General features: G+C 39.7%; 2 protein-coding genes across 2 annotated transcripts; one reads left to right on the top strand and one right to left on the bottom strand.

Annotated features, from left to right (window-relative positions):
• Positions 1-70,220: 70,220 nt before the first annotated feature.
• Positions 70,221-143,826, bottom strand: ctnna1 (catenin (cadherin-associated protein), alpha 1). The gene is made up of 18 exons (XM_003445854.5): positions 143,470-143,826; positions 141,869-141,986; positions 141,444-141,639; positions 135,571-135,737; positions 135,089-135,208; positions 132,443-132,712; positions 126,059-126,262; positions 108,825-108,905; positions 108,370-108,522; positions 102,116-102,208; positions 101,472-101,628; positions 100,201-100,401; positions 97,779-97,930; positions 94,341-94,451; positions 91,760-91,941; positions 83,379-83,484; positions 73,114-73,248; positions 70,221-72,025 (listed from the first exon to the last, which is right to left on the bottom strand). Exons 2-18 carry the CDS (start codon positions 141,971-141,973, stop codon positions 71,735-71,737), a joined length of 2,724 nt encoding a protein of 907 aa, XP_003445902.1. The 5' UTR covers positions 141,974-141,986; positions 143,470-143,826; the 3' UTR covers positions 70,221-71,734.
• Positions 111,966-123,836, top strand: lrrtm2 (leucine rich repeat transmembrane neuronal 2). The gene is made up of 2 exons (XM_005467953.4): positions 111,966-113,145; positions 113,825-123,836. Exons 1-2 carry the CDS (start codon positions 113,142-113,144, stop codon positions 115,459-115,461), a joined length of 1,641 nt encoding a protein of 546 aa, XP_005468010.1. The 5' UTR covers positions 111,966-113,141; the 3' UTR covers positions 115,462-123,836.
• Positions 143,827-144,179: the final 353 nt, after the last annotated feature.

Raw genomic sequence — 144,179 nt, 5'->3', positions numbered from 1 at the left:
AGACAGCAACGTGCACGTCCTCTGACATTGAACAAGGTCAGTGTGGATTTGTGATCATCAGCATGTCTTCGAGACACAAGAGAGTAAAAAAGAGAAAGCCTCTTCACTGCAGTGATGCTGCATGTTACTCTAATACCTGTTTATATCACAAAGCACAACATTCATCATACCTTTCATTGTGTTGGCAGCACATGAGTACAGGAAAGCTGACACGGACAACAAAAATACAAAACAGATGCTGACAGTAGATTTGTTTGGATAGAAAATTATGACTGTGTAACCAGCTTGCATGGTCTGTTTGCCCAACAGCAATGTGGAGCTCACCCGTTGAGAGCATTTGATTTACATCTGAACACACAACAACGCGCACAACGAGCGAGATTCATTCCGATACATTTTTTATGAAGACAATAAATTGATACAAGTCAGTCGGCATCTTTACTCACCGAATGCAGTGCAATACAGTGCAATTCAATAACGTGATGTAACAGTGGAACTACCACTGCAATCCCATGAATATAGATTTGTGACTGATACAGTGCACCATACAAGCACACTTATACCTTCACACATTTTTATCATGTTCCTCTTGTCTTTATTATAATGCAGACTCACTGTTTTGTAGTTAGTAAACAGCACTTCTTCCAACTTGTTTCTTCTTTCCAGCTGCAACAGCAATTATTAGGGAAAAAAATGAACACACATTATCTATGTGGAGGTTTATCGCACTGAAACCTGCCTCTATTTGTTATGCATTTTGCTCCCAGGTTCTTTTAATCAGCAAAGCCATGTGTCCATCATGGCAGTGTGACAATGAAACAGGAATATTAAAAGGGTTTTTTTTTTTTCTTTTCTGCAATGCACATAGTGCATAGTTTAAATAATTCCTTTTTCCAGAGTCAGGAAGATAAATACATTATTTTTGTGAGGTTTATTCTCATCCTTGGTGGAGAAAACTGGAGCTTTCAATCATGCGTGATTTTCATCTGCATATACAGTATTGTGGATGTTCAAATTTACATTTTTTGTCCCAGCTTCAGTCTTCACAAGATATTTTAATATTCTAAACTGGACCATTTGCTGATAGGAAGCTTCATGACAGCAGTTAAAAAGACCTTGTGGCGATTAATTGGTTTATCAACATTACAGAGTAAATGTGTGAATGCAGCGTCATTACCAATGTTGATCTAGGTCTAGATGTTAATATATATATTTTTTTTTAACATTTCAGCACTTGCTTCACAGCTTTATATTTCTAGGAAGCACCACAAAGAGTCTTTTGAAGTTCTGAAACTTTTTACCATCCTGGAAAGGTTATCAAAATTCATAAAAATTTAATGCGACACAGTATCTGACAGAAGCTCTTTTTAAAACCCACTCCGCTGCAATCAAATTACAGCGTGTTAAACAAATACTGAGGAAGAAGGAGCCCTTTTTAGGGGGAAAAATATTAAAGCAAAATTGTCATGCATATTTATATTCTATTTAAAAGTCAGTATAGTGAAAGGTAACTTTAAAAACTTTAACAAGTAACAGCAGTAGCTCATAGCACTGGTGGATGCACTGTGGTAACCTGAGGCGAAATGTGACCTTGTGCACTTGCCCTTGGCAGGTGAATTGAGGTGTGTGTGAGTTATGCCTGTTGCTGAGGCTTTATCACATGGCCTGGAAAATAATGACTGGTCAAAAACTTCTGATCATGCCAGAGGCTGCTACTTTAGTGGCCACTCCCAGGGGGAGTTGTTAGAGTTGGAGTATTTTTCAGTTCAGATTTTTCATTTTTTAAAGAAATTATTATTGTACCGGTTAACCCCTTGGGATAACTGGGGCAAAAATATGCATTTTAAACGTATTCACACACCAAAGCATCACCGATTAATGATCTGATCAATGCCATTGTTTACTTTGTTCTGTGTAATGTTAAGCTAACAGTAACAGATTGGAGGAGCATGATTGAGATAGAGAGGGAGATAGAGAAAATTAAGCAGAACATAGCAGCAGACTGTAAAGGCTTTGGTTTCATGGAGACCTCATTTGTATTTTATGTTTAACTTTGAAAGCCCTCTGGCTTCTTAAATATGCGCATCAAGCGAGGAACATCTGAATAGCTCATAATGATGTCAAAATTTATGGGCTCCATTGTTTAGACTGGAAAGGTATTCTTTGGGCAGCGCGGTGCACATCTCAGCTCACAGCTCACAATAACACATATCAAGAAGTTGGAGAAATCCTGACTATCCACAGTAGTTATTGTGTAAAAGCTCAGCATAGGCTGAGAACCAATATGAAAGTCATTGTCTGCCACCCTTTATCACAACACTTACACATCCAAACCTATATGCAGACTCTCTGGCATAAGTATTCATCCCACAGTGCCTAAAACAGTCAAGTGTTTGATGGAAATGTATTTCAGCAGCACAGCCGGCACTGAAAAAAGATTGAAAAAAGTTTGTGAATTACTTGCAGAGACGCAATGAACTCACTTTTCAAGATGTAAAATTTCATGCTAGAAACGAGTGTGTGAGGTTTGGACGTCCAGGCGTGACAGGAGCCATTGAAAAGGTGAAAATGATCACAGCTGCTGCTTAGCTCCTCAGCCCCGGAGTACTCCATACTTTACCGTGTTTACCCAGCTGAAGTTGTTGATCCATCATGGAAAGGGCAATTTTCTTTATGCTCTTTAAATATTAAGCACTTTCTCAGTCTCCTGTAAATCCACGACTTCCTACCATCCAGTATATTTCTTCTGACATTAAATTTAACATTTCTCACAAAGCATTAACTGTGGGGGTTAGAAACATCCTTCTCTCACTCTTCAAACCTGCATTAATGCCACATTATTTAAGCCCAATAGGAATGTTATGTATAAGAAAAGAAAGAAAGAAAAAAAAAGAATAAAACTTCATATTGAGCGGTGTTGACAGAATGACATTTTTTTTCCAGTGAAAAATCAAAGATATTTCGGAACTCCATTACCTAATTCAGACAGACTGTCAGAATTTAAACAAAGCTTAATGAACCTCAAGCCATCATTTTTATGCATTGCTGCAGAACAACACTCAGAAATCTATAACGCTTATTAAACCTTTGACCCAAGTTGTCTTTTAATAAATCTAGACACGTGACATGTGACTGAGCAGAACACAGGTTGCTAGTTGCTTCGGGTTAGGTAACAGGGTGGATTTATATGAAAAATTAATGGCATACATATCAGAGCAGACAGTGTGATTTGGAGTGAGGGCTAAATATAACTTTAGGATCAAAACTTTTTGATTAAATGTATATATAAGTGCTCATTTATTGGTTTGAGCTCAACAGGAGAGAGTGCATTCTCTGCAAGCAGGAGAATCCACAATAAGAGAACTCTGAACATTTGGTGCATTGTTCCGTTAGATCAGAAGCATCAGTGCAAGCTGTTTACAGTCAGCCCACATTTTTGGGCAAAGAATCTAAATAAACCATTGGTGAAGTTATGCAATGCTAATAGATGCATCATATTGGACAGCTACATGTTGGAGAAAAATGCTGCTCAAAGCTAGCCCCTTCTGCTCACAGTATCTCTGACAGTGACTCTAAGGTAGGCACAGTAGTCCTTTCTCTCTTTTTCCTCATCATGATTAGATACAATTACCAGTAATCCAATTAAAATGTCATTAATAACAGAATCTAGCTCAGAGAAATGGCTTAACTCTGTAGGAAAACTGACTGCAGTGAGTGGAAATAAAAATCAGCCTCCTGTAAATAAACGTTCACACTCAGATAGACGATATTTACAGCTCAGAAATAAATACTGTGTTTACTGTTAGCAGTGTTCTTGAGGGCCAGCCCACAAGTTCCTGAGTCAAGGCAGATTGTGCTAATTTGTTTCTGGTCTCCGCGTACCGTCGTGACCCACTGCGGTCGGCGAGGTGACGACCTGCATTGATGTTCTCCAGGCCAGACACAGCTGTGTAAATACCGAGCCAGGCCAAGCTGAGGCATGGCCGTCGGCCATCACTGTTGCTGCATGCTTTAGCATCAGGTTGTTTGACCAGCGGCTCTATTTTCTAACCTTATGCCTCCATAATTCTCTGTCTCTTGCTCTGCAACCACGATGGCAGATAACATCCTGGGTGTGGCAAGCCTGTTGATGCATTCACAGGAACACAATCACTCAAGACCTTCATACTTAAGCCACAGGATACCAGTTGGAGCACCTTTTTGCATACATTTGCATGTTCATTACAAACAATGGATTGTTTTTTTAATCTTTATGTAACTATTGTGCTTTACAATACAGAGATCATATCAATACCACTTGGGTTATGTAAAACCATGGATGTTGACACAGAAAATTTTCCAATTAATGCATTAATTAGCTTAATGAATGTCCTCGTTATCATAACTGGTTATGTTTAATATGTGGCTGTGATTACGGCAGAATCAGCAGCTCAAGTGTCTCTCTTTCTTTCTTTATTTCAGGCTGTGATCAGAGAATTCCAAGACCACACTTTCATGAATAATTGCAGGTTTTTAACAACAGACAACTTGTGTTGATCTCCCATAATTAGGCCAACTGAGTGTGTTGGGCACAACAACTCCTACAGCACAGCAAATGTTTCTGAGCACAACAGGGGGGGATGCATTTATCCCCTTCACCTCATTTTCCGAAAGGGTTTAATTCCCAGCCTGTGACTTGACCAGTTGGCTTAGTGCATCATGTTACACCCAGCTAGGGAGCATCCATTAATGGTCTCTGGATGTCTGCAGACGCATGATAAAATGCCATTATCAACTCTGCAAAGCAATTTGGATTGTGCAAGGAGAAGCACTGACTTTAATAGATGTTTGTTACATAAAGTGGAGAGTGACAGGAAAACAACACATACAGGCCTATTTTACTCCCCAGTCTGTCAAAGATGTGTCATGCTCTATCCTCTGCACTGTTGTCATGGCAAATGAAGACTCAAACATCTGAAGTGATGGTGTGCCTAGAATGGCAGGCTATGTGCAGTGAGTCAGAGTGTTGTGTAAAAATCTCTTGATATGCCTATTATTTGGGAGGTCTCTGACCAATTTACAATATGATAGTTCACAACAGCACTGAGCAGGCAGGATTTCAGATGGACTCTTTGGCACATGTGTGCAAAAAAGTCCTTCTTGAGAGGACAAAAAAAGCACGATGGCAGCAAAATTAGGTGGGAAAGAGCTCTTGATATAAGCTGATCATAACCCAGAAAACCCTAAGGTAATTTATTCTTTTCAGAAGCACTTTTGCACGATAACTGATAACATTTTGTTAAAAGAAAAATGACCATATTGATTCTGAGCATTTCTTTCCATCTTCCATATTCCACATGCAACTTAACAGCAAGCCCACCGCAGAGCCGAGAAAATACTTTTTTGGACTCAAACAGAGGTCTGGCTCACTTATCTCTGTAAGCAATAGCGCTCTCTGTAAGAAATCACAACACTTTTTCATCCCAGGGCATCAAATAGTGCACTTTTGTCAGAAGCTGCTGCCGTCACAGAGACATGCACGGAGCGTCCTTTGACGTCAGTGCCTTGACGCATGAGCCACATTGATCTGAGCACAGAGAAGACGATGACTTTTGAGTTTTGTTTAGCTTCTTTTGTTTTGTCGTAACTTGTTTTGTACTTTCGCTCACTTCTTGGTTAAATTTAGGCATCAAAATTGCCTGGTTAGGTTTACTAAAAGGTGCGGGTTAAATATGCCACTTCTTCCCATTAACTCTTAAAAACATGAAGCGTAACGGTATTCTGTGACGCCGAGGGATCCTGAACAAGTGATCGCTTGGAAGAGATATGCTGTCTAGCCATTAGGTTCATCATGGCACAAACACCAAAGGAGTCTGTTGTTTATCTGTGACATGCTAGCTGCTTTGAAGAAACATCAGAATTTGACAACCCAGGATGAGAAAGGGTTGGAAAACCATATATTTATATATATATAAATATATATGCAGCCTACGTACGTGTAAGAAAGCATCTTTGTGTTGTCACATTTCTAAATATATTGCAATCATGTCCTGACAGTTGCTGTAAGTAACTGATGGAAAAAAAGAAAAGAAAAAGAAATTCGGATAAAATAAAACTCCCTGTTACTGTAATGCATGAAAGACTGGGCTCACACTCTAAGAAGCACACGCAGGATCTCATCGAGAAAGACTGGCACCTGATAGAATATTTATCATGCGAGATTCATCTGTATGGCTTTGATAAAGCACGGGCGTATTGCTCTAGATACCTAATCACCTCGGCAGAAACCTGAAGCTATGATGCGTGCTCACAGGATAATTCACAGGCGCCAAAGGTCAGATCTCTTTTTGACAGCTTCTGCAGTGTAGAGAAGTGCCCTGCTATGATTCTGCATGGAGGCCTGGGATGAAGGATGTCAAACAGTAAAATACATCTATATCTTTATCTGACAATAATAAGGTACATTCTATCTGAAAAACTATTACCAGATAATTGAAGGAAATGATGACTCTATTATAACCTAATTCACTGAGCAATTATGACTGATACTTGTTAGTCAACACCCAATCAACCAAGAGATGCCATAGCAGCCTCACCTGGTTTCTGGGTCATTATCAATAAACAGTCAAAAACGCCATCTGCACTTGCCATTAGTGGCGCCGTTGTGGTTGCAATCCAAGTTGCGTCGGTTCTTGAGCGCCATAAAGAAAAATCATTGCAAGTTCTGCAAAACGCCATCTGCTCGATGCTTCTGTTTTGAACCAACACCATAGCTTGCCCGTTGCTACCGCTCGCTGAGCTGCAACGGAAGGTGGTGGCTCACTCAAGAGTTAGGCCTGTAAAATATACGACACCATCACCAAATTGTGATCGTATAACCCGAGTTAAAGGTGAAGGTAAATCATCTAAAAATTGACCATTGTGTCCCTTTTCACAACCGGCTGTTGCTAGGAAGCTCTACAGTATGAGATCACCTTGCTTTATTGGGGTGAATCTGGTATCCCATTAACATATGCTAATTTTCTATACAGGCTAGGTGGAGGCAATTAAAGCCTCTAGATAAATGAAAGCTCAATCTATATCACATTACATCTGGGAAATAACAATCCTATTACAAAGTAACAACTCCAATAAAATGTTATGGAGGCGTCTGCAATTTTCAAAGGCTGCAGTTAAGTTTTTTTTGTTTTTTTTATTTTCTTTACACGGGTTCAGGGCCAACAGACACGTTTCCCGGGGTAAACATGTAAACATAAAAATCATTAAATCTCCTGTTTGTCTGTGGGTAGACATGATGTGATAGCAATAGAGCAATTCATGCCACAGATGTTTGCTGCATAAAACTCTGCCTACACCTGGGAGTGCTGATTAATTTATATGTGTTTGGATAAGGCCATGTATCCCAGCCCTATTAATATTGCTCTTTTGCAGAATAAGATCATATCTTGGTAAATTGAATATTCATCACCTTAATGAGTCAAGAGTCTAGCCTGTATCCCAGAGAAGTTGGGCACTCATTCAGATATGAGCTACAGGTTGTAAATCGCTCTCTCTCCAGATTCCAGATTTTTGGAAACGCTTAGTCAGACTCTGAGGTGGAAAAGGGCTTTATTTAAATAATCCTCTCATAAATGGCTACATAAGCATTATAATACATTGCAGTCTGAACACACGGGGCGCGGGAGGGGCACCGTTCACAGGGCGGCCGATCAGGTGCTTGTAGGCCTACCTCTGTGCAGCTGTTTGATTATTTAACTGCTGCATATTTGAGCACAATCATCCACATTATTGGCTACGAAGTCTACAGTTGTTCACCTTCAGCCAGCACAATGTTAAACTCGCTGTAATGTTATCACATGTGGGCCCTGGCCTTTTCACCAGCTCTAAACCCTCTTTGTCTAAATCCCTCTGTCCATATCCCTTTGTTATAACAGGCGCTAATGCGACAAACTGATTAAGCGCTATTAACTTGCAAATTAGTTCTTTTGTTCTAACTTTATCCCCATCAGCTTTGTCCATTTTAAACAACCTTTGTCCAACACCAAAGGAAAAAAGAGAGAGAGAGAGAGAAACTATTGTGTCGTAAGTGATGTTCCTAAATTAGCCACTTCACACTCAAGTATGTCTGTATGAATTGTACACAAAATCCTTGAGAATAAAGTGCCATTTTTGGCATCTTTCCATTATGATGCAATTGAAAATACAAATTGGACTGAAGCGTCTGCAATGATTTGGTAGACAACAATAGCAGGAGGACACATGATGTTCATGCATCTCTTGCGAGTGGATGAAAAATAACAGAATGCCGGCAGAAAAACATGTTTTCCATGTAAGATGTTTAAAATAAACATGTTTAAAACATGCAACAAATCGGTTTTTCTTAAAGAAGCTTGAGGGAGTGGGAACTTCACCCAAAGGAGTCTTATTTTGAAGCCTAACTCCCTAAAACTGATTGCATAGGCAAGCTAGAAAATGCACACTGAACATTCCCAGGAATCTGCTGCTTGGGAATCTTTCATCAAAAAGAAAAATTTCATTTCCAACTTTGATGTCGCGCCCACTAACTTGAAACCTGTTTGAAGAGCTCACCATACTGGTGTGGAAGTGTAATAACGCAGAAACCTTTTAGGTTTAATTTATATGCTTTTAGCCAAATTGACCTGCACTTTGTAACAGCAATGTCTGATGCACCGTATCTTTACATTCTGTAATTATATATTCAGCTTTGAACACAGATGTAAAATAATGCAAAGGTCACCAGACCAATTCAGTTTCAGAAGCACATCTCAGAAAACTAGAAAAAGCAGCATCTTCACTATGTATTTAATGCTGTTCCAGTGAAAACGTTTAAGGCTGTAAAAATAAAGTTTTTTTTAATAAGCATGCTTTGAAAAATAATGCCATGAATAGATTTTATTCATCATTAATTTCATATACTGTGAATGCTATATCCACTAATTACAGTGAATATTTGCTGTTACCAGCCTCTCGCTTTAAGACCGCAGTTTTCTTATCAAATTATATGCTTAAATTATTTCTCGGTTCTTCCTAGAACCTTAGAAAATTTGTTGTAGTTGTTTTTATGAATTTAGGCCTCAGGGGGTTCTGTCCACAGTGACCGTGTGATGTTGAGATCATATAATCTTCTGCAGGACTCCTTCTTACTGAAGACATACTATGATCATTTGCCTTTCATTTAAAGAACACCATTTAATGAGCTTCAAAGACTGAATTATCTAAAACTAGTTGTTAGGAATATTTTTCTTAACAGAAATTAAAAAACAAACTTCAGAAAAAACACTAAAGCTACCCAAAACATGTTGCATGTCTTTGGTTTTGGTGTTTGGTCAAATAATTTTTTTAAAGAACTAATATGGGGCAGCTTTGGCTTTCATTTTTATCAAGATTGGAATTTTATTATACTGCCTGAGTCTACTGCCTCCGCAAAGTATTTGTATTGCAAAACCTGTTCTCTGCTTCTGAAATCTTGCCCTTGAAAACTATAAAAACTTCATTGAAACATGAAAATCTACAAACTAATTAAAGTAAAGTAAACTCAATTTAAAAAAAAATGTTAGGAAAAAAACATAAAAACTAATAAAAAGTAGCTTTTGTAATTTAGCAAACTGTATGGTAGTATTGGAAAGCAGAATATGTAATTTAATCACTGTGGGGCTCAGGACATGTTTCAAAAGTATATTTAACATTTAGTTCAGGCAGTTGTGCTGTAGAGAACCAGTACGGCTCCAGATTGTTCTGAACTTCAGAATTAACCACTCAAGTGTTATGCAGGCGTCTTTGCCTTGATGAGAGTTACTTGTAACAAATCACATGTTGTTTAAAAGCCTGGGAGAGAGGTGCAATACTCTGTCCAACAAAGACCTGAATAATTAAAACAGAAGAGAGCCGCAGCGTCCTGCTAAGTAAAGGCCGGAACATGGTAGCTGTCACTTATAATCATCTAAATGGAAGCAAATGTCACAACTGGGCTTGTAGATGTGAGTGAAACGGCCTTGTTTGTCTTACTCTAAGCCAATCCAGCTGAGGAAATGCCTTGGACATCCCCTCTTACCTGAAACGCCCTTCATTTCGGGATGACTCCTGTCCGCTTAGCCTGAGTGGCTGCTCGCTAAGTGCAATCTGTGCAGCTGTCTGTGCTTTGTTTGTTTGTCAGGGTAAGACGTGGCATGAACACAACCGCATCAGACAATAAAGACCTATTTTCGCATGCTTCCTCAGATAACAGCACGGCTTCTCCGAGCTGACTGCACCACATCACTGGGAAGCCTTGACATAATTCAGATAAGAAAACTCTGCCCGAGAGGCTAATGTTTGTAAATAACAGCTCTACTTTTTTTGGGGGTGACGTATTTCTTATGAACCGATACACCACAGGCTGACAGGTTAATGCAACCTCACAATGAGATGCCGCTGCAAATATATCTGACGTGCCAAAAGACATTTAAAATCAGATTGCATCGATGCTGCTTTTGTGCTGCATGCTGTATCTGTGATGACGAGTGGATGTTATGACAAGCGAAATATATTTCAACACCAGCTTTGAACATGCTATGACATTTATCGTTTGCTTAGCGGATCGTAATAGCTATCGGTTGGTAATTACATTCTCTCGAATCAATGGCCTGTCAAATACGGATGTAACTGTTCAACGGAGGGAAGGGGGTAGAGGAGGGTCAAAGGTCAGGTTTTTAATTAAATCCCAGACACCGTGTTTGGCTGTGTGGTGTAAAGGAGGTGCAGACAGTAACAGAATCAAAGCTCAGCGCAACCTGAGGCAACTGGAATACTTTAGCAACATTGATCTTAATGTCTATGGTATGGCTCTTGTCAGTATTGATAGATGAATTTTACGGGAATGGTCACAGATTGCCTGAAGCCAACTGGGCTAGCGCTGTTTCAGTGAGACCTGGTTGTTAGACCTGGTTGCATGCAAGCAGACATGACTCATTTGTGGCTTCAGGCAGTGGATCTGGCATATGAGTTTGAGCAGCGGCATGACGAGTCAGGGACAGAGAGAAGCTACACCCAGTCGGTGCCTTAACAAACGGCAGACTCGGGCTAAGGATTCTCCCGAGAATGAAAGACTCTTTCAGAACATTTCTAACAAGAATTTAAGCATCTATTTCCTGTTATTATGTGTCTGTTCAGTATGCATCACCGCAGTACAGTTAGCAGCACGTCCTGTAGGGGCTTAACGGACACTCGTATTAACTCTCGAGAACCTATTCCATGCCAGAAAACATTAATTTACCATGGGGAACAGATGAATAGAGGCAAACAGTGGTTTTTTTTTCCCTTTTCTGAGAATCGTTTCAGACGCTGCCGCACCTTAAGATTTCTGCAGCCCAGTCTAACTGAATGAATAAATATGTGAAGTGGCTCATTTTGATTCTGCTGTGACTCCCTCAGGAAGTCAGTTTACCTGGCAGGCAATTAGTATCAGTCGTCAACCACACGTTACAAAAGCCTAGATAGTCTGAAGTGGTTCCTTGTTTCAAAAAGAAGTGCCACGAAATTAATCACTGTGCATTCGAATGCAATCAAGTGAAACCCCTATATTTAGAGTTGAATGGAAATTGAAATTAAATGATATTAAAATTCAGAGACTGAGCGACTAGAAAACAAGAGTCAAAACAAAAAGCAAAACTGTAAATGAATAAATATATAATTAAAAAAAAATAAGGATTTTATCACAAAAAAAAATCACATTTTGATATCATGATAACCAACAAAAGGTCAGCACGATCATTCACCATCTTAGAACAGCATCTGTTGCAGGTTAACCAATTAAATAGTTAAAACGAGGTTTATTTAGAACAGAATTACTGCCTTGCAATTTTATATTAGCAAACTAAAAGAAAAAAACATTACCAGATTTGTAATTTATGTAATAAAATTTGCTCTTTAAAAATTTTCAAGGAATTTAACACATGTGTTGTAAAGATCAATGCTAACAATCACAATGGTCACAGTCTAGCCCTCTGCTAGATGAATGATGGCCAAAAACAGCGTTTTTCCCATGTAAATTTTTTTTTTTTTTGGAATTATCCCTTCATGATATCTATCCGGTAGGTCAAAGTAAATTTGATCTTCAAATTCTAATCAGTTCAGCACAGAGTCCAACTAAATATTTGTGCCGGATGTAATGCTATTCACTCCAGGTGAGACATCTCATTGGCAACAAGAGGATGGAAACAAGGTCACGGTGACTTTTGATGCCAAAATGTAACCAATTCTTTGCAGTTTTGAAGAAATTCGGTTAAGGTATTCAAAAAACCCACTTTTATGTAAACTCAGGAAATGTAGACAGAGTAACCTTGAGAACTGAGAATTTGACCACAAAAATATTATTTGTGAATCTTTGTGTTTAACCTCCTAAGATCTGAACTCTTTCATGGCATGCATTTTTAATTTCTCTTTGCTATTTGGGCTGATTGGGACCTGATGAATGTAAAAACAAAGAAATATCTTTTTACCCGATTCTGCTCTACAAGGGCCTGATATCCACATATGAGGACATTCGTTTTAAATTTCGATGGAACAGTGCCAGTATAATGTCCTCGTGAGTGTATATCAGGCCCTTGTAGAGTAAAATTTAGTATTGTGGTTTAGACAACCCAAAATTTAACCTCCTAGGACCTGGCGTCCACATATGTGGATATGTGGACGCCAGGTCCTAGAAGGTTAAATTTAAAAAAAATCTTCAGGGGTTTAAGAGTTAACAAAAATGAGACAGACAACATCCTCTTCATGGTGGCACAAGCTGAAAACTTGGGGACCACCATAAATCAGTGTTGATCATAAATGGACAGAATATAGTGGTAAATTTTGTCACTTACTACTCGATTAACACCAACTGGGTCAAGTTACTGGTACAAAAAACCGTAACTGCCAATGAAACACATTTGTTTATTTGTTTATCTAGTTTATTAAACTGTAAGTATTTATATTAAAAAGTAAATTCTGTATCAGGTACAAATCCAAATTCACTGATCCTTGGAGTATAGTCCAAGGATCAGTGGTGTGTAGACTTTCTACTCTCAATTAAATCTGTTCCTTTGCCATTTTCCATTGATCAGACATTGATCATCACTACTCCTATAAAATTTCCCAGAAACCATAATTATGACCTGGTCAAATGTCCAGGACTAGTTTGGCCAAGGTTTCTACATTTGTATATCTGTGACACCATGAATAATGTAAGGCAAGTTTTATCCTGCACAGTTAGGTGTTAGGCGTGTGACATACCGTATCTTGACGGGACCCTTTCACCACCTCTTGAGTTTCGATAACCTGCCCGTACAGCCATAAAATATAATCTTTCAACAAGAATAGCAATATAAACTTCAAAGTTTTCTGTCCTGTGAATAAGTACACTTTAAGAAAAGAGACAAAGGGCACGGTGTTTTATTATGTCAAGGACAGTGCTTGCTGAACTCAGCAAATAGCATCCTTTGCTAAAACATTATCACTGGAATATATCGTCAGTATAGTCAATAAAATGATCAAATGAGAAAGAGCACAGCTGGCCAAATGACTCCCCACTCCAACGCCTTTAAAATCAAAGATAGTATTTTAGTCTGAGGCAGAAATAGGCTTTCATTGCAAAAGCTCATACAATGCTTGTTCAATTAGATTAGGGAGAAAAACTGTGGGGTTTTCTTAAGCTTTCAAAGATATTAGTACAACATGCAGCAGACAGAGAGGGCTGCTAAAGACACAGACTGCTGTGCTGGTAAAAACTTTATGGCATTTTTGATGGTCCACTGGCCCATCAACACAACAACCCACTGGGATTTGTGCTTATGCCTGACAGCCAGTACAACGCTGGCTGCATTTAGTTAATAAATTGATTTAAGCAGGACTTTAAATAGGACTTAGTTCATGAATTTAATAATTTCCTTTGAGAAGGATGAATATGAATTTGTTATGAAATCAAACTATTCTGTACCAACATAGTAAACAAAGGTAATAAAAAAACATGCATGTGTTACCTTTTTAGCCAGGTCCAACTAAGGAGTATTACTTCTCTGGTTACAGGACTAGTGCCACTGATCTGCATTTGGCAATTTCAGCAGTAAGTAGGTAAATGTATAAAGTCAGACAGCTCACAGCTTTGCTTATTGCCTTCCAATCGCCATGAATTTAAGGCCAGGGCAGTAAACATAAGCTGCTAATGTTAGCAGTACTGCTGCTGGTAAGGTTACAGTGCACACATAGTTAGTATGCATAAATTGAAAGCAACGTGTGCACTCCCACACACATTTTTATGATACCTCTGTGCATTTCGCAGACCGCAGTGCTGATGCAAGCCGTGCAGGCGATACAAGAGCGAGTTTGGTGCTCTGCCCCTTAGCTAAAGCGAGCCGCTATTAGCATAATAGTATACTTCTCCTGGTTGAAATTAAACAAATTTCTTACTGTTGACATTGCACAGAAGTAATGGGGAATTAAAAATGCACAGTGCTACCGTTGATTAAATGAACAAATAGATATCATGATCCAGTTAACATCATTTGTATTCTTCTGTCTAATCCTAATGTAAAACAACTGTTCAACACACCCAAAATGTTTTGGCTGTGGACAGGGTTGCTATTTAATTGCAGCTTTAATTTAATTAAATCAACACTCTTTCAGCGGCTTTCTTTTCAGAGTTAGAGGGTGGTCATACATCACTGAAGCTACAGAGGCCCATAAATGTTCCTAAGAAGTATCCTGCTGTATAAATGTCCTGACATGCACATTTTAAACATTCCCAATGCTGGAAGCCGGCCCGTAGCTTTGATGAGAGAGGAAAATAGCGCTGTTTACAGTTTAATAAATGGCACCCTATTTATTTTTCTGTTATAACCTGTGACTAGGTGCAGTGACTTACCTGTATGAAGTGTATGTGAAGGTAAATCTTTATAATGACTGCATATTAAAGCCTGGTCATAAACATGGCATGAAGCGAAGGGAAAAATGTGACTGATGGATGTTATTCAAGGACATATCCATGATCATCTAACCATAATGCCCTCAGTACTCCAAATAATCTCTTCTATTAGTGTGGTCATAGCTGGAGCGTGTACAGTCACGGCTCTTTAACTTTGCTATAGTGGTGTAGCTTTCTTCAATCTCCTATAGTGTATGTGACCATTGCCTCGAGCGTGATCTCTGTCTTTGCCGTCCCTTGGTATCAGCAGTCAAAGCTAACAGCAAACAGAGGTTAAGTAGGTCAGACATGCAACCAGTGAGGCTACAAAGCCCAAGGTCTTTTGTTTTATGCAACGCTGTCTTTCCTGAAACCAAACAGATGTTTTATGCTGAGGGAAAAGGGGAATTAATTGATCCAAGCCAGGAGAAGTTTCCCAAATGCTGGCCTGATAATAGGGGACCCGTCATCATTAGGATTGATGGCACCAATTTATTATTAATGATTCGTAAAATGAGATCCAGTAGACCCCATTTTAAATACATTTTCCATTACGGAGGAGCTGACAGGCAACACTGCTGATTTCACTACGAAAGACTTTCACTGTTTCTCTTTTCTCCCTCTGAGATACAGCATCCCTTCTTCGCACGGCGCAATGTCTCACTTTGGTGATGCTTGGATTGTCCCAAATTGAAAGCATTTGTTTTAAAGCCAAGAGGTGAATTTCAAGCCTTGTCATGGCGCCTTGATATTAAGGTGTTTTATTTTGTTTTAAACCACTGGATGCAATGTCATACAGTACATCCTAACAGATAGTCTCTTTCCCCCGAAATGTCCCCCACTGGCCTCAAACTCTGCAGCCATCTGCTCTGATATCATATTCTGTCAGTCAAACCGCCTTCATTATAGCAAGTGACACAGTATGAATCTAAATGCTAAAATATTCTGTCTGCTTGTTAAGTCATTTATGTAACCCATGAATCAGAATATCCCAATGTTCCTTTGGTAAAAAAAAAAAGAAAGAATATGATAAAAGTACTGATGAAATCAATGTGTAATACAGTAGATGGTGCAGATTAGTTCCTGCACTGCAGCGATACAGTAGCATCTGGCTTAAATGGTTGTCTGATAGCATCGATGGGCTTTGCTTGGTAGCAAGAAAGTAATTGCAATCTAAATGGATGCAAAATTAGGGTCAGGAAAAAAAACCCTTAAACTTGCTGAGACATTGGAGTTGATTTAAATACAGACAGCATTTAAACTGCCTCTGGGGCCACAATAAATTATTACACAGGCTCCCAAACTAGACATCTACCTTCTTACAGTAGATAAAGCTTCCACTCCAAAAATACCATTAGCAACGCCTAGAGTGTGCTTAATAATTGATGACTCCAGCATCCATGATAATTAAGAGTTAAGTGCGCGTGCGTAGGTGTGCGTGTGCACTTTGAGGTCCTGTGAATGTGTGCAGTGATAATCTCCGTTTCTATTTGCGTGTAGGTTGCAATCCTGTTGAATAGGTGGTGATTCCTGTTGAGCTGTGAAAACATCCTGGTGGCTTGCCACTCATCCTCCTTTACACTCATGCTGATGTAAGGGGAGTTCTAGGAAGCCATTACTCCAAATGACTCTCATTTTCTTGGCAACATCTGAGTGCAGTAGAGAGGCTGTCTTTGTGGGCTTAAAGCCGCAATGTATAACTTTTTCAATGTTGCCATTCTCTGCAGCGGCAAGGAGCTTACAGGAGATTCTTTTCATATGCAAAATAGACCAAGAAGGTCACGTTAGAAGCCGGCTCAATACGTCACACAAACACACGTGTTGTTGTGTGTTTATTAGCTTTAGTACAACACTGTAGCTTTAGTGGCTTTACGGCTAAGCTTAACCCCTTAGAACAACATGCGTCCCAGTGAAGGATTCTTAAACTTAATTTAAAGAGCAAAAAGTATCTTTGCTGTAACATGACTCTTGCAGTTTGTGTTTCATTGCTCCAGTCACTGTTTACAGGCTGATATATGTTACTAGCTACTACTCTTCTTTTACTGAATGTTATGTTCTCTAAAGCTGGGCATACACTGTGCAATTTTTTCAGTCGCGTTATTCAGCACCTGCTCAAACTGCACGATTGACTCGCAGGGGTTAGAAGTTCCTAGGTCACGATGCAGGGTCTCACACTATACGGCCCGATGCTCTGATACGACCTGAGTGCTCACACTGTGCGTCCATAACATGAAGGTTATAAAACAAAATCTGTCTCTCGCTCTCCCTCTCTGTCTTTCACTCACACACACACCACCACCATCAACTTTGCTAAATTGCTAATGAAAAACATTAATCAGGCAGCTGTGATTGAGCAGCAATGTCCATCCAACTATTTTCATGGTTGTTGCTGTCGTGATAATTTTGTGAGGCCACATCGAAAAGGCTCCGATGAGCTTGCCAAAGTTCTACAAGTTGTGCTTTCATCGCTTGTGTCCGGATCACACGCTGCACTGCCGTGCTGCTCCGTTTTTTCACTTTCATTTCTGTGTTTGCGCGTGTGCAGTGTGCGAGGCTGCGGTGACACCCTCACAGGTTTGATTTTCTTACGACCAAACGACTGATGATCGGGAGCTGGTCGTGAGGTGTTAATCGCTTCTCGTTACCCCATGTATACTGCACGATGCACGACACACGATGAAGGCGAAACTCGGGCCGATCACCAAAACGGTCGCACGACTGAAAAATTGGCTCAAAATGGGCCAAAAATCGCACAGTGTATGCCCAGCATAATACATGACACGCCATACAAAAGACAGCCAAGGCCTTGAGAAGCTTAAAAAGGGTTCAGTGTCCACTCCAGGTCAGGAACAAGTTACTACCAGGTGGAGAAGTATCTCAGGGTCTTGTTCACAGGTGAAGGGAGTGTGGAGCGTGAGATTGACAGACGGATTGAGGCGGCGTCCACGATGATGCGAATGCTGTACTGATCTGCTGAGCTTAAAAGCGAAGCTGTCGATTTACTGGTCAATCTATGTTCCTACCCTCACCTATGGTCACGAGCTCTGGGTAGTGACTGAAAGAATGAGGTCGTGGATACAAGCGGAGAAAAATGAGTACCCTTTGAACTGTGGCTGGCCTCTCCCTTAGTGATAAGGTGAGGAGCTTGAGAGGCACTCGAAACAGAGCCGCTGCTCCTCCACCTCGAAAGGTGGTTAGAGCATCTGACTAGGATGCCTCCTGGATGCCTTCTGGCTGAGGTATTCCAGGCATGTCCTACCGGGAGGAGGCCCTGGGGCAGACCTAAGATTTGCTGGAGACATTATATCTCTCGGCTAGCTTAGGAACAAGTCTGTGTCACCCCCCAACCCGAACCCAGGTAAGTGACAGAAAATGAATGAATGGATGGATGGATGGATGAATGAATGAATGAATGGATGGATGGATGAATGGATGAATGGGTGGATGGATGGATGGAAAGGCAACATAGCAATAAGGTAGACACTGGTGGTGAAGACCCCTCTGATGTCACATTCATGCAGGTGAACCTCCTTATCCAATCAGAATTGAAGGAGATGCAAAAGCTAGGTTAATGATGAATGACGTTAATAATGATTGAAGGAAATAGAGTGATCGGAGAGAGAATGTACCTGCACAAAGGTGCGTGTAACACAGAAAGCAAATCACCACTCTCTCAAGTAAAGCCACCTAATTAATGAACTTGTCAATCATCCTGTGCAGGCCATTGTTAATGACTTCCTATGAGTTAATGGCAACACCGCCAACACAGTCTACATAAATCTGAATTGTAAATAACTCCTTCTTTACCTGAACATTTGTACAGTCAGAGCTGCAAGTTGAAATATTTTACCGTTAACATAATTTCCAATTAATATGGTTTCAAAAATAGGCTGTTTTTACAGTTATTACTATGACATGTGACACTATAACACAGTCAAAACTTCTACTCTAATAAAGACCTATTAAAGCATCATTCTGTCCAAATTTTATAGTCATCCTAATGCCACTTAGCCGTGGTGTCACCTCAGCTAACTGTGTAGGAAGCTGTGTGCACTGCCTGACTTTTTTTACTTGTAAATCCAGAGTAGGCATGTTTTTTTGTTTGTTTTTTTTAAGCCTAATCGCCGCGTCCTCATGTGAGCATTGAGCGGCAATAACCCAACTCCCACTACAGCTAGGCACAGATAAAAACAAATGCTCTGTGCAGTTCTGTGACATCCAGTTGTATTTAAAACATGATGCCCGAGTAAAAGACTGATGAATAATACACCGCAGAGTGGGTAGGTATCAGTTCATGTGGACCGTTAAAGATTTCCTGCTTTGTTAGCGGTGCTCAAAGCCAAAGAAAGAAGAAGGGGAAAAAATGCAGGGTCATCTGGAATGACTTAATTATACTGTTTACATGGTGAGTGTTTAAAGAGAGGAAATCAAATACCTGATAAAATTGATTTTTGCTCTGAGAACTTTCCAGAGTTGTAAAATCCTCCCAGCTGCTGATACAGAGCACTGTGCACTGTGGTTATAGCATCTGATCAGCCTCCAGACTATCTCATATCTGGTACTCAAACCAGCTTTCCTGGGCTATATTTCATCATCGAAATGATGCTACACACCCCCTCCAATGCGAGTCCCCCCCTGTGCTTCTAACCAAAGGCTGTTTTCAGCCCAAACACACAGTATGTAAGAACTAAGAGCATCATCCCCATTAAACTTAAATCACATAGATGTACATTGTTATTTGCAATGTGTCAGTAAAGATTTTATTCACTGCACCTTTAACTATAGCTATTTCAGCTTCACAGACCCGCTGCCTCTCACACGCATACGCACACAAACAAACTATACCTGAAATGTAACACTTAGGGTTTATGTGAACCTGTTTTGCATACCAAATGAGTGAGGATTATCATATCAAGGCTACTGAGACCGTAGTCGAGTAAGAGCTAGATTGTTGAAAATCAAGTGCCTATCTCAGTGATGAACAATGTCCATCAGTGCTTGGAATTAATTTGCAGATGCTTCTTTGTGCGGGTATCACACACAAACATCGGATTCCCTTGTGTGTAGCTACAAACCAGGAGGCAGAAACAGAGGCATATACACGCACATACACAGTAGTTCAAATGTTTACTTGCACACACAAATGCACATTTTCGCCCCGTCTCCCTGTGAAATGCAAAGAGCACTGAGGGAGAGGTTTGCGTCTGTACAATAGCCACCTTCCACTTTTCATTTCGTGTGATTCATTCTGCATTAGTCTGCCTGAAAAATGAAATGCATGAATTCAAAACACACTCAGTGCTGTACCGTGTAATTAGAGTGTATTATGCACTTAACTGCAATTTGAATAATACAATGCAAATCATTTTCCGCTGAGACTTTTAAAGGGAGGATATTTTACTTTTAACTTACACCCACCAAGACAGAGGCAGAAAATGTGAAAGAGGAGGGAAAAAGTGTTCCCTCTAAAACCCCATTAGGAGGGTCTGGCCCTCCACTTTTGACTCAGCTGTTAGCCTGGTAGCACTTTGTGCACACCACATGATGTGTCAAGCTAATCGCCGCACAGCAGCTGCAACTGTTCGGCAATTGCAAAGCTGACGAAAATATATACCCCGTGTTTCTGACCTCAATTGGCTTTAAGTCTTTAAAGCGAGCCATCACCTCCTCGAAACGCTCGCCCCTAATCGTAATCTTAAGCGCCGCTTATTTAGAAAAGGGACTTCTATTAACTCTCTTGATAAAACTCTTCTTTCAGTTCCGGTTCTGTTACAGTCATGGCAGAAGCCAGACAGTAATCGTCTTTCATAATTCAAGCCTCACAAGTCCTAAATTGAATCTCTAAGATGCATTTCTCTTAATGTAATCCAGATTTATTGAATTAAATATCTGCTTTCGATTTATTATTTGCACTAAGCAAATAAATCTATCAAGAGTTTTGTTTTTTTTTTTCATTTTAAAGTGCAGAGGACTTTCAGTGGGCTCAGTCATTAAATTACAATGGCAAACTAACATGGTCTACATAAAATACTGTACTATTAAGCACTCAACAAGTAACAAGTGAAAGTAAATCATGTGCCAGGGTTCGTGTAGAACTGCGTCCTAATAAGAAGGCTGCTCTAACTTCAGAGGGATGGAGTATTGGCTGCATTAACTACGACTGTGCAGCAGCCGTTTAACTGAGCCATGGAAAAATTGATAGCAATATAAACACATTTTAATGAGTCTGATGATCAGTGGAATTCAGAGCTAATTTGACTGAGTATCACAACAAAACATAGCTCGGGGGAAATGCGAAGCAGACGAGCCAGTGGTAAGAATTAACACATGTATCAGTCTGTTGTTTTGAGAGGTGGATTTCTGAGCTGCTGGTAAATGTATCTTCCCGCATCTGCACACAAGCACGCTTAATTAGTAGATATTGTAAATAATGTACCTGGATCCAGCTGCGAAAATTATATGTAACAAAAGTCCCAGTTTTCATATTTACTTAACAATCACAACAATCCGCTTTTATTTCCACGATCAGGGTCCAGGCCACTGCATGAACCATTTGTCTCTCTGCTATTTCCACACTACATCTATCAAATTGCAGATTTTAGGGAATGGGTTGTGTCTGTGTAGAATTTATGATGACTATTAGAGACACTGGCATGAGCGCAAAACCAAGACAGTGGGAGAGAGAAATATTTTGGTAGGGACTTTGCTTCCATAAAAAGATTAAATCCAGAACGAGCCAAAAATATTTCATTCTTACGAACCACAGAGTGCTGTATTTATGCCAGCTTATAATCAAAGAACTAAACAGTCCCAAAGAAGTATTGGATGCTATAGTAATGGGGACATATTAGAAAGCGTGGCAGTTTCTGTCTTACAAAAGAAACTGAACTAATACAGCATGATGGATCCTGTGCTGCATGTATCAGTAACACATTCTCTAACGTGATGTACACGTTTTTAATAAACCAATGCTGGCACACAATGCATACAATAAGATGTTAACCAATTTGCATTCATGCAGTTCGATATCTTAAAGCTGCGCTAATCAATATTTTTACATCAGCAGTGGATCTTGTGTAAGAGCTGGCAAACCATCAGACTTATGGCTCTGCACTTTCACTCAGCTTTTAAGAGTATTATTTAAAGCATCTTTAAAATTACTGTTATAGTTTGTTTTACAATGTTTCCAACTCATATGGAGTATGCAGTACTAGTCTCAAGCTATACTTCATCTCATTATATTTTTTTCCATGTAGCCAGACGTTTATGTAACGTTTTACAATCTTTCTGATCAATTGTTCTCCAGACTTTCTAAAGGTCTTTCAAAGTTTGTCTGCTTTTTCACTCATTTTCAGTCCAAACCTTGTGCCTGGCCATTTTCAGGGGAATGTTTTTTTGTGTGTTACTTATCTATGAATCTGATCCATGACTCATTCAAGCATAAAAAGGCACATCACTCACAACTTGGCAAGGAACTAATTTTAAATGGTAGGCAATTTGCTACTAGGAGCCTGTCACAAAAACACATAATTTATTCATATTTCTTTAACAGAAAAGTGCTAACAATAACACAATTTGACAGGAAAAATAACAAGGTGATTCTCAGAGAGCTGTTAGCTGAACAATTGGCATATGTCAGCATGGTGTTGAGTGTGTCAAAAAATGTGGGAAAACTGGACAAGTGGAGGACAAAAGAAGAAGTGTCACACGTGTGAAATTAATGTGCTTAAGAAATGGGGAAATAAATCCACCGAAGACTTGACACAGAACCTGAGAGACGCCTCTGGTCCTAAAGTTCATCTACTGTTTACTGAAGCTTCATCAGAAATGATCGCAGTGGAAGGGAGGCTGTCAAGAAGCCATTAATAAGGCAGAGAAACAGGAAGAAAAGGCTGCACTAAGTTACACAAGAACTAAAATGAAAATCAGTGGCAAGAGGTTTAAAGGAGTAATGAAATTTAACATTTTTGGTTCAAATTGTTGCCAATATGTATCAAGGAGACCAGGAGAGACTTACAGCAGTGCCTATAGTGTCTACAGCCAATCACAGTGGAGGCTCTGACATGGTTTAGGGCTGCATTTCAGCCTGCGGTGTAGGATTTTGTCATAAATGATGGAATTATGAACATAGCAAAGTACAATCAGACGTGGATACCTGGATAGAAAAGCACACAATGAAACACTATCAGTGATGGACTGGCTTCCCCAGAGTCAGAGCCTCAACATTATTGAAGCAATGTAGGATCATCTTGACAGAGAACTGAACAAAAGGCAGCCAACATCCAAAGAAGAGCTTTGAATGTCCTTCAAGAAGCCTGAAGAACTATTCCTGAAAACTACTAAAAGAAATGACAAAAAAGCTGCCTAAGAGGAAAGCTTTCAGTTTGAAACTGAAGAATAAAGATGATGTACCAAATGCTGACTACTCAGCCTTGTTAGAATTGTACAAACTCTGTTTTTGCCTTTTGTCCTGTATTTCTGTTTATGTTTGTGCACGTTTCAATAACTCAATTCCCCGTTTTCTAGCAAAATATGAAGAAATGAAAGGTGACACAAGACTTTTGTGAGCTTGAGAGTAAGTACAAAAAATGACAATCAAATATTTACCACAAAAATCTTTGGCGACCAACAAAGTCAGCTGACTTTAACTGACACAGCAAAAAGACAAATTGAACTGAGTGCTAATATGTTATTTTTGCTTTGTGTCTGCTGGAGTGCAAATTAACTATACCAAATATTTTATCCAAAGATAGCGTGTCTGTGTTATGTTAACAGCTTGTTCAGCAGCCCCCCAAAAAAGTCAAATCTGTACATCACAGAGGCTCTGTCATGTATCTATATCAGTGATGGGGCATCACAGGGAGTTTGACAAAGTGTGTGGTGGAAAAGGTCACATGCAAAGGGAGATTCACCTGCTTTCCTCTCCACTGAAGCTCCAGTGAAGTCAGTCGCTCAGAGACATTTGGCCAGCTTGATTGGTGGTTTTGATTCTTCCTTCCCTGACACGGAGACAGGAGACACCTGCTCAGCTGAGTAGGGTGAGGAACCAATTACTCTTGTCTGAGGAAAACAGAAGACAGTCTCCTGTCATTCACCAGGATAGACTCTTAGATGTGTCAGCTGACTGTGGCCAACAGATGAGGTTTGGCACATCCATATCACACAGTCTAAGGTGCATGTAATGAAGGAGCACTTGGGGTTGCTATTATCCTTTGGATCCACATATTTGTTTTTTTCTGCAATGACTCAGATTTCCTAGTAAAAAAAAAAGGTCAGTGCTAAAATTGTGTCTTTGCATTACTGCATTTGAAATGTGGCTTTTTAGTATCTCTTATTATTTTTAGCTATGAAGACGACTAAAAGACAGTTTTGTTTTTCAGACAGTTTACTGTCTCGAATGTTAAAAGCGTGTTTTTAGACTGTATGGAGTTTATAATTAGAATTTTCTGACATGTCATCCAGATGAAAGGAATATGCCGATATTTTAATTTAAATTTCCCCCAAAAATTGGGATTAGAGGGATGGTCTATAAGAGTCCCAGTAAGAATAAATATTACCACAGCTCTTCTGAAAGCTCTGGGAACGAGGCCTGAGAACTCAGAGAACACTTTATTATAATGGTTGCTTCCTGTAAGAGGTACTGGAGTCAAACAGCTTGGCTGGAACAGGGTCAACAACACGAGTGGATGACTTCATCCTGATAATTGCAACACTGATTGCATATTCTGTCATCAAATTTTCAGGTGACATTCTCGGTGGAGGTTCGTGGAGAGAGAGATCTCAGGGAGTTGCTTCATTCTCATTAGCGTCTCTAGGTTCCATTATTACCCCTTTTGTCATTTAAAATTGAGCTGTTTCTTTACATTTAGAGAAGAATTTTTCATTGTTTCACTTTAAAGCGAGAAATTTAGGAGAGAGTTGTTGAAGAAAGGGTTTAGCATCTTGCTTCTCTTCGCTCTCTTCTCTTTCCCCTCAATCCAGTCAGTCGCAGCAGATGGCCACCATCCCTCTGTCAGAGGTTTGTGCCTATTAAAAGGGTTTTTTTCCTCCCCATTTGCTTGTAGAGGATATTTGAATCATTGGCTTTCCATCTTGAGTGTTGGGCTCTTTACCTTACAATGTAAAGTGCCTTTAGATGACTATTGTGTTTTGGCACTGAGTGAATAAAATTGAGTGGTTACTGAAAATGTCTGTGAGGATGGCAGAAGCAATATTGTCTTCAGTGATTGATGCAGAGCCAGCTGTATGCGCCAGTTCAGTGTTGAAACCTGCAAGGTCGAGTAAGAGTTAGGCGGAGGAGTATTCACTACATGTGAATGTGCAGCTGTAGCGTCATCATCAGGGGCTTTTCACAGAAAGAGAAGTGCTAGTACATCACACGCACACACACAAAAAGTATTAAATTAAAAAAGTATAAAAGCCATATTTTGTGTGACTAAGGCAGCTAAGAAAGCCCATACTGAGGTAGAAATGAAAAATATCCACATAAATCATTAATGAAAACTCTCAAATGACTGATCTATTACTGTATTTCCATCTACACCTGGGAACTTTAGTACTTCAGGTGTTGGGCTTGGCTGCAAATCAAGTAAAGATCGGACACTGTGTTAAAATAATTTGACTTTTTTTTTGTGGCAGAGTCTTGAAACTTGGGATATGTGCTCCTTTTGAGAAATTGTTCTCCTGAGTCAAGACTTTAGAATAAATTCTTGCTTCATTGTACAGCAGCAACTGATAATGTGGGCTAATTTTGTTTCTGTTTGTGTTGTTGTTAGCCCCGCCCCCGGAAAAGACAAAAGTCATAATAGAAAAAGAGGTTTTTTTTGTAGAGAAGCTAGCCAAGTGTTAACAACAACTCAGGATGCCACTGCAGCTATCTTTTCTACTCATCCTTGTATTTTTTTTAGCTGTTTTCTGTGCATCAAAGATAACCTCTTCATGATGAAATCCGCTGTCAATCCCTTTCCTGTGTAAGCCAACTTTTCTACTAGTCAGCATAGTACGTAAATGTAGGGTCATTGCTTAGTGTGATGTGCTGTATGCAAGCATGTCTATAGCCTCCAGGTTGGTTGAATTCCCATAATCCTTTCTATGTAGCCAAAGAGTTATGCAAATGGACACAAATGCATGACTATAAATTCAGCTTTACATAACCTTGGAAGAAAATTATGCAACAGCCTTCCACTTTACATGATTCTATGTACATTTACTTAAAACTATTCAGGCACATTGCTTTCTATTGAGTGCTGATCAACACTTTTACTCCATTACTCTTCAATTTGATCCAATTCTATTTATATAGCACCAAAGCACAGCTACAGTTGCCTCAAGGTTCCTCAAGGTTCCATCTTGTAAGGTAAAAACCCTACAATATTAGAGTGAAAACTCCAACAATCAGATGGCATCCTATAAGAAAGCACTCTATGACAGTGGAAAGGAAAAACTCTCTTTTAACTGGAAGAAACCTCTGGCAGAACCAGGCTCAGGGAGGGGCGTCCATCTGCCACGACTAGTGGTGTGTGATACTGCATATTTTGGTATCGATCCGATAGCAAGTAAATACGGGTCAGTATCACCAATACCGATACTTTTCAATAAATAAGGTGGATGCATTATTGAATTGCTAAATCTCAATTAATTTTTATGACCTCAAGTGTTTTTTGTGATGTTTCCTTTTTTATTATTAAATAGTTAAAACCCAGGACATAATTAGGACAAAGTTTATAATAAAATTTTATTAATTAAAATGCTTATAGAAAATGAATATTATCATTTTTTAGAAAAATCCTAAATAAAAAGTGCTTGCAAACCAGTAAACAAATTAAAACAAACAAGTACTGTTGGGAAACTAAAATACAAAAATTACAAGGAAGGAAAGTTTTAAGCCTAATCTTAAAAGTAGAGAGTGTTTGTCTTCCAAATCCAAACTGGGAGCTGGTTCTACAGAAGAGGAGCCTAAATGCTGAAGTCTCTGCCTCCCATTCTACTTTTAAATTTATGCTCTATGCTCTCTTTTTCTAGTCCCAGTCAGCACTCTTGCTGCAGTATTTTGGATCAACTGAAGGCTTTTCAGGGAGATTTTATGACATCGTGATAATAACGAATTGCATGAACTAGTTTGTCAGCATCACTTTGAGAGAGGATGTTTCTAATTTAGCAACATTGTGCAAATTAAGTCCTACATATTTGTTTAACGTCGATGTAGAAGGACATATCCTGATAAAAAATAACTTTAAGATTCTTCAAAGTGTTACTGAAGGCCACTGAAAGACAGAAACCATGTTTCTAAGATTTTTAGATAACTTAGGTTTTATATAGGGTGACCAACTGTCCTCTTTTCCCCGGACATGTCCACCTTTCACGTTCTGTCCGGGGGGATTTTCGAGATTGATGAAAGTGTCGGGTTTTGCTATGTGCCTACAGAGGACCCATGTGTGACGTCATCCCCGAGCTGCTGCTTTGTGAGTGGTTGTTCTGCGCTCAGAGATGGGACAGACAGCGCACACCATAGCGCCTGATGATGTTTAAAAGTGAAGCTTTTCAGACGAACTGCAAAAGAAATTTCCCTCGTCCCAGTACTGGTAATTTTTCCTATACAGATGAAGCCTTTTTTATTTACCATTATTTAATTCCAGAGGTTTTTGAAGTTATTTTTTTGCACTTGTTAACTTGTAAAAGCATATATGACATTTTGTATTTCACCACTCATTAACTGTACAGAGAAGGCATCGTTTAAATATGTTAAAATTTTCTTTAAGCAAACAGTATTAATAAAGTCTTCATGACTGGGCCAAGTGTCCACTTTTTTGGAAATCCAAATATGGTCACCCTAGTTATATCTAAATTTGGAAGCAGGGAATCAGAGGTCATGCATGCCTCAGCTGGCCTCATCAGCTACTTTTGATTACATTTATTACAAGTGCAACAGTTATTTTGCAGCAAAGTTCCTGATATTTAAGAACGTGAATATACATTAAACTCAACACATTCCATCATTAAACATCTAAATAAATACAATTAAAAAACAGCCTATCATTAGACCAAGCTCAAATAACCAAACCATTAAAATTCTGCGTGCACATTAATGCACGACTAAAAATAATTATCCTCTAATGTATTATTACACTCTTAAAAAGGGGCACCTTTATAAAAGCATAACCTTGTCACCTCCATGGATACGTCTGTGCTTAACAAATGTAGCACTCTTTGCTGCCAATACTCTAGCAGCTCTAATTAAATTCCAATTGAAATTATAAATATAGGACCTGTTACAAGGTGCTACTTTGCCGCTTCTATGGAAGTAAAATATCTTAACTGTCCTCACAAAGTACAGACTATGGTGGGAGGAAAAAAAATAAATTCCATCAGAAAACACGGATCAGTTCCCGAACCACAGTCTTTAAGAGGCTGCACGCAGAGCAGTCCTAGAAAATTGCACTTCTGTTTTGTTTTCATTTTATGACCCAGCTGTTGCTTGATGGCAGCGGAACATATGTCATGTGGAATTGATGGAAGTGCAAATTTCTGTGCAACCGGAGCTTTGAATTACGAGCAAAATGTTTTGCATCAATATTGGCAGCTGTGTAATCTTTTACAAAGTGAACCCTTGAAGGCTTTTTTTTCAGCAGAGACATTCTGTCAAAGTAAGAAAAGTGCAGTTTACTAATAGTTTACTAATAACACTGTGCTATGTGTGCCATAGTAAGACTTGACAGCATGACAGTGAGCCAGCATCGGCAATCGTGGTAAACTGAAACCGGAGGAGCTAAATGGAGTTCAATCATTCGAAAATAAATTAAATTGTTTACATTTGTGCCGCCGTGAAAAAGGAAAAACGTTGCGTGGGTCAGGTGTCCAACCAAGCATATAAAAAGCTATGAATTATAATGATTAAAAAATAATTTTGTCTAGTCTTCTAGCCGATATGGATCTGGTTTCAGATCATACCTTTACACTGTGTTATGTTTTATTCTTTAAGCGTGAACTGACCAAAACACATAAATAAAACACACACGTAATAATCCTAATCTATCATCCAAATGCAGCGAGGGCCACTGAAATGCCTCGGTGGGCCTCTCGTTAGCTGTTTACTCCGTCGCACAATAGCTTTAATTTCACTCCGTTTAAGAATACCTGCTGCTCAAGTTACGTCTTCCTGTCTCGCGTAACCCCTCTGTGACTTGTGACCCATCTAAATCACTTTTCAGTGTAAAGAGTGTGTCATTAGATGTTTAATTTAAAACCACATTATACTTTACAGCACCCCAGTGAGCTTTAACACTGACTAACAAATATCCTATTGAGTATAAAGTAATAAATACATGATTAAACAGATGTCCCATCTCAGTTATTATTTCAAAGCAATAGCTGGATCCCTGGACTTGCAGGATTTGAATTAAAGCGCATAGTAAGAGCTGCATAGTCTGCATAGAGTCTGTAAATTGGAACAATGGGGTACTCAGTGTGAAATTAACAGTTAACTTTTCGGGTTTTTTTGTTCTTAAGTGTATAAGAAGTATATTAGCTATTGTGGCTCACTATCTTTTTATATTCATGGGAAGGGACTGAGTAGATAACATGCAAACTGTGCAATTAAAACTGGCCCGTGGGTAAAAAGAAATATAGGTCATACAATGAGAGGAATGACGACAAGAAAGCTGTTGATTTTCTGCCTCTGGTGAAGGGATTGATAGGCAATAAAACTTCCTATCTTCCAAAAGAGCTCATTCATGATGCTCGAAGCCAATACCAACACTGCCACATGACCAAGTGCTTTAAACAGAAGAGCCACTATTTGCATCGTTATTAATTCATTCAACCTTGATTTAATTTCGAAAACACATAAAGGTAGAGGCCTACAGCGCTACAGCCCCACACCCGTTGAGAAGATTGTTTGGCGTGAAACAAAGAGACTTTGATGACATAATGATCCCCAACTCCACACCCCCACAGTGCAGGGGCCCTATCCAACCCCAGAGACATAAATTCATGAGAAAAACTGGCAGCAAATAAGCTGGGAATTCACTGGCCAGTCCCAGAAGTGGCTGGCGCGGGTAGAAATGAGACTTTGAGGGATAAAATTTTCTCTCACTTCGATACTGTGGCCAAGAAGCTTACACCTGCAGTGCTGACATACATCAAGGAGGTGAAGCACTTCTGGGACAAATCCTGTAGGCACCAGGTATCCATCAAAGGGCTGGAGACAGCCATCTGCACCAATTTCATTCAAAAATAATGCTATTTAAATTATGGAATACTGGTGTGAAGTCAGTTTCTGTCTCACTTTTTCTTTTTTTAATGTGTAAAACGAACTTACTGTGCATGTAAAAGTGCTCCTGTTATTTCTGGCTTTAAGAATTAATCAGTATGAGGGAGTATTTGAAAAAAAAATCAGCTTTTTTTTATATGGCCTTTGAAAGCAGAGGAAAATCAGTGAACCCATATATAAAAGCAGCACACTGTCTCTCTTTCTTCTTATTGTGTTAGTTTATCGTGGTCCTGAAGATCTGAAAGAATCCCTGCTAATGCTCTGCAATAATGGACACCAATTATATAGGCGACAAATGCTAAAAATGTACCGAGCGCGTCCTGCACACCTCTCTCCTCTCACTAAATGGCACGTCTGATGATATTCAGTAAACATTGTTTCGGTAGTAGTTTGAAGCAAGCTCTTTATTGCATGCAGGGAAACATGTCTGCAAAATTTGAATTTCAAAATAGCATCCTTTGAAGATGGGAGAAAAAAAATCCTCTTATGTTTGAAAGAAAAACTAGATATGTCCCAGTGGGGACTGTGTGGTGCAGCAGAGCTATTTCCTGGTCAGACAGCAACACTGGGTCAAACAGGTACACTTATAATAAGCTGTAAAAGTGGATAATAATTGCAGTGTTGTGAAAGGGCATGTTATGATGCGCGCCAATTGAAGTGATGAATGCTGGAGATTGAAGATCCCAGCGTTATCATGTGACTGGGAGGCTGAAGACTTCTTGATCTGATTGCACTCTTGTCTAATGGAGCTAGTTTCAGATGCAGTATGCTCCAAATGAAAACAAGATTAAAGCGCTGATAGAGTTTTACGGCTGGGCATAGACCCTTTTTTCTTTCTCCTCAGCCATGAGTGCAGATGCTTCAGAAGGTAAAGAGCTCTCTGGAGGAAAAGGGGTCATTTTATGTGTACTTCTCTCCGTGTGTTTGCTTTGCTTGTGAGATGAGAAACTCAAGAAGAAAGCGAACAAGGGTTTTTTGTTTTTTTGTGGTTGTATCACTGATGGCAGCGCTCCTGAATTTCCCCTTACGAGTTTTGCACGGCTGTAGAGTCGAGCTCTGTCAGCTTCAAAGATAACGAAAACCTAATTTCCGGTATAAAAATGCCATATCTAAATTAAAAGGTAACACTTTTCAACTCGCATAGAAAAAGAAAGTCTAAAGTGAAAATGAAAGATTCAAGTTTCCAAATTACATGTCTGCTGATACAATGGCCAGTTAATGACATGTTCAGGATTACTAAACTACATTGTGATTTATAATAGACTCACTTTTTTTCGCCCTCCTTGCTGTGAGAAAAGGCTCACTCCTGACCTGAGATGTTCTAAGAAAGATTTAGAGCCAGCAGAGAAACAGTGCATGAGAGAACATAATAATTAGTAGCTCAAATGTCACCGTCACCAAGGAGCAACCAATTTAGCATGCCGACATCATGTCTCAGCCTTGGGACAGAGGCAGAACGAGAGGGAGAGATGATATTCGAGTATCATCCTCGGCAATGTAGACAGAAACAATCGCAGACAAAAACAATTTCTGGAGGGGGATGTGACCCCCTGTACATCCCCTCCCCTGAGAGGCTCCCCAGCCTCTCTGCATCCCAGAGGGCTGCCTTGTGTAGGCATGGCTGAACTTAGCCTCTCCTCTGGGGATACAAGGGCCCCTCCTGCTGCTGTGCAAATACACATCCGCTGGAGAATCTCTGCTCTGCAGCAATCAGCCCGTGGCCCATTTACAGTCAAAGCGCACACGAGCAGTGATTCTTTTACAAAACCAAAAAAACACTAAAAGTTTGACAATCCGATGCTATCTGTGCATTCCCGTAGCAGCTTGTTGTGTTTCTCCGCTAGACGTGGGTCACCTGTTTTGAAGCGAGGACTTAATGTCGACGTGTGCGCCGTGTGGCCTGCGAGCAGAGGAGGGTTGTGGAGTTGTGGAGGGTTATCTAACGGCACAGCTCAGCAGAATAAACTGCACTCAGCGTTCCACGCCGAGCTCTCGTGATTAGATTCTCTAAGGGCTTCGACAAAGATAACACTTGTGACGCTAATCCAGTGCATCGTGGGATATGTTCTGTGTGTTTGTTTGGGATAGGAGGAGGAGGGGGTGGCAGCAGCGGCGGCAGTGGCGGCGGGGGTGGAGGGGTGCACCTTGCCTGGTGAGCATGTAATGTTGTTGTCAAGGCCACAGACACCTCCTCAGAGCACAGAGAAGATGAAGGCTGACGCTTCTCTCCCGCCATTTCTAAGCAGATTACTTCTCCTCTCTATTGAACGCTTCCTGCTCGCTTGCTGAGCCCCCACCTATACACGAGCGCAAATAGAAAGTCATGTTAAATTCATCCAAAAGGTTAAAATGCCACAGTCTGTATTAAATGGAAACCTGTTCTGCGACTGCGGCTGAATCCTGTGGAGGCACTTTGGGACATTAAGCCTGATCTTGGCGAGACCCTGGCGTTATCACACTGCCTCGCGTTTGGGCTATCGCAGTAACCTTCTTTATCGCGTTAATCGGCTATGCCCATGAAGAGCAGCACCCTCTATTCACTTCACATATTAAGCAGGAACAACATAAGACCTGCAGGGACGGCTCCTATCTTTTTTGTTACAAAAAAAAGAAAGGCGTAGCTTTTTGCACACGGGAATACAATCTTTCAGTCAAAAGCCTCTTGCTTGTTTGCTGGGCAAACAGATAAGCGCATAGATTTTCCCTGTGAGAGGCCACGAAGCAAGATATTTGTATACCATAATGCTGCAATGAATGCAAATTCTTTTACAGAGATGCTTTTAAAGCTGCCTAACCACTGTCAGCTACCTATTTTTATATATTTGTGTTGTTCTCTTTCTACTTACAATCATCATCTCCGTTTCTTTTGTGAATAACGCCGTGAGACAGTAGCGCTTGTCAGCACACATTCAAAGAGAAATGCAAATTCAGTCCAAGTGCTGACACCAGTTGTACAAAGAGTCTGCTACAGCATGCTTCGTGATCAGAGTGATCATTAGTCTGTACTGGCTGCATGCGACTGGTTGGTTAGCCTGGTTTCTACACCTGCACCTCACCTGCCTGAACAGGTGAACAATCGGCAACACTGCGTTAAAATGGCCACACACAGAAAGTAAAAGCCAAGCACAGCGTGGAAGATGGTTCACACACTCCTCTCAGTAGTCTCGCACACTGCCAACTGTGCAATTGTCCCTCAGCGCGAGACTGTGTGACCACAATTAGAAACTTTTTTTGGCCATAGTGGTGCTCATCTTCAAACGCAGTGAAGACCTTCCTTAGTTGCAGAACTTTTGGTAACATCACTTTGAGAAGCTATCTTCATTTATTAATTAAATGCCTGCTCAATTGTTTGGATTGCTTGTTTACCCATGCGTGACTTTTTGACTGACTGTATATTGCCAAAGAGATGTGAAGTGAACTCGTGCGTGCTCCAGCGATTGAGGCGACCATGGCTGGTACATCCACACTCCACGTCTTCGTGCCCGGGGCCCTAAGGCAGCAGTGTTAGCACCAAATTGACAAAGCAACTAGATGTGACAGGGGGAGTCATAAAATTTCATTTTGTGAGATCCGTGTTTTTCCCTCCTCTCCCATCCCTCAGCACTTCAAAAATTAGATCATTGCTCGGTTTAAAGCGATATGATTTATTACTAGGTTTACGTTAGCCGCTCGTTGAGTTAAGATGGAAGAGGACAAACCGGGGAGCCTCTGGGGACAGAGGCATGCAGATTTGATGTGGTCGTAGCTGCTGCACAAGCACTGTAATTTCTGTCTTGTCTTTGACAAATACGCGTCTTTATGAGTCTGCGGCTGTGAGATGCATGTTGATGTTTTTATCAGAGTAATCCCAGGTAAATTGTGGCTTTCGGGTCCGACACTTTGCTTTTTTTTCCCAAGATGAGGTGATGACTGCAGCAGAGCCGTAATGAAAGCACTGTGCATAATTGTTTAGAGATATTGAAATACTCACCAATGGCATCAGATGTGTTCACAATCTGGATGATGGTCATGTGATATGCCACACCACAGTTGTGCATGCATTCATTACAATGAAATAATTGTTGCTTTCCAGGGAATAGCTTGTAAAAACCCACAATGGCTTTGCAGGGATTCACAGCTTTTTATCCCCCCCCCCCTCTGTTACTTCTCTCTGGACACTGTGTCTCCTAGGGCCCAGCTTTTGATTGCATGAGAGAGACAGCCCTCTAGCAAAGATGAAATGTATCAATGGTACTCTATCTCCCTCCCATCCCTAATTTCTTGGGTGCTACAGTGGAGTATAGATTGCGGGAGCGGCTCTGTGAAGCATGAAGCCCCGGCTGAATACTAGGTCAGCTAACAATCTGAGACCACGGGGATACAGTGGCCTGAGTTTCATATTGGTCCACGCCTACTGTCCGGCAAACTGAGATGAGATACGCTGTAATTGAAAACACTGAACTGAAGCCTTTTGTGACTCAGAACTGCTCCTAAAAACGGACTCCCACACTGTTTTCTCATTGGCGTTCACATTTCATTTTGCAAACATGATTTTGAACAGGAAGCTGCACTTCAACTAAAAATAAATAAAGGATCGGTGGTGCATGTCTTTGCATTGCTTAAACATCTCATGATATGAAAGGGCAAGACCTCCTGCCTTCAGTGATGAACTGTGGCATAGTCTGATCATGTAAATAGTATGCTCTTTATGCAAATCCTCATCCAGTTAATAGCTTCTGATTGCCGTGCTATTACTGATTGTTGGTGTTTAACATGATGGCAGTAAAACACTAAAGCATTCTATTTATTTTCCACCACAAGCACCTCTGAACACATGCAAGGCAAGTGCATTTTGTAACATTAATATCACAGGCCTTAATAAAAAAGAATAATGGGATGAATATGGCGTCCACATGCACGCTTGGCTGTGAGACAGAGAACAAAGCCATTTCCCTTTGCGGTAGGATTCTCCATGGCTGCGAGCATGCATGAGAGGGATGAAGTAACATTTGGCTGCTCAATTAATTTTAAAGGTTTTTACACTATTAAGCACAATTTATCCCGCGGCTATTACATCCTCTCTCTTTCTTGTTTCTCTTTGATATTTTTTTGTGTGCTAGCAGAATTCCTGTATTTTAATCTTGTATATTAAAAATGCTGGTTGTGAGAGTCATACCATTTGTCTGTCGGGTCCATTTGTATCAGAGCAAAAATTACATTTTCCTGTAACTTCTATGTTGTGGCTGGAAGCACTCCCACCCCACCTGCAAACACAGCAGCTCCCCGTCATCGTGAAAATGATCATAAGTGTAATAAAGCAAAATCTAAGTGGAAACATTTGGAAACTTTAAAGCAATCAAACTGCACTGTTTCTCCAGCTTTTCATAAATATTAGATGTTTGAGACCAATAAAGATTTTTAATATCTGATAACAGCTAGCGTAGCTGTCACAGCTATGTTAGCATCCGCGAAGGTGGCTAACACAGTCAGGGGAAGTTAATTAGTAAACTATGTGACAGCATTACAGGGCCATCGTCTGTTAAGCGACGCATCAAGGGTAAGAGCCTACAAAACTACTACGTGTGATATCAACACATGATATACACTCACCGTTCGCTTTGTTAGGTACACACTACTGCCTTAATTCTTCATGCCACAGATTCAACAAGGTGGTGCAAACTTTCCTCAGAGATTTTGGTCCATATTGACATGACAGCATCACGCACTTGCTCCAGATTTGTCTGCTGCACATCCATGTTGTGAATTTCCTGTTCCCCCACATCCCAGAGGTGTTCTATTGGATTGAGTTTTGGTGACTGTGGATGACATTTGAGTTGTCATTGCCATGTTCAAGAAACCACTTTGATTCGACATGGTGAGCTATCCTGCTGGAAGCAGCCAATAGAAGATGGGTACACTGTGGTCTTAAAGGGATGAAAATATTCAACACCAATACTCAGGTAGGCTGCGGGGTTTAAATGATGCTCAAGTCGTAGTAAAGGGCTCAAAGTGTGCCAAGAAAAGATCCAAAATATCCCCCATTACTCCACCACCAGCAGCATGTACAGCTGATATAAAGCAAGATGGCTCCACGCTTTCAGAGATGCTCTTCTTCACACTTTGGTTGTAACAAGTGGTTATTTGAGTCACTGTTGCCTTCCTATCAGCTAGAAGCAGTCGACCTATTCTCCTCTGACATCGACAGGGCATTTTCAAACAGAGAAATGCCACACATTGGATGTTTTTCATTTTTTAGGCCACTCTCTGTAGAGAGTTTTTTGAGGGAAAATGCCAGCAGAAATACTTGCATACCAGATCTGGCACCAACAACCATGCCACATTCTTAAATCATCTTTCTTCCCCATTCTGATGCTCAGTTTGAACTTCAGCAGGTTTACTTGACCATGTTTACATGACTAAAAGCACTGAAATGATTAGCTAATCAGATATTTCTGTTAATAATCAGTCGCACAGGTATATAATATATAATCTAATATAGATTCCAGTCATCTTCAGACGTCTGGTAAAGAGAAACTCAAAATGTGACCATTTGCATGACCTCAAACTCAATATGGTACTTGCTGTGGACCCTAGCAGGGGTGTGTTTGTGTGGTATCCATGTAGATAACACAAACACCCCCCCCCCCCTCCACACACACACACATACACACACACACACACAGATGCCTTAATCTAGATGAATGTCATTTGTGATGATATTGCTCCTTTTAAGTAGTCAACAAAAGAGAAATAACAGATTTTAAAGAAAGGACAGACAACTTGGTGAACAAAGGGGAAAAAAATGGAAGCTATTTTCTAAAGAAGCTGTATCCAAAAGTATTAAATATTCAGAAAACACTTGGAGATTTGCACAAGTAGGGTATGTTTTTCAATACTTTTGGCAACACAAATTTTCAAATTCATTGTAATGAGGTTAGCCTTACAATTAAAATGTCGTAATGAAAGCTCAGGCAGAAGTAGAAAAGTTCATTTCTCAAAACTCACAGCTAATTAAACATTTTTAAGAGAAATTAACATTAAAAAAATGTCCTAAGACTGAGGAAGGGTAGCTAAAGTTTCATTTCCAGTCCAATTAGTTTTTAGGCTTTCATTCATGTTGGCCTGTGTTAGACAACACAGGGAAAAGAGGAAATAAAGGTTTTAGTCAAGTATCACCGATGTTACACTATATTCAGTGACCTGCCAGATCAACAAGCTTTAGTGTAATTTTACAGTAGATGTGAAGATAGAAGCTTTTTTTCCCCCCATTCACAGGCTGTGAAGGAAAATGTTATTTTTATTTTAGCTTCTGCAGCTGCAGCGTAGCTCCCCAGTGAGGAGCAAACTCCATTTCCCTCAAAGCAAGAGGAAAAATGAGTCATGACCGTGTTAATGAATGTCACAGAGCAGTGATAAAACATGTGGTAAAAGCCCTACAATCCTTCAGCAGAATAGAATGACCATAGTTTAGGTTAATTACCATAGTTTCTATTAGTGCCAGTGTCATGCTTGTCTGGTAAATGTTCCCTAAATTGCAATTAAAATTACCAAATGTGCTTTTAAGTTACAAGAAGTCAGACAGTAACCGGCCAGAATCTGGTTTTGTGACTGGGAGAATTAAAGTGCAACTTTTAGAAGCTGTTCTTCCCTCCCTCTGAATTTTTACACCCCCCCCCCCCGCCAAAAATGACAAATTATATATTTAAAAATGTTTAAAAAAATACAAGAATCAACATGTCATTTAAAACTGGATTAAAAATTTTTAAAAAAAAACATCTTCAGTTCTGTCGTGAGCTATAGCAAAAGGTTTTCTACTGTTTCATTTATATGTGTTATTTAGTACGATGCACAATGCCCCAATTACACTTTAATTCATGTTTGCACTGTAAAACTGATAAACTGTTCTTTAAAAAAATAAAAATGATGATGATAAAGAAAAGGATGTGAAAATGAATAGTGTTAAGTCAGATTTAAATCAGAATATCTCCTTCCACACCTCGAGGCTGTGCTCAAAAGGGGATTTACAGTAAGAACCTAATATGACTTCTTTAGGATAATACAGTGTATGAATAGAGGAAGTAAGTTTAGTTTTACTGCTGTCTCCTTGGTAAATGTCAAATACTTTTTTTGGCATAATGTGCCTTTGAGTATTTTGAACTGATAAACCCTCGTCTGTGTTTTTACTATGAATCACTTCACAGTAAAAACACTGAGAGTAGAACAAATTAAAGATATCCAAGGGATAAATCTAGTTTGGCTTATTTAAAACTAACACAACAACAAAAAAACACTTGCTTTGTATGGATTGTCTACTAACCCTGGCTTACTTATTTTTGTTGGTCAGCCAGCAGAGTGTTGTGGGAAAGCAACAGGATTTTTCCATGGACTTCTGGAATTTTCAAAAGAGATACAAAGTTACGATACTTGCACATATTATTTACTGCACAAGTTAGCACAACTTTTAGGATTTTTCCAAGCGCAAATGTAAACACCAAAAGCACAAATCTGAACATCCCATCAGGTTCTTTGCGTCCATTGTTAGACAACAAGCAGTCCGCTTTTTGGGACACACGAAAAGCTTCAAAACTCTCTGGTAATATAACTCTATAACTAAATATTTGGCCATATGCTATCTCTAAATATTCCATGCTTGCGTTAACAGACCTGAAGTTTACGGATTCACGGCTCATTTCTGCTGCACTCACAAGTAAAAACATTTTTTTTGGTCAGAGTTGTGTATTTGCATGGCCGTGATAATTCTTCCTCAGGCCGAGCAATGCACCGTAAGACATGGACACGCACTGCACAAAGGTCAAATGTGTGGTGCAGGAACACATTGCCTTGGCATGGCTTGAGAGGGATCAAGATGGGGAAAAATAAAGGGGTCGTAAGGGGTTCAAATACAAAAATCTTAAGAATCTATGATCATTTCTTTATATTTATGATCCAGAATTTTTTTTAGCTTTCTAAAGTACACATAAAAGATACCAGCAAGCTCCCACATGATTGAACTACTAGCTTTACATGTTGTAGACGACTTCAAATTTTAGTAATATCATATTTCAATTTGTTTCCTTTGTGCAATGAATAAAAAGCTTTTTTTGTTGTTGTTTACCAGTGTGCTTGCTTCAGATTGCTGCTCGAGGGACATAAAGAAGAATTCAAATCAAAATGGACTTCAAACGTTAAAGCCTCAGCCTGTAAAAGCGAAACTATCTGCAAGGACACATGGCACCTGAGGGTGAACTGACCCTTTGATTAAACCATTTTAGAAACAAAATACTGCAAATGAGCTCATTTGAAATGGTAAGCGCTGTGTTTCAGCAGCCAAAAGTGGTGTCTTAAGTTCAATGCTGCAGCCATCAAAGTAGAGACAAATGTGTAACAGCCGCATCAAAATAAAAAATAAAAAGCGTTATCTGTTGCCAGCGTACATGGGCATGTCAAACCAGGATATATATTATTCATCACATCTCGTGTTTTTCATGAAAAAGAACAACATGAAGCCTCTTCTAAGCCTAGCATGTTTGGAGGCAGCCGTGGCATTTTGCGGTTGCATGTTCTTAACTGTTTTCTTTCTCGGGTCTGCGGGGATGCACACGCCACGCTGGCTCGTACTGTACCTGTCTTCAAGGACTGTGACGGCAATGGCATGATTGCAGCGGTGATTTGGTTCCACAGCGTCTTGTTTATTGGCAGCCATTAAGCCGAGCGTGTCTTCAAAATCTCAACAGAATAATTTATCAGCTTATGCAGCCCTATTCTCACAGAGATATGCTGCAAAACTGTAGTACTGGCATGGAGAAATGTCATGAGATTAGAGATATCTAGTCTGGTCATACTCGACGAGGCAGTGGGAATTCATCCTCATCCAGTTTTTTTCTTCTTTTTTTTTGGCCAGAAATATTCATTTGAGTTCAAAAGAATCTAGATCTATCTATATTTTCTGCTACAAATGACCCCAAGCTATTTCTTTCCATGATTTCATTCATTAATGCTTTTTTAAGATATTACATTTCATTAGAAAAGGCCCTGCCCCTAATCCAAACAACAAAGCTACATAATGGGAAATGGCCCATGTCAAGTCATACTGCAAATGAACAGAAAGGATAAGCTCTGTTTTTTTGGTGTAATATTCGCACAGTCATTTGGATCGTATATAGTCCAAACTCCAGATTAAACTGGAAAAAGAAGCAGCTGCCCTGTCATGAAATAATAATACAATATATGGTAACAGAAAATCAAACCAAGTGTTTTGCCAGGTGCTTCAGAAAGATGCAACATGAGCCTCTGTGTCAGCGGTGCCTGTTAAAAAAGAAAAGCAAACTCCACGTCACATTATGTAACACCTCAGTTCTCGAGAAAAACTTGACAGCACGCCGCATGTGAACACGGATCGGGACGGACAGCGTTTCTACCTCCACGAGTGTTTACAAACGCAAAATACGCAGAGTGGGTTTTTAAAAAGCTGAAAACAATAACTGAATAAATATGAATTTCCGTCTTTGACTTAATCCATTCGCGCTGCCTGGGGCTTGGTGCTTAACCCCAGGGGAGCCCCGGCAATACCACCCCCACCCCCACCCCCTCCACCCCCTCCCCGACTGCCTCTGGAGACCGGCGCGGAGATATGTGCAACAGAATGGAAATCGCAACACTCTCCACCCTCCCAGATTGCCATTGAAAGCATTTACAGTACACTGGGTAAGACAGGCAACCAAGCATTGATAATGAGGAGACGGTGAGAGAAAGGGAGAGTGTTACTTGGGCAGTGTTTGTCGGCAAATACAAGGGAAGAGAGTCAACGCTTAGTTTTTATTTAGCCCTCCAGTAGAGTTAACTATCAGCAGTGGTCTTTGTTGCTTCGTCACTTTGATGCAGTGTTCGTGATCTCACAGATGACCATTGGTAGGTGTGAGGTGAATTCGGGCTGGAAGAAAGAGATCCTCTGTCCATCGCAGAGAGAGTTAAAGGGAGAAAGAGAGACTGTCATCCATTAAACAATTATCACAGACAGGAATGGCATGCCTTGTAGGGCCGGTCTGGGTAACAGGGAGCTTACAGAGGGAGTACACTCTGCAGATGAGTACATTATTTATAGATGAAAGAGGATCCAAAACAGAGCGATCAATGCACAGATGAGACCAGCTACCAAATGACTCCAACCTGGGTATTTGAGAGCGCGGTAGAATGAGATGTGAGCGCTGCGGAACAGGCAGGTGCACGGGCTGATTTTCATGGCCCCGTGCCCTCTTCGCTCTAAAACAAACCAGCTATTAAGCAGCTACTTCTATCAATCTGATTGCGGAGGGGTAAAAAACTCCGGCCTAGTCCTCATTTGGGAGAACCGGCAAATGAGCCGGCATGACCACTGAGGAGTTACCACCGTTCGGACAGATCCATCAGAGCAGTTTTGCTGGCCATGCCTCCGCATCTAAACGCATTCCTGCACACAAGCACCCTCACAAATCTTTTGTTATCACCAGAGTGGCCACGGTGAAAGCATTACACCAGGTGTGATATGGACTGCTTATGCTAGCCAGGGAGGTGCAAGGGGATAGGAAGTGGGACCTTGGAGAGTACATTAACCTGCACCGATCTGCCAAATACAGCAGCAATTTCACACCTGAGTGGATAAAAACATGACCATTCATTTTTTTTTGCTGGTGACAGGGGAAAACCTCAAGGCTCCAATTCAGCCATCAGGTATGAGACATATGTTCCCCATCATTCAAGTGTGTTCGCAGCAGCAGGGGAAGGCATTCCATTTATTCCATTGCAGTCATCTATTCAGTTATTCAATTAGCTTTTCGGATTATTTGTCTTCCTGAAAAACTCTCTGGTGTTTGGATGTCTAAGTTTAAGGCGATCGCGTGCTTTTAATAAGCATTAAAGCATCTATCACAGTATGACTAGCACTAATTAGCCACGGCTGAAGTGTGGGTAGGTTAAGGACAAAACAACCGCCTTCACAAGTAAAATTCATTCACGAGCTAAAATGCACCTGCAAACAAGATGTATTAAGCGCACTCTTGTATAATGCACTTGTATTTGCTGCTTTTTTTCATATTGATAACAATGGGGGGAAAACTGTTAAGCAGTTTTAGGAAAATGGTTTTAAATTATCTCTAATGGTGGTTTTTCAGGAGCCACGGCAATGCTGGGTAACTTAAGCGCGCACTGCTGAACCAACAACGTTTGCCTTAAGTGTTGCAGGCAAATCTCGTTTCTGCAAGATTAAAGGGCATGTGTCAAGTCGCATCGGAATAATAAGTGACGCCGCTGTTTTGTTACACAGTGTGTTTACAGAGAACCACTTTAACATGCTCCTTTTTTAATGTGGCATTTCTCCTCCTATAAAAAGCGTCTTCAATAATGGTATAATGGCATGCAACGATGTTTTCATGTTACCATTTCCCTGCAGTAATTGCAGTCTGTGCTGCTGATTTAATACTCTGTACAGTAAACTGTAAATATAATGCTGAATGCACCCCCGCCCAACCCCCACTCCCCCCCTCCAAATTTTTGATGTGCAGCTCTTATCAGGACCTCAGCAGTATGAACTTCAAGTTGACACCGCAGGAGAGGAGTTTTTCAGATCCTTTGATGTGTGATTTCTAGTGAACAAGGGCGAATGCGATGTACATGCGAGAAAAGACACCAATTAAAGAAGGCACCACACTCCCAGAGAAGTCGCACCATTATTTCTTTGAGACCCACTCAAACTCTGACAAAGGGCATGAATCAAACCAAACCCTTAGGCATGGGCAGGAAAGGAAAATTGCCTGTGTGTGTGTGTGTGTGTGTGTGTGTGTGTAGACTATCCGGCACAGCAGAGCTCTGAGACCGGGCAGTAACAAACAAGATAAGACAGTCAGCGAAGGAAGAGAGTGGAAAATTTCAGGGATCTTCAACAAGAGGAAGCTCTCGAGACAGTCAAGGTGATACTCTAAGCCATAAGGCATAAGAGTGTGTTCACACTGAGCATCCTTGTGGCTTTGTGCTTGAACTCTAGAGAGTTTATTCTTGTCAGCTGGTTGTTTTAAAAGGTGTCAACCATGCTGTTGTTTTGTGTGCGCCAAATAACTGCACAGGGTTCGCCTGTGGTGCACCTGATAAGTAGGCAGAATGTGGGCTGAACCAACCTGCTGCTCTAAAACTATCAAAAATAATGCTTACAGCCAGGTAATAAGTAGCAGTTGCTGGATTGCAAATACAAAATTCAACAAGTGAATAAGCAAGAGAAACGAGATAGGCAGTGATGGTCAGGCAGAACAACGGCAACAAGAGAAAGAAACAAGCCAGAGTGAGAACAAAGCAGTGAGTCAGAAAAGCAGAACTTTGTTTTCTGATTATTTCACAGCGGTAGTGTTCAAAAGCACATATAAACACAAGCACACTTTCACACAACCCTGCAGAAAGCCAGATGTGACTATTCAGACACTACACTGCCAAAAGTATTCACTCACCCATCCAAATCGTTTAATTTATTTGTTCCAATCACTTCCACAGCCACAGGTGTATAAAGGCATGCAGACTGCTTCTACAAACATTTGTGAAAGACTGGGTTGGTGCATTCCAGCGTGGCACCGTGATAGGATGCCACCTGTCCAACAACTCCAGTCATGAAATTTCCTACTAAATATTCTACTAAATATACTAAAAAGTCCAATAAAATGAAAAAAAATGAATAACAAAATGGAAGCAATTGGGAATGCTGCAACTCAACTGGTAAAGATGTTCGGGAACAACCCAGGAAGCACCATGGCTTAAGCTTGCCATAAACTGGAAACTGTTTGAGCACCAGCATTACTGTCCCCACTGAAGTGAGTTTTGCATCGTCATGGAGTAAGAGGGTGCCATCTAAGAAAGAGTCCACTGCTTTAAAATCAGCACCTTTAAACTCAACTGAAATTTGCAACTGCCCTCATGGGCAAGCCAAACGTCTTCTGAAAAAAGCTTTATTGTAAGGCCACAAGAAGTATGTTTGGAGGAGTAAAGGGGAGCCTTTCAAACCTAAGAACACTCTACCGCTGTCAAGCATGGTGGTGGTAGCAATACACTCTGGGCTTGTTTTGCTGCCAGTGGTATTGGTACGTTGTACAAAATATATGGAATAATCAAGAAGGAGGACTACCTCCAAATTCTGCAATTTTGCCCTCATATCAGCATCTGGATGGTTGAAACTTGAACACAACTGTGTCTTCCAACAGGACAATGTAGGCTAACATTAAGCTTTTGGAATGGCCTTCCCAAACCCCAACCTCAGTCGTATCGGAAATGAGTGGATTATGATTAAAAGCTGGGTCAGTGTGAGGAAAGAAACCAATTTAAATTTACTCTATCAATTCTTTCAAACAGAGTGGCCAAATGTCCAGCCAGAATTATAATTTTACCATATATCTTTGATCCTGTGTGGATTAAAGAAAATCTGAAATAATTTCAAACAGCTGCACCAAATTCTTACGTTTTAGATTCATTAAAGATACATGTCACGGTTCTTTTGACCCAGCATTTTGAGTTCTTGTGTTTTCGTATTATTTTATATTATGGTTTTTGTTCTGAGTCCTTGGTTGTGCTCTTTTGTTTATTGTGATTTCTAGTTTTTGGGTTTGGTTCTGCCCTTGTGCTTATTCTCTTGTTCCCCAGTCAGTCATGTCTCCCTTGTCCCATGTCTCTGTGTTTCCCCTGAGTCTGCGTCTGTAAGTTCTGTGTGTGCGTTTCCTGTTTTACTTTGAAGGTCAGTGTCTCAGGTTAATGTATTCTGTTTTGCTTCCCTCAGTCCCGTCAGGTTTCATTGCTCCCAGCCGTGCTCCCCTTGTGTGTCTCATTTCCTTGTTACCGCCTATTGTATTTAAGCCCTGTGTTTTCCCTGGCAAGTTGTTGCATCCTCCACATTAGTTGTGTGTGTATCCATTGTCTTGTATCATCAGGTCATTTCATGCCATTTTTTCCCCAGTCTAGTTAAACCCTCCTAGTTTAAGTTTTGTTCTTTGTATTGCCAAGTTTGTTGCCAGAAAATAAAGCTGCTGCCTTAAGTTAATGTTTCATCTCCGAGTCCTGCACTTGGGTCCAGCCACTGCCAGCCACACAGCTCACTGTGACAATACATGCAACAAAATTGCTCCATTGTGGTGATGATATTACACAGACAGGTCTAAAACCAGAGCACGTAGTCTGTTTTACGATCCAAGTATTTCCACCTCTTCAGTTTGTCAGTTGATTGGTTCTTTCCTTTTTTCATTTGATCTTTCTCCTCTATCCTGTCCATCGCTTTCAACCACTGATCCACTCATCGCTTAGCCCACCAAGTAAAACAACAAATTTCACATTTTTGAAACAATTTGCCTGCTGCATTAACTCTAATCTTGTGTGGCTGCCGGTGTGTGTTTAAAGATTATTTCACAACAGCTTTGAACGTAGCGCAGCCAATCATAATCAAGGACCAGAACTACCCGTTTTAGAAGAATAATTACAGAACAGGATCGCGTATCAATCACAGCACTAGAATTTACCTATTAGCATAATTCGAGAATAAATGGTCACACTGAAAGTGTGTAATTCATTGTCTTAATTCCCAGTTTGTGTGTCAAAGCGTTATGAGACACATCAGCTGAGAAAGAGTGTCACTAGTTGTCAGAGAGCCCAGAATTCATAGTGGCTCTCCTCCAGACGGTGCTGCATGGTTGTGCAGGGAGGACAGCGGATATAAGTCACTTACTGCATTTTAATAGCCCGAGCTTTAATGAAACAATGTACTTTATGCATTTTAAATGAACATACAAGTAAGTCAAGTCACTCTTAATGACTTAACTTCTTCTCTGAAGACCATAAATCTGCATATCACAGAGATTTAGTGGGTTCAAGATAAGATGGTCACATAAAAATTCACAACAATGAAGCAACTGCTCATTTGGCTTCATACTTTCCTGAGTTAAAAGGATAAACAGAGAGAAATAATGACATTTTTCTAAACCTCTCAAACGGAAGAGGTTTAGCAATTGCTAAGTTACGGTTGCTATGGTACAGAATAATTAGAGAGTGTGTGCATGAGGGTGTGACTCAGCACTACCAGTGTACGAATGGGAGCCAGTGAATAAACATTAAGAGGATGTGAAATAAAGCATTGTTTATGCAGCTGCTGCCTCCGACGAGTAAGTAACCTATGCCAGCATCTCAATTCTATTCCTGTTCTTCAAGACTGTCCAAGGAAGAGGGAAGCAGAAAGAGCAGAAACCAGCTTTTATGGTTGCTTATATAAATGCAGATGAGGAGTCCAGAGTCCTTAAATGTGAGAAAAAGTGAGTATACCCGCCAGATAAGATGCAAGGCGAGGGTTGGAGCTTTGAGCTGTGAGAATGCACTGATCTGTTCACAGTGCGGTATATTTAGCAGAGATTAAAACCCATGTGATGCAACCGCAACACAAATGGCTGAAAGACGCACTTTCTGTTTTGTGATTTTGTAACGTTCTGTGTGAAATTCAATGAAAAAAAAAAAGGGACAAGTCGAGCCTGCACGGCAGCAGGTAACATTAAAAGATGACTCATTCATCACTTCTATGGGAAGGCTCCCTCGCACCTTCCCCACTTCAGAATGAGCGTGACAGTCTCAATACATGTCGTGTATATGAAGCCTGACTCTTAATTTCCCAAGCTACATCCTTTTTTTAATTTACGCTTTTCATTTTTAGGATGAATATCCTCTATAACATTACATTCCACTTAATAGTATGTGAGAATTTATGCCCCTGGGGGTTTTTTCCAGACTGGAGCTGTGTAATAACCACACAGTAAAGAAAGAAAAAAAAAAATTCAGCTATGATCCAGTTTAAACACTACTGGGCTTTGGCAGCAGAACTGCAATAAAAGCAACTTGACATTGTACACTGTCACATGATTCCCTGGCTACAAAACACTGTGTGTGTGAGCTCAGCAGAAGAGGGATAAATCTGCATAAGCACATAAACAATGTTTCAGGAGAGATTTACATTTTTTGCTGCATTTTTTTTTTATGCCTGACATGTGAACGACACCTGCTCTAAAGGTCAAGGCAGTTTACTCCGTGTCTGTAAATCCTTGGAGTCATGCTCACGAAAAGTGGCACGCACTTTTAGCAGAAGCAAATGAAGATCTAGTGGTGCGTGACCCAATCAATAAGTGAGACATGGACTCACTTGGGGATGTTGGGGTGCTGCAGATCTCTTTGTATTTATCTACTTAATTCTGCCAGTCTTGCTACCAAAAGGCTAAAGAAGAGTGAGACTGAGCCAGTTCCGGGTCACATGGGGCTATGCACCGGACTTCAAAACTCTCCGAGCAGGACGTGAGCGCCAGAGGCGGTATGTGCTGCAAAGCCTTGGATCACGCCCTAGTGGAGAAGCTAATTGGCCAGCAGTGTTGTCTTAAGTCTACTCTGCCCATGATTTAACTCCTTCATTAACTGGTGCTCGTTGCATGTGTTCTCTCTTTAACAGCAAGCAACTCAAATGAAAGCATCCATGGAGATTATCTACTTACTCATCATGGACCTCATTTCATTTCAGTGTGTTATATGCTGCTGCAGGACTCTAACCAAAGCGCTCTCCCCTAAATAAAGCACTTCATGCTGGGTGTTGGTACATAAGACAACAAAAAAATTCAAACACAAAACAAATCACAAGTCTAGTGGGAAATTTGAATTAGCAGGTTCTTCAAACGCACAGGTGATACATGCTCGCAGTGACGGAACAACCAACCCTCAGTATAGTGAGACATTTTAACAAGGAGCTCAGGTCCAATTATTGACTGAACAGATGTTGCGTTCTTATTTCAGGGCACGGTTGTCATGTCAACCAGCAGAAATCAAAGGAACTCATCCATTTCATTTTTTCAGACCAACACTTACTGAGGGACAAACTAATAAGCTTTGGGGATGTACTGCATTACAGTTCCCCGGGAGAAGCCCGTTTTAAGGTATTTTCGCCTGAAAAAAGAACACATTTGATGAAAAAAAGAAAAGTTAATAAAAGGATACAACATCAGTTTCATGGGGTATATTTGTTCAACCACACAGAGTGGCAAAGATGGGCTGCTGGCCGGAGTTACTGCAGGTCAATTAAACAGTGTTTTTTGCAGTCATGAGCAGTGAGTTCAGCACAGCATCAGTTATGATGTGCAGTGACGGCTGCCAGTGCAGCTGTCACATTAAGCACCAGTGCAGTTCAGGTGGCCACTGGCAGGCTATGGCTGAGTGCTACAAAACATAACACTTTGCAAAAACACTACCGCCCCTCGCTAAAAGGTAATTTAAAACATAAAACCAGATGGCGTAAAAAAAGTGAATGTATTCAGAGAGGAAGCCAACCGTTTCCGGGTTACACACTTGCCGTCATTAAGGCAGAACTGTCCGCATGTCCAAAAAAAATGAAGCACGCATTTATGCAGATGGCAGCTTTGCATAGCATTTAAATCAAACTGGTACCTGTATCCTTATCACATATTCATAGAGTCACTCAGCACGCTATGAACTATTTACATTAAGGCCCTTTGTAAAGCGTTCTACATTCTCGAGCACTCCAAGTTAGCTGCACAGCCCGGGGCAAGAGCAGAAGCAAGAGGCCCCTGCAGATGCTACACACTCACTGATTACTGGAAGTCCAAAAAAAGCAAGAAAAAAAAAAAATCACTGCTGCTGAAAACAGTTTGTCCTCTTCGTTTTGCTGTATACCTATTACTTTGCACTCTGTCTGTCTGGGCAGAATCTATAGGGCAACAAAAATTATCCGCACGCAGATGTTTGAGTGTTTCACGGAAGCGTTTAAGGCTTGATGTATGCTATTATAAAAGCGGTGTGACGGCGGCTGCATTGTCAGCATTTTGGTGTTCAAGGAGCTGATGGGAGGCTGGGGGCCGATTGAGAACAAGCTCACCGAGGATATGACAAGATAAGGGATATTGTGTTACTCACTCCAAACAATAATTACATTTAAAATCGAGCATCTGTGTATTAAGGAAATTGGTTAATTTTTAATGGCTATCTGGAGTCTCTCCTATTTAATATTGTAATTACACCATATCTAAATATAGTGTATATATACTGTTTTGGGTTTTTTTATAAGCCGTATTTGTAATGAGACTAAGTGGCTTAAATAGAATCCCTGTTTACTGATCCCTTTGCATTACAGGCAGATGTTTGGTATTATCATATACCATATGCTTAACTGTAATTATCCCCTCGCGGTTGTATGACTCCACCACCCAGTCAAGTTGTACTTTGCACCCATGATTAAATTTTTCCTGTTTGTGTTCGTCATCTGAGTCAGGAGTCTGAGGATACAGTAAGTTGTCAGCTATACTACTGAAGCCCAATGAAGTCTGTTTTTGATTTGTGGTGCTGTAGCATTAATAAAAATTTGATTTGACTGGACTGTGTTAAAATTAGTTTTTCTTGTTCTACAATATTAATGCGTAAATTTGCCAAGAGCACCAGAAGACAAGTCATATTTCTTCTGTGTGTTCACACACTTGGCAGACAAAGCTAATTCTGATAGAACACAACACTGCAGGCAAGTCGGTAAACCGTGCTTCAGATGCAAAGAGTCAGCACACTTGGTCTTGGCCACCCAAGATCAGTGCCATCAAACTAGTGTCAAGTCAAGTTAAGGCAGCCATATTTTATTAGTACTAAAGTTACAACAGATGAACCAAAGTGCCGAAGAACCTGGACAGTCATTCAGACCTTTAAAATACAGGTAGGTCTATAAATTTTTGGGATGTGACACAATTTTTGCAGCTTTGCTTCTTTACAGTACATCACCCCAATGGAATTTAAATCAAACAGTCAAGATGTGACTGAAGCGCAGCCTTACACTTTTAATTCAAGGGGTTTAATACAAGTATTGAATTCACTTTTTAGGAGCTACAGCCATTTTTATACATAGTCCTCCAGAGGCTCAAAAATAATTGGACAACCAACTGACAAAAAGCCAAGTGAGGCCTGTTCCCTTGTCATTCTGTGACAAATTAGGCAGATAAAAGTGTTGAACTTACATTTGGTAGTGTTCCCCTGGAATTCTCAATGTGAGGTCCAATGAAATGTTAATCCAAGTGACAAAGTTCATCATTAGAATGGATATTATGGATATTTATTTAAAACAGGCCACGCTTGAAAATGGGACATTGTGTCTCAATGAGATTTACCTGTATAACTAATGGTGAAATAAACTAAAATAAATAAACATTGTGGTGAAAAACACAAATAAACATATCAGAAGGAAAGAAAAATCTGTCTTGTACACAGCAAACAACAAAAGCCTTGAAAGACTACTTCCTTGGTCAAATATCTAGCCAAGCAAAGAACAGTCTCTATCATTGTCAGAGTCTACAATCAAGATTCACATTCATGAATGGAAATACGCAGTTTACAACCAGGTGCAAACCTCTGGTTACACTCAAGAACAGAAGAGCCAGATTAGACTTTGCCAGAAAACCGGCCTAGTTCTGGAAATGGTCAGATGAAAACTAGATGAACTTGTAGCAGAACGATGGAAGAGAAAAGTATGAAGAAGAATAAAAACAGCTCATGATCTGAATAATACCACATCATTTGTAAAACATGGCGGAGGCAGCAGTGAAGCTGAGTCACTGGTGTTTACTGACGATGTGACTGCTGACAGAAGCAGGATGAACTGTTAGGTGTACAGAGTTATACTCTCTGCTCAGAATCAGCCAAATGGTGCAAAGCTAAATGAACAGCACTTTACAGTACAAATGAATAATGACTCAAAAGTCAGTGACGAATTTCTCAAGTCAAAGAAATGAAATATTCTTTGATATCCAAGTCAGTCACCTTATCTCAGCCCAATAAAGATTCATTTCAGAGACTGAAGGTAAAACTAATTACAGTGGCCCACAAACAAGGAGCAAGTGAAAGTAGCTGCAGTAAAGGCCTAACAGAGCATCTCGGTGGAGGACATTCTGTGACATCCACAGGTTCTGGCGATCAGGTAGTCATTGACTGCAAACAATTTTTCACCCAAACATTCCTTATACTTAAAATGATGCTAGTTTTTCCATTTAATTTTCAGGCTCTGAAAATGGGGGACTATGGATAAAAATGCTACAGTTCCTAAGCACTTAATAAGAAACTACTTTCAGCTGCTCCGTTATTCACATGGAGTCACCACAGTGGGATTTGGCAGATTTTTACACCGGATGCCCTTCATGACGCAACCTCCAAGGGATCAAAGCAGGGATCTTTTGTTTGTTAGATAAACGTGTAAACCAATACACCATACTATTGTTAAACCCTTTAATTTAAAGCTAAATCTGCACTTCAACCACATAATGACTGTTTGATTCAAACAGCTCGGAAATAATTCAGAAAAACAGGAGAAATGCAGAGATGCGAAATGAAGAGGAAATACAGTCACAACCTAACCTTCTCTCCCTGAGATAGGTACGTGTTTTTGCAGAACATTATGATGTTGCAGTAAAGCTGAATATTGACCTTTTGGATCGAAAATGTCATCAATTCATCATCTATTTCTATTACAGCTGCACATAATTTGTGAAATTATAAATTCCAGAGTTAGTGCCAAAAGCATGTTTTGTGAGGTCCCAGTGACCTTTGACCACCAGAATCTACTCAGTTCATCCTTGAGTCCAAGTTGATATCTTTCCCAGATATAACGAAATTCCCCCAAGGTATTCCTGAGATATTCCCTTCACAAGGATAGGACAAGGGGGATATATGTATAGATAGGAAGCCTGAAAACAATATGCCCCTGGCTATGGCCTTCAGTGGCATATCAACTGACTGCTTTTAAATCCAGGGTCTGCAGCATCGACCATAAACAAGCGTGAAGGCATTCTAATGAGACTGGATCATGTCGTAAAGTATGACTTCATCCTGAGCTTATTTCAGGAGGATGGAGTCAATCTCCAAGAAAAACAGGATTGGACTGTCTGTCTGATTCCCTGACAAGTTCACTCAACCCCAAGACAAATTTAACAGCTCTCCCTCTCTCTGGTTTCATATCATTCAGAACGGAAGAAAGACAGCGCAATCAAGGCAAGAACGCAGACACTCCTGAGGCACTTTTCCAAAGCAGAGTCTAATTTCTGCATTGTTCTGCGCCCCACTTCCCCGGATATACATACAGACAATCGCCCTGATTCGCTCACCCTGCAAAGGGTCACTGCTACCGAAGGGGTAGAATTTTCAAATCCAAGTGTAATGTCGGGGGCGGTTTTCTTGGGCAAGACAAATACTGCCTTTCTGATAAATACAGCTTCTCGAGTGTGCATGATGACTGAAATCAGGCGTGGAGAAGAGCACCAGGTTGCGCTCTGAGGCTGAACTGAGTTCATGGCGCCGTCACCACAGAGAAATTATTTAACATCACTTTTAATTAAGTCAGCTAACACAGCAGCTCATTACAATGGAAGGTTGACTAACTCAGTGTATTTGGAGCTCAGTTCAGTTCAGTGGCGCTGATGCCTGTGCCTCCATCCGTTCAAGCTCACCCACACACGCAGCGGTGTCACTGCGGGCCTACCAACAGTACAACAGACATGACAGCAGTAATATGGGAACTGACAGCAGAATAAGAATAGCACTGGTCTTTGCAATGCATTAGTCTAAATGACCCCTTAAGAGATAGCAAGTTAAAGGCTGTATAGGCAGCTTGCTCATGCAGTACTTTTCTGAAGGTTAAACTTTCCCTTCATTGAATTAATTCATTCTTCATGCACCAGCTTGGTGAGCAGTTTAGCTAAATGTTTTTGAGGGCATATCATAGAGGTGGGACTCCTCATCCTGGCAACCCAGTAAAATAGAAAAAGGAGGCGTGTAAGAATGTGGAATGTAGGGTCTATTGTAAGATAAATGTTTTTTCCCCTAAATCTAACCCAAGAATGACTGAAAACAAAAGTAAAAAAGCTACTAAAACTAACGGTGCATCTAAAATAATCTGAAAAAACACTAATGATCCCACACAGCATATGAATAGAAAACCAAGCAATGAGCGAGCAAGTGTGTGAGTAACAATGGTGTCACACAGGATCAAACTCCTACAGCTGTTCTCTTTTTACCTTCTTTTTTTATTTGTTTTTTGTAAATTACTCATAATTTGTAGAGAAGAGATAAGACCAATCTAGCCATTAAAGACTTTGACTAGAAAGCCATGGGGGGGGCATCATTAGGAGTTGCTATTCTCCCTTGTTGGGCGACCAGCAGGAACAAACAGTCGGAGCGGACGGTAGATGTCACGGACGGCAGCAGTGGTCTCAACATGGGTTCATATCTAACGTACAACACAAGGACATTGGCAGTGCTAGCTTACGGCAAGAGGATTCCTGTGACCGAGGTTGGAGGCCAGAGATCGAACAGGCCTGTTTGGGAATTTGTAACCCCCAACTGACCTAACGCTCTCCAGGAGTTCGGAAGCAACGCACAGAGACAAGCTGGTGCCGCTCGCCCACAACAAACAGAGAAAATGACTAAGTGTGTTTCTGCCGCTCAGCTATACAGAGTGTTTTATGCATTTTAAGAGGCTATAATGGCTTTGCTTTTTTGTTTGTTTGCTTTATCTTTCATGTGACTGCCATTTTTTAGCTATTTAGCCACCCAGTTTTTATAATCACTGGCAATTTCATTAGTTACAACTTGCTGGTACTAGGTTGCCTTGAGAACCACTTTAATTCTTCGTCAGAGATTTTGGTCCATATTGACATGATGGCATCCCATTTGTGGCTGATTCGATGGCTGCACATCATTGATGTGAATTTGCCGTTCCAACACTTCCCAAAGGTGCTCTATTGGATTGAAATCTGGTAACTGACAAATCTAACTAAGTCCGGTGAACTCATTGTCATGTTCAGGAAAATAATTTGAGAAGATTTTCCCTTTGTGTCACAGCACACTATCTTCTTCTGATGGCATGAAGGCTCTGGTGTTTAAATGATTCTCAGTTGACAATAAAGGTCCTGGAGTGTGTCAAGGGAATTCCCCCGACACCACCACCAGCCTGAACCCTTGATATATGACAGGATGGATCGATCCTTTCATGTTGTTTACACCAAACTCTACGTAACCTACCATCCAAATGTTGCAGACTCATCAGACCAGATGACATTTGCCCAATTTTTGTGAGTCCAAGCAAATTGTAGCCTTGATTTCCTGTTCTTAGATAATAGGAGTGGCACCCAGTGTGGTCTTCTGCTGTTGTAGCAGTCTGGTGAGTCTCCTCTGACCTCTGGCATCACCAAGACATCTTTTGCCCAGAGAACTGCCTCTCACAGGATTTTTTTCTGTTTGTTAGACCTTTCTCGTTTCTAGGAAAATAATCAGAATACTTTCAAAGTCATTTACATCACCTTTCTTCCCCATTGTGATGCTTGGTTTAAAATTCAGCAAGTCATCTTGACCATGTTTTTTTACATGCCTAAATGCCTTGAGCTGCGATTGGCTGATCAGATATTTGCATTAACAAACAGCTGAACACATCTTACTAATCAAGTATGTATATTTGCACAGTTATAAACCTTGTGCAATTATTACATTTGACTTCACTGGAGTTTTTAATCCGTTTTAATGTGTATCCATATATTCTATCCTAATCCAATTCAGGGTCCCAGGGGGCTGCAGTATATCTAAGTTATTATGGGGTAAGAGGCTAAGCAGAGGACACCAGTCTGTCACAGGGCTAACAGTTTTAATGTTTTACTTTTAATCAGTGCTGCCTGATACAAATACATTTTTTAAATTCCTTTTTCAATTTTTACATGATTTTACATTTATTTATGTATTTATTTATTTATTTTTTTGCACACATGGGCACCTGAACAGGTGAATCTTAGATAAACCTCAAGTGGCCATTTGAGAAACAGCAGCTTTTGGCTCTTCCTCTGTGGCGCCTTTTTCAGCATCAACAGTTGCCACTTGGCTTCAAACTGGACAAAAAGAGTGGCTAGCCAACTTAATTTATAAAGCACTTAAAAAGCAGCAACCACTATCCAAAGTGCTGAACACAGGAATAAAATTACACTAGAATAAAACAAAATAAACAAAATGAACAAAATCAACGCATCAGTGCAATACAAGACAATTTAATATGAGTAAAAAAAAAAAAAAAGTGAGTGAAACAAGGATAGTCAGAGAGACTAATCTGTGTTTGTAGGGATTTATCTTTATCTTTCACAACCTGTATCATGCTCAAGGCTGATATTTTCCTTCATTACAGTCAGGCTGTTGCAAATTTGTAACCAAAGACAAAAAGTCTGAACATCTTTAGGTCTTAATTTTGCTGTTTTGTTAATGTTGCGCTCTGTGAATCTGCAAGTTTCGTTAATGTAACAGTTTTAGTCTTGTCATTTTTACAGATTTGACTGATTATTGAATATCATCAACCTTAAAATAAAATGATGAACAATGTTAAAAATAGATTTAGTTGTATGCAAGCCTAACGGCACAGCGCTCATCCAATTTCTGCCGTTGCTGCAGTACCGGCCTCATCATCACATAATGCCTGTCCAGAGTTTGTGCCCGTTTCGCAGAGTTTTATGACACCCCTTTTTGGAAGCATTGGCATTTAGTTCATTAAATATTGAAATAAACATAATGTATTACCTCTCCACCTGAGGGCTGCATTAGCCACTTGCATTTGGATGCAGATGATTTTGGCCAACACAGCAAAATAGCTGCTTATATAGCTGGCAGAGAAAGCCCTGTTAGTGGTAAAGTACAGAATAAACAATTCCTCCAGTGTAAAGCGACATGTTTTTCACGCCAGACAAAGCTGGGAATTGATGGGGATTAATAAGGGAAAATAAGCTGCGTGCTTTGTTGCTAGTTGTTGTCGTTGCAGGTCTCACTTATGACAATTAACATGCGACACCAGCAACACGGAGCATCGCAGGGGAAGGAAACAGACCAATTAGTGATTTGTAATCTTGATACATACCGCTCTATCACTCCTGATTCTAGCTCCATTGAACTAATACCAGACTACTAAATTGGACTTCATGTATATCCCAGACTGAATGTCACAACTTTCACAGGTAACCATGGTGACAGAGGCAACTGCCTGATTGGTAACCCATCTCTTTTTTTTTCCATTTTTTTTTTTTTTTTTTAGAGAAAAGACATCACAATGCCACTCTCTCCATTATGTATAGTAATAACGACACTGCACGCTGGTCTTTTCATCTACACTGGTATCATATTAGGAAGCCCTCGCCCCGGTCTACAAAGAAGACGTGGTTGTGCTGTGTAACCGTGGCCTTTGTTTCACCACCAGCCAACTCGCTGGACCCGAGCAAACATACATTTATGTGGTTGAACTAACTCTTGACCTAATTAGCCACAAATCACTGAGTGCATTTGAAAATCATCACCAACCTCACCTATAAAGAACACCAATAAAAATGAGCAGGTCTTCGATTAAAGCATTTAAAGCCCATATGTAGAGTGGAGAAGTGGAGTACATTAAGTGATTGTAGTGGATTTCTATTGACATAATGCTATGAGGAGAGAGAGAGAGAGAGAGGAAGGCCCGAACACCCACACGATGCTACAACATTGAACTATGTCCATGCTTTATTGTGTCGTGCTATACTCTTAAAAAAAAACCCTGTAAATTTGTTTGTTTTTCCATCCATTTAAACATTTCAAAACAATCATTCCAAACTCTGCTTTTCTCTGCAAAATAACATTTCAAAGACCTATAAGATGGGTCTTTGAACAATTTCAGGACACCTTCTCACCACTGTCACATTGAAAAATACAAACCAAGATAAACACTATTAGTAAAATCAATAGGTCATGAGCATGCCTCCCAGCAAGATATGCCTAAATAGCCTTCTTCACACCTTCCTTTCAGAGCTCTCCAAAATCCTCTTAAATCTGTGTACAGTTTGTGTGAGACACTTACCAAACAAATAACGGTGCTGCTTTGCAGCCCGTTAGCATCAAGCCAGACATGTAAGGACACATTCCCTCAGTCTCCAAATGCAGAGAATATGTCTGGCGATTTGATTAATGCTGCAGCTGGGAGCGAGATCTAATTGTAAAAGCAGGATAAACACTTACTCAGAGAAAGGAAACGGTGCAAATCAGACCACTCCCCAGAGTACTGAGGAAGGAAATTGGTTTAAGGATGAGACACAGGCTTGCGTACCAATGCAATTGCGTACCAAGCCTGTCACCCTCCTCTTACTCTCTCAATCTAACCCTCTCCAGTTCTACTGCAGCACCTCTGATTCAGATTTTCACTAAAAACTGGGGAAGTGACACAGCACCCCCCCCCCCCCCCTTATATTTGCAATGCTTGTCCAGCAAGCACAAAGTCAGATCCTTGGATCTGATTGTAACTGATGACTTGAGAAGATATAAATCACACTTGAATTGCAGCCCTGAGATGTCAGCCATTAAAATACAGTGCCGGCGAAAGTGGGTACCCAGAATATATATGAGATGATTGGTAGTCAGCAATGCTGTGTGACACCACTGGATTACCTTATGCAAAGGTGTTCAGTTGAATGTTTAATATGTGGCTGTGTTTAAAAAGCTGTCAGGATGTATTTCAAGTATCACTGAGGAAATCTTAACACCAAGAGTAAGGAATATATATATATCTATATATTAAAATTAGCCGTTCTACGAGTTTATAGAAATCGAGAGCTGAAGAGCTGATCGAACAAGTCCGGCACCAGACACTGGATTTAGGTATTTGCAAATAATCCACTGGCCTTGACTGGAGACAGCATCGCGCCATGAGGGAAAACCTGAGTGCCACAAATCACTGGAGCCCAAAGTCAATTAAAGAGCCAGCTAAAAAGCATTTTACATCTAATTACATCGCACAAATCGTCCCAGACAGCACACACATGTTCACCACCAGTCATTTATTTGCAATACACTGATGGCAGCACTGGCTGTACGGCTTACAGTATTAAGCTTTTTTTCCCCCCTCCTAAAACGTTCGTCGTGAAAGGAGTTTTTAACATAATTACCTATGTCTGTGCCACTGCTGATTCTATTACTTTTTACTGCCTTTTTTTTCTCGTGATTCCTTGAGAGCTGATTATAGAAATGACTTTAAATGAAAAGATAGTGCTTTTTTTTATGCTGGCACTATTTCACTGAATTGCATAGCACCATGCTCTACAATAACTTTAGACACAGATTCACATCACAGGAGTAAATACCCTGGAATTGCACTCACATTAAAAAAAAGATCTCAGATCTCAGAAGCTATGACATGAAAAGATGTGTTTATACTTCAAATTAGGATGATTATTTTAAAAGGGTAACAGGAATGGGTTTTGTAGGCTTTGTGAAGTCCTGTTTTTGAACTCTGATGTTATCGCTATGATCATGAGCATTTTTAAAGCCAAGAGCTTGTTCTTCTGCTGCCATATTAAGTGCGTCTTTGCTTTCTTTCCATCCAGCTTTGTCCACTCATTAGTAGGATTTCCCAGTATCAGCCACTTCTTCTATCTGCCGGTGGTACATGCCGTGCAGGGGCCCGTCCTTCCATGATGGTTCCTCCTCTTGCTTCTCTTCTTTCTCTGGTTCTGCTGCCTGAGACATTCACTGAGCACGCGGTCGATTGTGGCCATCTTCCTGATGTACTCGTGGATCTTTGATGTCTCATCCTGGACTGTGGTACTGACACTCCTTAGTCCTCGCCCTCTTTCCTTCTGCTTAGCATACAGTCTCAGGGTGCTGGACTTGGGGTGAAACCCTCCATGCATGGTGAGGATCTTCCTTGTCTTGATGTCACAGTTTTCCATCTTCTCCTTTGGCCAGCTTATTATCCCAGCTGTGTATGTGATCACAGGAAGGGCGTAGGTGTTAATTGCCCTGATCTAGTAATTCCCATTCAGCTGACTCCTCAGACTTGCCTGACTCTCTGCAGGTATTTGGCGGTTGCAGCTTTCCTTATGGCCTCTTTGTGACTCCCATTTGCCTGAGGGATTCCCAGGTACTTGTAGCTGTCCTTAACGTCTGCAATGTTTCCTTCTGGATTTAGAACCTAGTGCTTTGGATCAGTGAGTCGATCTCTCCTTCACTCCTGGAATACAGCTTGATTGCATCCATTTAGAGGAGGTGACTGAGGTTTGCTTCATTCTGTAGACTGTATGTGTAGCCAGTCTTGTTAATGATCTAGCTGAGGGGGTTCGGGCCATTGCAGAAGAGCAGCATCTCCTTGGTAAATCCCACAGTTGATGGTGACTTGTGCAGCTGGCTTGAGGTTGGCCTCTAGTGTTGTTCTCTACATCCTGAGTTCCTGATTGAGGCTGTTAAGGTCCTGTTGATCTTGTGCAGTTTTAGGCATTCCTGGCTGTAAACATGTTTATCTCTTCATTTAAACATTTGACTTCTAAAGGGCTTGAAAAGATGTAGGATTTGTATCATCCGAACTCTGATCATCATGTCTTTTGAAGAACTGAGGCACAGATTTAATCATTTTTTTAATTATCTGCTGTTGAAATCTATTTCAGGCTAGACATTCTATACTCCTCAAAACACTTGCTGAAGAATTGTTGACAAACGACACATTTTCAGAATCATTACAGAGCCCATATTATAATGCATGGAAAGAAAGTTGGGGATTTTTCTTGAGGTGGTGTTTTTATGCAGTGAGTGTAACTCCTGCGGATTTCAATCATTACATGAAAATATACCAAGCAGAGGTCCTTAATGCACAGAGTGAAGGAACGCTGCTTCTCTGTGTTTGGCAGAAAGACTGAAAAATTTTTGCGAATAGGTTTGAGTGACTTGTGAAGCAAATTTATTCAGTAGAAATTCCACTGGACCCAGTGCTATTTCCACTTGGTTTGTATCCAACACAACAGAGTTATAATAAAAATGAACCTTTTTAACAGCCAAAAAAGTAATAGCATTGGTTTGTGTGACGTAACCCCACCCCCTCACTATTACTACCAATATCCCAAAGAGGAAAAACAAACAAATGAAAAAAGAAACCAAAATATATTAATTTTCTCTTTTACTCAAATTTTGTGCAGTCGATTCATTTCAGTGCTGTGTGCGAGCCTCTAGTGCATTCTGCAAGCATTTGTGCCTGTGCTAGTTTCTTTCCACTGCTGTCACTGTGTGTGTGTGTGTGTGTGTGTGTGTGTGTGTGTGTGTGTGCGTGCGCGTGGGTGTGTGTGTGTGTGCGCGTGGGTGTGTGTGTGTGTGTGGCACAAAGCAAATTAGAAGACAGACAGAAGAGAGAATAGCTCGTTAGTCTAGAGTAAGTGCATCAAAAACTTTCCAACAAATGCTAATCCATCTAAAACCAAAGATGGACAGATACCAGCCAACCACAGACATCCGTAAGTCTGATAATAGAGATGCACTGACACACACACCTTCATACATCAAGTTACTTTTTGCACAACTCACTGTCATTGTTGCACTGTCTTGTGGCTGTTTTTTTGTAATTTTTGCACACTTGCACTTTATGCAGTCCTATGTTGATCGTCTGTTATATGTAGCACCATGGTCGCCTTGCTTCACTGTACCATTGCACATAGTTAAAATGACAGTAAAGCCACTTGATTTGACTTGACAAGTCCTGGTTATAGTTCCCCATTGTGGACCTTGTACCTACGGCTTAATTTACGAGCTCTGGATACAATACCGGCTGTATTTACTTAAAATTTAAGATTTAAGAATTACAAGGTAGAGTAAATAATCTATCATATCAATCCAGTGGTTTGCTCCCCAGCTCCTTCTGTCTGCATCTCAAAGCCTTGGGCAGGAGACTGAACCCCGAGCTGCCCCAATGCATCCACTGGAGTGTGAATGTTAGACAGGGTGCTTAGGTACGGGAAAAAAAAGCACTTGTATCAATGCGTGTATGATTGGGAGAATGAGGCTGGCAGTAAAAAGGGCTTTGAGTGCTTAGTTAGAGTAGAAAAGCGCTATGTAAGTACCAGTCCATTTAATAAATCACTACGAATATCAGTGCTTAAAGGCACTTCCCAAAGCCTGCAATATTTCACATTGTAGTCCAGTCTTTATCATTTTAAGCAATCCTGATGGGCTGAGATGTAGTGATGCCTGCCATGGTGATGGTGAACCCCTTCTTGTCTTTGGCTAAAACGGCTGCAGACTGTAAAAAAAAAAAAAGACTCAGCAATCACAATAAAACCTCTGACCGGCCAGCAGATGAATGCTGAGGAGACTGAAAGCCCCATGCGCCATCACTAATTACACTTCCACGAGGAAAAGAAAAATGAAATCCCCCATAGGACAATACTTGACAAGTGGGTTACTGTGCTACTATAAACCTGACACGGCAGGCCAAAATACAATGCGGTAACTTACAATAGCTACAGTTTCTCCTGCTGGCCCTTGGGTGATTAATATTCTTTCAGATTCCCCTCTTTCCCAGCCTGTATGTGTGGTTTACGTGAACTTGCGGTGCCCTTTTTTTATGTCATCTTATTAATGCGAGAGCGTCAGTATTAATGACGCCCTTAGAAGGTTGAACTCGTGAGGTCAGGATCACTGGTGGAAGACCTTGAAACTAGATTAAACACATCCCGTTTATTTCCAGAGTTTTGACTTTGCTCGGTTACCCCCACAGCTAAACAGAGAGACGTGTCACTGCTCTAACTGTTGAGAGGCGTGTTTGAATAAACAGACTGTGATCCCTCGTGGTTTTAGAGTGTACAACTGAAACCTTCACCTGTCAAATTATCCCACTACAAAGTAGCCTGGCACCAAATAAAAGAGCCTCTCTGTGTGTTTGCTGGCATTGGAGAGCATTCACAAGTTCAAAATGAATGACCGTCTCCCCGGGTGTCCCTGCTGGACTCAGTGGGCGACTGAATTCTGTGTAAGGCTATTGACATTTAGCCGGGTTAGCCGGGACTACCTTATTTGACGTGATTGCACTCTGGCATCTGGATGGTGGGGTTCACTGGCCCTTTCAGCCAGTCATATATTTAACATTTATACTCCAGATAACAGAGCCAAATCTGAGACATCCACTGACAGATTGACAGCCCAGCAGCCTGTGTTTATTGCCAGTTCTCTCCCACTTGGTTCAGGGCTAATATTTCAGAAGTCCCTCTGTTCCTCTGTTTATGTACTGCATCGCTCGACAGCAATAAGTTCAACCCACCCATTCCCCAACAATCTGCTCCCCCCCTCTTCCTTCACTCTGCCTCTCCACTCCCCCACAGCGCCTTTCCTCTGGTTTTAAAATAATGCGAATCTCTCGGAAAATGTACCCTATTGATTAAACTGTCATACCTGACCGCCGTGATTGATAAAAGTTCATTCAAACATATCATGCAATGACAGCAGCCTGAGTGATACAGCAAATGGGGGGGAAACTAGCGGCGGGAGGTTTTGACATGACGAGCTGCTCAGCGTTGTCACCTTTGCATCATATCTGCATTTAAATGCCTCATAAAAAAGAAACACCCTGTATTGTTTCACTTTACAAGGCCTCGGCAGATTTAGGTCTCCTCCTTCACGTCAGAGGAGAATCCGTCCTCCTATTAACTGTCAACGCTCAGTCTCTGGAAAGGGGGCGGCCATATTTAAAGAAATATATTTGCCTGGGATCCGCTGTGGTGGGTTAACAGCATGAAACCCTAAACAAGGCTTAGATGGATGACTGGCTGAGCTTAGCCTCAAACCGAAGAGCTTAAGATTCTGCTAATTTAAAGCTAATCATACTTTGTTCTGACCAGGGGCGCAATTTCCAGGGGGGTTATGACCCCCCCCCAATAATCAGACCCAGCCAATATAACCCCCCAAGAAAATTATGAATTATCTTGCATAAATAGGCTGTTGATTTTCTTTACTCATTTCAGTTATTACCAGAAAAATAGTTGCATGTTTGATCATCTGATTTATTTATTTATTTAGACAGAGTTCTTGACCCCACCCCACCCCACCCCCCACCCCAATGTTAAGCACAAAGTTGCACCCATGGTTCTGACCGATCATATTTAGTAGAATTTAGTAGAACATGTTAAGGAGACTGCTTCAGCTCACTAAGCAAATCCAACACAAAGCAATATATTCCCTTGATACTTGAACTTTCCCCATATTACCAGTTTAAATCAGTTTTTATATAAATAAATACATTTACATAAATATGTAGCTGCACATACTTGTCATACAGAGCACGAGTTGCACACCTTTAATATCGGCACATCCTCTACAAAGAAAATAACTGTCAGTTACATAACATATAATATATGATGAGAGAGGCACCTAAACATCAACTTTATTTCATTTTTTAATCTCTGTAATATTTTGCAATATATTGTATTATTTAATATTCTCATTAACTGCGACTACATTATTTCCTCTGAAATTAATAAATTACTCTGATTCTGACTCTGATTCATTTCAAACTGAGTTTCTGTTATTACTGCGGCCCGCCTGCAGTAACTTAGTGGCCCATCAAGAGGCTCCGGCACACACTTTGAAAATCACTGATCTAAGGTTTGAAACTATGTGTGAGAATAATTTTATAAGGTATTAATGCTGAGTCTAGATGGAGACAGCCTCGACCTCCTAGTGCATGGAGTTTTTCATCTTTCCACCTGTTTGTTTCGCTGTTCTCTGTGACCTCCACACCTGTATCAGTGTCACACTGGCTCTTGGTCAGCTTACCCGCTGTACAGCTGATGATCCACTATCTTTTATTTAGATTGAGTAAGGATGAACACTGTGTATCTCTTGGTCTTGTTCAGTACACAAAAACACAGAAGACTGCTGATGTCACAGTTATCCAGAAGTTCCCTGCTGAAAAAGCTGGGTTTTCACACACACTGCTGTATTCAAAGCATGTTAATAGAAAGTTGACGGTAGGGAAGCAAAAGGGATGATGTTAGGGTTAGGAGAGGATTGCCGAGAAAGCCAGTTCGAGGAGTGGACTGAGGCTGGTGTGCATCAAGAGTCAGCATACACGGGTGTCTTCAGGAAGGGCGCTACGGCTGTCGCATTCCTAATATCAAGCCACTCATCAACATCAGAAGCATCCTAGGTAGGCTACGGAGAAAAGGAAGGGGACTTTGTGCTTGGTTTGTTCAGCAGGTATTGGTGGTGTTTGGTCCACTGTGTTTTATCAAGTCAAGAGTCACAGCAGCATCTACCAGGAGATTTTAGAGCACGTCATGCTTCCATCTGCTGACTGGCTTTATGGAGATGCTGATTTTCTTTCCTGGACTCAGAACCTGCTCACAAGGCCAAAAATACAATTAAATGGCTTGATAACCATATTATTATTGAACTTGACTGGCCAGCAAACTCGCTTGAATGGAACATCATAGACAAGCTCAGAGAAACGCTTAACCCAAAACTGCAGACAAGCTGAAGGCCACTATAGGCCACAAAGCACCACTGTATTTTATGGTAAAGCACTTATATATGTGTGTGTATGGAAAAATGCATACAGAAAGTCATGTTTAACCTCCTGAAGAAGAGGAATTTTCCTCCAATGTCTTTAATTACTTTGAACATTCAAGTTTTCAGTGAAGACATAAGAACAACTGTATCAGTTTCAGGTCCTGCATCCTGCTTTGCTTTGTGGAGAAACACAGGTTGAAATACCACCCTAACGCAGTGCGATGCTCTGCCGGCCCATAAGGCTACATCAGCACAGGACTGATGTGAGGTTTATTATTACCAATAACTGATGTTTACGGTTTCAAACTTTACTGCTTCTTCCTACAGCCTGGCTAATTCAGGCTGCCCTGGATCTGTTAACATTAAGGGAGCAGATTTATTCCTCATAGTTCCTCATAATAGTGCGGGCTTATTTTAATATAAAGAGGAAGATTTATACTTTAAGTACTTCTTACAATGAATTTAGGGTGCAGGCCCAAACACCAATGAGAAATGTAACGCTCTGTGAAAACCAAGGCTGCCTAGACAGTTTTCCTCCTACTCATTATTATGTGCAAGGCTCGGCATACTTTATGACATGGAAGTTCCCCTGAAGATGCCAGTGAGTCGGATAGATTCAGATTTATTCATTTATTTTCAGATACTTTAGTAAAAGTAGCAACACAACAGTGTGATAAAGTTCTGCACTGAAAGTCTTGCAAATCAAAATTCTACCCAAAGCTACCCTTTGACTACCAAAAAGGATTTAAGCCTTACAAAAAAAAACAAAGTAATAAAATAATAATAATACCCAGCACTCATTCAGGTGGCATGGCTCATGTCTTCATGACTCATGTCGTCATGACTCCCATTGTGGCCCACTTGAATGGACAGAAAGGTTCAACCTTGATGGTTTCAAGGCCAAAACTACAAAAACATAACCGTATAAAGAAAGGCAGAAAGTAGCACGTGCACAGTGAGCAGGATAATCCACACGGAACAGAACAGAAGCAGAATAAAACCGCAGGGTAAGAATAAATAAGTTTCACTCACCATTAGATAAAGTTGAAAGTGTTGAACCGTCTCTGGATAATATCCCTCCAGTCATTAGTGCACTTGGCAGGTAATGCTTCTCTCAAAGGTCAGATGGACTCCCAGCGAGGCTTCTAACTGGTCTTTCAGTGTGTAAAGCATGACTTGCTGCTAACACTTGAGTGCCATTTACCATTGTGAATCTCACTAGGTGTTGCCACACATTGGTTTGATAGTCCTCCCTCCCTGACTGCCACAGAGCAGCAGAAATGAGCAGGAGAAGAGAGAAGATGGTGGCTAACAAGCTGCACCCCACCAGAGTCAGCTGGCAAAGTCAGCTGGTGTTAGCGGGTTCATCGTTTGGGTTCTTGTATGAAAAGCAATCACTAACACGAAATTGAATTAAGTCTGTGGCTGCAGTAAAAGCCAGGCAAACTATCTCAAGGGAGGAAATTTAGCAGTTGGTGACACCCATGATTCCCAGACTGGAGGCAAAGCATTTACATCCAAGTATTAAAATTAATTCTTGTATTTATAATTGTGAAACTTAGTCCAATTATATTTGGGCTACATTAAATGCAGATTTATCTTTATAGCTTCATAAGGGGGCTGCACTGGCCAGTGCATTCAAAACTATGCTTAACGCACTTATCTACGGTGGCCCTGAGAGGCCAAACGGACTGCAACTTAAGAAAACACCAGCAATAAGAGAAACGCTACAAAAGCACACAAAACACAACGGAAATAGGAAAAAAAACAAGACAGGAATAGGAAAAACGACAACGGAAATAGGAAAAAGCAAAACAGAAATAGGAAAAAACAGATTTCTGAAAGCACAAGGGAAGTGTTTCTGGGGAGACAAAAACCCGACGGACCAGTTGCAGGAACCAAAACATGGTAGGTGTGTTTTATCATGATTCATATAATACTGATGACGGATTTTTAGGCTAATAGTTAGGCTAACACACTTACCTCTCATCTTTTCTTTCCTCACAAAACCGATAGATCCTCCACTTCTTTTAAGTGTCTCCCAGCGCAATTCTTAGCATATTTTGGTTCCTGCAACTGGTCCGTCGGGTTATTATCTCCCCAGAAACACTTCCCTTGTGCTTTTGGAAATCTGTTTTTTTCCTATCCCTGTTTTCATTTTTCCTATTTCTGTTTTCTTTTTTCCTATTTCCGTTGTGTTTTGTATGCTCTTTTCTTTTTTTCTTATTGCTGGTGTTTTCTTAAGTTGCAGTGCGTTTGGCCTCTCAGGGCCACCGTAGGTTATCCGATGGCAGCCATACACCTGCTCTGGGTTCACTATATAAGGTTGGCCACTGTCTTTGTTCACAATGACTCTGCTGAAACAACAACAGCATGGATACATTAGGCTGTGAGCATGCTGGTAATGCTGGGAATGAATCGGCGGTCTTCAGTTCCTGCCCTTTGAAGGAGACTGTGTAAAAATCGTGCAGTTGCGAAAAGGTTAATGCAATATTTTCTTGTTAAACCACTGCTGACTTTCACAAGTTAGAGCATCCTGTCACTGTTCAACTTATGGAGGCGACTGTATTTCACTTTGACGCAGCTGCCCGCGGTGGGGTATTCGCAGCCATTATTGTGACACTTTGTAGATGTCTTCTTTTCACCAAGTGGGAGATATCACAGCTACCAAAAATGAACGATGGCTATCTTCAGTTGGAATAGCTTTGCTGGGACGCTTAATGGAACGGGGCTGTCATTACTCTCATTAATTCCACCTATGCTTCTCCCCGCTCTGAAGCCAATATGTCTGCTGTGACCAAAGCTCATTATATCCTTATTCCATATCTGCTGTTCTTTGTTGTACCTTTCAGAAAGTTCCAGGTACAAATGTGTGAAGCACTGACCCAGTTTGCTGGGTCCTCCTGCATCCTTCCAATTCACTGCCCTCTTGTGCTTTTTGTCCTGTATGTATAAAATGTTGTCTGCAGTGAGATGAAATACCGTAATTGTAAATTTAACACGTCACAGGGTCACGAGGGATTATATGACCTATAATCTTGCCCAGGGGGTCTTTTTCCCCAAAAGACCTTTAATCCCCACTCACGCGGAAAAATGTGTGTCAGTAGACACACAGCAGCGGCCCCACTTTAACGCTGACTCTGGCATTATGCTGACTTAGACACTTTTTATGTAGTTACATTTATAACTTTTTTAACTTAGATGTACACTCACTTCCCACTTCATTAGTTATACCTTGCTAGTTCCAGATTGGACCCCCGTTTGGTCTCAGAACTGCCTTAATTATTTATGGCATAGATTCAACAAGGTGCTGGAAACATTCCTCAGAGACTTTGGTCCATATTGACATGATAGCATTACACCGCTGCTGTAGATGTGATGTGAATGTCTGGTTCCACCACATCTAAAAGATCCCTATTGGATTGAGATCTGTTATGTCCAAGAAACCAGTTTGAGATTATCTGAGTTTTGTTTTGTGACATTACCCCATATCACGCCACAAGTTGTTTAAATCACCTTTCTTCCCCATTCTGATGCTCACTTTGAACTTCAGCGGGTCTTCTTGACCATATCTACACACCTAAATGCACTGAGATGCTGTCACTTGATTGGTTGATCAGATTGGGTTAACAAGCAGTTGAACAGGTGCGCCCAATCAATTGTGCAGTTTTATTTATTTTCCAGCTATGAGCATGCATCAACCTTGAAGTCTTTATTTTTAATGTTCCATGTTTGCCAGTGTTTTTTTTTTAAAAGTAAATATATTCAAATTCAAATCTTATACAACGAGCTGGAAAATATATATTCTTTCCTAATGCAGCTTTCAAAAACAGTATGATTACAGCCATCGGTGATATGGAAATCTTTTACTGCATCCATTTTTGTGTGGTTTTTTTCTAAGTGATTCTGGGAAACTTTATATTTTATTAAGTCGATTTAAATGAGGTACAGTAAGGAAAGAAAAAAAAAAAACCTGACCGACTCACACAATCTTGCAAATCACCATACTTAAACTGACTTTCATATTTAAAAATACAAAAAAGGTGGTTTTGTCTTCTGAGTGTCCTTACATGACCCAGATATACTCTGATGTGTGATTACTGCAGCATTATATAAATTCTTGGCTGCTTCACATATTGCAGTCCAACTTCATTGGCTATTGTTTAATAAGCACCAGGCTAAAGAAAGTGTTTGATGTTAAAAGCTGCACTTTTAATAAACCACAGCAGCAGGACCCAATGTATGTTGCAAAATAATGAAGTCTATATGGGAGGTGTACAACATAATTATGCAGAGCAGCACATTAGGCAGCATGCTAAAACTTGTTTTGAGAGCAAACATTACTCTTCAGGGCTTTTTTCCCCCACATACTATAATGTGTTACTACAAAACAAGTTGAAAGTGGTACAACAGGGGAAAAAGCATGTAAGAAAAGCATGGTTCAAGTGAGGGGAGAAATAAAAATAAAATAAAGGAACGTGTTAATCAGAGTGTAGAATGAAGTCAGTTAAATTTCTGGGATATTGATCTGGTCAGTTAAGTATTAGAGGGGGCAATCAGTTTCAGCTGCTTTGGTGTTAATGAAATTAACAACAGGTCACAACCCCCAAAACAGGAATGGTTTCACAGATGGAGGCCCCTCACATTTTTCCCTCCTTTTCTTTTTTTCCCCACTAGTTTTGGTTAGGGTCAGTATCATTATTGGTGGCATGAGGTGAAACCTGGACCTTCGCCCCTACAGAGGTTGCACAGGTAGTCCAGGATGGGACATCAATGTGTACCAGAACTGGGTCTCCCAGCAAAGTCTCAAACATGGAAGAGATTCTAGCAGACAGATTGTTAATCAAGGAGAGCTGGACAGGAACATAGAAGGTCCATAACTCACCAGCAGGACTGGTATCTGGTCTTTTGTGCACGGAGGAACAAGACGAGCACTTTGAGCTACAAAATGACCTCCAGCAAGACACTGGTGTGAAAGTTTCTGACCAAATAATCAGAGACTGGCTTCATGAGGGACAGTAATGGTCTGATGAGGCTAATACCATTTGAAGGATGCCCAGGCCAGGCAACAACACCCTGGTTTCCATTAGTTATCGAGGATGAAATCCTTGGACTCATTGTCAGACCCTGTGCTGGCGCAGTGGCTCCTGGGTTCCTCCTAGTGTACAACAAAGCCAAGCCTCACATGTTGAGTCAGCGGGCACGTCCTGGAAGATAAAGGACCCCATCCTCACCTGACTCAAATTCAGTAGAACACCTCTGGGACATGTTTCGGTCCACCAATGCTACCAAGTTGCAACTTAAAGTATCCAGGGGCTCTGGTCCAGATGTGGGAGACCAGGACACCGTTTGATACAGAGCGTGCATACAAGCATGTGGGGATCCTGCAAATTACTCTGCCATTTATAATTCTGCAATAGAAATTTCAGCAAAATGGACTGGCTTCATATTCTTTCACTTTGATTTTTGGGGTGTCTTTGAGTTCAGCCCTCTGCAGGCTGGTAATCTTAATTTCCATCAAATGATGTAACATCATTTTGTTCCCAGAGCTTACCCAGTTGTACAGATATTCAGCATGAATATTTCCCACTGAGATCTGATTTGTTTTCAAAGTGTTTATTTAATTTTTTGAGCAGTGTACATTACTTTAGTCAGCAGTGGTACAAAGACAAATTACAAAATAACAGATTGGATTCACTTTAAAGTTTATTAAGATATAAAGCAGACTCATTAAATTTACCAAGTGTCCACTAATAAGTCAGCTCTCAATAACAAAACAATCCACAGCAATGTAGTTTGATATCAACTCAAGACTCAAATACACCAAAAGGTTAACAGTAGGGAGAGAAAAAAAAAAAAAAAAAAAACTAAACAGAAACACTCAGAATCCTCGGTTCCCTAAAAAACATGCATGCCCATCTTGCTATGGTTTACAGATGTCAAATGAGCAAAACAAATTCAGTTCCAAGATCAAAACAGCAAGATTTAAAAGCCTTGCTGCAAACCAATGCACCACCATACATGTCTGCAAACCACGCTGCTAACAACTTCTGCTTTCATTTTAACTCTGTAAAGTTTAACAAGCGGTTTGTGTGTTTTCTTAAAGACTGTGCAATATATATAAAATCTTAATTAGTTTACAGGACAAGCAACACAATAAGAGTTAAGAGGCAGATAATCATTTCCATACCTTGCCAACCTCCAAGTTGTGAAGAGAAAAACATATTGATCCCTCAATTTGGACATGTTGAGAATGTAGTGGTGTTTGGTCTCATTGATAGCTAATGAAAGCTTGTGGGCTTTGGACAGTACCAACAACCGTGTATTCATTCTTTAGCCCACTGGCTTCTCTTAGACACAGAGGAGTTACTGCTAATTAACAAAGTTTGACTCAACTGCTGGAGACCTGTGCCTTAAAGTGTAGGTTCACACAAGTACATCGGTTATGTAGCAAAACAGAAGGGTAAGAATAAACCGTCACCTTTGGTTTCTGAAGACAATACAATAACAACAATAAAACTCATTCAAATACAATTTGAGATGGTTAAATTAAAAGGAAATATCATTTCACAATCAAGGGGTACAAATGGATCAAATCATACGGCGCTGACAAAGTTTAAAGTTGGTCTGATTTTTTTTTTTATAGTGTCATAACAAAATACATAATGGTATTTAAAAGAAAACGCAGGCACACATGGAAATATCTCAACTGAACCAAAACATGTTTAAATCCTACCAGTTAGACTTCCACATCCAAATTAACTACAGTTATGACTAAAGGTAAAATAAGGCAGTTGAAATTTTGCATAGCTGATATCTGCAGTACAGAACACATTTTGCCATAATCAAGCCTTACACCCTGGAGACCCCACAGTTTTGCTCTGAAACTGGTTAGGATACAAAATAACCACAAGCCCATATCTATTAAATTCACCTACTGAATAGCTTTGTCCAGTTGATTTCCCTTTCCGAAGAATAGACACTTGATTTAGACAAGAGTACATTTGAGTTGGTGGAATAGAAATGAGGCGGTGGAGGAATATATTGGGTCAAACAGACAAGCGGTCTATGGAAAGATAGAAGAAATATGCTAAAAGCTTCTCTCTTTGATAGAGTGACATGCTCAATCTATAGAAAAACTCATTGGTCAAAATCCTTTGTTCTTTTTAAACAATAAATGTGTGGGGTTGGAGGTGAGGGGTCTAGATGCTATCCATAGCTTTGAATTCACTCAAAGCCTGCACAGGGTTCACGTGCTTCCTCTGAGAAGATCTCTTGACTCTGTTGGTCTGGCCATCATCCTGCTTCTCTCTTTTCACCAGAGGCTTCTTCTCGGGAGCTTTCATCTTCCAGGAGACAGCGGGCATATTGAGTGCCTCCATGCCCTTGTTCTTCTGGTACTTGGTAGACGCGACGTAAGACGCCTTGACAGTGGACACCACGGCATTCATCAGGTTCTTTGCTGCTTGAATGAGTGACATGGCGCTGTCCAACTGATATGGTGGAGGAGATGTTGGGTGGAGAGGGGGCAGGAAAAGGACAAAAAAGAAAAAGAAAAAGAGAACAGGGTCAGCTTTGTAAAATTATAAAAGCAAAGACTGATTAAATCGTTTTTAAGCTCATGTCAAGTTAAAAGTGAACTAAATCCATCCCTACAGTTTTGTGGGGGAGTGTTCACACTGAAGAATTAACAACCAGTCCCTTGTCTGAAATACAAACATGTGTGACAAAATTTGGAATATGTAAAAAGGTCACACCAATTTAATCCCTACACTTAACAGCCCCGGAGACACCACTGACACTTGACTCAAAGTAGTAGAAGGATATTCTCTTTTCTGCCCAATAGAAAGGAGGAAGTAATTCATTATTCCCTGCACAGATATTTAAATGAATTTAACTGGCAAGTAAGTGGTTAATTAGTGCTTAAAGGACCTGTAATTTTTTTTTTTTTTATTACAAAGTGTTATCTGAGGCAGTAAAAAGGTTAGGAAACATCAGGGCAACATTAGTCCTTTCCAGCACAGAGAAAGCCACTAAATGCTGTTATGTGTTTATTCAATTTAAAATTTAAGCTGCAAATTATAGTTCAGAGAATAAATCATTAAGTAATCACAACCAGCAGCCGGTGTCATTAAGCCTCTATTTTTAATTTATTTGGGCAACAATAGATAATAAAACTTTTAAAAGTAGCTGTGGGATTCTATTGATTTAAGAACTGTTGTAGAAATTAAAGGCATTCCTCTGAGATTTCACTACACACAAGTGCAGTTCTGTTTACATTGATTATCCCATGAAGCTGACAACAAAGCAGCTCAAGTTTCCAGGAACCTGCACAGTTTGCACCACTATTCAGTCTCTTCATTCTTCTCAATTACTGCCACTTTGGCCACGTTTGAAGCTGCATCACTGTCACCAAGTCTTACCAGCCTGCAATCCCCCCCCCCCCCAAAAAAATCTGATCTCAAACTCGAACTCAATTCAACACTCGTTTCAGCCTGATCCGATGTGAGGTTGAAAGATAATGAAAACTGGAATATACAGCTAAAAGTGCTCGAGGATAAAATGAAAAGACTAAACTTACCCCAGAGACAACCAGCTCTCCTCCCAGGTTCTGAACCTCGGCCTTGACTTTACTGCAGATGTTAAGCTGGTGGCAATACAAGGCAATACGCTGCAGGTAGGCAAGCAGGTCCTGCTTACAGCTGGAGTCAGGACACTATGAGAGAGAGAGAGAGAGAGAGAGACACACACACAGGTTACATGCAAGCATCCTTGTTACGCACAGCTTTCTATCTATAATATTACCAGTTTGCATGTAGCTGCTAATCCGTTTAGTTACTTGCTGGCACAGTTAAATTTACTATGGATGCAATTATGTTCAGCTTTATCAGGATAAGATAGTAGCAGTGTGACAGGTAAGGTAGACACCCACAAAATGAAAGCGCTCTGAGCAAAAATGAAAAACACACGCCCACAACCTGGTAGATAACTCATCTTCACAAGGTTAAATATGATCAAGTCACACAGAATGCAAATTCTAGTAGGAGCCAAACACTGCTGTCAATCAATTAGTGTTGATATGAATGTTGTGTGAAGTCTTTTTGGGAAAGAAACATTTTTTATTTATTTTTTTACTGAAAAGTGTAAACCCAAGCACAGTTCATTGATTGTTTTCAAATCTGCCTTCAGTAATCTGAGTTCTTAGAGGAAAAGAGTTTGAAAACACCTTCATGCCAACAACTTAAGCAATGACCTTAGGCGTGAAAGTGCAAATAAACTTCTCAGGGTTGGAAAAGCACTCAAACAGGCTTTGGTAAATACAGTCTAATCAGAGAGTGAGCACGTAATGGTGCAGAGAAACCTTAGAATGCGCAGTTAAGCAATTTGGAGACCATAGGTTCATTTAAGTTTTAAAAAAGTCTCTTACTTTTGTTCCCAAGGCCTATCAAAAGCCAGCTAGAGGCACACAAAAAAAAAAATACACTGAAGCATTAAAGTTATAAAAGCTATTTCAAAGTTTAGAGCCTCAAAAAATGTATTTTGTTTAGCACTGGCAACCTTTTTGAATTATAGCATCGTAATTAGACTTGGGCTCTACCTGGTTTACTAAACAAGCCCCCTGCTACCAGAGTAATTAGGCCACAGTACTCTAAGCTGCTCATCAGGTGAAGGATCTAAGCAGTCTAATGGGGCTCCGATGCTTTACATCAGATCATTACAGTGACTTGAGTCACAGCTAGCATGTCAGCGACAATCAGACTGGCTATTCTATATGACCAAAGGCTAGCAATTGTCAACATCACCTACCAAACACAAAATATCTATGAAAATGTAAAATATTTGGGATGACCATGTCTGTGAAAAATGTCAGAGGGAGGAGTCTTTGGCAGCTGTTAATTTTTGAGCGCACAGAAAAGGTGAAATGGAGATAATTACAGCCAATCTTTTAATTGATAAAAACTCTCTGGGACAGAGCTTGTGAGATCAGTACTAAAGAACACGAGTGTAAACGAGTGCTTGCATGTCTTGGGATAAACAAGAAACACTGTCTATAAGCATGCAAATGACACAGCGGGGCACAGGGGTATCTCCTACTTGGCTATAATGGCTTTTACTCCTCCTTAAGTGCGTCGACCTAACCAAAGGCGACAAAACCCCCGTTTTCATTTCTGTATTAAAGGAGGGAGGAAGAGGAAACATAAGTAGGATCCTGATTTTTGGACACTTCAAACAGACTAGGACTTATGATGCGTCTAATCCTGCTGAGCGCATCAGTATCCCTAGTGGGAGAACAGAGTGCACGGCTGAGTATAGTGCACTCCCAGCCATACAGCCGTGCATGTATGAATTTAAACACCATCCAAGCCAGCACAACTGTACTCATTCATACGTGATGGGTCACCACAGCAGAATAGAACGTACAACCAACGCATCCTTTAACTACTCAAGTAGACCTCATCTACATATAGAAGGACACAAACATCCTAAAGCATCTACAATTACAATTTATTGACAGTTCTTTAGATATTCCATGTACATTTTAACAAAAACATTCACGTTTTCTGTATTATCACCATCTACTATTGACTAATAGGACAGGCTAAGCAGAGAGGACTGAAATGTAAGTGTTGACATTCTATTAAAAAGGTATGGAAGAAGAGATGATGATCATTGTACAGGAGAGAACTAATACAAGGCTGTGAGACCACAGAAAATGGTAGAAAGAGGAAGGTTTTAAAAAAAAAGCAGCAGCAAAGGGGAAAAAAGAAAAATAAGTAGGAGAAAAGACAGGGATGAAGAGTGAGCCAGAGGGGGAACAGAGTGGAGTAAATAAGAAGTAGAAATCCAACTGGGGAAAAGGAAGGTAGACGAAAGGATTCAACTGTAGTTGGGAGGGGCATTTAAGTCAGAGAAACAGAGAGAGAGAGAGAGAGAGAGAGAGAGAGAGAGAGAGAGAGAGAGAGAGATGCAAACGCAAAGACCTGGGATGAGGCTGAATGCAGCAGCCATGCTAATGAAGGCTTGGGGAAGTATTCAGATGGCTGGAAGCAGGGCACTGTGAAAGCATCACTTGTGCTCATACTCAGCTCAGCTGCTGGCTTCACTTAGCACTCAGGAAACTCTGCAACGCTGCTCTGACTGTGACATGTGAATACATAAGTTGCAAAAAGAAGAGACAAGAGCACCTTGAATTGTTTGGGTACTGCAAATGGAAATAGAAGTGATTAATGCAGGTGGTAAAACTAAGGTACCTCAATAAATACCTGCACTGTTAACGCTTCCCTAAAACCAGGTGGATCAAAGGGCAACATATCTCTGCTTTTAGACTTTATGCTATAAATAATTAATACTTCAGGTGTAGTTTTACAACCTAAATGTTATTGCATCTGCAGGCTGTGCAAGCACTTTCCCTTGGTAGTCAAGTTAAAAATCTAGCCTGTTATTTAAACGGTTCACTCAACAAAATCTGCTCTTGCGTGAGTTTTTAACTATTAGAACACACCACTGCCTATTTTTGTCTCGTCTGTGTGCTGCTCTAAAATTGCATACAAGCCTTTTTATGTAACCTTTATGGCAAGGATCTTGCAAAACTTTATAAATATAAAAAAACTTAATGATTTTTATGTACCACTCTCTGGATGTAATGGATTAATGTTATTCTTAGGAGATTCAGTGATTTAGGTTAGTAAGACAATCTGATTTTGGGAATGAGTGTATATTATCTGGTGTTTGGGAGCAAACTTATAAGCTGTGGGTAGCCATTTGTCAAATTGAGCTGCACAAAAGCCATCTTGTACATGATCATTTTGGAATTTGTATTTTAATTGATTAGTGAATAAACTGAAATTAAAAACAGTTGTTTAATAGGACAGTCAACTTTGCCTGGCCAGCTACTGTGGAGAGATGGCAAATCAAGAATAGGTGCACTAGAGACAATTCTGGTTATCTTTTCAGGACAAACTAGAAAGACAAATCTTTTCAAAAGCAGTCAGCAGTACAGCCAGAAATGTCAAAGATTCTAGTGTAGTTTTGCCTCCCCTTCACTTCTTTAAGTACCTTTTAAAGAAAGAAAGGTGAAACAATGGATGACATGGGGACAATGGGTACCAGATCAGTATTCTAATTTGCTAATTGAATCTCTTCAGTAACAATGCCTTACAAGACTTTTAGTGTACTACACATTTATGTGGGTCTGAAAAGAGTGGGTAGCTCTTTCTTTACTTTGCATCAAAGCTGTAGCTCTAGAGAAGCTCACATCACAATCCAAACAAAAGCAAAAAATGTATTTTTTTCCAATCCACTGCACACAAAAAACAGGAAATGTGGCAATAAGAATGACAGTGCAGGATGCTGAACAAAGCTCTCTCTGTGTGCTTTGTGTTGAGTAACAATCTATGATTTAAATAATGATCGGATGGTGAGGTCCCATCATCGGCGAGTGCTATTCAGTTCTATTATACAGAGCAGAGGCAGAGCCACTGAGCTGCCACCGCCCAGCGCTGACCTTTCCGGACGCATTACCCAGAGGAAATGCCAATTTCCAATATTTACTGACAGTGCGGCATTCTAATGTGTCTGCCAGGAACCTGTTGGGGTGAGCCATGCGACATGAGACCCAAGAAGCGTTTTCTGTTATGTTTGCTTTTCAGTCATGAGAAAATTTAGTCTCCACTGTCCTGAGGCAATTGAATGTTTTCTCTTACTGTATTTATTGGAGGGACCTGTTGCTCTAGCCTCTAAATTTGGACCGCTCCCTGAAGTCTTCCTTCCAGTTATCTTGTCTACTCAAAAAGACCCATTTATACATCCATTTAGATAAAATGACTTAGTTAGAAGTGCAGTGAGAAAGTTAAATTAGAAAAAAACTGTACCGATAAAGCATCTTTCAACCCTATAAAATCACACCTCACCATAAAACACCAATAGCCAATTTGTTCTCCAACAGTTGAAAGGCAGGCTTAAACACAAAAAACATTTATTCAGGCGAGTTTGACAGTCTACTGTTGTGGATGCATTTTAATAGCTTCAATGGGAAAAAAATAAATAAAACAATACAGAACCTTGCCTGCCGGTATGCTTCTCTATACAGAATTACTGCTCAGATATACTGGAGACAAAAGTTCAGTCTGCCCAGGCCAAATTCAGTTAGCTTCGTAAGTGAAACAAGCTTTGCTGCAAACATGTCTATGCACTACCAGTGTTTACTTTAAATTAATTTCATGTACAATTAGCAAACTTTTGCATACAAGTGTAAAACAAGTACTCTGGGTGGAGGAGAGAAAAAAAAAAAAAAAAAGTACCAAGTCTCTGTCTGGTAGAAGTTTTTGGATAATTAACTATGCCTAACATAACAAAGGACCTTCAGGACAACCCGCCGCTGGGCACCTTTATCTGCGATTACACCTCAAAACTGCCACAGGGGTTGCAAGAAGAGATGAAAGAGAGAATGTGCTTTTGGGGGGGGGATAGAGATTCATGGCAAACTCCTGGAGATACAGGAAACAAAGCGCTGAAAAGACCATTCTGTTTTCTTTAGGCAAGAACTGGAGTACGAGATATGGCTAAGCACTGACAGGAAGTGATCGATTTCCAGCTATAGTCTGTGTAGACACTTCAAGATAACGCAACAACATAAACAACGCTTAGTATATGATATGGGGTTTAAAACTTACCAAAACAGCAGCAAAAAGTACAATAGTGAAAAATGGGATGGCTTCAAAAGCATATGAACTGAAAAACCTCAGCAGTAAGAAATTCAAAGCAGCTTTACTTGTGGATAAAAACTAGATGGATTAAAACTTCCCAGGACTCTAAAGTGCAACCATTTAGGTCTCGCAACCATACAACCATAAACTTGCCATGTGAGACAAAGATGAGATATGCATTTTCCCATTGGTATGCCTGACTTGTTGTGACACACTACACTACAGGTTTCACCAACCTTCTAAACAACACATTTGCATAACATTGCACCAATGACAAACAATGGGCTGTGAGGTCAGTTTCATGATCATTAATATCCAAACTGTCATGACCATTGATCAACAACCACTGATCAAAGTCCATTTGTCAGTGGTGCTAGTTTCAGTCATTATGTTTATAAGGTTGGGAAACGTGCCGTCAGCTGAGACTGAAGAAGTCACTTGGATGAGTGATGAAACGTTTCTCCCACTGAAAACGCTACGTCCAGATGAACAGAATCAACTTTTTAGGATTTCCTTACCTGGATGATTGAGCACGCATCAAGATAAATGAACACAATAAAAACAACAAATTAAAATAGCGGACTCCATCAGTATACTGGTAGTGTATTATCCTGCAGCCCTGCATCTTCTTTGTAAGACCTCTGATCAAGTGGATATTCCTTTGCTTTCTGTTCACAGAAATCTTTCCAGTAAAGGTTAATTGTAAAGCCCATTCTTTTTTACTTTACCAAGCTAGTGCTGATTCTATTACTATTGATGGCCAAGAATAAATCTGCCATGGGCACCCAATATCAATCACAGTTCATTTTAAACTATGTGATGATAGCGACATTTCTTAACTGCAGCTGCTAAAAAGAAGCTCCGTATTTGGTTTGGGCCGATTCAATCACACTGGCACTTGGGAATGTTAATGTGACATTGAAGCAGACAGGAGAACATCAAGCTGGGAGCACGCCAGGAAAAAACAAAAAACAAAAAAACTGTCGAGGTAACCACAGGGACCAATTAAAAGGTCCTCATCAATTTTTAATGTTCACGCTTCACCTGTCAGTCAGGCATTTTACTGTCGGACTTGTAAGCAAAACTGATGACTCTCTCTAGCCGTGCTAAGTTATGTTAAAACACTTCCATTTAACTTTGACGCTCTAAAGCAAATAGTTTCTGGCTCTGAATTCACCATAGGTGTGAATTCAAGTGTGAACGGTTGACCATTTTTTCCTGTGTCAGCAATGCAACCCGTCCTCGGTGTACCCCACCTCTTGCCCTATGGTAGCTGGGGAGCAACCCCAGGAACTCTGAATTGGACAAGTGCAACATATGGATGGATGAAAATAATAAAATGCAACTGAATGAGAGCTGATGGTCCTTGGTTAGAAAAAAAGAAATCCAAAAAAGAAATCTTCATTTGGTGGTTGAGTTGAGAATTTGTGGGCTCTCTGGGTGACTTTCCTTCTCCTCTGCAGTAGGTAATTTACAACCCTGCATATGTACAGTGTCTAGGACCGGAGCCTGGATCAGACTGACCAGCGACAGAGCCAGTGGATCACCATAAATCTTTACTGATTGAATGCAAATTGGAAAAGTACATTATGTATGTCAGTATACATCAGGAGAATAAAGCTTGCGCAACAAATGCATACAGCATGTGCATGCCCATTCTCCAAATATGTAAGCCTTATTTTATGTGCTCATGTTTGCATGTGTACATGCAAGTGTTGGTAAGAAGGCAAGCAGCTGCAATTTATAGGCTACATAGTGGCTAACACATTTGCATTATAAATCTCAATTACATAGCATTATTTGCTTACTGGCCCCTCAGATGGAATTCTCATAAGGTGCCCTGCAGAGGAGGGTCATAAATTCTTAATAAACTGCAGTGCAGACCTTTGTACAGCAATGACCTAAATCCTGCAGCTCATCTCTGCACTACACTCATTTCTTTAAATTTTAATAAGGCTCCATTACACATATTTAACAGTTTTTCAAAAACCCCAAACTAGACCATGTCCACCTGCACATTTCTTTTGAACACAGCACTCATGTACCAAGCACATCATGACACAGTCTTACAAAGAAGAAATGTGGGGTGAGATGCTGTGCTATCAGTCTGGGACCATCTGCCAATGTGTTTTATATGAGGAGCAAACCCTCACAGGCCCTGCAGGCCAGAGGCACAGAGCGCAAGTGATTAATATGCCTAGGTTAATGAGCAGTCCCAGCTTTGCCTTTGCTTCTCAGACTCTGTCAGTCTATGTGCATCCTGGTAGTGATTCACTTAACCACTGCTGATGGAGTATGCAGACCATCCTATAGCGCATTGCCTTTGCTGCAAGTGGGCCTGTGGCATCTCCTGCTTTGTTAAAGATATGGCCCTAAAAATAAACAGCCTGCGTAAATACATTTTTAAAAACTGCCACCTGGCAATTATGCTGCTAATTAAAAGGCGAAGCACTCTTAATAGATTCATCTCTCAGGAGAGACATACCTCTCTCAACGCAAATGCAATGCCCCCTTTTTCTACCTCTCTCATCTCCATCATTCCCCTCGTCTCTACCCCATGTCCATCCCTGGGAGCCTTGGCTGATGTGTTATGGGAGAGTGTCGCCTGATCTGCTAGTGTTTTGGTCTCTGCTGAGAGAGAAAGGCTAAGAGGGACAGCTGGATGGGTTCAGAGGCTGAAGGGGTCCTCACTCTTGGCAAAGACTTCTGTTTCAACAGCCAAAGCTCTTCATTTATTCATACTTTGAGTGCCTCCAACCCCCAAATCCTCTCATAGTGCGTACACATAACCAAAACACACATACACAGAAAAGATAAAGAAACAAGTACCTACAACGAGTTTAGTACATAAAGGCAAAATAGGTACCTGAATCTAACACATCCACACACAAACTGCCAAATGGAGAAACATGTCAGTCAACAGACATGCTTGCATGCAGGCATGCACACACAGATATGCACACTCACACCTGCACAGTTACCCATCTGTTTTCTTTGGGGGATAGCGCTGTTTTCATTAAAGTGAATAAGCATCTTCAAAAGCAGCACTGAGGCATATAAAAGTCACTTTCCAGAGCTTATTCCCTATTCAGATGATTCAAATGCAATTAGGTCAGTACAGGTAGCACTGTTACTTTTTGATAGACGTGGGGTTGTAATATTAAGGATCTGCGGCCACCTTAAATAAAATATCAGATGTGCAGGGTATTAGGAGGCCAGCAGCTCATTATGTCAGACTATGGGGGGGTGGAATCTGCTTAAAGCTTAATGCAGATGTTTCTGCTACAAGAAGGAATAACCACGACCTCTCCCTGTGCAGGAAATATGGAAAGGGTACTTGAAAAACCTCTTCCCATTTGAATCAGAGGGGAAATAAAGGTTACAGGCATTGGCAGTTTGCCAGTAAAAGTACATGTATAGTAAGTAATTAGAAAAGGATAAATCCCAAATCAGCTTGTAAACTTATTGCCCTGGAGTATTTAATTTAAACTCTAAAAGAAACAAACAGGCTTCCAGCTTTTGCAGCATTTCACCTATATTATCAGCTGTAGAAGAACTGTTAATGTTTTGATAAAACTCGTTGGCTTCGACATCTAAAATGAGTGTGTGCCTTTCTGAGTGACTGTGTTCTTGAATACAAGTTGACAAAACCCACAGCTGGTATACTCAAACCACAAAAAGCAAGTGATGTATTTAACGGAGAAAACCTCAAACTGACAACTGTGTCTTGTTAAAAACATCATAACTAAACTCTTCCATGATTTAACGCCAAAATGTATACATGTTGGAGAAAAAAAAGTAAGCCCCAGCCTTAGAGACGGCACATGAATAAGTTGGGGGATAAATCATGTAACATGTCTCCCTGTGGAGCGCTACAGTGCAAGTATTTAAGTGAAATATGAGGCCATGGATAATTGAATGTGTGTTTCCTGATGTCAAGGATCATAGTCACTGGGGCAGGGAATAGATGTGAAGAAGTGATGGAAGTTGGAGGAGGGAGATGGAAGAATGAGGGTTTAACACTGAAAGAAATGGTAAATACTGGTAAGGATTGCATCACAGACACTAGTCACACAACACTAGTCTTTGCAGTTAATGTCTGGAAGGACCTCACAGCGCAAGCCTGTTTCTTTGATTTGCTTCTAAATAGACAAAAGAACAAATAAAAGAAAGTATGGGGGAAAAAAGTAATTCATGTAGTGGATGTTTTCTGTTTTTGTCTGTTAAAGTTTTGTCAAAGGAGAAAAAAGAAAAGCTTTGCAAATTCAGGTAATGAAAACCTTGACAGAACACCACCATGTAACTTGTGAAACATGAATTGTTATGTACTACTGTTATTTATTTATTTATTTTTTTAGACCTGATCACAGGGTGCCAAAGGAACTCATAGGGGAGGGGTTTGCATTGCCAAATGTTGTAATGCACGGAAAGATGTGGCGATATGAATGAATAGGACTTTAGAGAAGATAAACAAGAGTATTCCAATGCCAGCAGGCTGACTTTTACCATTTTCAATTAAGATTATGTGTGTGTTTGTTTGTCTTTAAATGACGAACAAAAATTGTAAACTTTTTCTGGTTCCTGAAATATTTCATGCCAGAAAAACTTGAAGACCCTCTAACAGAGATGAAAACAATGAGCTGGATAACTGAACCAAAGCAATAAATAATAGAAAAACTGATTGGAAATGTCTGAAGAACTCTCATTCCCTTCAAGGTTCCAGGGGCTAAAGGTCATAAGTGAAGATGTAGCTACAGTGAGGACATGAGTTAGTAGATATTAATCAACTTTGAGGTAATCTGGTGACCATTATATTATTACTGATGCACTGACTTGTGATAGCATGTACCATTTTCACTTCTATCTCCAGCAATTAGTGTTAGATTTACAGTGAGGAAATAAAAGTTAAAGTAAATTAATCTAATTTGTAGCATTAGATAAACTAATCATAAAATGTTAATATTTTTCCATGTAGTCTGAAACATGTGCCACTGATCTGAGATTGGTCCCATTTTACATTATGTATGTGTTAAAATGTTCTGAAACAGAACAAAATCTTTTATGTTACTACCTTACGAAGCTAAATACATATTCAGATGTTAAGAATAAAGCTGTAGTCTACAGATTAATATTAACTTACATAGTCAGCGATGGTGCGGCCCAGCTTGTCCATTCTTGATCCTGCCTCAGCAATTTTCTTGGCAGCGCTAATGACATCAGACGTATTCTTCAGCGGCCCTTTTCCCCTGAGGAGAAGACGTGGAAAGATCAGTGACTGTTTTTGATCTATTGCAAGCTCATTCAATATGCAGGAGCAGCTGTTTGTTTTAGAGGCCTCTTTTTCGGTCAGAAGCAAGAATGTATCGTGAACCATGGGAACACCTCAGGGAAACGGCACCAAATTCAAAGTGCACGCTGGTGCACACATGTCCATACACATAAAACACACTCTGGCATCATGCTGTTCCGTCAGGGATGAGAATGTGTTATAGTCCTTTAAAGTCACAGAGGATTGAGAATAAACTTAAAAAGTCTATTCTCAAAGAACTGGACCATCACACTGCACCATCAAACTCTTGTAGCACCTACGTGTCTTCTTACAAGATTAAATGTTCACTCATTTTTCCTTTGTGTTCAGTCTAATAAAATGCATATTAGGTTGAAAAAAATATGCGTAAAATTTACTGAAAAACTGACAACACTTCGTTCTCCACAAACTGCTTGGAAATAAACTGTCTAGAAGCCATTATATAGCACCAGTACCACGTGCTTTCTACCACAACAGAAAATATAAGAAAAATCTACTTGGAAACTTTTAAGCAACTTTGAAGTGTTTATCACAGGGCTAAGACACAGGACAAAGGTTGATAGGACAGGGGCAAGAGACTTTTTGGATTAAGATTGTGCAATAGTGCAATAAGTTAAATATTTAGTTAGTAGTAGGTAGTTCTGTGCTTCTGGTCACTAGGCTCCATACTTGGTACGGTAAGCTGCCACTGTTTGTCTCTAGTTGCTGGAAGACTTGCTCATCTTCACTTCTAGAGAATTGTAACAATTTTTATAAACAAATAATTGTGTTATGTTGTTAAATTAACAATCTCCATTTATGTTACACATGGACGCAACTGATTACATTTGCTGCAACATTCCCACATTATTGTTGTTTTATTACTTGCCATTGCAAGCCTTAACTTAATGATAACTTAGAGACAGCTAATGTGGCTATCGGACAAAGTACTTTAGACTACTCCCTTATTTCCCTTATTCTCTCTACACCCACGACTGCAGTTCGACCCACAACAACACTCTCATCATCAAGTTTGCTGATGACACCACGGTAGTCGGACTCATCTCGAAGGGAGACGAGGCAGAGTACAGAGAGGAAGTCCTGAAGTTGGCAGCATGGTGTTCAGAAAACAACCTGGCACTGAACACCAAGAAAACCAAAGAGCTCATTGTTGACTTCAGGAGACACAGCACTGACTTGGCCCCCCTCTACATCAACGGGGAGTGTGTGGAGAGGGTCCACACCTTCCGGTTCCTTGGTGTCCTCATCTCTGCTGACATCTCCTGGACGAAAAACATCTCAGCGGTCATCAAGAAGGCCCAACAGCGGCTGCACTTCCTGAGAGTCCTCAGGAAGTACAAGCTGAACTCCAACCTGCTGCTGACCTTCTACCGCTCGTCCATTGAGAGCCTGCTAACCTACTGCATCACGGTATGGTACGGCAGCTGCACCAAGGCAGATAGAGTGAGGCTTCAGAGGGTGGTCAAGACAGCACAAAAGATCATCGGCTGCCCTCTCCCCTCCCTGATGGACATTTATTCCTCCCGCTGCCTCAGCAGAGCAGCAAACATTATCAAGGACAGCTCCCACCCTGGTTTCAACATGTTCAGCCTGCTTCCCTCAGGGAAGCGCTACAGGTGCATCAACACTAAAACCCACAGACTCAAAAACAGTTTCTTCCCCAAAGCGATAACCACCCTGAACTCACACATGCACCGATAACACAGCCCCCCACTTCCCACTTCCTCTATGGACCACCACTATTTATACCAATTCTATGTGCAATAACTGTATATACATAAACACTATTTATACCAATTCCATGTGCAATAACTCAACTGTACATACATAACACTATTTATTACATACCAAGTACCTGCAGAGGGTCAGGCAAGTCCTGAGGAGTCAGCTGAACGGTAAGAACAAGATCCGGGCAATCAACACCTACGCCCTGCCCGTGATCAGGTACCCTGCTGGGGTAATAGGCTGGCCAAAGGAGGAGATAGAAGCCACTGACATCAAGACAAGAAAGCTCCTTACCATGCATGGAGGGTTTCACCCCAAGTCCAGCACCCTGAGGTTGTACGCTAAGCGGAAGGAAGGGGGCCGGGAACTGGTGAGTGTCAGCACCACAGTCCAGGATGAGACAAGAAACATCCACGAATACATCACGAAGATGGCCCCAACTGACAGTGTGCTCAGTGAATACCTCAGGCAGCAGAAACCCAAGAAAGAGGAGGAAGGCGAGGAACCATCATGGAAGGACAGGCCCCTGCACGGTATGTACCACCGGCAGATAGAGGAGGTGGCTGATATCCAGAAATCCTACCAGTGGCTGGACAAAGCTGGACTGAAAGACAGCACAGAGGCACTAATCATGGCAGCACAAGAACAAGCTCTGAGTACAAGATCCATAGAGGCTGGGGTCTATCACACCAGGCAAGACCCCAGGTGCAGGCTGTGTAAAGATGCCCCAGAGACAATCCAGCACATAACAGCAGGGTGCAAGATGCTAGCAGGCAAGGCATACATGGAACGCCATAACCAAGTGGCCGGCATAGTGTACAGGAACATCTGTGCCGAGTATAACCTGGAAGTCCCAAGGTCAAAATGGGAGACGCCCCCAAGGGTGATGGAGAATGACCGAGCTAAGATCCTGTGGGACTTCCAGATACAGACGGACAAAATGGTGGTGGCTAACCAACCGGACATAGTGGTGGTAGACAAACAGAAGAAGACGGCTGTAGTGATCGATGTAGCGGTTCCGAATGACAGCAATATCAGGAAGAAGGAACACGAGAAGCTGGAGAAATACCAAGGGCTCAGAGAAGAGCTCGAGAGGATGTGGAGGGTGAAGGTAACTGTGGTCCCCGTGGTAATCGGAGCACTAGGTGCGGTGACTCCCAAGCTAGGCGAGTGGCTCCAGCAGATCCCGGGAACAACATCGGAGATCTCTGTCCAGAAGAGCGCAGTCCTGGGAACAGCTAAGATACTGCGCAGGACCCTCAAGCTCCCAGGCCTCTGGTAGAGGACCCGAGCTTGAAGGATAAACCGCCCGCAGGGGCGTGCTGGGTGTTTTTTTATATATTTTTATATATATATATATATATATATATATATATATATATATATATATATATATATATATATATATATATATATATATATATATATATATATATATATATATATATATATATATATATATATATATAAATAAAAACACACACACACACATCTTCTTCCCTATGTTAATACTGTCCATATGTATATAGCGCTGCAGAACTGTACCCCCCCCAACATGTTTACACTGAGTAGGAGATGCTCTGTATCTCATTGTACAGCTGTATAATGACAATAAAGGCATTCTATTCTATTCTATTCTATTTCCCAAGGGATTGCCACACTGGATGGATCAGCATACTTGATTTGGCAGACTTCACGCCGGATGCCATTCCTGATGCAACCCTCCCATTTATCCAAGCCTGGCACCAGCACTAGAAGGACACTAGCCTGTGAGCCCCTGAGGTTGGGTTTGTTTATATCAGGTAATTCTTAACAGTTTAATGTTAACGTTAACATGACCACTGGCCAGGTTGATAACTTTTTAATATTTTAATATTGCTCAAATAGAAACTTTACTGACTTCTTCCAGGGTTTGTCTGCCCGTCTGCATGCAGCACTGCCGTGTAAAGTTGTCAACATACTACTGAATGAGTCCTAAATCCATTTTTTTTTTAAACTATTAATTAGTATCCAAGTTTTTCTTTTGCACACCAACTTCTCTCTCTTTTTTCCCCATCCGGGTTGGAGACAAAGAAGACAGGAAGAGAAGGCAAGAGAATTGAAAGCAGCAAATTGGAATCCAATTCAATTTAAGGGCTTTGGTCATTGCCACAATATTACACATCCATCCCTGACCCTTCCTGAGCCAAACAAAGCCCATCCCAGCACAGGTCAGTCTAGCCCTGACCTGACCCACTGTAAAGCTTATCAGCCATTTGCCACTTTTCCTGCCCCCCCAAGGGACTCTGGGACACAGTTGGCAAGAGGCACAAATTGGATTCAAAGCTGCTCTCTCCAGGCTAAAAAATGAGCCATCCAACCCAGAACAGATGGAATTTTGTGTTCTGTTCTCTTGCTTCCTCTTCCCTCCCCTCTCATCTCCAACCCTTCCCTTCTCATACTCTCCCTCTGCTGCTCTGATGTAAAGCAAGCCAGAGTCCTAGTGGAAAAGGCCACGCGTCAGTGCACATACTGGAAGCTCCCTGGGGACAAGTCAACCCCTGGAGATGGAGCTAACGGCGCTGTGACAGCGTTTGGGAAAAAAAAAATTTGTAGGTTGGTAATATGATACAGAAGTTTGCCCCCCAAAAAACACATTAGAATACATAAGCACAGTAATAATTTTTGTACTGCAAATATATAACCATGACGTCCTCCTTAAAAAAAATTGTTTCAAGTAAAAGAATTAAAGGATCATTTTCCAAATCTGCCCACACAGCTGTCCACGTGTCAATGTGAAGCATCCCACATCAAAAGACTGTGACAGGTGGCTTTCAAATATGTTGCATGTTCTCAAGCTATACACATATGCCTTATTCATGAGAGCTGCCATACAGCCATAAGCGATGCAGAGTCAACAAGGATTTCAGTCACTCTCTGCAGATTTGTCAGGAGGGAGGTCTGGATCAATTACCTCATACAGCATTAACCTTGGCAGTGCTTTGTGCCAGCTCAAGGTCGTGGGGGCAATAATTTGGACGCAGGCTGAATTAGCCAACTACTGACCTTCCATGTGCTACCACTGCATGTGAGAGTGAAGGCATAATGTGAAGATATTTATTCTGCCCGACAAATGTCCATGCGTGTTCCTTTAGTCGACCAACCCGCACACGCACACGCACACACACACACACACACACACACACGAGACAAGTGTACACAGAGTCAAATCTAAACTCACTGACAGTGCCAAATAAGAAAAGCCACAATGCTAAGTTATGGAATTAAATGAACAACTTCCACACAGTTACTGTGTGGACTGTTAAAACTATTTGCAAAGCATCATTTTCAATTTATTTTAAATGGCAGTAACATAGCAGAGAAGACATAATGTGCTAACTGGAAGAAGTATGACTTATGTGTATAAATTCAATTCAAATATTCAAAGGATAAATAAAGAAACTGCATATAAGGTCAGCAGCTCATCACATTCGTGAAGGTGCCTCATTTTCTATCTAATAGAGCACAGTAGTTCTCTTCTTTTATTACTCACATAAAAATAGTCCATGAGTTACCATTCACTGAAGTTTAACTGGGTTAATAAATTTGCTTTGTGATTTCATTTTGCAAACTGTAAGAGAGGTGAAAGGCTACAAACATAGCAACTCATCAAATGTTCATTCACATTCATACTACCATTTCAGTATTAAAGTACTGACTGAAATTCTCAAATATTTATTAGTCATGCTTATTTTTATTATAGCTTTGTCAATTTTTGGCTGAAAACATAACTAAAATATTTTCGAATGATAAAATACATTTGTTAGATAAATAATGAAAGCTGAAGTAGGCATGTGGTTGTCCGAGTTCACTAAAAAGCACTGATTTTAGTCCAAGATGAGCAGTATCATCTGCATGTCATGTAAAAATTTTCTCTTAATCCTCTGCATGAATAAGAAGTACTGCAAGCAAACACGGCTGGTTCCTATTTAACCCTGGTCAGATTGCTGGCTATGTCAGTAATTCAAATCCTCTACAGCTTTCCAGCAATTCACTTTTTTGGCCAAGGAGACGGGATCTTTGACCCATTCAGAAGATGAAGATAGAGAGGCAGCATTTCATCATCATTACGGATGTGACTCAGAGTTAGACACACAACGTCCTCTGAGTAATTCACTTGAAAATTTAAAAAGGCACAGTCATACAAATATAGTCAGACGCAAATACAGGCAGCCAGTCAAAATGTCCACTTGTGCATGCCAACATCCAAATGCACTCACACTGTGTAAGCTAGAAGGTAATGTAGAGATGGTGATGTTGGTGAACCATAATCAGTAAGCTCTTTGGACAAGCCCCCAGTGTATTTGGCAAGGGTCACGATTCACACTTTTCTATCAACAGCAGGTGAGAGAAAAGGCCAGTATCACATCCTTTGTGAATTTTCAAGGTCCTGAACTTACTTGTATATCCAACAATGAAAGAACAATAAAGAAAGCAGTCACATGCAGCACTGAGAACTTCATCACTGAATTTGTTGTTTATGGTTTGATGCGTTTTGATGTGAAGTGGAAGCCAACAAATCTGTTAGCAAGTGGCAGAGACCTGGATGAACTGAAAAAGAGCCAAATTTCTAATGAGGCCTTTGGAGGGTACTGGCTGCTACGTCTGTACAAAGGTGTGTGTGTGTTGCTGCAGAGTCAGAGCCAAGAGTGGTGAGATCTCTTATGTCAACAGGTTCACTAAAACAGACTTGACAAAAATTTCAGGATAAGGCCATGTTTAACTACATTTGCTACTATCTGTCCACAAGACTATCTGGGCACTACACACTAAGGTCAATCTTTTCTGATTTTGCTGCTGATACAGAGTTTGCATCATAGAAGTATAGCAAATTTAGGCACCATTTACCCTCTATGGCATAAAAACACATGGCCCAAATGTGCACAAAAAAGACCGTGTACAGGTAAAAGAGAAACACTAGGAATCTACTACTTACTTCCAGTTCACTTCCACTTCCAAGTAGTTTGCATGTTGACATAATGCTGATTTAGACAGTAATTACAAGTGGCTGAACAGCTTATAACATTATTAAGTCATGACATTTACCAGGTCTTTATTTTATTTTTCTTAGACCCATAGTTCAAATGCAGTCTCTCTTTTTTGGTGTAAAATGTCTCACCTGTCCCTGCTGAGCTCTTCACCTCTTGAACCATTTACCAAGAGTGAATACAGCCACTTTACAGCAGCTCTGTGGATGGAGAATTCCCACTTCCACAGAGCTTTATTCATGTACCAGGAGAGAGGGAGATCTGACACACTGCTTATGGCTGTGCATATTAAGATTAAAGGAGGACTGAAAAATAATCATGAACAAAATCCTACCAACAGTGCTGCTCAAGGAAAAGGGCACTGATGCATGAATGGTACCGCTAAACTAGGTGCACAGTAGGGCTGCACGATTAATCGTTAGAAAATCGCGATCTCGATTCATACTTATGTGCGATCTCATTTCCAAATGACAACGATTTAAAAAAAAAAAAAAAGAAAGAAAGAAAGAAAAAAAAAAAGACGACGACGATTGTACCGCATTTTGATCCGGGACGTAATCTGCATGAAAACAAGCGCTCACCCTTCCTGCTCAACAAATGACATGGGCGGAGCCTTATACCACGTGATACAGAAGCTGTGCCGTGATGCTCAAATTGGCAGGGAAAAAACAACGGAGAACACGTCAGGGATGACGAGAAAGTAACAGGAGAAAATTTGTGCCGGTCAACCACCCAAACATCAATAACGGGAACCTTATACAGCGCTTCCCTGTACACGTCGAACTCCCGCAGGCTCAAAGAAATTACGGAAGCTATTACTTATCACCTGACCAAAGATATATCAACAATGTGCAAAACGAGGGATTTAGGAAAATGATCAACACCCTAGACAAATGCTACACAGTGCCGTCCCGCAACTATTTTTCTATTGTTGCACTACCTGCTCTATACACGCAGTGTCGAGCAACGGTGGAGACAGAATTTCAAGCAGTACAACATTTTGCGGCAACCACAAAATGTGAGGCATTTATTGTTTTTATTTTTATTTATTGTTTTTTATGTTCAGTTTCAACTGTTACGAAGTTGATGTGCAGTTAATAAGTGCAATAAATATTTATATTGGAAAAGAAAATCGTGAGAGAATCGTGATCTCAATTCTAGGCAAAAAAATCGTGATTCTCATTTTATGCAAAATCGTGCAGCCCTAGTGCACAGCATTGTGCAGATATGGGCAAATGTTGGGGAAACAAATGTAGACTTACTGGTTGATTGTATTTGACACAGGCTTAAGTTAAATATGCAATCTGACTTGGAAGGCATTTTGCCTGAAGTGCACAACAACTGGAATATTAATGCGAGCAAGGGGGAAGTTGACATGCAGCACGTATTTTGGCCCTGTGCAAGTACATGACAGGAATTACCAATCAAAGGTATTCTTTAAAGCAATCCACCAACACTCACCTGGTGAAGTCTGTCATCTCCATCATGATCATGCACATCTGCTTGGCCAACACAATGATGTCATTGCCACTGTCGTCCCACTTGGATACCTCTGCATCCAGCTTGCTCTTCTCTTCCTGGAAGCTGGCCACCTGTTCAGCAATCTTTGCCTTGTCCTCTTGGGGCAACTGAGCCATGATAGCCTGAAGGAGGATTTATGAAAAGCATGGATGGTTAGCAAACTAGACGTCAACATACTGTTGCTGATACCATGAACATAAGTTTAGCGGCCAAAATCAATGAGTGAGGGTTGTTTGAAACCATGCCTGAGAATACCAAGGCAACAGGATGTCCTACACAACTGTGTGACCCTTTATTTAGAATTTAAACACATGCATAATTGATCCCTATTTGGTGTGTAACTTGCTTTTCAGCAATGTGTCTGAATAATGGTTGCATGAAGTATCCTCTGTATAAATAAGAAAATAATATTGTTCTCTCTTCCCCAAAATTCAAAGCTGGGTTCAAAATTATGCTCAGAGCGACTGAGTCATATGTAACATATCTTGGAAAAATAAGAACTCACCACCTCTGGCCACTGAAGACCAGTATAAGGGGAGTTATTTACAACTACTTTATTCATGTTAAGATGTATTTATCACCATATTTATCCATCCTTTTGGACTGGAGAGTTAAAGGGCAGCTTCCAAAAAAGGCAATCAGACATCAGCCATTCAGTGAATGAGCCTGTCAGGCCAAAGTAGGCAGACACTTAAGAGCAGGAAATCCAATATCATCGCACAAGTGTTCATTCTATTGCTGATAAATGGGACCCTCTCTCTAGAGGCACATAAGCTTCAAAAGAGCTGTTTATGCAGTGCATAGATGGAAAGACTGTACCTAAGAAAATAGATAATCTTTGGCGATTTAAAAACAACAAAAAAGAAAAACACTTGAAATGTACTGATGGATCACTGTGCCATGAGGGATTTTAGAGATTAAGACATGTACAATCTCTCTATATTCTTAAAATATAAAGTTACAAGCAAGTTTAACCTTAAAATTAATAAATTTGGTGTGTAGTACAAATACTGTAGACCTGCAGTTCTGTCCTATCCAAGTGAATGTTGTATTGAAGTAATCTCATGACAAAAGAACACACAAAGCTGGTGTCCAGGGGCACAAAAGATTGGATTCGCAGTGTGTTACACCATGCAGGGAAAGAAACAAAATAACTAGCTGCTCAGTCTTTTTAGGTAGCTCACAGAGTGCAGACTGCTCAGTCAACAAAAATTCACTGGTTCCGTCTGTGACATGGTATTTAAGAGCCAGATGGCATGGATGACTGTAGGAAAGCAAACTGGAGGACGTAATTCACACGATGTCAGTAGTTTAAAGTTGACTTATTATCCTCATTTCTACTTCCATATTTTTGGGTTTTTACATTGTACTGTAGCCAAGTAAGCAGACTTAAAAATGGAAAATTTCTCCAATTCATCTGCATACATGTGTTGCTGTTGAGCTTTACATTTATCTGCTTTTATCATATTTCCAATCTATGCTTAAAGGTGAGTGCAGAATATCTCTGTTGCCATGAATACTGTTAAAAAGGTCATTTGCAGTGAAAATCCTCTATTTTTAAAACAGTAAAAATGAGTGAGCAAAAGATTATTCTGGAGTCACCAAGTGTCTTCGGGTAATCTAATATAGCTTATAAACAGCTTTACGTGTGCACAAGAGCTTGCATGACTCAGAATAAAAAAACCTGCTTGCCTACTTGGCAAATATGATGCTTTTCTTCAATAACATTTTAATGACAGATTAATGGGGCCAAATACTAAGAAAAATATTTTAAAGATGCCAGTTTCCTTAAAACTTGTGTAAAGTTTTGATCCTCCAGCATTGCTCTGTATCGATAGAACAGCTCATCTTTTAGCATTAGCCAAAAAGTGTCATACTCATCTATATCTATCCATCCTTGGAAAAACAGAGAAAGTAAGTAAAAGCATAACAGGTCCATTTTAAGTTGAATATAAGAGCTCTATATGGCTAAACTTTTTTTTCCCCATAACTTGAGCTATTGAGAAGACAAGCCATTTATGCATAACCCATCATCACCAAGTATGTGGGTGAAGAGTTTGAAAAATAAACAATGGCTGGGACAGCATTAATATTAGAACACTGTTACAAAAGACTAAATATTTCTCCAAATATAGAAAGACTAATGTATTGGTTCTACTTCTCTTATCTTCAAATTTCATTAGAGATATGAAATTGCTCTTCAAATAAACTATTCCAATTGATGTTATTGTACCAGTCAAGTGATATTTGTCTCTAGTGTATTATTAAACCTACCATATAAAAAAAAATTGTCAAAGAGTTGGATGACAATATTCAACTGCGTTACTGAAACATGCACAATCTTGTAAAGTTAATATTTAACCATGTAAAAATACAGTTAAGCTGCACACTGAAGCAACCCATTTTCTCATGGGAAAATACATTTTTGAGATGTGTTTCTCTCTGGGATATTTCAATTTGATGACCCTTCGTTGTAGAGGAAGGGGAGTAAATACAGAATCAGAACCTGTGAACAACATACCCGTGCAGTTTGGCCACCAATAAGCTGGTCATCCTCTGTCTGCACGCTGGTCTTGCTGCGAACATCAAAGTCGTCAGTCTCAAAGTCAGAGTCATCCAATTCATCTGGAGTCTGTAACAGGACAACAAAGCATGAGAAGATGTCAAAAGAAAGAAACAGCCAAAAAAAAAAAAAAGTCCAGGAGGAAGGGAAAAAAGAAAAATGGGAGATGAATTGGAATAAGGTAAGAAAAAGCTGTTTGTACATAAGTGGGGAACATAAAATAATATTGGCATACTACAGCATTGTGAACACTATTAAATAACAAACCTGCTTACTATCTATGAGGAATGCCTTAGTGCTGCCAGACAGGGCAGCATGAGATAAATGTCTACCCTCTCCACAGCTTGGTAGAGAAACTGTAAACTCCAAATGAATTTGTAAATCAAGTGTAATGTGCTGCCTGTGCATCTTGAGAGGGAAAATGAAGGTATGAGCTGGTACGAAACATATTGGGAGCAAAACACTTTAGAGGCCCATCTGTCGCTATCTGTAGAAAGGCGAGTGAGGCATGAATTGTGTTTTTCCAGAATTTTGCCACTTCATCTCAGATCCTTTACCTCTTGCCCTGAATGCAAAACAAGCCATGGGGAACAATTTGCCATATATTAATATATAAAATGAACTTTATCTTTGCCGGTTATGCTTCAGGCAAGATACAATATTAAGTGATAGGCAAAAGTTAGTTGATATGTAGGAACAGGGGAGATGATGTGGACAGATAAAGGGACATTAGGATGCAGACGCCCTGGCTTGTGCTTATCCGGCTGTCTCACTACCTTCTTTCTGTAATGAAAAAATAGTTGAAAGTCTCTGAACAACCTTACTCTGCTTTAGGGAATGTAGAGATGCTCTTGTTCTTAAGGGAATATGGGTATGGTTTCAGATACAAAAGCTGTAGTGACTCATCGGCATCGCTTTCAACCCAGACAATGCTGTTCAGTGGGGCAGAGATATCACCTGCTGCGGCCTGTGCAACAGATAACCTGTGAACGTGGGAGGCTCAGAAATCATAACTCATGGTGGGCACCCAGTGGGAAACTACTGTGAGAAGTGACAACAATAGCCTGCAGTCTAAAAAAAGACAACATATTGAAAACCTGCTGTCATGGTAAATGAAGTTAAAACCCACTTTTTCCCCATTGTGGGAAAATATGTTAATCAGGTTTTTAGGTGATAATTCTCTGTATTTCTACTGTGTCTGAAAGCTGCAATTATCCATGTCACCTGTAACGCCTTCATGACACATGCATGTGCAGATGATATCCAAAATGCAATAATTACAAGTGAACAGGGCAAGAGGTGAAATTATAGCATTATGACAGAGCTGGAAAACAGACATAGCCTTATCTAGAATTTTTTTTTTTTCTCCTGTCGTAAATATGAATAAGACAGTTCAACACCGAAATCCCCCCAGTGTTATTCTTTTTGTGACATTCTGCTCATAGCCTCTGTGGGTTGAGACAATTTTTTCTTCTTTTAGGACAGAGGCAGCAAAAATCACCTTGGGCTGTGATGCACCGCACAAATCATACGGTAACAGCTGCCCTCTGTATCTAACTGTCAGTGGCTCGCTGACTTCGAGACCGTTTCATGTCTAGGAGGCATATTCTCTGATGTCACTGGAGGTTGGGAGAGGGGTCTGTCCGCCTGTCAAATATTCAAGGGACATCTAACAGACTGTCTGTGCACTACTTATAGAGGTTAAAGATGAGTCTATCTTAAGCAGCCCCAACCACACGCTTGTCTGTTTTGATTTAAGACTAGGGCCTTGCATGTTGAGATTTTTAGAAAGAAAGCAAGAGGGTGGGTTTGTACATGCGAGTGGACATGCCCTCAAGAGAAGCTGTCTCGTGGACATTTCAGCGCAGCTGTTAGGAGGATTTCATATTTCTTTGGACTCAGAATTGAACATGCCCAGTTTCACATACAAAAACCCTTGAATGACAGTTTAGCCTGCAATTGAATCAGTCTAGATCAATGCTTTTGATACGCCTTTAATCTCATTATAACAAACAGTAATTAAGACTAAGATTAAAGAGTCTGCTGTGTAGATGCTGCTGGAAATAACATAAATGCAGAGCTAACACTAATCCATTTTTTTCTTTGCCTTCTCTAGAAAGTGGTGGGTGAAGGTTCAATCTCATCAGTCTCTCCAGCTGGCACTTAAAGGCAGAATGAAGCTAACAGATACATTATGAGCAAAGCTGCTTAATAAGTCCTGTTAACAGTCACACGTGCCAAATTACACCTGCCCACAAATCTACCAGGTAGTGTTCAGCCCAAACCATAAGCCCAATTTTCACAGCCGGATCTGAAACAAAAAGGGTAAGAAGAGCGGAGCTAGGGCAGATGGAAATTGATGAAAATATAGTTCTTCGGCTTGCAATTCAATTAAAGAAAGCCAATTAAACCCTCCATCTTAAATCATTCACTTATTATAATGCAAATGCAGCACAATTTTCCTCTTTTCATTTGTTGGTTTTTTTGTTGTTGTTTTTTTGGGGTTGAGCAGGATTATTAATAAGAGTTAAGGACCACTGTCAAAACAAAATGTGCTGTCAAGGCTAGTGTTTTTGATTTAACAAAAAAAAAGTGTGTTGAAAATAATAGAAGACAGCAAACAGTACTTTGTATCTTAGTGTGATAAATACATAATTTGGTACTGTTAAACATGACAAGTGGTTTAAAGAGATTTGCTTCTTACTGAGAAATCAAATTTCGCAGTTTCAGGTATTTTAGCTACAGGGGGTAATATGCTGAAAGACAAAAAATTCCCCCAGAATCTGATTTCCTACGGTCTGTGTGGATTCCCCCCCCCCCTTTACTTTTCTTTATTTTAAAGGAAATATGGACTGAGTCCATTTGTGATTGAATGCCGAAACTGTTCTGAGTGATCCTATGATGAAATGTTTTACGCTGATGGAAATGTTTTCTTCATCCACGGGACACAATGACTTACTACTGTCCAAATTGTGGCTCGACTCAAGTAAAAGGCATTATGCCACGAACAACTAAGCCCATTGTTACACTAAATTGCAAGTCTGGTCAATTAGGTTGGCCACTGCCTGAGACAAGTTAATCATAGGTTCCCAAGACTGCATGTGTACAGGTTCTCACAATTATAGATAAAAAGCTAATCTGGATATTACTACTCATATGGCAACCTGAGCAACTCTAACAATATGACTTCTGTTCAAAAGCTGTTAAAAACCACATCAAAAATCATCCGTCAGAATTCCCACTGTAACAATTTGAAAGAGAAAAATAGATGACAATATGAAGCCTTACTTTGCATTAGAAATAATAAATTAGATTTTTTTTTTTTAAAGAAAAAAAAAAGAAAAAGAAAAAAAAGAAGAAGAAACAGGCAAACAAAAACAAAACTGTGCAACTTACTCTGATCATGAGGACAGCCTTACGGATGTCACGAATGCCATCATACACCAGGCGGGATGCATCAATGAATTCGTTCTCATCCACAGGCTGTGAGGGATTTGCACTCAAGGCTTCCACTGCAGACTCCACTTGTTCTGTAAACCGTGGCATGACTACAGGAAGCAGAGATGAAGTTGATCAGTTCCTTTATCAATGCTGATGTGGCTTTTGCTGACAGCTGTATGTTGTAATAATTGTGTTGGCAGTGTAAACTGTACACAACTCACTAACATGCAAGTCTCATTTCTACCATTTCAGTACTGTCAGAATCAAATAATAAAGCAGCTGTATTGATGCTGAAAACCTCTGTAGGTCTTTTTTCCTACAGTGAAAACTGATCAGATAGAGTTCCATAAGCAGAACTGACATTGTTGTTTAGATACATTTCTGTAAATACTTATCCTTATATCCGAGTAATTTCCCTTGGACCTATTTTTCATTTTACATCCATCACATTTCTCTCAGTGTAACTTGGTTTATAAAGCTGCTTGACACATACTGTTAGTCTAGTAAGGAAATCACATTAATCGACTTATCAGTATCAATCGCCCCACTGATAATATTGAACAATAGTTCTGATCTGCTGTTAAAGTAAAATTAAATGCAAACAAAGATAGTGGTGTCAGAATTCATAATTACAAAGTGTTATATTAAACCTAATGAAATTTGCACTGGTGGTCTACTCACTGCCTTAAATGAATGCACATGGAAGAAAAAACTTAAGTTTTCCAATTGATGCTTTCAAAAAACTGTCTTAGCGTCCATGTATTTTTCCCTCCTGACAACTTGATAAATGCTCTGGAGGACTCACCAGGACATATGCATAGATATCATTTAAAGCTCTGCATTAAGAGAGTTGCATTTAGCTGCAACTTCATGAGAACAGCATGGGTGTGAAGATGCAAATGTTGAGGGAGGGTTGAGGCAGGATTAAAAAGCGGATTTGGTTTTGTGCTTACAACCTCCAGGCTTTTTCAGTCACAGTGATTACTCTCCTTAAACTATCACAACTGATTCTTTCAAATAAGTTCCCATTTAAAAAAAAAAAAAGGGGGGGGGGGGGGGGGGGGGGGGGGTGTTAATAAGTAAATGTTTTGTTAGTGAATCCATAGATAATGAACTTTAAACATTTTTACTAACTGGAAGAAAACATTGTATAAATGCATCTCAATATTCAGACAAATTGAAAATAGAGGCTAATTAAAAACATTTTTTACCCTGGTGAATATTGTTTTTTCCCCCCTTTCTATTGCATTGCAAAATATTTTTTGGAATTTGTCCTTTGCAGGTAAAAAAACAAAACAAACAAAAAAAAAACCTTCACACATATTAAACTGTAATATAACAGCACAGGTGGAAGGAACCCTAATATGACTCAGTCTTTGAACCTATGACGGATTGATTAAGTCATAATTTGGATTAAAACTGAATACTACTGAAGGGTTAACAGTGACCGTCATTACTGACTAGTAATGCAAGTTGTGTGAGAGACCATATCGCACTATGCACCATACTGAATTGTGGAAGAGCTCAAAATGTCTCAGGTTTCATTCAACAGAAAATTGCATTTCACAAGTCAATTCGAGATTTATACAAGTTGCTTTTTAAAATGCCACCAGCACTCAAACACTCAAAAACATCCGAAGCAAAGACAAATCAAATAAAGGGCAGACTTCAGATTGGATGGAGCAGGGTCTCTCCGCCTTTTGATAAAACAAATTAAAATAAATTCTTTAAACATGTGTATGACTACTAATTTGTACACATACTCCAACAGTGCAGTGCCCCATATTACAGACAACCTGTCTAAACATGCATACCTCTGGTTCTAATTGTTTGTAAAAAGTGCTGCGTTTGTACTGTACTAGTACTACCACCACCACCACCACCAATAATAAATATATAAGCATAACCAAAATAAGCTCATTCTGGAAAGCAACTAAAGCCATTCTCAAAATAAAAATAAAATCGTAGGAAAAAACAAATAAACTTGTGATCCACAGATTCTACTAGTCTGCAAGAGCTAAACTGGTGGACCTTTGTATTATTTTAAAGCCCTTTTGTAGTTAATCTTCTTATACTCTTGTCAACTGTTTTTACACAACAAGGCGGACATCAAAGAAAGACTATCGCGCTCATGCCATTATGGCCCCTAGTGTGTCAGTCCATGTAAGTAGATCATAAATATATAAGGGGTAACCACAGAATGTATATAAAATATGGACACAGCCACCATGACGCCATCCATTATCAATTCCCTGATGGACCCACTGCCTTCTCGTTTTACTTGGAGTAACCTACATTAGCAACTGTTACCGTGTCTACCCTTTCAGTCTTTTTGTATAAATCTATTTGGTAGGAAACTTATTTGTTTCTGTAGTACCTGTATTAGTAAGGAGCTTGGTGGCCTCCAAAACCTTCTCTGTGTAGACTCCAGGTTCATAATTGTCCATCTCTGAAGTAACCACATGGACAACTCTGGCAGCACGGCCTCGAATAGCCCCAGCGGTACGATCCAAACCATCAACATCTTTCTCTTGCAGAGCGATGACACACTTATTCACATCCTCCAGGATGTGGTTCTCTGGGGACATAAAGCAATGTGAAATTATTAGTGTACACTTTTTATTAGTTCAATATGATGCTAAAAGGATACAGCCAGCCTGCCTGGATGAATGTTAAACCTCAAACACTATATATATATATATATATATATATATATATATATATATATATATATATATATATATATATATATATATATATATATATATATATATATATCTATATCTATATCTATATATATATCTATATCTATATCTATATCTATCTATATCTATATCTATATATCTATATCTATATCTATATATATATATATATATATATATATATATATATACACACACACATATACACTTTAAAAAAAAAAAAAAAAAAAAAAAATCAAAAAGACTACAGTACAATATGACACATAATGTGACATAAGTCTAAAAAAATAATTAGAAAGTCCTCATTCCTGTGTTAGTCCTGAAATTAAAAGCCACTGGGAAACTCAAGCACATAATATGCATTTGTGGGCGTTTGTTGGAGGGTATGGTTTGAAAACCAATTCTTAGAATACTTATTAACGAGTCGCCTATAAAATGCAAATGTCCACTGTGAAAATTACAGTCTGTCCTTGGCTGGAGGTCAGAGAAGCCACTCTGCTTAATGCTTAATGAGGACTCTAAACCATTTGTGTGCTTCAACATACATGACAGGATGTCAAATAGAGATGTAGTTCTGCTCATGCTTCTGGGTTTTTCTCTATAGCGCATAATGATACCTTGGAGAGTGAACCAATGCTTGTTGTTGGACACTTTGCAAAGGGAGAATTAAGATGGCTTATGCATCTTACATACATACGTTATATTTTAAATAAAATATCTTAACAGTAGTTAGCACCGCACTACAATCTCAATCACCCCGTTTTGTGGATAGTGGTGACAAATATGGTCTTTTACATTTAAACATTTTGCCAAGGCCACATCAGAGAGAGAGAGAGAGAGAGAGAGAGAGAGAGAGAGAGAGAGAGAGAGAGAGAGAGAGAGAGAGAGAGAGAGGGAGAGAGGGAGAGAGGGAGATGGCTATGACATGCACATGAACAAGACTTACCAGACACAGAAAGGAAGTCATCAATGGAGGTTATATCATCGACAGCATCAGTGAGGACGCGAACCTGCTTCTCCCACTGCTCCTTGAACAAATCCATATTGTCCTGGGCCACCTTACTGTTGGGCTTGGCAGCGAGGGCTAATGCTGCATTAATCACCTGTAATCACCCAATTACAACCATTAAAGCTCAATTACAACATAGCCTTGAGCCACCACATTAGCATAGGTTGATTGCACGAAGACCCCATTCCCCTACCTCAATGTTAGGATTGAATTAGGAAGAAAATTAATTTCTAGAGGTGCTTACAGGGAGTGTTTTTAGATACTGACTAGGGCAAAAAATAAGGGATTGTTTGTTTTGGACTAAAACATCTGCGGATATCATAGCTCAGGATGAATGGGACTCATTAGATTAGCTTAGAATGAGCGTTAGCAGCGGTGTGTGGAAAAAATGGACTCAATGGTCAAAAGATTGACAAGCAAAACAAACTTGTTATTTGCACACACACACACAAAAAAGGGATATTAGAGACGTAAACATAGCGGAAAGAAAGCCGGGATTTCAACTGTTGTCCGCTGAAGACAGTATGTGCTTGCAATTAAATTTACTCACTGAGCTGGGTGAAAGCTGGGGGCAAACATACCTGGGGGCAAAGACTTTCCAGTTGAGATGCAGCCATACGGACCAGCTTTACCCCTTCCTCATTGTTGGAAATGGAGCATGCCAGATTTGCCACCTACAATGAACAAAAAACAAAATAATTGTTAACCAAAGGCAAGAAATCTAAAAAACAAACAAAAACAAAACAAAACATGTGATTACCCTGCTTCAAAAAAAAAAAGAAAAAAAAAGAAAAAGAAAAAACCTGCCACTGTTGCGTCCATTGATTCTTGATAATTATTTAAGGTGTGTGAGGTCACTAAAACTACTCATATGCAAACTAGTATAAATGCTCGTTTGTTTCCGGTACAAAGCTTTGTATCACACTTGGCTGAGGTGCTGGAGCTATAAATTATTCAAATAAAAAGGAAAGGAAGAAAACCACAGTCAAAACCAAATTGTTCATATTCAGGGGTGGTCTTTTTTTGTTTAGTTTTGTTTTGTTTGTAACCCTCAATCAATATGACATTTGTTAAGACAATTTCAGTTTCTTTTAATATACTTTCAGCACATTTTCACAGCAAGTAACAAAACCGATAGCTGTGATAAATATTGATATTTGTGATAAGCTATAATCATAATATGAAAATTTTAAACACATTGTTAGTGTCTGTCTTTGCATTGCTTGAAATGGTTCATCTAACTCACAGGAACCAATAGGTGTAGTGTTGGCTCAAGCAGAGTGGGTGTTAGCAACCCAAATCAGTTATCCATTTTGTTACCATTCCTCTCACCGCAAATCTCAGATGCTGCAAGCCTGTTCTGAATAAAGGCAGCACTTTGAAGGGGGCACTGCACTAATTTTGAGAAAAAACAGAAACAAACGCCATACATACTGTAGATACATAATTAAACTTGGATAAGTTCATTATGGTAGCCTGGTTTAGGGATTCTTCCGTCAGAAATGGAGCAGCTCTGCAATACAACTAATCCCTGTGGAATACAAACCCACTGCTGTGGATTAATTTATAAAGCTGCTAAAAATGATACAATATGATGACACAGAGGGAGAAACCAGAAAAGTAGGAAGAAAAACAAAAGCCCAGCTGTTGGGAAAGTTCTGTATTCAATTCCCAGAATAAAAGTAAATTTCGCCAAATGGAAATCTAAATTGTAGCTGGTTAACTCAAGGATATCGTTATTCTCAGTGACTGAATCACAAGACTGCCAGATTGTCATTACGCTCCTGGAGAGGCAAATATTAATGACACTTTCAAAAAGTGAGCAGCAGAGTGAGAATGGGAGTGCTAAACTGAGCAAATCTTGTCTGCAGCTGCCAACATCAGTAATTTTTTCCTGTGTTGACTAAAATAAAGCTCTCCTACAATTATCTTTAAATAGTGTTGCATACTCAAGTTTTACATTAGACATCTACTCATAATGACATAAATTTAGGTCAAAGGCTTTGAAGATTCCCATTTTGGTTGGCATATACTGGCAGCAATGCTGTAACAGAATGCCTGGGATGTGCGGAACTGTGCCAAAATGGGATTATCCAACAGACAGAAAATGTGCTGAAACAATCAATTACAAAGGACTAAACCAACTCATGACAGCAAATGAGCAAGGACAAGGAGTCCAACAGCTCTGCTCTTATATTTGTATTCCCACTCATCAATCTGTTAGAGTTTGGTCACTAATTTACTACCTTACTGACATCTGGGTCACAAAGCACAACAAAACAGTCAGCCAAGATGACACACTGGACTTTAAAACGTACATTAATAATAGGTCTGATTGGATCTAAAGCAAGAGGTTGGAAAAGGAATGAAAAAAAGCTCAGCTTAGGCATTAGGCATACCTTTAATCAACTTCTATTCAAAAACAGGTTTGTGTGATGATATTCTTCTTCCTCTGGTACCATTAACAGATAGGAAAATAATACTTATTAGAAAAAACAAACGAAAACAAAAAACATCTTATTTGATGGGCTGGTGGTGGTGCATCACTGGCTGCCAAAGTGGTGCATTGAGGAGGCCCTTCCCAACCTTAAAATTTCTGAGCAATTTTGCTGATGAGAAGCACTTTTTTTCACTGCGTAGCTAAAGCACTGAAACATTGATATTAACATATCCTACATCGCTATTCAAACATACTGGAACCAGAGGGAGAACCATTTAGTAATCCATGAGGACGAGTGAAGAGTGGTTACATGAAGAAAAACTGGAAAGACCTGTGTTTTTACTTGCACGATCTTTCACATAAGCTTTTAATGACACCCCCTGTGAACCACTGGGAAAGGAGATGTGTCTGCATAGAGAGATGCCATTCCACTTGCAACACTGTACCATACCATTTAAAGTATCAGGGGAGCCCAGCTTTACAGTATATGAAAATAATTACCAAAGGGCACCTGTTTTCTTACCTTCCTGTCCCACAAAGCTATTCCTTAACAACACAACCCCTTGTTAAAGAAGTACTCTGTCATCAACAATATATACAAACCCAACTCCAAGAAAGCTGAGACAATGTGCAAAATGTTAAAAAAAGGAAAAAAATTGCAATGATTTGCAAATCTCAAACCCATATTTTTCACAGTGAACATACCAAACATATGTTAAAGCTGAAACACTGGGGTTGCATTTATTTGTGAAGAATGACAATGCCAAATTATTTGAAATAACTATGGACCTGTAACAGTTATCCCAATGAAGCAGTTGCACTAGGGACAGATAATCCAACAAACTATAACCTTATGCTAATATCATGGATAATATATTTACCATAAAATATCTTGATGCATTCTCAATCATCCAGGTAAGTAAATCTCCAAAAGTTGAATCTGTTCATCTGGACGTAGCGTTTTGTGGGAGAAACGTTTCGTCACTCATCCAAGTGACTTCTTCAGTCTCAGCTGACTGCAGGTTTCCCCAAACCTTATAAAGGTTTATATTATGCAAATGTACTGTTTATAAGGTTTGGGGAAACCTGCAGTCAGCTGAGACTGAAGTCGTCACTTGGATGAGTGACGAAACGTTTCTCCCACAAAACGCTACGTCCAGATGAACAGATTCAACTTTTGGAGATACCATAAAATATCTTAATCACTGCAGTGGTTTAGTATCAATGCTATTGAGCCAAGTATACAACTACAGTGTGACCATCCATACATCAAGCTTAAAAAAAATAAAGAAAAATTAAGTTATCCATTAGACCTGAACATCAATAAGGTATTCATACACCAAATCTTTTTAAAATGAAAGAGGTCATTGGTCATTCACATGTCGATGACATAATACCACTGACAGGTAAGGTTAAATACACTGATTAACTCCATGCACTCATGGAAAAGCTGATTACAAGAGTTGTTTTACTGACATAAGGGAACACAATATTTAGTGATTGGTTTTAAAGTTATGGATAATGGGTGCAAGTTTTTTTGTTTGTTTGTTTGTTTTTTTAAATAACATAAAAAAAGCAAGCTTTAGGGCAATGCTTAGAAATCCTTAGGTGGGTTATACCAGTAAATTCACTTTCCACTGCTGATTATACCATCAGTAATGCACATCTCTGCATCTCAACCTGCTATGTAGCACATCTTTATGACTTATAGTGGCTTCAAACTCCAAAGCTTATATTTCAGAACAGAGTGCGCACTCAAAAACAAACAACTTATCTTAATGAGGTAAATAAGTAACCCTCTGCATAATGTGACAACCATCCCTTTGCCTGGATGAGAGCCTTACACAGCTTGGTGCATGCCAAATTGAATGCAGTTTTTTTTGTATTCCCCTCATTCTCTAAATATGGGTCAGTCATAATGTAGCTTTCATACAAATGTGTGTAATGTAATAGCCCATTTGCCTTACGGCAAGACTACAATTGCGCAACCTGTGATGTCATACAAAACACAGCCAGAGACTGGTTGCTCTTTGCTATTCCTGCTACTGAGCAGAGGACATCCTGTAAATAAAGCATTTTTGTTCCATATGTTATAAAGAAACAAACACGTTTTAGCTTCTCTCTCTAGTCTTTCCAGCTCTATTGATTTGCATATATATTGTTTGGCAAAGGCTCTAATCTAGAGCGGCCCACAGCACAGTTCAATACCTACTTCCTACCATGCATTTGAAGGTAAATGTCAACCATTTTTATTTAAAGGTGAAAGCCAAGAGTTCCACTGTGAACCGCTTACTGTTCAGCCGATTGTATTGATGTTGGCTTACAGGAATAATTTTCCTGAGAAGTGAGATAATACTTGACTGTGTGCTTTTGCCAATCATATTAACCAGGGATGGGATACATTAAAAAAAAAAATAATTAAAAAGGTTAATGTAAAAATGACAAAATGCAATGTTGGCAGCTTCTAAAAAAGCAGAAATCTTTAGCCAAAATGAAGAGTAAGGCATGCCACTTCTGTCGAGGCTGTTGCAAAAAATGATTTATAATTCCCAGGTCCTAGTTAGAGCTGGGCTGTTTATCAAATGAATGTCACCCACAGAGTTTATATCGATAAAGACTGATGTTGAATTATACTTCACACTCACCACGCAAACCCAAATTCACAGTAAACTCACAAATCCTCCTACAAAATTGTGATAGAGAGAGCACACCAGAGCATCGATAAATTATCTCTCTAGGTTTGAAGGTATACATCAACTTAGGTTGTGAACGCTTGTGTTGCAGCAGTTGATGTTTGTCGTTTTTTGGAAGGAACACACTAAAGAAAGTATGTGGAGGTTAAACTGCTAGACTACATTGAGCATCTCCTAATGTAGATTTTGACATTTTAAAATGGGAATTTATGGCGACTGGCTCCCTTTTAGAAAATGCCTAATCAGCAAGAAAGTAACTTCGCCCAGTGCTTAAAACTCTACCATAATGATGCCCATCAACCCAGTGCCAAGATGCTGTTCAGTGGCTTTACTACGCAACTAGCATTCCTAATTTATGTACGACGAAAACATATTTTGCTGATAAATATTTCAGTACAACTAGACTGATGTAGGAGCTCAGTTCCACTGCAGATATGGAGACTTCTTCAGAAGTAAAATATTCTAGTTAAAGTCATGATAGCAACAATTACCACGACGAGCCCTAGCTTTAAATAGACAGTATTTGGAGTTTACATTCTTTAAACATCATTTGTACATTTTTTATTTTGTGCTGCTGATAAGCAGTTTTTACAGATGCACCTTCTATTCTTAGATGGATATCATACAACGTGTATATTCAAATGAAAATGAAAACTGGAAGCAAAAATTACTAAAAGAAATTTCTCCATAAAGTTCATAACAAATTTAAACCAGAGCTACTTTGGTTTAAATTTAAAAATTTTTAAACTACACTTTTTTCCCCTTGTGTTTCTAAGTGTTACAAGCACAAATAGTAACCATGCATTAGCAAGGTCTACCAATGTCATGCTCTAATGCCACATCTGACACTCAGGCCTTCAGGTGCTACTTAGGGGGCTGCTCCCCAGTGTTGTTACCCACCCCCCCTTTCCTTCTGACGCTTCAATGGTCTCCCTGGTGAATATGCATGTTGCTTATCCTGGGCTAGTCTAACATGTCCAGCTACACTCATGGCAATATGCCCATAAAGAGAAGTCACTTTCAAATGTCAGTATATGATGACACAGGCATTAGAGGAACGGAAGGAAAGACCACTGATGAGCATGGCTGAATGTTCTGTTAGTTTCTTGCCTATCAAGTCCATTACTTTGCTTTTCTCCTTGCATCTTGAACTATTTTTTACCACGTATTGCATTCTCGTCTGTTAGCTGGAAGGTTATGGACTCAAAACTAGCTCTTAAAGATTACTAACATGATTACTATGACAGCCCGAAACAGTTTCATAATGATCTAAAAACATTTTTTGCTTCTCATAATAAAGAAAGAGCAATTTTGATGTCTTTGCCCACATAGCAATTTTGTATTATTTTTCATTTTAGGGAGAAAAGGGGAAAGGATCCAGGATCTGCAATAGAGCTCCTTAAATATTATGTTTAATAATTATTATTTCTTTATTTAATGTTTGTGTGCGAAAGTGTGACCAACAGACTGAATTGACCAAGGACCTTTAAAGAAGCCTTTTAAAGGCACAATAATGCTAGTCTTATCACAAGTTTTATCTCAGAGAACAGAAACTACAATAAAAATTAAATATGCAATACTAATGGGATAGAGTTGAAACATTTGAGTGTTACGATCTGGGGGTGGGCCGGGTTCTGACTACAAATGCACTGGAGAGAGAGAAGAAGGGAAAAGAAAAAAAAACAAACAAACCATACAATACCTCAATCAGCTTGTTGGCATGTTCACGGAACACCTGAGCATATTCCTTGACTTCTTTCTCATTGCCATTCTTAGCAGCTTCAATGAGGACCAGGAGGGGAACATTAGTCTCCAGGAAAGAGTCAGAGACATGGTCCATCACAGCTTTGCGCAGCTGTGAAATAAGATGATTTTTGAAAAAGGAAGTGTTAGAATGCCCTTGGTGCATATCCTTTACATACAGACTGATGTCTACCACAGCTTTTTTGAACTACAGATTACATCCTGACATTATATATGAGAGACAAGAGTCTCCTGAAGTTTGCTGGTAAACTTCAAAAGGCTGAAGTAAAGAAAAAATATTTGATTTGTTTTTTCCAATAAAAGTTCACTGAGCACAAACACTACAGTTTAAAGTTGAAGACATAGTGGAAAGAGGGAAAAAGAAGTTCACAAAAAAAAAAAAAAATAATGTACCTGTCTGCGAAGGTCTCTAGTCTTCTTTGTCATTCTATCAATGGCAGTGTTCAGAGCATCGCTTCTGTCCTTTCTTCCTGCCTGAAACATGGACAAAAGTAGTAATTAGTGAGTAGAATGACAGTGACCGCAAAGTTTCCAGCTCATGTGTCAAAAATCCTGAAAAGTCTTGGGATCAGATCAAATTAAAGCAATATCAAACCCTAAAATATTAAACAGTCTATGGACTTGAGTAAATAAAAGGCAAAATGACCAAAATATTCATATCTGTAAATCCTCCTTTGCATCTTCTGTGACGTCTTTTCATTTTTAAACCAACAGGGTAGTTATACAATATGTACTTTAACATCACCCAACCTCTTCTGGAGCTGACTTGGGTCACCCTGTAGGTGTTACTCTGAAATGAAATGTAATTTTCAACAAGCTTGAGCTATTCTGCTTTGTGGAGCTAACTCACAGCAAGTAATGGACAGAGAACAGAATACCAGCTAACAATTTCAATTAATAATATATACACACACACTGAAAGTAAGCAGGGCAACAGCCACCATATTGGCTTTTATTTATTTATTTTAAAAACTTCTTTACATTATATCAGTGTCATATTTAATGTGCAATGCAACCTCTGAAGTGCTTCTGTTGGTTGCAAACTGCTTTTAAATCCAAAATTTTATTTATGCATGGATTGAAGAGGAAAAAAAGCAAAAAAAGCAAAAAAAAAAAAAGCTACCCAAATCCTTTCAAAGCCTCTCTACCACCACTCTCTTCATGGATATGCTATAAAGACCTGTGTGTGTACACCATTAAAAGTAGTCTGGTAACAGCCAACGTTTCTAAATCCAATGGGCTGTCAAACTTGAAACAGTTTTAAATCATTTTATGTTTGTCACATTTGTGACTCTAATTTGATTCAGGGCTTATAATATTAAAAGTACTCATTTTGTTTCATTATTCCCCCTCACTAGTTTTTATTACAATGCTGCCCAAGTCCTTTGGTCATTTTGTATTAGAATAAGCCATTTGTCTTCAAGCTTTAAAGGCCAACATTAGCTCCCAACTGTGGAAACTATTGAGAACAAAGTAAGGACTGGATTGGCTATCATAAGGTGATTTAAGTAGAGGTGACTTAAAGACTGTTGCTACGCAAAAGCACTGACCAACTTTGAAAGTCATAAAGGCCCACAAATATATCAGTCTTTTACATTTAAACCTATGCATCCGTTTCTGGTTTAAATAAGTTCTTAGTTGTATCCACACAAGCAACACAAATGCTGAGGGGCTACTTTGCAGTGAACACACTCATAACTACGGAGTAGTTGTAGTAGAGAGATATTCAATCGCATTCTGCAAAGTACAAAAGAAAAACATTGAAAACTTTTAGAAACGCTTGAGAAGATGAAGTGAGAAAGAGTGAAAAAAATTCCCAGATAGTGGAGAGCCATAAAATTAGAGCAAAATTAGATGGACAGGAAAGGTCAGAGTAAAGGCAAAGGACCAGTTGGACTCTGGGCTCTTCTTCCCCTTTATAATGCTTAAATCAACTGCAACATAACACCATGGATGGTGGTAGCATTGACCTACCCCATCCCCCACTGCCCTATGCCTGTTGGGGGCTTGTGCACACAGTTAGGGGCCGTGGAGCTCCACAGCACTAATCCCCTGTGATTTTGTGCTGGCTGGATACAGTGCTGTGGTAGGGCTTTAGCCTCCTTTGCCCCAACACTTTCAATCCTATTTCATTCATGCCTACCCTATATTTCATTTCCACGCCAAAGGGTTCTAAAGCACTTCTTCAGGTGCTCATTATGGAAGCAGTTTCTCTGCAGAATCTTTTATGATAGTCAGGTGAGTATATCTATCTCCTTTAGGACAGATTTAGGAACATCCCGTTCAACAAAAACCCACTAGTGTGCGGGATTATCTTAAAAAATTCAATGGAAACAAGTCTGCCCTATGAGTCAAATAATATGCAGTCAATATTATTGCTTTTCAACAATTCAACATTATTGCTTTTCAAAGTTCATCTTAGTTAGATTTATAAGTTATAAATTTATTGAATTTTAAGTATATCCTAAGCACAATTTAATGTTTTCCCCCCTTTTAAAATTTCCTTTACAACATGCCGAATTGCAACTAAGGCGGCACACAGACAGATGGAACATTCCTCTAAGGTTTTAGTATTTTTACATGTTTTCTCCCATTTTGGGGATACAGGCTAAAATAGATGTGGAAAAACACAGCAACATGCAGGACAAATGACCTGCAAATTCACAGCCAGATAATGATGGGGCTTACTTTTTCTGTATTCCAACTTGAATTGTGAAAAAACAGAATATATGTAATTCACCATCACCACCATCTACAATCAGTGTGCATTGTTACGTTGCTTTCATTAAAGAAAGTTGGCTGAAATAAGCATAACAATGTTTAAAATCCATATCAGATAAATTTAAGGAGACTGGGGCCGAAGAACCAACTTTGAGGAGGATACCATCTGTTCTTCATACCATTTCTGTTAAGTAGTCTGCCTGATTACAATTTAATTTGATGCATATACCCAAAAACCCATCTCAACCACACATTAAATAATGAAGAACTATAGGGACAAGGGAATAAGGAATTTTTCATCACCACAGTTCATTTCACACCTCGACTTTTCAGCTACCTCAGTTTTTCTTCCAAAAGGGACGAACAGCAAAATAACAACAAACAAATAATAAGAAGAATTAAAAAAAAGGGGGGGGGGATTCAAGAGATAAAAAAAAAAAAAAAAAAAAAAAAAATGATCACCAAAAAAAAGACAAAAAAAGAAAAGAAAAAAAAAACCATTGGGATGCTTTTCCAGTTCTCTTGTCGTTGGCATACTTTAACTGGTATCACGGTACAAGGAAGATAAAGCAATGGAGCCCAAGACTTTGGGCTCAATTGCTCAGTCTCAGTTGAGTACTTCTGCTTCTGATAGACGCTAAAGAGTTCTCTTTTTTCTATTTCCAGAACTCTGAAATGCAAACATCTTTTGACAGAATAAATAAATAAATAAATAAATAATAAAATAAATAAATAACTAAATCACAAAATAGCTTAAGGTCAAGTAGATGCATGTTAGCATTAGTAAATTTCAAATCCTTTTAATGCGTCACATGAATAACCAAGTACTTTTCCTTGACCTTTACATTTTAAAAGCTAGCCTAACGTAACTTCAAAGGAGCTGGCAATTGATCACATGCCTGTCCTCAAAAGTTAAAGAACTGCAACCAGGATATGTAAATTTGACACCCCATGTTAGAACTGCTGTAGTAAAACCTGCTTTGCTGTGTTCTCTCTCTCTTTTTTTTTTTTTTTTTTTTTAAAGGTTTATGTCCCATGTATACATTTATACATACAGTCTGCAGAACAGCAGTAAGGCGAGGCTGAGATTTACAGCTGTGGTTAATTTCAACAGCAAGCTGCCGCAACACGTTCAAGATATCAATATTCTGAAGGTGACGAGCCAGTGGGAGGGAAGGGGGATGCAAGAGGGAGGTGGAGGAAGACTAAGGTGCACAAGCACTGTGTATGAGGCAAAGAGCAAGTGACTGAGCAGGAGAGTGAGAGGGTGTTTGTGTGTGTGGGAGAGAAAAAGAGAGAGAGAGAAACAGTAGTGATGATCGACGCCAGGCTGCCACCACTCTGTAGCAGTGAGTGGCTGCAACAAAAAAGCACAGAATAACATCCCTGACTCCCTGCTCTGCTTTTTTCTCTCTCTCCCTGCGTCTCAGCTAGCAGACGAGGGCTCCGCTCACAGCTCTGCAGAGGCTATGCTGAGACTGAGCCGGCGTCAGAAGCAGGATCTCTGGCTGCCATCAACAAGTTAGGGTTGGAGGACCACGGCAATGAAAAAGAAGCGCTTGATCTTCAATTAACGGTCTGAGCTGACACCATTGCGGAGGAAAGGAAACAAAAGGGTAAAAAAAAGAAAAAGAAGAAAAAGGGAGAGGGGGGGGTCTGATCACTGGAGTCGCTCTGGATGCAACTGATCAACTTAAAAAAAAAAAATTTTTCAAGGATTCGTGGGCTGGAAGGAAAAGATTCAACCTCTTCTATGAGCCTGGATTTTAAAGGACTAACAAAATAAAAGGAATAAACATCTAGTCGGGACATGGAATTTCATATTTTGTTTGAATTGGGTGGGTTCAGAATTGCTTTATTTCCCAAGAGGCTGATTCCTTTTGTGCTTAATCAAAAGGGCTTTTTCCCTTTGGATTTTTCTTCCATCTGGTTGCTCCAAGAGTCTGCGGAAAAGGACAGTTGAATGCAGCCTCCGATGTGCACAAAAGAATGGGTAAGTTAGCCCCTTTATATGACAGGTCTGGACATGAATAGGGAATACAAGTAAGAGTGAGGGAGGCTGAGGACTAAAAGCTCTTCTGCCTAGTCTATTTACTGCAATGGTCCTTCATTTTTCCCCCTTCAGACAGAAGAGTTGGAAAGACATACATTTTAAACATTTGTATCTTCTAGAAGATCTTATAAGTGATAAAAAAAAGACCTAATAATAATTTTTAAAAAATCTTTTATTTTTTCCTGAACAGATAACAGATCATAGGGGAGAAAGAAAAAAAAAAAAGAAGCATAGAGCACTTAATGAAAAATGAATGACAATATTAAAAAAGAAAATTATGTTCGAATGAATAGCACAAAATGCGGACCAAAACAGGCTTAATATAAACTGTAAGGGAGAGGAGAGGTGAAAAAAAAAAAAAAAGTCTGCCTTATGTATGCAGCTGATCATTAGAAGCCTTGCTGAGAAAATGACATCTCCATTAAACCGAATCTCAAGGGTATCATGTTTACATACACTGTTAAAGTTGCCAATGTAAAATACCTTAGCAGCTATATGTAAGGACAAGACAGAGCATACACAAAAAAAGCATAACTGCCAGCATGAATTAGTAATAAGTACTCTGCAGAGATTAGCTTTCCCGCCCACAGTTCATTTTCTTGTCTTTGAACCCACCCAGGTTTCCATTCAAGGTGGCCATTGGTGGGACCTGCACCAGCGGCTCTGTCTGTGATCAGCATGCTCCTAGCGTGCCTGTTGTCTCCTGCGTTGTGTACAACCTGCCCTCAAAAATGCCGCTGTGAGGACCTACAGTTTTACTGCGACACCCAGGGGCTTAAGGCACCCCCAGATGGTGTGGACAAGGGAGCCCTGGGGCTGTCATTACGACACAATAGTATCACTGAGCTCAGCCCTGATCAATTCTATGGTTTCAGCCAGCTCACTTGGCTACATCTAGACCACAACCAGATTACCACCGTACAAGAGGATGCCTTTCAAGGGCTCTATAAACTGAAGGACCTCAATTTGAGCTCCAATCGTATCACCAAGTTGCCCAACACAACCTTCATCCACCTCATCAATCTTCAGATACTGGACCTGTCCTTCAATCAGATGACTGCTTTGGAGCCAGAACTGTTTCACGGACTGAGGAAGCTCCAGATACTTCACCTCCGCTCTAATTTACTTCGCACCACACCTGTTCGGGCATTTTGGGACTGCCGTAGCCTGGAATATCTGGGCCTAAGCAGCAACCGTCTCCGAAGCCTGGCACGAAATGGATTTGCTGGGCTCATCAAGCTTAAAGAGCTCCACTTGGAGCACAATCAACTGACCAAGATAAACTTGGCCCATTTCCCTCGCCTTGTTGCCCTTCAATTTCTATACCTGCAATGGAATAAGATCAGCAACGTAACATGTGGCATGGAATGGACCTGGACCACGCTGGAGAAGCTGGACCTCACAGGAAATGAAATTCGTGTCCTGACCCCTGATGTGTTTCAAACGCTGCCAAATTTAAAAGTTTTGCTGCTGGATAACAACAAACTGAGCAGCCTGGATCCCCAAGTCTTGGATATGTGGCAGTCTTTGGGTATGATTGGGCTGTCCAGCAACCTTTGGGAATGTACCAAGAGGATTTGCTCTCTTGCCACTTGGCTAAGCACCTTTAAGGGAAGGTGGGAGCATTCCATCCTCTGTCACAGTCCTGAATATGCCCAAGGTGAGGAGATACTTGATGCCGTTTATGGATTCCAACTTTGTCAGAATTTTTCAGTACCAGTTGTTCAGACCATTAGTACAACAACAGACGCTATTACAGCTGCAGAGATCACAAGCTCCTTGTTTGGAATTATGCAGCCGACCCCCACACCGGACTATGCAGAGGATTTTGGGAGCTTTACCACAGTCACTACCACAACAATCACAACACAAACACCACGCACTGCTCAAGCTACTACTGCTCCATTGGAAGAGGCAGCTGTAACGGATGACTTCGCAACTGCAGACAACACTGTTATGACTCAAAGGGTTATCATGGGAACTATGGCCCTTCTTTTTTCATTCTTTTTCATCATTTTTGTTGTCTATATCTCACGGAAGTGCTGCCCTCCTACCCTGCGCCGGATACGCCACTGTTCGGCTATTCAGAACCGCAGACAGATGAGGACCCAGCAACGACAGCCTATGGCAGACCTAGCTACGCAGGTACCCTATAATGAGTATGAGCCCAGCCATGAAGAAGGGGCACTCGTGATCATCAACGGCTACGGGCAGTGCAAGTGTCAGCAGCTGCCTTACAAAGAGTGTGAAGTATGAACTCTTATTTATTCCTAGAGCATATGGTTTGTCATTTGACCATTTCAGATGATACAGGGTTTGCTTTTTTGATTTTTTTTTTTTCCAGTTTATGTAAAAAGCATAATTTCTACAAGTGAGATTTGAGAATATGTGAGAATGCTACAATGGCAGAGGTTGGCCAGTTACGGGACGTTGTAGAGATAGTCACAAATTTATTTTTCTATGAATGCAAGGTTGTTCATATCAGGCAGGGGCAATCATTTTAAAGAAGAAAATTGTAAACTGTGAGATCTGTCTCCACCACTGTCTATATTCTGCAGCACAGAGAAACTACTTTGCCAAGTGGCCCTCTGCTAACAGAATACATTAAGGGAAGATGTGATTTATGTATTTTCTTTTAAAAAGTAAATATTTGAAATGCTGTTTCTAACTACACCATAGGCAGTCCAAGCCAAACATTCAATCACAGGGGCAAATGAACAGAATCAATTATCAAAACATTTTGTTTTGTAGCTTTGTTTTGAGAGAACTATAATGCATTAAAGGGCACTAAGACCAAACTCAAATTATGAATTATAACTGTAAAGTAAATGTCATTATTGTTATGTTATAAATAAAGAAATCTGTTATGGATAGAAGAATCCTGAAATTCTATTGAGTAATCACTAATGACATTACGTTTATCAAATCTGACATGGTTCCACAGTTTCCCACCAAGAATACATTTGGGTTGCCCAACTCAAATAACAGAAAACAAAAAGAAGAAGAGAGGCTGTATTGAGTAAGAATGAGATTTTGTTTTATTTCTAAAAATTTGGATTTCCTCCTAAATTTCTTCTGTGTGGAAATGCAACTGAAAGTGTGGACTGAGAATGGAGAATTTATGTTCAATTATATAAATTGAAAAAATTACCTCTTTAATCAGACGTTACCCCCGTGAATGCAAAGCTGTTTTGCAGCCGACTCAAGTTAATGGACGTTTGAGCTCCCACCCACGAGGGCTCAGCACCACAAATAAATTCTCAATCTGTGGGACAAACTGAGCAAGTGTGATTAACTTCCAACACACTACACTGCTTAGAAAAAACTCATGGATGTCAGCCTCACCTTAGACATGGAAAATTATCTACAATGATCTGTACATGGATTCTCCATTTTCAACTGCCATACAAACTGTGACCACAGTATTTCCAACAGCTTTAGGTAGTTGATTACAATTAACTGATGAGCTATATTATACCAGGATCAATATACAGACAAGCTAGTGTGAGGGTAGCAAGTGACAAACGGTAAAAAACAGCCCAAATGCCAGACAGGAGCGCATTTTATTCTGAATACAAAACCCCAGTAGCCTGTGCTCTTTACTGCTTACACCCTAATCAGTCCTGACAGGCTCAAGATTGAACCAATTAAAGCAAGGCAAAACGAACTTAATATTCTGTCACCCACGCCAGTGATCTAGAAACATTTAGCCATGCTACCACTGAAAAATAATACAGTATAGTAATCCTTGTGACCAAAAATCATCCGTGAATATTTTTTTTTTTTTTTTAAGGTATTGCTCTCGTTAGCGAAAAATGCATTTCAGGTCCTGGGTTAGCACTCGAAAGTGTCAAGTTAAACTGCGGTCAATACCCTGAGAGCAAATGGAGATCCAGTGATAAGCAAACAGCAAGCCTGGGTCAGGACACATTTGTATGCAGCAGGGAGAGGATGTGCATTAGCATCAGACTAAAGCTGCTGCAGTAGCTTCGCACTTCTTTGTGTTCAATTTGGTAGTGGGGGCAGGGTGAAAGAGTGGGACTGAGAGGAATAGATAGGACGATGAAGACCGAGTTTAACAATGGGTTAATGTCTTTTTCTTAAAATTATCGAGCATCCTTATGGGCAAGTAAAAGTAGTAGAGAATGGAATGACAGAATGACAGCACTTTAGGCGTGAAATGTACCCTGACCAGAGTAGCAGCAACTTCACAGCTAATCAAGTGTTGAGCAGTCCAATGTTTGAACACTATAAAATTCAAGTACTCAGTAAGCGATTTTATGATATTATTATCAATTCCTAAGACTAGTATTTTAACTCGTGTTTACCAAAGTCTGCAATTAGTGATGACAAGATGCAGCACTTTTAAGTGAGATGTCTGGTTTTGAACAATTAGGGTGCAGTTCATTGGCTGATGCCCCCTATAGGTAGGGAGGAGGTACCATTTGTGGCTTTGTCTTTATATTGAGCTTGTCAAAATTTGGCTTCACATTCAAATGACTGCTTGCGTGTCAACGTGTCTCAGCACATGCTCATAGGATGCCTACAACAACTTAAGAAAGTGCTTTTGTAAACCAAAAATTGTTATACTTCATGTCTGAATTGAATGAAAGCATTGCATACACTGATCATATTTTTAAAAGTCAAGCACCTCCATTTTCTAATTTAATTTTCTTCCAGCTTAGCACTGCTTTAACTATTGCCCTTCTAATCTGTCTTGCATGTTCAAGAGTCAAAATTCAGTTGAATATTTCCTAATCTCATTCAGCAAACTTTATGGGGAGACTTCGTTTTTGATAACACCAAGTATGGGGATGTATATGGAATTCCTATAAAGTTCTGTCAATCATTAGACATTTCACTGTTTAAGACTACAGTTGTACCAAGTGACTGAAAATCCACAAATTTGTAGAAATATGCATCCCTTTGCACTCTGGCTCTTTGTAATCTGTTTTTGTTTCCTCTTGTCATCCTCTAGCCCTTGTTCCCACCCTGCCTAAAAATTAAAAAAAGGAAAAGAGAAAAAAAAAAAGAAAAAAAAAAAAAAAAAGAACCAATCCCCTCTCTAACCCAACCTCTTTGTGCAAAATGAATGCTTTTCTCTTCCCATTTTCCTTTTGTATTGTAATATGTACAATTTCATATCTGTATAGTGGATAAGATGTGCCAAACTGAAGAAAAGAGAAAAAAAAAAAAAAAAAAAAAAAACATTGTCCCCTCAAAACATATATTTTTTAAATAAAATGATTATAATTTACAAGGTGTTTACCAACTGATGGATGCTCACAACTTGGTTTGATCTGTAATTGCACTTTAGTACAGTGTATAAATCGTGATACTGCAAAAATCTGAACATCAACAAAGTGAAATTCAACCCTTGTTGCTGACATTCAAGAAGGATATTGTTTAAATATTTATAGTTTAAAAAATTAAATTTTTTTGCTATGCGGATTCATGTTTATGGGTATCAAAAGTCTTTTTCTTTTAATTAACCAATTAACTGATCTTTTAGTTTACCACAAGCTATAGGAAGCCAAGGCCATCTGTACAAAGAGCTCTTTTTTTTGTTGTTGTTTTTTAATAAAAGAGTCAATAGTGAAAAACCTACAAACTAACACTACAATTAATAACCAGTAATTATGCTATTAAAGCATTTCCAATCTTATGTAAGACTGAACTGTTGAGAATATTAACTGCACCAAATTTATCATTTTACATTGACACTGGTCCTATTTGATTAAATGCCCAAAATTAAATGACCTATATATAAGCATTGCATTTACAGATAATGATCATCAGCTAACACCAGCAATATTTATTGCTGTCCATTTTTCTTGGATGTCAGAGCAAAAATCTAGAGATTAAACTTTGGAATTGGAAACTATGTCACAATGTGATATTTACTTACATGAAGAAAATCAAAACCACAAACTAAGAGACTTCACACTTTGTGTGGGCTAATAGATTGTAGGCAACATTAATGGCATGGGTGTTTCATTTTTCTTAGTTTTTACAAGTGACATTTAAAAACAGTACTACTGTCTTTGAGTCTAGTTTCAGATGAAAAAAAACAACAAAAAAAACAAAAACAGTAGTAGATATAATTCATCTATAATTCATCGACGCAAAAAAAAGTCTTAAACTTCTATGTGCAAAATATAAAAGAAAAATACTATGAAAGTGAAACATGACATTCACACAAGACAAAGTAAAGCAATTTACATAAAAACAACTGAAACAACAGAAAAGCCTTTGTTTTATTATTTCAGTGTCCATATTTTTTTCTACAGTTTTACACTCCAGTAAATACAGTTATTGGCTATCTAAACTCTGGATTTTCGAGCCACTCTCTAATCTCTGCTTAGTGCAAGTATTACTACCACTGCAAACAACAATTCCAATATTGTTTTGATTTTAGACACAGACTCAGTACTTGAATCCAGACAACTTCCTCATTTTTTTGGATGATTAAACAGAGTAAAAACTGAACCCTTCCCATGTTTGTTCTCACTCACTGACTGCTTTAAAACAGCTAACTGAAAACAAAATAATATCAAAATAAACACTGACAGATTTTTGTTCAAGGAGCTTTCTATAATTTACGTATTTCTAATCATATTTTTAGTGCGCACTTGTGTTATATTATGTAGAAATTATAAAAGCACAGAAAGTGGTTAAGCCATTTTCTTCATATAACTATTTAAACTGAGGATTGAAACAACCATCAAGAAAACTTTAACCTATGGTCTTACATTTGTCAGAAGGTTCAGATAATAAACCTAATATTCTTAAAAAGAATATCTTATTAAAAGACTCCAGAGAGTTTCTAGTACAAATTCAAACAGAAGACAGCTCCATATGTGCATGTGCAGTTTTCAAAGATGCTGTTGTAGGGAATATAACCTTACGTGGCATTCCAACTACAAGAGTCACTTCAATTTTACCTGATCTTTTCTGATGGGGTTTACAAAAAGCAAGCTTCCATAATTAACCTGAAGGGTGTAGCCAAGTGAGGAAGGCACAAAACTGAGGAGTCTGACAGCATAGCTTCGGCAGTGTGGTTCAAGGACTCAGAACCCATGTATGTTTCAGGTACTCATTATGAGGCCTCCAATAAATCTAGAAAATGCTTACTAGGAGGGACACATTGATCAGGACTCTCATCAGCACATAACCCCTAATGTACTTATTGCTTAAATTTAAAGCCATTCTCCAAGGATATCACTGGCGAGTCCTAGCACAAACAATAGAGAATTACAAACCAATAGATATGCTTGAATATTTAGCCTAATAAGTTAAAATCCAATTCAAAATTAGAACAGCACTTTTAAATCACAAAAACCTATGGCTGCCATGTTACCATATTACAAAATATCCCAGACCCAGCAAGTCTGCCACTGCTGTCTCATAACCAGAGAGAAATGGTCTAATATTAGGCCTGCTTTAAGTAAACAGCAAAAATTCCAACTCCAGCCTAATCAAACCATGTTTTCTACACAAAACAAACACCAACGTTGCTTACACCACTTAAACCATCTGGTACTTAACTGAAGGATAAGCTTTGTTTTCTGAAAGGTACCTAAGCCCTTAGTTTTAAAGCTTTAACTTTTTCTATATGTAATATACATGTTCTTCGCAGTCTGTTTAGGTTTTAGATTCAACTATAGTTCCAAGATACAGGCACTCAAAGACAATGGCCTTACCTGACTAATAACTGGATTCCATATTCTCAGTTACATCCATTTTAAGATGTGCCACTTCGGCTCTGAGGCAGCCACCTCTCTACGTAGACAGACACCAATCCTTCTCAATCTCAACAGTAAAGGAATATTAGTGTTGTATTTGAAAGTGTTTGAAACTTAGAACAAGATAAGAAATAAAGGCTTCTTAGTTTGATCTTGTCACTTAACAGTGTACTCACAGCTAGAGCTAGCTACTCTGTGTCAAAAAAATGCAATATTGAAAGAAAACATTTAAACTGATGTACATTCATTGAAAATATTATGGTGCTAAATATGAGTCTACCTTAAGGACAACTACCATCAGAAGGACCATCTGCATGCTTAAGCTCTTGCTTCAGTATTTTTCAGTATATTACACTTATAAATTGTTTCCCCAGCTCTCAAGTGACCAAGAAAGGGACATGGCAAAAGGTCAAAAGTTAACTCAGAAATTTGTAATCTGAATTAATACAAATATATTAATATAAAGACAAAGCTTGCCACAGCTGCCAGCAAATTATTTGAAACAAGCTGTCTAATGCAGTTCATAATACACCCTGTTAAAGAAAGGGTGTATCTCATTTACCTGACAGCAAAGCTAATCAAAAAGCCTGGAATTCACCAGCAAAAGATCAGCCCATCAATGAAATGTAGCCTGAAGGGCTTTTACTGACAGACCAGTGTTTTATGAAGGCTGTAAATACAGAAAAGCCTTTGGGCCTCTAAATCTTTCCCCTGTTACATTGTGTGGAGTGCAATTTGTTTTAATTATCCATTGAGATGAGATTACAAATAGATAAATTGAAATGCTTTCACGCAAGTGTTTCAAAGACAGAAAAAACCAAAACCAAACAAACAAACAAACAAAAAAAAAAAAAAAAAAAAAAAAAAAAAAACCCTGTCACTCCGCCACCCCACCCAAATCTTTTTGGTAAAAACAGTTTATAATAATCTCAACCTCTGGGTACAATATCAAACAATTTGTGTTTGTTTCTTTGTTATTTGTTGTTGTTGTTTTTTTTAAAATACGTCCTCATGTAAAATCAATATCCACATTAGTGTTGTGGACTTGTTAGTAACATATAGCCTGTAAGGGTACCAGGTAATGAAGGTACATGGCATGAGATACAAACCTAAAAAGTACTTAAAATGAGAGGCACGCACAGTGTAGGAATAAAACAAAATTCATTTTAGATGCCCAAGGCAAAAAGACAGCGAGAGTTAAGGAAAGAGTGATGCACTAAGAAAAGGGGGCACAAACAAGAAGACTGAAACTGCAAAAGAAAGAAGTGAAACAGAACTCAGCAAGGAGAAAGCAGAGTGTGGGAAGAGAGCTACACCAAAAACCACAAGCAAGGAGGACAAGCTGGGTTCCACTACATTGGCCAGGTATGTCTTTTTTGCCTAAGGTGAAAATGATAATATATCCTATCAAGTTGAAGAAATTTAAATGTCAGTAGCTGTGTATGTCAAAACAAACGTCACTCTCCAATGTGAAATGAAACCCTGACATGCCGTGAACAAGGGATGCATTATTAATAATAAGTGGCAGAAACAGTTACACTCGACACGTGCCATGCCAAACTGTCATGACAATATGGAATAATTGAGGTCACACTATGTGGCAGTGCTGGGGCGACATTACCCCCACCCACCTTTCCACTTCACTGGCTGAGTAGACAAGCTCTAGTCTTGTTAAATGATCATCATTAGCATTGCCCTTACAATTTCTACTCTGGGAACACGAAAAAAGAAAGACACTTGGACATATCCAAGTGATTCATCCGCATAATGTGCTCGATACATTTAGACATCTGTAGCTAGTGCATCCCAACTTTTCTATTCACTTAGTTCCATAGAATATATAGCTCAAATTTATAAAAGACAATACAACATAATAGAATAGAATACAACTTGTATAAAGTGCCTGCTGTATACAAGATAAACAAATGCATTAAATGGTGTTCAAATCAGCTCATAATTTCAACTGCTCCTCCAACAATTCTCATGGTTGAACAAACAAATGAAACAAGCAATAAATCACCTGCTGCGAATGTGTATAAAAGGCACAGTTTGAAAAGCTCAAAAACAGACCTAAACAGAACATTAAAAAAAGCTTATCAAAACAACTTTAATATAAACCAAGCTGGCTTTGAAACAAAATGTAACAAAAAAAACAAAACAAAAAACTGTGCTTTCTACACAACATACTAATTTTCATCATCTATCCAGCCCTTTTACATATAAAAATTATCAAGATAAATTTTTAAGAGGGTATTCAAATTACTTTTTTTTTAATTATTATTATTATCATCATCGCTTTAATATATTGTTGCAGCATGCCTCAGACAGATCATTTGTATATTACTACTGGGGTTGTACAACTTGTAATATGCCTAATTAAACAAACCTATACAAAACTTAATGAAAAAGATTAACAAAAGCATTTTTGTTTCATGGCCTAAGGGATGAGGAACACACTAGCACATAAATGCAAGCTCCAGAGTTTGATTCTTGGCCGCTGCCATTAGCACAGTTTAAGCTCAAAGCAACCCAAGTCGTACAACATAAAGTGTAGTATAACAACCCTACACTGAACAATTAATATATTAGTTAAATCCTTTGAACAAAACCTAAGATTCAAACCTTGAGTTTTACTATAAGATGCTAGGAAATCGTTGAGTCAAAAGGAGTGCAGGAAAAATGGAGAAGGGGGGTAAACAAGTTGTAGCTAGAGGGTATGAAGAAACATAAGGGATGGGAGAGAGAATGAATGAGTTAGGAGTCTTTCCAACACCATGAGCTGTGAGTGCAAACCCATATGCTGTAATGGCTACATACTGTTTAATGACTTTCACTGCTTTATCTGCATTCAAAATTATCTAAAATTAAAAGCACACTGTGGACAATGACACATTATGCTTCTCATCTGTTGTTTTAATTTAGCCAAATGAGTGGTCATACACCCATCATGTCCACTTATTATCACCATGCTGATGAGTGGTGTTTCTCTGTAAATCTAACTTCTCAAGTCATACAGGGTAACATGACTGGCATGGATGAATTCAGTGAAGTAGAAAAGCCGTTTTGAAGCAAATCAGAGATGCTGCATGAGTGTCTTGAACCTTAAAATAAACTGAACATGTTGTGGATGGACAACAAGTGCAAACCATGACTGCAATTCTTGAGGATTGACAAGATAGAATAAGAGAAAATGACATTCAAACTCAGTTGACCTGCGATTGCTTATTTTGTCTGTCAATGTCCAATTAAAACAAATTTTGAGGCAAACCTGATCTGCAATCAAATAATTTTAAAAGCATTCACTGGTATGGTGCTTTTATGCTCTGAGCGCCCCATGCCGAGTTGGATATCAGATCATCTGGGGGCACGCGATAATTTGTGACACCCTAGCCGGTCATGCACAGTTTTGTAACCTGATGCTTGCGCCGTGGCCACCACAGCTGGGTCGAAGAGTGTACCCTCGTGTCAGTTTTTACTGCTACTTTAATGATATTCCAGTGCAGCAGCTCAGATATATATAGACATACACTGAGAGATGTTGCAGTAGTTTGAAAACATGAAACTTTGCAAAGTCTTAGCTCCCGGTTTTGACTTATTCCCCTCTTACATGACAGCATTTATGTGGCGGTATTGTCTGAGTGGTGACACCTATCATTCAGGAGAATATGGCAATGGATTTTGGCAGGCATAAATAAAGGTGACTGTGTAATGATGTTGCGGCGGTGAGCGAAGCGACCAATGTGGACAGTATACTAGCAGTTTTTTACGATTACATGGTTGCCCAACATCCAGCTTCTGAGTTGGTTGCTGTGATCTGTGCACAAGTTTTTTTTGTTTTGTTTTTGGGACAAAACAAAAACCAACAAATGGAAGCAGATTCGCATCTACATACAAAATATGTCACATTAATCCATTGATAAGACATGAGCACTTGTGGAAACATTTTTCTTTTGAATGACAAAATCAACAGTTTTTGCCATTAAGGTATCTTTTTTAATATTAGATACTTCCCCAAAGGCAAGTGAACTCTGAAAAAGGTTGTGCTCTTGGTCTTTATCTGTCCACTGAATCCCTAAAATTCTAAACAGATTTCACAGGCATGGCATGCAGGGCCAAGGCCAGGAATAAATATTACTTTTGGTTACAGACAGAATAGTAATTTTAGCATTTAATAAATCAGCAGGCTCAGTTCTCTGACATCCAGCAATGGGTGGGTGAAATAACTGCTGGTAATGGCTGAAAAATCAACTTCTCAACTTTGAGGCAAGCAACTAAAGCAGCTACCAATGAGAGCACAGGATACAGTTGATTGACATGACAAGGTAGTAAATATATTAGGGGGTCACCTAGGCAACCGGAGATTAGAATGTCCACTAATGACCAACCTTCAGTGACCAAGCAAATAGTTTCCTGTGTGGATCGGGCTTAATTGTCTCTAGCTTGGTCATTATGCTCTGCAATAGCTAGTATTGTCATTTTTTCTCATCCTTTCAATATGTGTATACACTTTCCTGGTTCTTAAGTCTTCTCTCCCGGCTGAATTTCAGAAACAAAATAACTATTCACACTAGAATCTGTTATTAGCCCAAGCTGAATCTGATCAGGTCGATACACCTGTCAATGTTCTCCTGTACCAACCCATTCTACTTGTTCTGTATTTTTATTTTTTCCCCTCCATCACATTTAATCTGTCTTAAGTGACTGATGGGAATGAAAGCCATGTAACTAGTACTTCAGTTTAAACAGTTGTTCACCACAACAAGAAATATTGAGTAAGACCAGGTTTCCCCAATTTTGTTTATATATTGAGTACTATACTTTATGACAGGAAGCAAGGTCAAGGATTAGCTATGTAATCACTTACATAACCTAATTAATTGTCATTGACAGTTATGTGTTGGTATTGATGTGCTTGCAAGTGGAATCAATTACGTAAAGACAGTACATTACACTCACATAAAGTCAAATATTAAGAGTTTAACTCAATCCATGCTAGAATGAATTGTGTTTGTAGTCCTAACCTTTGACCTTAGAAAATTGTTCTGCCTACAGTAAAGAAGATGGGAGGAGATAACATGACAAGAAAACAAAACTGAAAAGAGACTTACATTGCCCATATACTCAGACAGAAGGTCCTGGAGAGCCTGGCGCACAGAATTGCATTCGGCCACAATGCGCTCCCTGCGGTCATCACGTGTGCATGAAGAGTCAGCCATGAGGGCAGCACCACTGATGATGCTCTCAAGGCGCTCCTCCAGGGAAGGGCGGAAGCGCTCCTCACTGAACGCCAGGGGGTCCACAATGATTTGTTTCTGTAAAGAAAGGGTCAGAGGGAAAATTACACAGGGAGCAAAAAATGCACATAGTCATCATGGTACACTGATCTCTCCTTCACAAAGCCCAGAGTAACAAGAAAGGAAATGACTGAACTGACTGACTGAGAGGTCAGCTGGAAAACCAGAAGGGAGGAAAGTGCCATGTTGTCTTTTTTTTTGTCTCTCTACACCCCGAACAACAACTTCCTTTTTTTAGCGCCTTTCAACAGCAGTGTTACAAAGTGCTTTCCACATGGCAAAGAATAAAACAGAAGTCTCCAACCAGTAAAGGTAAAGTTCATGGAATATGTGTGTACTGATTAAATTCCTATATCTACACAAATTTACCACAACGCCAAATTCTATCCCGACTTTATGGCTTGAATAACAGCCACAAAAGTGTTTTTGCAGAACATTATGAGCTAGTAATATTTTTATGTAATGCTCTTATATCTGGCTGAAGACAGTGATTTTTGATTTACACCTGACACAAGTCCACTTCAATGGTTCCTGTTAAGGTTTTTACAGTTTAAAGTACTAAACCTTGGGGTAAAGAAAGACGCAGTCTCCAATTGAACAAATACAAACCAGCGAGTATATGCAAAGCTGCATATACTCGCTGAGCCAAGTTCAAATCTCTTTATCATGATCCAGTCTATAAGATGCTGAAATAAATTAATGCAAAAAGAAAACAGAGCAGTTTCCAGCAGTAATACAATAAGAGGCCTGGTGTGACTGAGGCTTTTTATAGAGCTTGTCTGGAACTGTTGTTATCTGAGGGTATCCAGAAATTGTAATGAGACTAAGATTTTGGCAACAGGCGGTTATTTGTAAAATGGTCTGTAGTTCATGAAAATAGGGCTAAGTTTTGATTTTTCTTCTTCACTGACAGTCCACCCTCCTGCATTGTCTCTCAAACTCAAAGATGGTTTATTTTTGTTGTGGTGGAAGGGCAGCAGTATCAAAGGTAACGTTAAAGCCACAAAAGACAAAGCCCTGCATTAAACTTCAGAAATTGTAAAACATAAACACACCAAAGTAAAAGTACAATGGGAAACTGAAATCTTCAGGGTTAACTGATGATCAGGGACATAAAGTGAAAGTAACTTTTGCTGTCAATTTAAATACACTGCCTCAAGTTCAGCAAGTAGTAATGATGAAGTCTAATGTACATTCTCTCTCTCCAAAGCAACATGTCCTAGTTTAAAATGGGCCTACCACAAATGGAGAAGAAAATAAATACTCAGGAAAGTTAATTAGAACTTCTTCCAAGTTTACACTTTTTAAAAGGCAACACTTCACATAGTTAACACACACTGCTAAAAAGCCATTAGGCTCCCACACAGAAAAGTAAAATGGCTTATATAAAAAACCTAATTTAGGGATAAAGAATTTCAGAAAATAAGTTGGCACTGCCAAGGAAAATTGTTTAAATGGTGTAATTTAAGGCATTTAAACCAGGCTGAGCCTGCACCTCCACTGATACAGTTCAACCCTGGGGTGGATATAGCTTTTGCAGGTACTTCATGGGGAAACCAAGTTACAAAATATAACCTAAATGTTGTTTCTAGCGTAATAAAAACAGTAACATTAGAGTTTGTGATTGAAAACCCGATTAATTTATCAGCTAAAGAATTGAACGCAGTAGCATCAAAATAGCAAGATTCACTTTACATAGCAGATGAACCTGAACATATGGTGACAACTTAAAACAACAGTTTTCTTAGTAAGGTTGAGAACAGCTGCAAGCTGCCTTGTTTTGAGTATTGTCTCTCCTTTCAAGTTCAAACCATGCAGCAACCATTTGTGCGTTACTGAAGGGAGCATAGTCATCCTGGAAGAAATCGCTTTCATCATAGTTGAAATGCTTTGTCTTTGGACAAAGATGACCACTCACAATTATTTTTTGCAGTGACTTTTTTCCACCATTTCATATATCTCATCTTAGAAATTGTATTAAATAAACACCTATTTGATGTTTTTTAACCTGAGATAAATTAAAGTAAAAGAAGACAGGGCTCCTCCAGTTAATTTTGTTTGGGCACTGCTCATTTTTCTTAATTTAAGCTTGATTATGTCCAAGTAAGGTTTTTTAATCCAACAGCAGTTGAAAAACAGTTTCCAACTGTTTTTAGGCATGTGCCATGTTTGCCTAAAAATATCTCAGAAAAGGGTGTGCCAAAGAAAGTTCCTTGACAAAGAAGAAAAGGAGCAGACTTAAACAAAAAAACAAAAAAAAAAAAAAACTGCTGTGATATGTGCCTATAGACCCGTTTCCACAGGCTGTATTTTTTGCCTTCTCAGCATATATTTTCTATACAAGTCCAATGAACGTCAGCGCTGACAAAGTTCTTGGCGCAAAAGGGCCGTCAGCATAGTGATTTCTTTTTCCCCTCCTCACTGTGCTCACAGCAATCTGTTATAAATAGTTCAACTTTTGAAACACTGCTGCGCTCATCAATGTCACTTGCCTCTCAACCAAAGTCAAGCAGGTTTACAACATTAACACTGTAAATATTGATAAAAGGACTAAACTGAAGAAGTAACCTAAAACTGGACATCATGGATACTTCCAGCGCAAAAAAGAAAGATATTCTTCAGGGGTGTCCAAACTTTTCCATGCAACTGTATACATTTTGCTCTTCTTTCAAGTGTTAGTTGGGTAGCATTTCTCTCTCATTTCAGTCTAAGAGGCGCTCCGGCAACCCACACTTTTTTCCATATATCTGTAGGACAAGGGAGCCAACTTAAACGTCTCACTTCACATGGGTAAATCTGCTGAGAAAGGCTGCTGGTGATGACTGCGGAGGGTTAAGGTATCAATACGACATTTGTGGCAGTCTAAGACAGCCAACTTCCTCTGGGAGAAATGAACTCTACAATACTGCTGCAGATGCCCTATTGCTGAAAAATATTCAACAATTCAGCTGTTACAATCGTGGTTTATTAGGCAGCCCGCCCTCTATCACTGCCACCTCCAGCCCCCCTCCGTTCTGTCTCATCTGACCTCCTCTGCTTGCGTGTCATATCACCATGGCAACAGGCACACGAGAGAGACATGGAGGAGGAAAAAAGAGAGAGAGGGAGAGAGATGGCGGGGGTTGACTCATTTGCTAATTTTGCCTTGCACTTGAAAGTGGGCACCACAACTAGGTATTCTGGAAAAGGCCTGCATTTTAGTTTATTTAGAGTGTGTGTAATTACCTGTAAAATAATCACTGATGCAACAAATCCAAGGCCTGTTTTGTCGCCTGATCAGTATTGATTAATCACTCAGAAATGATGCTGTTAGGCAGAAAAGCTTTCATACTAATAATTTCATTTTTTTTATTCTAGAGTGAAAAAGAAATCTTTTAAACACAAAAAAGGGCTTGACGCAAGCCAACTATGATATCATCAAACTTTCTTTTCTTTCAGCCATCAGCCTACCCTTGCCCTAAAAATACACATTTGTTCAATGCACAAACAGCATTGTTTTATACTCCCAAGTGGGACTACTTTGGGAAGTAATGCTTAGTTGATGAAGGACGCTCAAAGAAGACGGTCTTACGTAACACATGTACTACCTTAAGTATACTTTTAGTCAAGTGTTTTGTTTTTTCCCCTATTCTAGCGGGTACCGAATCAAACGGAGCGCGCCTTGCCTTTTGGCTTAGTGTGTCCACCACCTCCACAAAAGAAAAGCAACAAATCCTTTGGAAATTGGAATTCGCTGGCTCCCTAACCATGAGGAAATTTTGAAAGCCTTTGATGGTTTTGTGCAGGGGTCATCTAATACATCAAGACACTAGCAGAAATATAGCAATCAGGGAATAGGATGCCACTGAAATTCAGTGGCCTATAGTCATAGCAGGCAAAATAAGCATTAACAAGCAAGCGAGTCGATCCTGAGTTACTTCTCTCAACTTTCAGGTGAGCATTTCAAACAACTACCCTTCAACAGGAGTGAAGGTTAGTGCTGACATAAGAGGGTGAAGTAAATACATTAGAGGGTTACCTAGCAGTGTTAGCAACTGCATGTAACCAATTTGCTAGTTATAGGACCCAAAACAAAATAAATAAACTGCAAAAAGACAAAAAAAAAAAAAAAAAAAAAAAAAAACTGTAACAAAACCACTTAAGGGCCTTCTGAAACCAATTCTTCACTAATAAAAAAAAAAAAACAGTATCACATCACACATAAGATTGCACACGAACAAAAAAACAAATAAATAAAAACCTGATTATTAGCCTGCCGAGTGTGGTTGACATTGGCAGCGCAAACAGCAGGAGCCTTCTTTTCCCGCATGTTAGTGTGGGTTCACATTTCTCCACTGACAACCACACCAGACTACACCCTACATACAGCCATTCATTTTCTATATCAAAGTACTGCAGAAACATGCTGGTTCACATGGCTGTCTTTCAGCTTCCTCGTTTAAATCTGCCCCGACAGAAAGTGCACAAGGGGGGGCACTGCAGCCTGGCGCATGGCATAAAATCTCAGAAACAATTAACTGGTGTTGCACATTTAAAAAAATAAATAAAAAAAGTTGTTTAATCAAAGATGTACATCTTTGTTGGTACGAATGCTTAACTGTCAAATTGCCGAGTAATTTCAGCGAGATACAAATCAGTATCTCCCACCTCTAGATGAATAAATAGGTGCTTTGGCCATTACCAAATCAATTTTAGAAAGCGAATTTTGTTTAGCAAATGCAGTTAACTCGAGTTTCATTTACTGAGGAAGAAGCACTGCTTTCTTTTACTAATGGCAACACAGACTCATTACCTTTGCATGCAGATCTTGCTTATGCGCAGTCACCCCTCCCACAGGTCACATTCTAGGCCGGGAATAACTGTGCAAGCAACTCCCAAATCTCCCATGTCAACCAGCAGAAATACCATCGTCTGCAATAACTATGAGTAATTAAACAATGCATCATACAGCCACTGGCAAATAAAACATGAGCATGCGAATTGCATCAATCACACGAATACACAGTGTCTCAGTATGAGCAACACATCAAGACACTGCTACTTGCGAAATGACTTAATAACCAATACAAGATGAATAATTCATTGAGCAAAAGAGAGGACAACAGAAACCTGTACTTCTGTGGAGCATAATTTGTCTCCGTGGATTTGTTGAATGTCTCTGGACTTTATCTTAAGATGAAAAATCTCTTGTAAACAATAAGTTACTTTGCAAGTGTGAAAGAATAAGTGACAATGGAAAAGAAATCAGGTTAATCATCTCTGCATTTATCACCCCAGGCAGCATTAAGTTGATTAGCTTTCTGTGTTTTCCAGCTGTTATCCTGATGTTGTTTCATATAAATATTATGAGTATATTATCACACGTTTCATATACCTTTCAAGTTCATTTTTCTTAAGCAATACATTTTTAAAAGCCTGACCCAACACACATCCTCACAGGTACAAAATAGTTTTCCATTTAAAATTTTATTTTATGTGACAATAATGTGAAGCTCTAAAGACTCAAGTTACTTTAGTCATTTTTAAAGCAAAAGGCAGTTATACTTTTACTTAAACTAACCGGGCTGCTTTCGTGGTTAAATTTGACTGATGCAGTGTCACTACCTCTGCACTGTAATGTTGCTGTTGGCAACTTGTTTCAATAAATACACACTTCAGATTAGGCAGTGTGTCATCAGTGACAGTAGCTCATTGGAAAAGGACAGAAGATGACCTTCATTTTGTTAGCACTACATGTTGCTGCCTGCAAACTGCAATAACTGATTTATTTTATTTATTTATTTATGTCCTATATCGTTAGAAATATAGCAAATTTCCATTGAATTTTGTGATACAGCTTTGAGGCTATATCCCCACCCCCTCTCCCTCCCCCTCCTTATGATGTGTTCATAAAGACGGACTAATCTATGTCCTTCAAAGAATGGAGTAGTAGTGAGTCAAGCATGTGCCTAAAAGCCATGTCTCAAGTTTGTCTATGTACCTCACTAACTTCAGGGGGTTTTGGTCATTTCATGATTCAGTTTGGTTAGTTCTATATACTAGGCATTCTGACCCAAGTCTAATGTTTCATACTAGTCAGGCCTTTGTTGTTAGACTTAGGAAAAATGTCATTTTAAATGTCATGTTTTTCTAGATAAAGCAGATACCTGGAAGTGTGACAAGACAGGTTGTGACTTGTAAGCCACTTATTTGACTTACATCAAAATTGTTGAGGGCATCGGCAAGCTCTCCACCCCCTCCTGACTGACTGAGTGCAGAATCTCCAGTGGGAGTGGCCTGGGCAGCATTGGAGATGCCGGACACTGCAGACTGCAGCTGCTTGTAGATCAGGTCACGGTTGGCCTTGTACGCTGCCACGTCAGGATGCTGCAGGCAGGCACGGGATGCTGTGTACAGCAATGGGATGTTCCTCTGTAGCACCCCACGGGCAGCAGCCATTTGGTCCTTGTGCTGAACGTCCTTTAGTTCCTAGAATTAAGAAGAATTAAATAAGAAAGAGACCAGAAAGATCAAAAATAATAAAAATGTTAAACTTTGAGGAGGACCAGCTACGGGAGGTAGTGTGGTAACATACTTTATATTCAAAATGGACTTGTCATGCCCTTACAAAGACACTAAGTGTAGCAGTTTATTCTAGATGACCCAGATTTTTTTCCGTCCCTTGCGGAAATACAGTCATAATCAGGTCAATATAATGTGCCTTTGCGATTTAATACATCACTATTCAGACCATAGCATTGTATTGCAATTACAGATTCACAGGAGGAGGAGGAGGAGATAGTGATCACTACCCCAGTTAAAAAAAAAAGTAATTTTCTCTCAAAACTATTAGCAGTTAGATGACTCGATGGCCAAGAGGGGGCACATACTACTGGGCAACAATTCCCAACACAGTGAGTCCACTATTCAAATTCCAGCACACTGGGACATCGGCAAAAGGTCACAACCCACTTCCTCTCCTCCATCAGCGAAGTCACATAAATGTCCAAAAACAAATTTCAACACATTACACCATTAAAAAAAAAAAAATGTTATAGTATGATGTACCAACTAGCTTTAGATAATAAATGTCCTGGAGTTGGAGGGCAATTGACATTTTGGTCTGTTTGACCTTCATTTTCAATTGCAAACAACGTTTCACTTTTATATTATATTCACAGCCCTATGACAGCTGGAATAGACTCCAGTGACCCTGAACTGAATAAGGGGAATAAAATTGACGGATGGATGATTTGGGTGTGTACAATATGGAGAAATAACAACACTCACTCATTGATGCTAAAATCTAAATTTTGAAGTTTGGAGACAAGCTAGTAACTGATTTTTTTTTTTTTAAAAAAGCCTTCTATAATCATATATATATATATAGATATTAGGGGTGCAACGATACTCGTATAGATATTGAACCGTTCGATACAGTGCTTTCGGTTCGGTACGCATGTGTATCGAACAATACAACATTTTTAATTTATTTTATCAACTTTTCTTCTGACGATGCTGTCTGTGTTGAGAGCTCAGTGGATCTGCGTTCGACTACTCCACCTAGGCTGCACTGTCGAGCGCAGATCCACTGAGCGCAGCGCAAGCTAGCAAGACAGAAGCTAAGCTCATTGCAACATGGCAAATTGAGCCTCCCCCACCCGCATTCAGATCTGGCCTTTGGAACTATTTTGGTCTTCATGTGAAGTATGACCCTGAAGGTAAGCGCGTCATGGACAAAAGTAAAACAGTATGTCGGATGTGCCACGCAATGCTCAATTACATGGGTGGGAACTACTGCGTTAGCGCAGTTTGCTCGTTAACGTGTTGACTCCGTCCAGCCCCACGCACGGGTCGATCCGCGGTAGCTCGTTAACGGAGATTTGCCGTGTTGTGGTGTTAACGTCATTTCAGATTAACGCTGACAGCACTAGTGGGAACACAATGACTATGACTGCACATTTACGCCGACATCATCCTAGTGCAAAGACAAGTGGAAGCAGACAAAAACAACAAGCACGCATGCTACAAACTTTACCCGAGTCATTTAGACAGCCGTTAGCACCTGATTCTCCTTATGGGGACCTGATAGGTTTAATATGCTGCTGAGAATATACCCCAGAAGAAGCGTATAGTATAGCTTTTATTTTGGAAAGAGCCATTTCTCTGTAATAAACTCTCTTTTCCAAAGATGAGGGATTTCTCGATCAGATAGATTTATTTTTTTATTACTTTGTTGTTTCAGCAACATTAAATTTAAAAACCGTACTTTTCAGTTAAAATATATATTTCTAATTTTAATAAATGACAAATTAAAGAAGCATGAACATTTTTTTGTATTGAAAAAAAATATAGAACCGTGACACCAAAGTATCGAACCGAACCGTGAATTTTGTGTATCGTTGCACTCCTAATAGATATATAGCCCTGCTATAATCATTTTAAAAACACAAATCACTCCGATACTTGCACACTAATTAGAAAGCTGAATTTGATCTCCTGGATTTGCACAAAAATATTATGAAGTGGCATAGCCTAGAAAAGCTCCTTACTATTGTCTACCACTTACACTAAAGTTAATTAAAAACAGGTCAAGATAAGATGCTCTGTCGCATTTATGATTTTTTTTCCCTTCAGCCTGCTTCACTGCAACCTTTAATAAAAAGATTGTTCACAATTGGTGAATCTAATTCCCAGGCTAAATTTTGACTTTTATAGTCACTTGTCACTGTGATGTTTGGAGCATGTTTTTGGTTACAAGTTACAAGCCAAAACCTACTGAAGTCACTCAAAAATTTCCAACCCTGTTCAAGCTATAATACAGATTCTGTAACTCTGCTCTTGTCTATCACTTTTTTCAATTACCTGCTGTCTCTTGGCAGCCATGGCATTCAGCTTGTCCACTTCTGGTTTCAAGGCCTTGTATTGGATTCCCAAATCCTGTTCTGTACCTGCGTTGCGCACTTTGGCCAGACTGTCCTCCACCTGAGCCACACAGATAGAAAAAGTTGCTGCAATACTGAAGACAGTAATTGAAACACAAGCAGTACTTGACTGAATTAGCAGTTTACACAACATTAAGTGTTAACTTAGATTAGTAATGTCTATGCTTGCTTTTAAAATCCAAGTATGAGTTAGGATTGATCAATTAAGACATCAAGCTCTCCCCAAAAGTTTGAGAGAACGCAAGATTTCAATTTGCACTTGAATGAAGAGGTTGAGGCAATTACTGACAAATAGAAATATTAATTCAAACTGATTCTACCAACTCTGCATTCACTTCATTGTTAGTTACACTTTAATTAGAATTATCAATGTATATTATGCATGAGAATTCAACATCTCACCAGTTTAAGTTGCACGAGAAGTTTGTAGACATCAGACATGTCTGCCAGCACCAACAAGTGTGTAACTGCTGACAGGAGGGCCCTGGCTGCACGAACCATATTGCCTCTCTTCATAGATGAACAGGGGTCTTCTGCAAATTCTCCAGAGGCCTGACGCATTGACTCACCTTCAGGTAGAGAAACAAAGCAAAGAAAAAAGAAAATCAGCTCCAAATCCAAGATTTAAACGGAAGCCTTACATGAAAACCTGTTCAAAACATTTTTTACAAGCATTTGTCCAAAAGCAACCATTTTAAACCATTATGACCTTTTCTTTCTGAACCCCCAGGCATCTGTGACTGGGAAAGAGTTTTCCCATCTTTCACAGTAACAAAAAGAGAAAAATAAATAAAAGAAAACATGCTACTGAGCTGTTAACATGGATATCACATTTATTATGGGAAAAATAATGAGTATTATTTGGGACAATATTGTATTTTATTTTTTTATTTGTGCTTAAAATGTAGTCACTTTTACAATTCTTAATAGAATTATAAAGTTATAAGAAAAAAATATTTTTAAAAAACTGAAATGGACAACGGCAGCTCATCCAGTGAAGAGTTAGGCCCTGACTAGCGATTATAAAGTCTGTCTTGCATGGGCAACTGCCAAGTCTCTACCGGCCTGTATTCACTGCAGGATGTCTGCAGGTGCAGAAGGGTGCAAAGGGAGCCACAGACAGCAGCGGACTAGTGAGCCCCATGAGACTTGCACAACAACCATACGGTGAATGACAGAGAGAAGAAGCCAACAGCCAACTGTCATCTGCTACTGCAAGCAGACCAGGTGAGAGACCCTGAGCAATCCAGAGAAAAGACAGCTGTAGACAACTGATAATCCTTCTAAAGATTCAACTACATAAATGTCCCGAGTTCTGCTTCCTCTAAATGGATACTGTTGACCGAAGGTTCTCCTTTAGTCAGCAGATGAGCTCAAACTTTTAGGAAGGGGGAAAAGTGCACCACTGTGTTTAAAACAAGAAAAGCATAGCAAAAATGAAAGCAGAAGAGTAACCACTGTATACCAATTATTTTGTTTTCATAAAATGCCAGAAGCCCATATGACAACCGAGATGAAAATCTGATTACTTGCCCAGCCCTACCTGGCACATGCCTCACGAAGGCAGTGATTTAGAGATATGAGACACACATTCGTACACAGCAAGCCATGTATCACAAAATCTGCATAAAATGCTTTTCAGTGCAATGAATCACTTTTTTGTTGTTCATTAAAAGACAAATAAATAAGAAAAAATACAATCAGTAATAGTAGTAATTGCCTACAGGGAGTGACCAATGACTGAACACATTTTGTTTTGGAAATCTTCATCCAAGATATAGGCATGTGTCAGTGTTTCTGGTTATACATGGATAAACACACACACACACACACACACACACACACACACACACACACACACACACACACACACACACACACACACACACACACACACACACACACACACACAAAGAGGTCAAAACCACAACAAAAGGCTCGGTGTCTGCTCTGTCCAGCACCATGCTTTGTTCTACATTGGATGGGCCTGCACAGTTGACTGGGCACATAAATAGATTCTGTAGTCATGAACAAAGCAGGAAATCAGTAGTTTACTTCAGTGGAGACACGTTTAACCTCAAACTCTGAGAAAGACCGTAAAACCACTATGGTTGCCCCAGAAATGCACAGCCACAAAAAAACAAAAACAACCTGTTGTGTCTACTTTTCTAGTATGTGGTACAGCTTTATAGAAACTGGAGAGGAGATATGACAAGCAGAATGAATAAATTTCTTTGGCCAGTGTGGTGTGAAATAAAGATGAATGAAAATTAATTTAGCTGTTAATGTTTGCCTTCAGTTATTAGCATCTTGCAAAATACTTCACATATCTCAACCCGATAGCAGCTCTATTTTTGGGGGGGACAGTGAAATAAAGAAGTGCTAATACAGAAGCTATTTTCCTAGCTTGCCTGATGCATGCTGCAACTGACTGACTAGTTCTGGACAGTATCTATACTGTGGTGGACATTATTGCATGGAAGCTATAAAATTATTTATACAAAATGTAAATAAAGGCCATTAATACACTGTCACACATTTTACTATAAAATGAAACATAAAGGTTTGGGGATAGGCTTGTGGGGATAGGTTAATTGGATAATCGAAATTGTCACTAGGTGTGAATGTGCGAGTGAATGTGAGTGTGAATGGTTGTCTGTCCCTGTGTGTTGGCCCTGCGACAGACTGGCGACCTGTCCAGGGTGTACCCCGCCTCTCGCCCTATGACAGCTGGGATAGGCTCCAGCGCCCCCCGCGACCCTGAAAAGGATAAGCGGAAGCGAATGGATAGATGGATGGATGGATGGATGAAACATAAAGGCAGTTAAAATGACTAATTTCACTCACCATCTTCTATCATTTCACTGTTCAAAGAAATTAACACAAACAAATAAGCAGAAATGGACGGATTTGACACTTTGGGATCCAACGTGTCCCTTCTAGCTTGTGAAGGAAGATGGACCGTTGGAAGCAAAGCAGCTTGGCTGCTGTGTTCACACTAGATCTATGCTGCCAAAATACTGCTTTGTGGTTTGTTCAGAAAACCAGTTTTAAAGTTTATATAAGCACTACAACGTCAAACAGACAAGCAAATAGACTTCATCCCAGAAATGATACATTTTTTACTGTATGTGGCAAGTGTAGAACGCTTCAGTCATTCAAAGGCGCATGCATCTCAACGGACAACACTGCTGTAACCATCTGTGAGCCAGAGGTGGCTGTGGCTTTAGCAGCACCACATCAGCAGCAACTGTCATATCATAAACTACTGTACTGGCTTCAAAACAAAACTACAGTTACAATAACTCAGTCTCCAATAGACCACCAATAGTCCAACAGATTCATTAAATAATAACTGCAGATCTAAAATAAAGCAATATTACAAATACCTAAGAAAAGTGAGTTATAAAGAAATTATTGAAATCTCAGATTAACACAAAGATGTAAATGTTGCCTGGGACATTTACTGAGACACTACTTGCTACCAATAATAAAAAACTTTTTTAAAATTAAATTTAACAAAAACAACCATTTCTCTTGTAACTTTACAGTAAAGAGAGCATTTTCAAAATGCACATTTGGACTTTTTCTTCCTACTTCAGTGAAGCATTGTTTACTTAACTAAAAGTTGCACCACAAAAGGTAAAAACACAACACTCACGCAGATTCTGCCCATTTTAGTCTGACAGAGCAAAAGCAGTTTGTGCAAATGATCGACAACACAAACCTCAAACACAGTCCGCTACCCTTAGGCTCTTACTCCCCCCTGTGAACAAAATCAATAAGGCCATTTTCAGGGGGCAGATAGTGATCAGTGCTCCTTTAATAAACTTCCATTTGTCTAATGCTCACCTGCGGCCCACCAAGTGCATGATGAAATGATTAATATGTATATCACACAGTAAGGTTCCAAAACAGCAGGACAACAAAGACACTGAGAGGGAAGGGCAACAGAGAAGGAACAAGGACAAGAGCAGACAGAAAGGACTGAGTAAACAAAAAGACTTTAAAAGGGAGAGGAGGGCATACTTGCTGCAACAACCACTTGAACATTCAATATATACAGAATTTTTATTTATTATTATGTCAATGATTTCTTTGTTTTTCCTTTTAAACAGCTGGTAATCCACAGCTGGGTAGAAAATGCTTTCTGAATCCAGGGTGGTTTTACCCTACTCAATGGCTATATTATCAGTCTAGGCACGCTCCACTGAGCAGCATGGCATAGCTGACAGCCAGGCCTAGGCACCAGCTAACAACAGTCACTGAATTCCAGCCCAGTGACAGCTTACCACAACTACAGTAACATTCCTGGGCACTGAGCACAGCACAGGCTATCTAGCAACATGTCTTCTACCTCCCAACTACTCAGAGCTGAGCTTGAGCAGGGGACATCCAACTCACTGGGCATCGGGGGGGGGGACAGAGCTACAAAGATGTCACTTCAGAAGGTGATAACAGCCACCCTCCAGTCATAGCTCCCTGGTCTCAATGGTCTCCTAGCGTGTCAAAAGACGGATATGATATACGGAAAAAGAGAGAGTCAATGAGACTTGCTGTGTGGTTGTTAAGATGATGGAACCTGCTATCGCAAGACAAATTGTAATTGCATTGGCTGGTGATTTTTATGGTGGATTCCTGTCTTGAGACTTGTGGAAGTCATGAAATTGAATTTGAAATGGACTGTGCGTGGGAGGCCTCCCACCAGGCAGGTGGATATAGCCATTTAAATAAATTTGACATCACTGGTGACATCTGCAAACTTTTTTCCTTCTCTGGTCTCCGTGGCAACAACTAAAAAGGGAAGCATTCTGATTAAAAAGCGGGAACAACAGTGCACAGCTCATGTGTCACTTCTGCCACATGAGTTTGTATACCACTAATCACCCCAGTAAGATGACTAATTCCACAGAATAACAGACATCTCTCCACCAACACAAGCCTCCTCGGATCACATTTGACGTTATCTGCAATATCAGGGTTTATTCTAAAAAAAAAAAACAAAAAAAAAACCACCCCCAGAAACTTTTTGGCCTTAGATAAAAGGAAAATGATCAGGGCTGTGATTTTGAAGTTTTTCCAAGCTAAAATGCATTTTGTTTATCAAACAGTCACAAACCACAGGAAGTGTATCGACCTCTGTTAAGGCTGCTAACACAGACTCTTTGGCTATGTGAATCAATCAGACTTGTATACAGAGTCAAATCCAAAGACCTATTCTGAGCCAGGAAAAATCTTGAATACCGCCAACTTTGGGTACAAATAAACCTTACAGACTTGTACGCAGATCCAGGTGTAGGTGCAAACTTGTGCCCTGTCTCGGTTTTAATAGTGGGCTGTTAAAGGGTACAGAAACCTTCCTCAACCCACCATGCTAATCACAAAACCACAGTTCCCCAGAGATGAGCGCAATAATGTAGGGCCCAGATAATGTGTGTGATATCACTTCAATGTTAGAAGAAATATTATAAAACTTTAGATCGACATCAATCTTTTTGATGCTAAGCATAACATAAATTCTCAAAATTTTCTATCATACAAAACAAAACTTTTTTTTTTTTTAAACAACTGTTGATATTTGGCAATCAGTACAGAACGTGCAATTACATGTTACACCCTAATTTGTATACATTTTATGATTTCTGGCCAACACAAGATTTAAACTGGAATTTAGTTCTTCATGTGAGTACTACATAGTTTATAGTAGACTCCTCGGTAAGGATTTTTAAAAGCCAAGAATACCCCACACACTACCCAAAAATAAGTTCTGAACATTAAGAAACACAAGTAAAATAATACTGATTTGATGTTATGCAAACCTCTATAATATAACCACATCTTTGTATCCTTCTATAACAAAAACAAAGGACAAGAAACGGGAGGTAGCACAGAAAATACAACACTGAATATGGTGAGGTTGATTCTCAAGTTCAGATAACTGGGGAGTATCCTAACACTGCGCTAAGAGAACACAAAGGCTTCTCTGGAAAAGTGGTTACATTTGATCCCCACAGAAGGTAAGGCAATGACACCATCTAGCATGAAATGAATCTGAACCATGTGCATGCTTAAACTGAAAGTCTATTAATGGCCTCATTGAAAAACCCATTTCTAAACGAAATCTATCAGACTCAAACCACATTCTTATTTCAAGGATTTCTGCTGGAGCAGATGATGTATACATAGCTTATGGTTTATTTTTCATCCGTCCTTTCTTAAGAGGCACTCTGTACAAGCATGAAGCCACACTGCTGCAATACGTATTTTCAATATACCTTGCTTGCGGACATCTTCCACAGCAGCAGTCAGCTCATCCTTGAGGAACTGACTTTCCTTTGCAATCTTTTCGCCTTTCTCAAGGAAGTTCTCGGTAGCAGTCTCCACTGATGCAGCCAAAACATGGGCCTTCTTGGAGCGCCCCTTCCTCTTGTTAGATGGTCCTTTATTGCTGGTGTTTACCAAAGTGGTGACCTATGGCAGAGATTCATTAGGATATTATATACCTGCCTACAGTTAATAAATAGTGATAAGTCTAAAAAACAGACAACATATGACACTGCCAGGCAAAATACCACAGTATTAAAATGGTGAAATGCAAGAATGAACCACAGAAATAAATCATATTTTTTTACTTTGCTGTTTTGTGAAATAAGATGTGTAAGGTGCCTCCTTTTAATAATATTAATACTTGTTGTATTACCTGTGTGACCAGAGGCTCCAGCAGCCTTTCCACTGCCAGAGTACGGATCTCCAGGCTCTTCGGGTCCCATTTAAAGTTGATGTTTGGTGCGGTGTTGCTAGTCATGATGTCTAGTTTACTGTTTTTTGTTTGTTTTTTTAAAAAAAAGGTCAAAGAGAAAAAAATGAAACAAATGACAAATTAATTCTTCTGAAGCAGAAAATGTAGACTACAGAAAAAATGGACATCTCTGTCCTTTGATTAACTGAATATTTGCTTCCCTGAATGACTTTAAAGTTATAATTTTTCTTCATAAATCAAGATTTCTTTCAGATTATCAGACTAGTGTCTAGAACTCGGTGCATTAAAGAAATTATTAAAGTCCTTGTTAGAGCCGGCAGTGCTCCATTGCTTTCAGAATGAATGCCAACGGCAGAGCACAGCAACACAGTGGCCCAATTTCAATTTCTCTTTTCAGGCAGTGGCTGCGACCCCATTGATTAGCTATCAAACATGGAGGGGCAGGGATAATCAGGATGGCCCGAGGGCTGAGGGGCTTCAACTGAAAAGTTGGTCAGCTGTATTATGTGAGGAATTACAACACTAGCTATTAGCCTACATTACCAACAAAAATACAAAAATATTAAGAGAAGAACATGGTAACCATGGCTGTCTAATTTTATACTGAATCGTTATATATTAGGCGAGCCATTTTCAGTTCTCCTGTATTATTAACCACTTTTCTTCTTTCCGATATACACAGAGTTTCTACCCATGAGTTAACACGCAGTGAAACTGATAATGTTGGGCAGTGTATTGAAAAAGAAATTCTGTAAAGGTTGTTTGACGAAACGTCTGTTTGTCCACACAACATGACGCATTTCCACTGAAAGCAACGTGAAATGCTAGTCATGACACGAAGGGCCAGCGTGGGAGAAACTGCGTTCACCTCCTCTGCATGGGCGTGGTACATGTCGCAAAGTGATATCTACAAATCTCTGCAAATGAAATCGAAACAGTCTAGCAGGCTTGAGACCACTGATTGTTTATGTACGTGACTTGGGCAAAAATAATATTAATGGTTTAAAACTCTCAAACTAAGCCATATGTAGGTACTAATAAGTGTATATACTGTATCCAAACAGGAAAAATCCCGTAACAAAAAAGAAACATGTTAACACTTGCTGAGAAGCACTAGGGTGGGTCAAACACCTGGTGTGCTAACATTAGCTCAACTTCCACCTGTTGCTAAAACTACCTAAACAAACGTCGGTTTTACCCCGTCAAAAAGCGTCAAACGAGAATATACAAAGCAGAAAATACTCGTGTACACATTTAACACCCAATAACGGTACATCTAGGTCATTTTCGATACTTTATTAACCGCAGGCTACAGGTAACATTAAAACCAGCTTAGCTTAGCGTAATGCAGGTTACCTGCTGTAACACGGAGCTCTCCAAACACAGCGATGAGCTAAAGCTAATGCTAAGCGACAAACAACTGTTAGCCTGCTTTCTGCGGCAAACTTTACCGCCTCAACAGACGGTCCAAATAACTAGTCCACTCATTTTTTTTAAGTATTCACTGTACATAAAGTAAGAAAGACTCGTTATATACTCACCGACAACAGTCCGTTAGACAAAGTGAAGTTTAAAAGTTCAAAATGGAGGAATGGGAATTGCGGAATTCCTTGCGTCAAAAGTTTTCCTCCCGTTTCCTCGCCCCACGGACTTAGTTTAACTGCGCCGCTCACTCACGATAAACACCTAAGTTTTCCTCCCTCCGCCCGACGGCTATACAGAAAAGTATCACAAGCGCTCCAGCAAGTCAGCTGAAAAGTTTCGGTTAGGAGAATTTCGATGGAGTAACGTATTACCCAACAATAGATACGGTAAAAGGAGGAGGAGGGGGGCGCTGGGCGGTGACCAAGTTCCTGAACTTCCAGGCAGTGGAGAAGGGAGGCCACGGGCCACAGCAAGTCCGTAAAACCAGGAGGTGTTTTGGGCGTGGTGCTCGCTGTGTATGTCCATATATGGATTAATTACTGCTTCCATAAAGGCAGGAGTAGGGAAGCGCTATTTAAACTGTTGGGCTACAGAACAGGCTTCTGACCGAGGAAGGAAAATAAACTGAAAGTAGTCATTATGAAGGAATCTGATGTTCAAATATGACATTTGATTTGAGGGGATTTTCAGACGTGACATTTTATTGTAATAGTTTTTGTTTTGTTTTTTCTGCCAGAATTTCTTCGAGATGCAATCATAACGGCTAAACTAGAAAGCCAGGAAAAGATTTACTCTTCTTAAGTCTATCACAACAGAAAAAATAATC

Source organism: Oreochromis niloticus, linkage group LG2 (genome assembly GCF_001858045.2).
Source record: "Oreochromis niloticus isolate F11D_XX linkage group LG2, O_niloticus_UMD_NMBU, whole genome shotgun sequence".
Taxonomy (NCBI): Eukaryota; Metazoa; Chordata; class Actinopteri; order Cichliformes; family Cichlidae; genus Oreochromis; species Oreochromis niloticus.
Note: the sequence above shows the minus strand (reverse complement) of the source record. Positions and strands in the feature narration are given on the sequence as shown.

What these genes read in the sequence shown, in the direction of transcription:
- ctnna1 (XM_003445854.5), bottom strand. Translation starts at nt 141,973, where the DNA reads ATGACTAGCAACACCGCACCAAACATCAACTTTAAATGGGACCCGAAG. An exon ending in TGTCTGAGTATATGGGCAAT is followed by an intron (nt 108,906 to 126,058) that starts GTAAGTCTCTTT and finishes TCCATGTTTCAG; the next exon opens with GCAGGAAGAAAGGACAGAAG. An exon ending in GAGATGACAGACTTCACCAG is followed by an intron (nt 83,485 to 91,759) that starts GTGAGTGTTGGT and finishes TCTTCTCCTCAG; the next exon opens with GGGAAAAGGGCCGCTGAAGA.